This window comes from Ranitomeya variabilis, chromosome 2 (genome assembly GCF_051348905.1).
Source record: "Ranitomeya variabilis isolate aRanVar5 chromosome 2, aRanVar5.hap1, whole genome shotgun sequence".
NCBI lineage: Eukaryota > Metazoa > Chordata > Amphibia > Anura > Dendrobatidae > Ranitomeya > Ranitomeya variabilis.
Window position 1 is genome coordinate 265511417 of NC_135233.1, and position 144179 is coordinate 265655595.

At 45.7% G+C, this 144179-nt stretch overlaps 1 protein-coding gene and 1 long non-coding RNA gene across 2 annotated transcripts; one reads left to right on the top strand and one right to left on the bottom strand.

The window, feature by feature from the left end:
• Positions 1-432: 432 nt before the first annotated feature.
• LOC143805479 (heat shock factor protein 3-like) lies at positions 433-64079 on the bottom strand. Its single transcript, XM_077284899.1, has 13 exons — positions 63861-64079; positions 53485-53593; positions 51784-51911; positions 32134-32258; positions 28398-28473; positions 28006-28067; positions 23298-23382; positions 22716-22870; positions 22423-22617; positions 7203-7308; positions 5219-5284; positions 5055-5115; positions 433-1294 (listed from the first exon to the last, which is right to left on the bottom strand). The coding sequence occupies exons 1-13, from the start codon at positions 63969-63971 to the stop codon at positions 1014-1016; spliced, it is 1560 nt and encodes a 519-aa protein (XP_077141014.1). The 5' UTR covers positions 63972-64079; the 3' UTR covers positions 433-1013.
• Positions 64080-80488: 16409 nt separating this feature from the next.
• Positions 80489-83898, top strand: LOC143805481 (uncharacterized). The gene is made up of 3 exons (XR_013221254.1): positions 80489-80813; positions 80998-81100; positions 83466-83898. It is a non-coding gene; the product is annotated as an uncharacterized LOC143805481 (long non-coding RNA).
• The last annotated feature ends 60281 nt before the right edge of the window (positions 83899-144179 follow it).

Here is a 144179-nt window from a genome sequence, read left to right on the forward strand (position 1 = left end):
TTTTCTGCTGAATACGCTACCCTGCTTCTTGCAGGACAAGTTTAAGTATTTATTGGTACTGCTTTAGAGTATGTAACCTTTGTTTAATGGCTTCTTTTTGGTTGGTAGAGAGAAAAAAACAGCAATTCATTAATTGCTTTTATTTTTTTTATGCCATTCATTGTGTGGTAAAAGTAATAACTGGTCCAGTACAATTACATCAGTACCAGATTTACATGTTTTTCTTTGCTACTTTTACACCTAATAATTTGTTTTTGCATTGCTATATTCTGATAGCAATAACTTATTGTCCCGCTGGCAGAGCTTTATTAGTGCGCGTTTCCTTTCACATATTTTCAGCTATATTTATAACAGGTATGATATAAGACATGGTGATGTTTTTACATAATTTTTTTCTTTGTTTTTATCATAACTAAAAAAAATTTGTTAGACTTTGTTTTTTTTTAACATCTTTAGTACTTCGTTCCACCATGGGACTTGTTTTTCATTAGTCTGATTGGTGGTTTATTACCCTGCAATACTTATGTTTTGTAAGGCTGTTAGCCCTGTTAGTCTTACACCGACTAGGGACCCGTTTATGGCCGGCTTACCAGGCCACCATAGCTTGTTAACCCTGAGGCCATTACTTCACCTCGGGTTGCCATGGCCATCTTCTGCACCCCTAAGGCGTTATAGAGGGGGAGCCCGCCATCAAATAACCATCTAGATGGTGCTGTAACTAAAGAGATAAATGGAGTAATCTGCGCTAGCACCGATCGCAGCCGCTGTAGCATTCAGACGTATCATTGCACCATACATTTTTGGAGGTTGGCGGTAACGCATTGCACATGTACAGCAGATATCGGAGGGGCAAAGAGCTTAACATGAGACAACAGCTAAATCTGCCAAGGTCGCAAAGACAAGAACCTATTTCACCTATTTCAAGAAATTCTTATGAAATTCTCCATATTCTGAAAACTCATCCATCACCCAACACACAGGTTTAATAATTAAAAAAAACAAAAAAAACACAGTTAGTGACCAGTTTCTGAGTCTGTGACTTCCTCTATAAGTTTGTTGACTGGGCTAAGGACAAATATTGGTTGGAGTTCACCAGGACCAACAAAATCTTCAGGTAGCTCTGAATTATTCTGAGGAGCGGTGTCACTCTGTGCCGATGGGCTGTAGGGATATAGGTCATCTTCTAAAGTGGCCATGAACGCCCCTGGATCTATAGACGATGATGCAGGATGGCTTGACGGAAGGTCAAAAAGAGAAAGCAAAGGATTCCCCATGTACTGCATTAGCTGCTTATCTACAGGCAAAATACAAACCATCAGTACAGTACCAAACTAAGCATTACAGTAAACCTATGCTATACATTAGTTACAGCATAGCACAGAAAAGAAACAAAGCTTAATCAGGAGTTAACAAAATGATAAAAAAAATAACTTATTGTGTATCAATACAATAAAATTGCAGGTATGCAGGAAAAGGGGGCACAGACCCAAACAGGGGACTGTGTACAAAGCAATATCAGGCACGTACATGAAATAGACCATGCATGGATTACAACAGAATATACAATATTATAATGAAAGATCAAGATCTATATCTAGCCACAATATGCATAATGATGGAGTACCATGACATTCCTACTATGATGGTGAATTCCCATCTGGATGGCGCCCAACCCAACGCGTGTTTCGCCGCTAGCTTTCGTCTGGGGGTTGCAGCAGTTTAAGTAGTGCATTCATTCAATGGATGAGGCCAAACAAAAATAGGCACATACGCCGTCCTGGAGGACATGGAAGTATCCCGCAGCCCGCTTCATGGAGACAGCGACGTCATGAGTAAATAAGCAGTCATGTGATCAAGTGTCACGATAACCACAGAGATACGGGGGCTGGAGAAGACCAGGACTCTGGGGGCACATGCACTGTCCAGACCACAGAACAGCAATGGATGCATTGTATTTAAAAATAACGCCACTATGTAGCCATAGATGAAGCCACTATGGAAGTAAGTGAAGTGTACAAGGTCACAGATGACCAGACAATTGGATGCAGTGAGAAAGACGAAGAAAAAAGGAGGGGAAAGGTAAGTGAAAAGGAAATGATAGATGCAATGAATGTGTGTGGATATAGGAACCATAAGGGTTAGTATAGCTGTGTAACAGTAAGGAAAGGTGAGAACCAGGAGGAAATGTGGAAACAAGGTTCCACAAAGATGAATAATGAAGAAAGCTGCATTTGCTGCTGTATAATGAATGCACAAAATGAAATAAAGTACATAATACAAAGTGCTGGTGTATGATCTATGACCCAAATTTAGGTGTGAAATGCCAGTGTCCACCTTGCTGCAATCAAAGGGAGAGTCATCAGGAATCCATACAGCCAACGCCATAGAGCAGATAAAGATAAGGACAATGCAGAATACGAAGGATAACAAATTAAAAACAAGAACATATAAAAACATAATATCCATGCCTGATGGAATAATGTGATCAAAGAAAAGAAATAAAACTAAGGCTTTCATTGAGTTATAGAGGGTGTAATGTGTTAAAGGGAACCGGTCATGTAAAAGAAATGCAAATTTCTACATCTCCGTGCTGTGATAACTGATTTTGCCAGTGTGGAATCTGCAAGCACAAATGGGCCAAGAACCTTCTGCGCAATCCCTCATGTAGGAAAAATGTGAATGAAAATTGGTGATGAAACACACTTGCAAATTAGGTGTAGGTGCATTGTTAGTACAAGAGCTGCTGGCGTGACCTGTGTTTGGCACGTTAAGCGCGTTTAATCATCCGATAGCTGTAACCCTGGACATAAAATATGTGTGTGAAGTCCTGAGCCTGTCTCCAAAAGTCCACGGTCGTAGAGCATAATGTCGCATGTGAAGAAGTTGGCCAGGAGGTATGGCCTGGATTATGGAGAGAGGATGAGAAGACGTAGCACGGAGTAAGGAATTATCAGATTTGTGGTGTACATCAGTCTGTAAAAATGTGGACTGGTCCCGTGTAACCATTACATCCAGGAAGTCAATGGATTGCCGGTCGTACTTATATGAACAAGTATATTGCAGTGATTGGAATTCAAGCAAATCCAAGTCTTTCAGTTTTGCAGGGGAACCCTGCCAGATCAAAATTATGTCGTCAACGTACCACATCTAAAAAGGGACATGGTCCACCGATACACAGCAATCCGACAGGAAGAGGACCCTCTTCCACAGCCCCAAGGGTGGGAGTCATCCAGACAAAGGAATTCACAGACATGGTTCTCACTCATTCTGCATTTTGTGCCTATAATGCTTTTACTATTTTACTATTGTGATTTCATGCCTTGGACCATATTATTATGTACACACTTGGATATCTACAAGGATATAAATACATAATCTTTACATGGCCTTTTTCTATGACTATATAGTATTTCACACCATTATGTGCCTCACACTTTGCGTCTTACTACATTGTATCCCTTTTATACCTCTGATGTACATGCATGACATTGCTTTGTACACAGTCCCTTTTTGGGAGTATATTTTTCTTTTCAAATGTAACGGTTATTCACAATATCACTCATCAATGAGAGATCAATTTCTTTTGTTTCCTGTAAGATTAGTAACACAATATAACATTTAATATGGGCAGTTGGCAGATTGTAGGACATCCTACATGCATGACTAAATACAGTAAGGCCTCGTCACATTTAGATAAACACTAATTTCAGTGTCAAAATAGCCATACTGAATAACGGAGACCCATTAAGCTAAAAACTCTTAATTTAGTAATTCTAGAAAAAGAATAATTAAAATTCACAGAGTACCTAGAAATGGGGACTACCACCCACCCAGAATAGTGTAAAGGCTATACTGCTAGATGAATAGGAAAGCATGGAAAAACATGCAAGGAAAATAGAGAATTTCTATTGATCTGTCAAACTAAATGGGTCTAGATTTAGTATATGGTATTTTTATTCACATTGGAATTAATTTTACCCTTATGCCCTGTAGTCCTTTACTTAATGTATTACACTTTCTTGTACATAAAATACATGACAGATTCCATTTTGGTCTTACAATTATTAATATATTGTTTCATTATTCACTTGGCACTTTCTCGGCTTTGTCACTTTATAGTAAATCATCTTCACATCTAGTTATCAGGTCTGCTTGCGTACACACTGTCACTATATGAAAAATGATTTCCACTGATCGTCCTCTATACTTTGTTGCTGCCGACACTTTTGTCTCACTAGATTCAAGCTCTAATGGCACAGTGCACTTTTCTGTCTGTCTTGCCATCCGTGGTCTCTTTTTTATCTTCTGCGCCTTAGACAGTGAGCATGTGTGGCCTCCTCAGTCCCAGGAACCTCCGGAAGTGTTCAACACTGACCGCATGTGTTCCACTGTGCGTGTCAATGAGCACTATGTAGGAAGATCGATTTGCATATGGAGAGTAGCGTACTTCGACATGCACCACAAACGTCATGGGCACCCATTGGCCGGCTTGTATTTTCATTGGTATACACCATACATAAAAAGGCTGGTCACCCCTCACCCGGACATTCTGGATGGGATGGTAGTCCCCTTACTAAGTGTGAATTTTAATAAAACTAGTAGCAGTATACACGGTTCCTGGTTCTGTTACTGTATCTTTGTAGTAAGCTTGGATCTGTTACTGCTTCTATGTATTAAACAGGTATTCCAAGCCCTACACAAATTTCTTAAATAGCGATGTATTAAGTCCATCTATGGTTTCTTCCAGAGCAGATCTGTACATGTGCTCCAGCCCCAGTTAGTCACTGTGTTCTTCAATGCCCTCATAACAGGTCATCTCCTGCAGAATGCATAGTTACGGCATGGATCAGGCTACTGTCAGGTGTATAGGGCTCATGGGGTACACGACTGACAGTGACATTCATCCACCATAGGTATTCACTGCTGCGCTCTCCTATACAGTTAAACATGGCAAATGCAGAACAGAGGGCAAAAGGACCCCTCTAAGGGCATTATTCACAATCCAAAACACTGGTTGTCAATTGTCAATTGAACAGTTATTAGTTAACTCGAACCTTTATTCATATGATCATCGCTGTTCAACACCACAATCTCTCCTGGGGTCTGTGTTAGATCCTACAGAAAAAGTACACATGCTTACAAATCAAATACATTTAAATGCAAACATGCAGTACGTATATTATAAACATATATACAAAAGAAAGGTAGATGTACTCACATCGACTATGCTGGTGTTTGTATCAATAACTGGAGTATCTGAGGATGACAAGTCAGGTTTAAAAAGCTGCAAAAAGTTGGAGAACAAAGGAGATTTGTCCACAAGATTCATTTTATGTTCTAGCTAAACGGCACTAAGCAGTATAAATTAGAGAATATAGAAATGCGTGATCTAAACAGACAAGTGTGCTGGACACAGAGACAAGATCAGGGGCAAACATTTTAATTTCAGAAATGAAGGCCCCCTTATTCTGACCAGCTTGCAGATTGTTTTTAATCCCCCCTGTACATGTACAGTGGGGAAAATAAGAATTTGATACACTGCTGGTTTTGCCAGTTTTCCCACCTACAAAGAATGGAGAGGTCTATAATATTTTTTATCATAGGTAAAATCAGATTTTATGATATTTACATAATTAATTTGCATTTTATAGCATGAAATAAGCATTTGATACAATAGAAAAACAGAACTTTAATATTTGGTACAGAAACCTTTGTTTGCAATTACAGAGGTCAGATGTTTCCTGTAGTTCTTGATCAAGTCTGAACACACTTCAGCAGGGGTTTTGGCCCACTCCTACATACAGATTGTCTCCAGATCTTTCAGGTTTCAGTGCTGTCATTGGGCAACATTGAGTTTCAGCTCCCTCCAAAGATTTTCTATTGGGTTCAGGTCTGGAGACTGATTAGACCATTCCAGGACCTTAAAATGCATCTTAGAGCCACTGCTTAGTTGCCCTGGCTGTGTGTTTCGGGTCATCGGCATGCTGGAAGACCCAGCCATGACCCATCTTCAATGGTCTTACTGAGGGAAGGAGGTTGTTGGCCAAAATCTCGGGATACATGACCCCATCCATCCTTCCTTCAATATGGCGCAGTTGTCCTGTCTCCTTGCAGAAAAGCACCCCCAAAGTATGATGTTTCCCCCACCATACTACATGCTTGGAATGGTGATCTTGGGGTTGTACTCATCCTTCTTCCTCCAAACACAACGAGTGGAGTTGATACCCAACAGTTCTAATTTGGTCGCATCTGACCACACGACCTTCTCCCATGCATCTTCTGGACCATCCAGATGGTCATTGGTGAACTTCAAACGGGCCTGGACATGTGCTGGTGTGAGCAGGGGGACCTTGCGTGCCCTGCAGCATTTTAATTAAGGACAGCGTAGTGTTTTACTAATGGTAATGTTGGAGACTGCAGTCCCAGCTCTCTTCAGGTCATTGAACAGGTCAGGTCCTCCCATGTAGTTTTGGGCTGATTCCTGACCTTTCTCAGAATCATCCCAATGCCCCTCCCCCCAAGGCGAGATCTTGCATGGAGACCCATACTGAGGAAGATTGACAGTCATTTTGTGTTTCTTCCATTTTCTACTAACTGTGCCAACTGTTGTTGCCTTCTCACCAAGCAGCTTGCCTATTGTCCTGTAGCCCATCCCAGCCTTGTGCAGGTCTACAATTTTGTCAATGCTGTCCACAGATTGCTCTTTGGTCTTGGCCATGGTGGAGAGGTTGGAGTGTAAATGAGTGTGTGGACAGGTGTCTTTTATACAGGTAACGAGTTCAAACAGGTGCAATTAATACAGGCAATGAGCGCAGGTCTGTGAGAGCCAGAATTCTTGCTGGTTGGTAGGTGATCAAATACTTATTTCATGCAATAAAATGCTAATTATGTAAAAATCATACAATGTGATTTTCTGATTTCTTTATTTTTAGATTCTGTGTCTCACAGTTGAAGGGTACCTACGATAAAAATTACAGACCTCTCCATACTTTTTAGGTGGGAAAACCTGCAAAATCAGCAGTGTACCAAATACTTATTTTTCCCACTGTAGATGTGTTTTCGATGCGGAGAAGGAAAGGAACAGTTGTTATATTTAAAATGATCCTGCTTTTTCCTGACGTCATCGGTTAAGAGGCCACCATACAGTTAGGTAGACAAACGTTAATGGATGCAGCATTTTCAGTTAGCAAAAGTGGTCTTACCTCATCAGTAACATCAGAGTCTAGATTTAACTTTTTTTGGGACAACATGCCTTGTAGCTCCTCTAGACTAGCATCAATGCAACTAAGGAAGTCTTGGAGTTCATCTCTAGGAAACAAAAAAAACCAAAACGTTTTTCAGCCTGAATGCTGTGCTTACAATGTTCAGAGAAACACATGATCATAACCCTGGGGGTACTTTGTAAGCCAAGTACCCCTTTAACAATGCTCTAGTGTGTGTGTTTACATTCCATGACATGTGATATCAATGATCCAAGCTCCAAAACAGATCAATCAAGAAAAACAAGTAAGTAAAATGGGTTTCAGATGACATGGCTGGTGAAACAGTGTTTGTACCCTTGTAAATTTGCTATTTCCTTATTTCCCAGAGGAGCATGCATGGCGCATAACTCTTCTCACTCTGACAGGTCAGGCCCGGCTTGTCACTCTTCACAAGGAGAAAAGTTACCCCCTTAGATTACAGTCTTAAGCCTCTCACCTAGCCAAATCAGATCTCATACTTTGCACTGATGAGAGGCAATACTCCGACACACTGTCTGCAAATTGAGATTCTGGTTTGGCTTTTATCCAAAGTCATATTGCAAGGCTCGTTAAAGGGTCGATATTGACTTTTAGGATTGCTACTTCCAATAGCTGGTACTAGAGTTCTAGTTTTCTTCCTGAAGAGGTACTTTACAAACCCTTGCAAATACATGTATAATCACACGTTTTAGCCCTTTGGTTCATTACAGGCTGTATAGATTCATACTCATTTACCCTGTCTTCAAACAAAAAGACTGATATTGTATGTACTTTACAAGCTACTGAGCTCAGAACAAATATGGCAAATAATAGAAGTATGAATCCATCTCATGAGACTTATTCTGTCCTAAGCCTGTTTAAATGACTATGTAATATAGTGGAAGGATTGTAATCTACCGATCGCAGGATTTCCGGTTTCCAGCACAGCACCAATCCTCTCACTCAGATGACTGCAATCCAACTGACCCAATGACACAGGGTGTGCGAGCCGAATGTCGCTTTTTAGTGATGAGCGAATGTGCTCGGAAAAGGGGTTATCAGAGACACGCTTGCTCATCACTATCACTTTTCCAATGTACCGTATTTTCCGCTTTATAAGACACACCTGATTATAAGACGCACCCCCAAATTTGGTGAAGAAAAAGAGAAAAAATAATTTTATGCTAAACGGGGTCTGTCTTATAATGCCAGTGTCCGTTTTACAAATCATATAAATGTCCTTCATCCTGGTATCTATATAACCCCCATCCTGGCACATGGCCCCCCTGTGCTGGCACATTGCCCCCCTGTGCTGCTGGCACACTGCTCCCCCATCTCATCCTGGATATGGCCCCCCGTCACTATAAGCCCCCCTGCTGGCACGCACATGGCCCTCCTCTCTCTATATGGCACGCACATGGCCCCCCCAGTCACTACATGCCCCCCTGCAGGCACGCACATGGCCCCCTCTCTCTATATGGCACGCACATGGCCCCTCCCAGTCACTACATGCCCCCCTGCAGGCACGCACATGGCCTCCCCGGTCACTACATGCCCCCCTGCAGGCACACATGGCCGACCCCGTCACTACATGCCCCCCTGCAGGCACACACATAGCCCCCCACCCAGTCACTACATGCCCCCCTGCTGGCAGGCACATGATAAAATAACAAACACTGAACTCACCTTCTGATGATGGCTCCGTGCTCCAAGCTCCTCGGTTGCAATTCCTGTTTCCCAGGCATCAGATCATGTGACCTGGGCACACAGTGATGACATCACTGTGCTGTGCCAATCACATGATCAGATGTCGGCACAGACACGGGAAGAGCCACGGGGGAACTAGGAGCACGGAGCCATCATCAGAAGGTGAGTTAAGTGTTTGTTATTTTATCATGTGCCTGCCTGCAGGGGGGCATGTAGTGACTGGAGGCCATGTGTGTGCCTGCAGGGGGGCATGTAGTGACTGGGGGGGCTATGTGTGCCTGCAGGGGGGCATGTAGTGACTGGGGGGGCTATGTGTGTGCCTGCAGGGGGGCATATTCATAGTGGGAGGAGGGGGAGTGCAGGCACATGTAATATGCACAGCTCCCCTGTAAACCAACTCGGTGCGACTTCAGCACTGAGGTGATGGACAGCAGGTACAGTGAATATTAGAAAAGATGAGGAATCCAGCTCAACGAGGTAGTGAAAAAAAACCTTTCTTTATTCACTTCAAATCATGTTCAGTGGAGGATAAAACATCAGCAGCAACAAAGAATAAAATGCGATATCAACGCGTTTCTGGTGAACAAGCACCCTTAATCATGATAAATGAATATTCGGACGTGAGGGTATGTGCACACGTCCGGATTTCTTGCAGAAATTTCCTGAAGAAAAACGGAAATTTTCTGAAAGAAATCCGCATTTTTTTTTTTTGAGTTTTTTATTCCGTTTTTTTTTTTCGCGGTTTTTTTAGCATTCTGCAAGCGTAATTAGCTTGCAGAATGCTAAAGTTTTCCAAGCGATCTGTAGCATCGCTTGGAAAACTGACTGACAAGTTGGTCACACTTGTCAAACATACTGTTTGACAAGTGTGACCAACTTTTTACTATAGATGCTGCTTATGCAGCATCTATAGTAAAAGATAGAATGTTTAAAAATAATTAAAAAAAATTAAAAAATGGTTATACTCACCCTCTGCAGACAGCCGATGTCCTCAGCGGCGTCCGTTCCTATAGATGCCGGTGTGGTTCAGGACCTTCAATGACGTCGCGGCTTGTGATTGGTCGCGTGAGTCACATGAGCGGTCACGCGACCAATCACAAGACAGCGACGTCATCACAGGTCCTGAACCACACCGTCTATAGGAACGGAAGAGAGAGCATGCACCGGAGAGGAGGGAACACTTCGGGGGCCATCAGAGGGTGAGTATATCACGATTTTTTTTTTTTACCAATTATATGGTGCCCAGTCCGTGTAGAAGAGTCTCCTCTCCTCCACCCTGGGTACCATCCGCACATAATCTGCTTACTTCCCGCATGGTGTGCACAGCCCAGTGCGGGAAGTAAGCAGATCAATGCACTCCTAGGTGTGCGGAATCCCCGCAATTCCGCATTTTTAATGGACATGTTGCTTTTTTTTCCGCGATGCGATTTTTTCGCGGAAAAAAATGCAACATTTGCACAAAAAATGCGGAATACCCTGTAAATAGGAGGCATATGTAAGCGTTTTTTTTCGCGTTTTTATCACGTTTTTATAGCGAAAAAACGCGAAAAATCATGAACGTGTGCACATGGCCTTACATGAGGCTAATGAGCGGGAGCACAGGACCTCCTGCTGTCTCTGCAGCAGCCAGCCCACTCCAGCCCCCTGACACCATTTCAGAGCCGCCCCCCTCCTCTACAGCACAGCACATCACACAGATTTGGATTATAAGACGCACCCCCACTTTCCCCAAAAATTTTGGGGAACAAAAGTGTGTCTTATAATCCGAAAAGAGGGATTTTTGGTTCTTACCGTAAAGTCTCTTTCTTGGAGCCTTCATTGGGGGACACAGGTAACCATGGGTGTATGCTGCTGTCACTAGGAGGCTGACACTATGCAAATAAAGAAAAATAACTCCTCCCCGGCAGTATACACCCTCCGACACGCACCAGGCAACTCAGTTGGTGCAAAAGCAGTAGTAGGAACAAGTATAAACAACTCAACCTATGTACCAACCCACAACAACGGCACGTTGGCCAATATGGTAAAACATAAAGGGAGGGTGCTGTGTCCCTGAAAAACCAGAAAAAGCGTACTATCCTTAAAACGATATTTTATTATTAAATTGTCTAAAATCCCAATAAATAAGACTCAAATGTATGCAATCAACATCAGCCAACTGGGTTGGGTAAGCTAGAAAAATAGGGAGAAAATAGCAGATATGCCTGACACAGTCCCTGTAGGTGGCCCTAAAGTGTCTTAAACCTACCTACCAGTGGAGGTTGGCACCCTAGATTTCGATATGGCGCCCCCGCTCACCGTCGACTGTCCCTTCTTACCCTAGTAGGGTCCTACTTGCTACCCACACCCAGGTACCCACAGACATACACACACAAATTGACCAATAGGTCACACTAACCAAAAAACGTGAAAAAGTGAAAAAAGAAAAAAGTGAACGAAAAATTCTAAAAACACTGCAGACATAGCTGCATAAATGCACTAAATAGCATGTAACCCACAGTTACCTCAAAAAATATTTGAAAAAATATATAAATAGTGCAGAGCTATGGGGTACAGCAGGGCACAGTTGGAGTGTGCTCAGTTAGATATTCGGAGGTCATGAGTAGTGAAGCCTCTAATAGATGTAACAATAGGTCACTGTCTTTGTTAGTGATTGATGACCCAAAAATCATAGACAGACCAATAAAGCTAATGTACAGAGTGGATCCCTAGGCAAGATAGCACCCCTCCGAAAAGGTTAGCAGATATATGAGTACACTCAATGGATGTAAGTATGTTGTTGGGTGATATAGATATTACACCCTAAATTGTCCAAAAATAAACAGAACAAAATATTCAACAAAAACCAAAAAACAAAATAAACCCAAATGAAAAAATTATCTGCCTTATAGGGTATCACATATAGTATTTCTTACTACCCACGTGTGTAGCCATTGCTGCTAGACTTCTGAAGCCATTGTTGCTATACCCGAATTTATCCCCTGATGAGCCCCTAAACTGGGAAGGGGTGAAACGCGTAGGGATGGCGAGATGGGACTGAATATGTCACCTACTCAGATAAGTTTTTTTCTTTATGTTTCTCTGTCAAGACAGACCAAGTTTAGTACTTGCTTATAGGACAGCAATGAGGGATTGGCCTCAGACATTTTGGGCTTATAGATGCACTAATCTAATGCTATTGAGAGACACTTTATGTGATACCAATTTATTTTGTGTTTCTTTCTTTCTTCTGATTTTTGTTTAATATTTTGCTAATTTTTTCTTTGGTATGAGATGCGGAACTCGTATGGCATCTAGAGTGCAGACTAATGTGCTACTGACAGCAACAAAAGTGTATCAGATTATCCATTATAGAGAGGGTAATGAGGGATGGCTCTTAGCTGTTTCTGTACTCTGATGTGCATTAGCCATTAAACCAAATGAGAAATACTATATGTGATATCCTATAAGGGATTGGCCTCAGATATTTTGGGCTTGTAGATGCACTAATTTAACGCAATTGAGAGACACTATATGTGATACCAATTTGTTTTGTGTTTCTTTTTTTTTTTTTTTTTCTGATTTTGTTTAATATTTTTGCTGATTTTTTTCTATGGTATAAGATGCGGAACTCGGATGGCATCTAGAGTGCAGACTAATATGCTACTCATAGCAATAAAAGTTTACCAGATCATCTAATATAGAGATAGTAATGAGGGATGGTTCTCAGTCGTTTCTGTATACTGATGTGCATTAGCCCTCAAACTAAATAAGAAATACTATATGTGATACCCTATAAGGCAGATAATTTTTTCATTTGGGTTTATTTTGTTTTTTGGTTTTTGTTGAATATTTTGTTCTGTTTATTTTTGGACAATTTAGGGTGTAATATCTATATCACCCAACAACATACTTACATCCATTGAGTGTACTCATATATCTGCTAACCTTTTCGGAGGGGTGCTATCTTGCCTAGGGATCCACTCTGTACATTAGCTTTATTGGTCTGTCTATGATTTTTGGGTCATCAATCACTAACAAAGACAGTGACCTATTGTTACATCTATTAGAGGCTTCACTACTCATGACCTCCGAATATCTAACTGAGCACACTCCAACTGTGCCCTGCTGTACCCCATAGCTCTGCACTATTTATATATTTTTTCAAATATTTTTTGAGGTAACTGTGGGTTACATGCTATTTAGTGCATTTATGCAGCTATGTCTGCAGTGTTTTTAGAATTTTTCGTTCACTTTTTTCTTTTTTCACTTTTTCACGTTTTTTGGTTAGTGTGACCTATTGGTCAATTTGTGTGTGTATGTCTGTGGGTACCTGGGTGTGGGTAGCAAGTAGGACCCTACTAGGGTAAGGAGGGACAGTCGACGGTGAGCGGGGGCGCCATATCGAAATCTAGGGTGCCAACCTCCGCTGGTAGGTAGGTTTAAGACACTTTAGGGCCACCTACAGGGACTGTGTCAGGCATATCTGCTATTTTCTCCCTATTTTTCTAGCTTACCCAACCCAGTTGGCTGATGTTGATTGCATACATTTGAGTCTTATTTATTGGGATTTTAGACAATTTAATAATAAAATATCGTTTTAAGGATAGTACGCTTTTTCTGGTTTTTCAATTTAATATATCCTTTCAATATTCTAGTCGGTTTTCTACAGGGTGCTGTGTCCCCCAATGAAGGGTCCAAGAAAGAGATTTTACGGTAAGAACCAAAAATCCCTCTTTCTTTCTCGCTTCATTGGGAGACAAAGGTAACCATGGGACGTCCAAAAGCAGTCCCCAGGGCGGGATAATAAGAATAGAGAACTAGGTCGGCCGGTGCGAACCGCCGCCTGCAGTATCTTCCTACCCAGGCCTGCATCCGCAGAAGCCTGAGTGTGCACCTTGTAGAATTTCACAAAGGTGTGGATGGACGACCAAGTTGCGGCCATGCAAACCTGCGAGGCCATAGCTTGGTGACGAACTGCCCAAGAAGCTCCCACAGCCCGGGTAGAGTGAGCCCTCACCCCCCAGTGGAGGCTGTTTGTCTTGAACACAGTATGCCTCCAGAACCGCCGAGCGGATCCACCGAGCAATTGTGGACTTAGAGGCGGGGAGCCCCTTCTGACGACCTTCCGAGACGACAAACAGAGGGTCGGACTGACGAAAAGGAGCAGTTCTGGCAAGGTAGACTCAGATAGCCCTGACCACATCCAAATTGTGGAGAGATTTCTCCAAAGGATGAACTGGGGAAGGGCACAAAGAAGGAAGGACGATGTCTTCATTGATGTGAAAAGCCAAAACCACCTTTGGCAGAAAAGAAGGGACAGGCCGAAGGACAACTTTGTCCTGATGAAGGACCAGAAAGGGACAACGACAGGACAGCGCCGCCAACTCGGAAACTCTCCTGATCGAGGTGATGGTGACCAAAAAAGCTACTTTCCAGGAAAGAAGTGAAAAGGAGATGTCCCGAATCGGTTCAAAAGGCATACACTGGAGGGCGCCGAGCACAAGGTTGAGGTCCCAAGGAGCGACCAGAGGATGGTAAGGAGGTGCAACATGAGCAACCCCCTGAAGGAAGGTTCTCACCTGGGGGAGAGAAGCAAGGTCTCTTTGAAAGAGAATTGACAAGGCAGAAACCTGACCCTTTAACGTGCTCAGGGAGAGGTTCGAATCTAGACCCAACTGAAGAAATCCGAGAAGCGAAGGGAAAAAACCATAGGGAATAGACCATCGGAAAAAGGCCTTCCAACATCTATGGTAGATATGGGAAGATGCCAGTTTCCTAGCTCTTATCATTGGTTTGCATGACACGTTGAGAAAAACCTGCGTCCTTCATGATCGCGGCCTCACCGGTCATACCATTAAATTCAGAGACCGAGAACTCGGTGGACGAGAGTGGACCCTGCGATAGAAGATCCGGACAGTTTGGGAGCCTCCAAGGTACGTCCGATAACATGTTCACTAGCTCCGCTTACCAGGCCCTGCGGGGTCAATATGGAGCTACTAAGAGAACGGGAACCCCCTCTAACTATCTTCTTTACGACCCTTGGAAGCAAGGGAAGAGGCGGGAACAGGTTAGGCATCTGAAACTGGGCCCACGAGATCACGAGAGCGTCGCAGCCGACGGCCCTCAGATCCCGGGATCTGGATACGTACTGGGGAACCTTGTGGTTTGCTCAGGAGGCCATTAGGTCGACATCCGGCACGCCCCGCCTTTGGCAAATCTGGTCGAAGACAGCGGGGAGAAGAGCCCACTCGCCTGACATGAGCCCCTGACGGCTGAGAAAGTTGGCTTCCCAATTGTCCACCCCTGGGATGTAGACAGCTGATATGGAGGGAGCGTGGTTCTCGGCCCACCGCAGAATTTTTGCCACCTCCGTCATGACTTGCTTGCTGCGAGTCCCTCCCTGATGGTTTATGTAAGCCACAGCTGTGGCGTTGTCCGACTGAATGCGGACCGGTTTTCCCGAGAGGAGGGCTAGAAAAATAGCCCTGATTTCCAAGGGACTGATCGGGAGGCGTGCCTCTTGAGCAGTCCAGCGCCCGTGGGTTGTGAGGTGGAGAAAGACCTCACCCCACCCCTGGAGACTGGCATCGCTGCTGATGACCTGCCAGCGGAGGGGGAGAAACGATCTCCCACACAGAATGGAAGAGGATAGCATCCACCAAGTGAGAGACTGTCTCACATCGAGAGGGAGGTGAACTGGGCGGTCTAAGGAAAGTGGATTCCTGTCCCAAACTGACAGAAGGGCCAGCTGAAGAGGGCGAGAGTGGAACTGAGCATAAGGGACCGCTTCCATGGAAGCGACCATCTTGCCTAGAACCATCATACCGAGCCGTAGAGGTAGAGGGGTAGGACGCTTTAGGACTTTCATGCCCCTCCGAGGAATTTCTCCCTTGGGAGGAAGACCTGAGCCTAAATGGTGTCGAATTCCATGCCCAGGAATTCTAGACGCTGGGTCGGAATCAAGGTGGACTTTCGTTCGTTGATTATCCAACCGAGGCGGGTTAACGTGTCAAGAGTAATCTGGAGACTGTGACCGCAGTCGCGGCGAGACGGACCCTTTATGAGGAGATAGTCGAGATAGAGGATTCTCGTAATCCTCTTCGACCGAAGGATGGCCCTGACCGCCGCCATTACATTCGTAAAGACTCTAGGGGCGGACGCCAAGCCGAAAGAAAGAGCCGTGAATTGGAAATGTTGGTCCTGGATCGCGAAACGAAGGAACCTCTGATGCTGAACACAAATCGGAATGTGCAGATAAGCATCCCGAATGTCCAAAGAGCACAGAAATTCTCCCGGTTCCATGGAGGTGATCACCGAGCGCAAAGACTCCATCTTGAAGTGCCGAATCCAGAGGTGGCGGTTCAACCGTTTGAGGTCCAAAATCAGGCGAAGAGAGCCGTCTTTTTTCGGAACTACAAATAGATTTGAGTAAAAACCGGAAAACCGCTGCTTGGATGGTACTGGGATGATTACCTCTGAGGCGAGAAGGGAATCGACCGCCTGAAAAAGCCCTGGGACATGGGAGGGCTGTTTGGGTGGGTGGGAGAGGAAAAAACGTCTTCCTAGGGGCGACAAAAATTCTATTTTGTAACCTGATGTGACAATCTCCCTGACCCAGGCGTCGTCGACCACCAATAACCAAGGCTCTGAACAGAAGAATCCTGCCTCCCACCCTGCAAAGATTTCCAGGTAGGGGTGACCCGTCATTTTGAAGAAAATCTGTGGTCACGAGAACTGGAAGATTTGGAGGAGTGGCCTTTAGCTCTCCAGGGAGGGGTAGGCCTGAAAGAAGGCTTCCTTCCGTCCCTTTGAGTGGAAGCCCGGTCATGCTGAGAGGCACCACCTGAGGAGGCGAAGGAGCGAAAGGAACGGGGTCCCTTTCTATTGAAGGGACACCTAGTCTTAGATTGCGGAAGAAAAGTGCTTTTACCGCCTGTGGCGTCCAAGATCATTTGGTCTAGCTGCACTCCAAAGAGCCTGGATTCCTGGAAAGGCAAACCTGTGAGGGATTTTTTGGAAAGGGGATCTGCGTTCCATGCCTTCAGCCAGAGGACACGGCGAATGGCGACAATATTGCCGTTTTCCCTTGCAGAGCAAGCAGCAGCATCCAGAGAAGCATTCAGAAGGTACTTTCCAGCCAGTGAAATCTGATCTGCTAAATCCACTAGCTTCTGTGCGGGAGCCGAAGCAGAATGCCTCTGCGTAGGGTTTTGGCCCAGGCCCACACCGCTTTCTCCACCCAGGTAGAGGCGAAATTGGGGCAGAGAGAGGTACCAGAAGCTTCAAAAGCTGATCTGGTTAGAGTCTCAATTTGTCTGTCCGTGGGGTCCTTTAGAGACGCCGCGTCAGGAATAGACAGCACTGTCTGGGAGGATCATCTAGACACAGATGGATCTACCTTAGGAGATTCGGAGCATTTGCTAACAAGGTCTGGAGCAAACGGGTATAAAATGTCTAAACGTTTCCTCCCTGGAAAACGTTTACCAGGGTGTTCCCAGTGTCTAGACGTAGTGTTATCAAATTCCTTATGATTGGGAAAAACTCTAGAAGGATGCTTCATCCGTTTGAAAGAAACGGAGATGTCCTGAGAAGCTGCCTCTTCCTCCTTAAGCTCAAGCATTTGAATAATGGCTGAGATAAGGCTGTCAATCATATCCTGCGTTGCGGAAGTCTGATCTGCATCTGAGTCAGAATCCGACTGAGAGGATACATCTGACCCGACGTCCGCCTGTGAAGAGGGGGAACGGGTAGAGAGCGGTATTCCGGCTGACGCAGTTGGATCCGGAGAAGTGGATGAAGAACTAGACACTTTCTTTTCTCAAGTCTGCCCCTGTGAGGGTCTTGGACAGGTGCGAGCGAATCGCTTTGAGAAGCGTTCATGGCACTGGTGGCAGTAGTCAGCAGTGGAAAACATTCTAGTACCTGAACCAGGGACTGAGACACTTTAGTCAAGTCAGAGACTGACAGACATTGCAACAGCCCACTCCGGGGGAGGGGGTGTGCAGTGCACTCCAGAGTACGCGATGCACAGGAGGCAGCTGGCCGGGAAACCGCAGGCTGTGAGCGTCTGCTCGTGCTGAGAACGCACCAAACAGTGGGGAGTGGCCGCTGAAGAGAAACCAAGCGCCCGATAGGCCGGCAGGGAAAAGGGGGGCGTGGCCGCCAGAGCGCGGCCAATACCAGCTCTGGGCTGCAAGCGAGGTGTGTCCAGCGCTGTGAACGAGGAAGAAGAAGGGGCGCGGCCTCCCGGGGCAGAGACTTGCCGGAAAGGAATATGGTGAAAAAAGCGCGCTGCGAGGAAAGAGGCGTGGGATTTAAATAAAAGAGCCCCGAATCCCCAAGCCCGGTAACGGAGCGCCTGTGCAGCGTCGAGTGCTGCTGGATAATAAAGTTATGTGCCCCTGCATGGAGATTGCGATGATGTAGGGACTGGTGGGGGGGGACTGCTGTTGCTTGAAGATCTTCCTACCTGAAAATGAGGAACGCATCAAAATCCCTTGATGGCAGAAAGGGTCCTGGGAGATGTGGTCCTCCTTCCCGCGCTATATCAGCCGGCGCAGAAGACGGCGTCAACCCCTTAAAAGGCGGGAGGTCCCGCAGGTGACCACAGTCTTCCTCTCAGCCCACTCCGAGGAGAGGGATGAGGGGGGGGAAAAAAGGCAAGGACTGGCCACCGAAAGTAAACATGAACACCCCAGGGTGACATGAAACAAAGTCCTGCCCAGTGGATCCGAGAGGGTGCGAAGAGGGTGATACCACACTGTTCTCTCGGTCGCTTAATGCGGGGAATCAGGGTGAGAAGAACTGCACCCTGTAACCCCCAGAAATGTATCTGAAACAAAAAGGGAAAAAGATTAATATTCACACACAATCCCTGAAAGAAAAAGAAATGCGGATCTGGTGTTAGATCCAGGTCCGCCTCGTACAGACACTAAGCAAAAACTGAGTTGCCTGGTGCCTGTCGGAGGGTGTATACTGCCGGGGAAGTTATTTTTCTTTATTTGCACAGTGTCAGCCTCCTAGCGACAGCTGGTAAGTGTATGGAGCAGCCAGTTTCAGGCTCACAATTCCCAGTGTGATTCAGTTAGCTGGAATTGCAGTCCAGTGATCTGACTGGAGCGATGGCGGAAGGAAAGCGGTGAAGACGGCGATCGGTAAGTAGATTCACAACTCTTAGGCTGGTTTCACATTTGTGAACAAAGGCTTTGCGGAGGGCTGCATAGTTCCTCCGTGAAGCCCCGCCCACTCACGCGCCTCTTCCATCAGCTCCGCCTACGTCTGCATGTGTTCTGCGTACCCTATCTTTAACATTGGGTACGCAGCATTTTCCAGGACCAGCAGAGTAAATGAGATTTCTGAAGTCTTGTGCACACGCTTGTTAATTTTTCCTAGCAGATTTGAAGTCATTTCAATATTTTTCACCCATTTATATGAATGGGGGAATAAAGCGAGTAAAAGTGAACCTTGAACAAAAGAATGAAAGTTACAGCTCTCAGGATGACTCCCCACCCAAAACATTTCTGGTAATACATCTGCCTACAGAAATATAAGGTTCTCAGAATATGGTGACCAATTAAAAACAGAAAGTTACAAAATTTAACAGAACCCAACAGCTGATATATGCGAAGTAATCCACGGCCAGCACGTATCAGGCATTGGCTGTATGAACTCGGCCATGTCAGTAAAGAGACATTCCCATTTACAACATCCTATCCCAATATGTAGTAGGTGTAATAATAATATTAGCAAATATCTCCAATTAGAAATGTGGTAATTTGCTATGTTGCTTACCCCATGTGCAGGGTATTGCAGCAGCTGAAGTATCCATGCTTACGTCCATTCATATCCATTCATATAGTGACCATTCACTAGCTGTTAGTGGTCGTAACCATGGATACCTAAGCTACTGTAGCGCCCTGCACATGGGGTAAGTAACATAGCTAATCAGAAGAACTATAAAAATATAAAATTACAGTGAACAAATTATAGAGTACAAACTGACACTAACAGACTGGTACAAAAAGGAGAGGGCCCTGCCCTTGTGGGCTTACAGTCGGGAGAAGTCTTAGAGGCGGTTGGAGGAGGAGGCCTTCAGAGGATCGGAGGTTACACGTTGGAATATATTGAGAGATTAGTTTGGAGATATTCGGAAGAGATTATGGACGGCTCTGTAGGTCAATGCTAGTAATTCGAACTTGAGTTGGGGAATTGGGAGTCAATGAAGGAATTTGCAGAGAGGAGAAGAAGAGACACATTGAAGAGAAGGTTGGATTAGTCAGGCAGCAGAGGGGAGGAGTGAGTGTTAGAGGGGAGGCCACAGAGGAGGATGTTACCGTAGTTGAGGTGAAAACTATGAGGGCACGCACAAGAATTTTAGTAGATTCAGAGTTCGGAAAACACAGATTCCGGAAATATTTTTGAGCTGGAGGCAGCAGCAGTTGGCGAGAGCTTGGATGTGTGGTTTGAAGGACAGGGCAGATTCGAGGGTCACGCTGAGACAGCAGATTTTCAGTATCGGGGAAAGTATGATATTTATTGTGATGGATAGATCAGGTAGCGGGGTTAGGCGAGATGGAGGAGATGAGGAGTTCAGTTTTGTCCACTTTGAGCTTTAGGAAGTGTGAAGAGAAGGAGGATATGGCTGAGACATTGGACAGCAGAGGTGACTTTTGGGCCAGAGAGGTAGATCTGAGTGTCATCAGCTTACAGATGGTACTGGAAGCCATGACTCTTTATGAGTTGTCCCAGGCCAAAGGTATAGATTACAGATTGATAAGAGTAGAGGTCCCAGGACAGAGCCTTGAGGGATACCGACAGAGAAGATGGGATGAGGCAGTAGTGTGGGAGATGCTAAATACATCTACTACATATTGGAATAGGATCTTGGGAGGAGATGGGAATACCTCTTTAAGTTTGAAACGCTGCACTGTTTAGTGAAAAACATAGTTTAATAACCACTGGGGACTAAGGGTACTGTCACACAGTGGCACTTTTGTCGCTACGATGGTACGATCCGTGACGTTCCAGCGATATCCATATGATATCGCTGTGTCTGACACGCAGCAGCGATCAGGGACCCTGCTGAGAATCATACGTCGTAGCAGATCGTTTGGAACTTTCTTTCGTCGCTGGATCTCCCGCTGTCACCGCTGGATCGTTGTGTGTGACAGCGATCCAGCGATGCGTTCGCTTGTAACCAGGGTAAACATCGGGTTACTAAGCGCAGGGCCGCGCTTAGTAACCCGATGTTTACCGTGGTTACCATCGTAAAAGTAAAAAAAAAACAAACCGTACATAATTACATTCCGGTGTCTGTCCCCCGGCGTTCTGCTTCTCTGCACTGTGAGCGCCGGCCGGCCGGAAAGCGAGCACAGCGGTGACGTCACTGCTGTGCTTTCTGGCTGGCACAGACAGTGGAGAGAAGCAGAACGCCGGGGGACAGACACCGGAATGTGAGTATGTACTGTTTGTTTTTTTTAACTTTTACGCTGGTAACCACGGTAAACATTGGGTTACTAAGCGCGGCCCTGCGCTTAGTAACCCGATGTTTACCCTGGTTACCTGGGGCCCTCGGCATATTTGGTCGCTGGAGAGTTGTCTGTGTGACAGCTCCCCAGCGACCACACAACGACTTACCAACGATCACGGCCAGGTCGTATCGCAGGTCGTGATTGTTGGTAAATCGTTATGTGAGACAGTACCCTAAGTCACGTGGGGTACTTGTCAGACAAACTAGTCTGCGGCAGCTTCTCCCTGCCCTGGAGTGACAGATTTCTCTCTGCTTACTTATATACGATATAGAAAGTAAAGCAGGAAAAAAGCAAAAAAAGAGAAAAGAAAAAGAAAAGGTTTTGTAATTCTATTTCTATAACCATTTTTTCTCTATACGCCACATACACTATTGGACAAACTATGTGTGTGTGTGTGTGTGTGTGTGTGTGTGTGTATGTGTGTATGTGTGTGTGTGTGTGTCTTGAGCTCTATTGCATGCTTCATCTGTGTGCAATTTTAATACTAGACAATCACCTCCATGGATTGGTAGGCTGAGAGTGGTTGTTTCATCAGTATTTTGCACCTGTGTTACCTCCTTTAGTTAGGGGGTCCGCCATATTCTGTTTGTGCATTTTCCTTTCTGACCTTGGCTGGTAAATACCATTGCCTTTTTGCTATGTCTATAATAGAATTATTTAGGGAATTTTCCTTTTATTGTCCTGGCTGTGCTTTTTATTTCTCTCTTGGTTCTCCTACCTCTTCTCATTCCTTCAGTGTATCTTTCACTAACTCTTGTTATACTATGGGGAGTTCCTCAGGGTTTAATCCTAATCCAATATATGTATTCCAGAACGTTCAACATGGAAAACGCAGCCTTAGGTTTCACCAACTATTACAACTGAGCGCGGGAAGTCCACCAAAGAAATGTCAGGGGGCTTGTCTAACAAGCAAGAACAGTCAAAATTCAAGGTTTTAAAAGATTCAACTAGGCATTTTACCTCCATCTAATTTTCATACTTACTGGTCCAGGAGATCAATGTTGTTCCCTGTACAGTTTTCACTTAGAATAGAGTTAATGACGCTGTCTGGGTCTTCAGAGGCGTTTGATTGCACAACATCCAGTGCCAGCTCAGGAGGCTTGCTTGGATTTAGGTTTTGATCAGCGAACGTTTGCAACTGTAGAACTGGATCGTCAATAACTTCTTGAACTGAATCCCTAGAGAAAGACAAAAGTAAGTCATGAGATTCTTCAGAGCCCATTTCGCACATAATAACTAAACCCCCACTACTACTTCAACCAGCTGTCCTCCTTACCCAAGATGTGAAGATGGTGGACTAACAGTGACAATCTGTGCTGGATCTAGTGTATAAATGGAAGCATCTGAGGTGCCCTCTCCAGGACTGATGATCTCATGGATCTCTAGCATGTTATCAATAGATACCTGAGGGCTTGGAGAGGAATAGCGTACCTATGTAAAAAAAAGTAAGGTGTCATTAAGGTGAAGGGAAAAAATATATATATATAAATATATAAGTCAATCATAACTTAAAATATGGAGGAAGGAAGACAACACCCCCCTCACAAAATACTAACATCTCCACTGTGAGAAGGACATGCTTTAGGCTTACAAAAATTACATTATTAGGTAGAGGAATAAACAAGCACACATTCCTGATCACAAGTGGATATTCCATTATTAATTACATTTGCTATAAATCTTAAATGGAATCTCAGTAGGATCATCCCTCCTGAGCTGTCTATACGGGCATGGAGGTCACAGGAAGCTGAATAACATACAACAGCAGATCCTGAAAAATTGCCCTTGAATAATAGGTAAAAAAAAAACAAAAGAACCCCCCCATAATTTATTAAGTTCTATATGGTGGACAGCTCACCTCTTCCTCCACACGCTTTGGTTTTCCTAATACATGCCGACTGTATTTTGGCGAAGGAGATTGAGTTGGCTCCAGAGTTAACTGTCTGCAAGCAAAGCAAAAGGAAACATAAAAGGCCCTGCCTGCACCACAGAGAAGAAACCTGTACAATGCCAGCTCAGGGCTTATAGGTGTGTGGAAAGTATACCATGAAGTTAGAAAGAAAATGTACACATTTATAAAAAGGGCATACATAAGAGGTTATAGTATTAGGGGGTGTGCACATACCAAGACCACAGCCTTTTTCTTTTTTTTAAGGCAGCACATTGTTTTAGAAAATGTATTCAAAGTTATGCTTTAAATCTCACCATTTGCTGAATGACTATAGCACAAAATCCTAATAATACATTTAAGTTTGTGGGTGTAACGTGAAAAAAAATGTGAAAAAGTTCACTGGGTATGAATACTTTTTCTAGGCACTGTATGTATGATATATATGTGTGTGTGTGTGTATGTGTGTATATATATATATATATATATATATATATATATATATATATATATATATATATATATATATATATACACCGTATTTTCCGGATTATAAGGCGCACCGGATTATAAGGCGCACTTTCTATGAGCGCCTTATAAGCAATCTTGTTTCATATATAAGGCGCACTGGATTATAAGGCGCAGCACATTACCGTTAAATAAACCATTGCTCAGACTGCAAGTCAAAATTTATTACACTTTTTAACAATAACTTGCAACTGGTTCAGCTGTAATTGCAAATCAAAACGTTTACCGTACTTTTTCAGTTCATTCCTCCACCAGAAATCCATCAAATCCGTCATCTTCAGTGTCGGAGTTGAACAGTTGGGCGATTTCGGAATCAAGCATGGGGTCCTCCTCTTCATTATCCGAGTCGGTCTCGTTGCTGCTGCTAGGCTCTTCAGTGGTGATTCCAGCCTTCCTGAAAGCTCTGATGACACTGGAGACTGATACATTCTTCCAGGCATCCACGATCCACTGGCACATAGTGGCATAACTCGCACGGCGTTGCCTCCCTGTGTTGGTGAATGTGTGGTCACCTTCTGTCATCCAATGCTCCCATGCAGCTCGCAATTTAACTTTAAATGACCTGTTGATGCTGATATCTAGCGGCTGGAGCTCTTTGGTTAATCCACCAGGGATGACAGCAAGCTCCGAATTAGTTTTCTTCACTTGGGCTTTGACAGTATCGGTCACGTGGGCGCGCATCGAGTCACAGACCAATAGGGATGGGGATTTGTGAAAAAAGCCACCCGGTCTCTTGACGTAGACCTCCCTCAGCCACTCACTCATCTTCTCCTCATCCATCCAGCCCTTTGGGTTAGCCTTAATGATGACACCAGCAGGAAAATTTTCTTTAGGCAAAGTCTTCCTCTTGAAAATTACCATGGGTGGTAGTTTCTGGCCATTAGCCTGACAAGCGAGAACTACAGTGAAAGATGACTTCTCATTTCCTGTGGTACGTATAGATATCGTACTGGTCCCTGTTTTCTCAACAGTACGGTTTACGGGGATATCTAAAGTGAGGGGAACCTCATCCATGTTAATAATGTGTTCTGGCTGGATATTCTTTTCATTTATCTTGGTTATGCAGTAGGTGCGGAAAATGGCCAGCTTCTCTTCATAATCCTTTGGTAATTGCTGGCACACAGTAGTTCTGGTGCGAATGGAGAGATGACGCCTTTTCATGAAACGAAAGCACCATGAAGGACCTCCTCGAAAGTCCTTGATCTCCATGTCACGTGCTAAAGCAGTGGCTTTGAGTCGAATAGAGACAGTGGAGACGCTTCTACCTGCGTTTCTCTGTTCCATAACCCACTGTTCTATTTTGTCCTCCAACTGTGGCCACCTTGCTTTGTTTCCTCGGAAACTCAGTTTGGTCTTCTTTACTTGGCGGAGGGCATCTTCTTGTTTTCTCCACTTACGCACCATGGATTCATTAATGTTGAATTCTCTTGCAGCTGCCCTATTTCCATGCTCTACTGCATAACTTGTAGCTTTAAGCTTGAAACCTGCATCATAAGCATGTCTCTTAACAGGAGGCATTTTTTGGGGTAGTGGGTATAGTTAACGCTAAAGCACAGATATATTGCAAGTATCACTCAGTGTGGCTCCTGACTACGGTGGCCGTAATGCTCAATCCATTTATGGATACTGTAAAAACCCAAGTGAAGAACCCTGACGAAGAGGTGCGTCCCACCTCGAAACGCGTTGGTTGAATCTGACCCTTCGCTGCTTCCGTAGCTAGTGACGTCACTGCCAGGTCGAGCGGCCGACTGATATCGGCCACCGTCCTGTTTCTTGCGTGCATCCAGTGTCGCTACCGGCCGGGGCGCCTCTGGCTCTGCACTGCCCACACCTCCTCCGTCCTACCCGCTGATCCGGAGCGGCGCAGCAACCCTGCACGCCGGTCACATCCACCCTGCGGCCAAAGCATCTCTTCCGCCCCACCTGCTGTATAGGAACGTCACGGGACCCCTGCATGCCAGCCTCATCAACCCTGCGGCTGAAGTAGGTAATCCTCTACCCTTAAGCAGGTAGATGTGAGTAAATATTAATACTGTTGGAGCTAGATTGTGCTGTGGAACCAGGTGCCAATTAGGGGCGTAATATAAGCGTGCACTTTATTTGTACTTTCACTTTCACTTCGGGCCCGCAGCCAGTTGGTCTTATATATACCAATAGGGTATTCATGCACTAGTAGCCTCCTTAGTGGGGCGGTTATAGCGCGGTATTTTTTTGTGTTTGTCCAAGTGAAGAATAAATTCATAGGCGCACGGGGGGGAGGAGCATGGTGGTGCTGTGGTATGCCGCCGCCGACCCCTGCCGCCCACGATAGAGGTAAAGGATCCTGTATGAACCTCTCTCTTTACTGTTGGGTTCATATATAAGGCGCACTGGATTATAAGGCGCACTTTCTATTTCTGAGAAATTCTCAACATTTTATGTGCGCCTTATAATCCGGAAAATACGGTATTATATATATTTATTCCCCCCCCATCTGTGCCGATGTAACTTAGATAAATCTGCCCCCCTTACACATATCCACCTAAGTATGCCCATCAAGACTCTAGTTACCCTCCGGCTCGCTTCCAGTATAGCTCTGCTATTTCTCCTCCACTGGCATAAGAGTATTCTAGATTTAGAAATCACTGTTCATCAATTCACTGTATAGTCCTTTAAAGTGGCCTGTCAGTCCAATTTTATCCTTGGCTATCTACATCGTTTGATTATTTCCAGCAGAGACTAACAGTCCTCCATAGCGCTCTGCCTGCACAACAAAAATTGGACAGCTAACACGATGTGAAACTGTGACTGATATTCTGTTGATGCACATGGCAGAAGATAATCCTCTGCCATGTGCATCAACAGAGCAGCATCTGCATCATTAATCTGTCAGATGGTTACAGCTATGTGAAACTAGAAGCACAGAGGAGCAGACGGAGATAAGCAAAAAAAAGTTCAAGAAAGAATCTTCATTTTGCAGTTTGCGTGTATATTAACAATTTAAGGCATACAATAAAGTATTTCAGTAATAGAAATATATTCTGGCACTCACCCTTTTGCTTTTAATACATAAAAGTACTCTATATTTTGTGCACATACAGTGGCTGGATAACAAAGAGACCATACAAAGGATTTTTGTGGATATTGTCCACGCTGCTGAAGAAATGGAAATCCGGACGCATTGATGAAAAGGAATGGTGGTTTTATTCAAGGCATTTCGAAGTCTATATAACAAAGAGCACAGATCGCCTACGTTCAATTCACATGTTATTCAGACTCTCTGTGAGGTTTGTAATCCCACCTCTAAATGTTCATGAAATAAAAGAGGACTTTTATGGAATAAAAATCACAAGAGTGAGTGCTGTGGATTATTTTCTTATTTTGAAGTGTAACTACATGTTGTTTAGCTTCAATTTTCAAGGGAACCTGTTATCAGGTTTTTCCCATAGAAACATACAATCAGATAGAAAAAATGTACATCAGAACCTTATAGATCAGAAAACATATCACATTTATGGTAATAATAAAAACATTTTAATATAATAAAAACAAATATAAATTAAATAGTCTATATTATCTCTCAATCCAATGGGTGTTCAAAATATATATACATCCTGCTAGTACCATACTATTTATTTATACATAATATCATATATAGAAAAGATCACTGACAGGGCGTGCACTTATTAAATCATGACTTGGAGAGCGTTCTCAAGCACGTCACCTGCAATGGGACGTAGTGCCAACTCACACGTACGTTTCGGCACAATGCCTTCCTCTGTGACCATAATAAGGTATTTTTTGGCATCTGCAGACTGGATTGGGGACTTGTCTTTTTACAGCATTCCAGTATGCTGTAAAAAGGACCTAATGGTACTGGCAGTACTTCATATGGGAAAAAACTGGTGACGGGTTCACTTTAACATTTTAGTACTTCTCTACATTCTACACTAATTTTCCACAACTTGGTACATTTGCTCTTAAATTAATCCCAATATTATAGACAAATATAACAAAAAATGTTGCAAAAATACAACGCAAGGAAAAAAAAGGCAATATTATCATTTATATGACCATATCTATGAAAATACAGAAAGAGCAAAAAACAGCTAATGACGTAATAAATAAGGGAAAAGGACATTTCAAAAGCAAAAAAATTACTTGGATATACCTTTTCCTGTTTGGTGCCAGCACAATATTGCCCCTCATTAAGCTCAGGATGAATCCAAGCAGCTAGAAACAGATGGAAAACAACTGAACAGATTAGATACTAGCCTGTGATACCATAAAGTAGCTTTTGTTAAAGGGAATGTGTCAGTAAGATTAACCCCCCAAACTGCATATATGGGCAAGTGCGTCTTTGAACACCAAATCCTTCAAAAGCTTTACAACTTATCTGTTGCAGCATCTCACAGTAATTAGCATTTTAATGTTTAAGAATATTAGATATTAAGGCCATAGGGTTAAAAACTGAGACACTTATTAGTGAGTAATGGTCACACACAATGTCAAGCCACACCATAACTTTGTGCTGCCACCACCAGCAAGAACGGCTTAAGTCACCTTTGACAGAAGCTTTTGCTGCTGGCTGTGTCTTCTCCTTAGTGAAGATACTTCTTTCCAGAGATCTCGGTTTTCTCTACAAAAATTGTATTAAAAGAAGGCAAATTTATTGTAAGCATAAAATGGTAAAAATATAAAAGCAAACAAAAACCGCTGTCTTTTCGCTAGGATTGTGCATTGATCATGTGGGTTTAAATCCCACCAAGGAAAACATCTACAGTTTGTATGACCTCTCCATGCTAGCGGGGAGCACCTCCAAAGACATATTGATAGGAAATGCAGATTGTAGACTGTGAGCCTAATGGGGACAGCAATGCTGATGTCTGTAAAGCGATTTGGTTCTATAAACGAACATACAATAGATAAATCACCAGACCTGATGACGGCACAAGTAGAGGTAGACCTTGAAAGCCATTAGATAATCTGTATATACACATCTATGAAGGAGAGCTCAATCACTGATATCATGAGGAGCAGGGGATAAACAGATTTATGAGACACAAGTTGATTTTTAAATTTTGCACAAGGATGGCCACAGTATCGCAAAGTACGGGTCGGCTGGTTTTGGAGGGGTGAAAAATATCTTTCATGGTGAGTTTTCCAATTGAAGACTTAGTTAAAAACGGTCTGCGGTAAATGTCCTACAACTAAATGTATGCAACGTTCCTCTGATCCGGCCCGGCAGGAAAAGGCTGCACATGAATGAACAGATCAATTATAAAAAGGAAGATTGTGTATCGAACAATTCGGGGAGAGGTGATTAATCAAGGATGGCATTTCATATGCTTGAGTAAAAGATGTGCCAAATTCACTAAGACGGGCAAGCCAAAATGGCATGTTTTATGGAGTTTTTTGCCCATTTTTTGTTTTCTTTTATTGAAGGCTACTTGCAAGTACCCAAGATTTGACAATACAGACAAGTCAACAAATGCTCATCTCTGACAGTGCCGTAAGCATATTCCAAGAAGGAGCTTACAGGAATGTACAGTAGTCCATCTATCAGATATACAACAGTTACATCATCACAAATACCTCAATCAGAAGCAGAGGGTGACCACATCGCTTCACAGAGCAGCCATTATACCTGTATGCACAGCTCATCTTCAGGGAATTAGTCACCAACAAGCCGTCTACAATCTCTTCCAGTACACAGATATCAGAATGAGACATCGCAGTGGATAGCGTAATGCTGGACACTAGTCACACCACATCCCAGGAACTTCGGAGAGCAACTCCTGTTTTTCCACACACTACATTTTCATAGGAAATTATGATGGTTTAACATTTTTTTTCCCCTTGAAAAAGAGAAGGCATTTCCCTTATCCATCTCATAGCTGTAGCTTTCCTGGGGAAAGTCCTATCACAGTGCGGCCATAATTCGTCATTCATAATCTTCAAGCAAAGAAATCTCTGGTTGTACAATGAGCCATGACAGTACTATCCACTGTCTCAGTCAATGGCATTACAACCAATTTGCTCCAGTTTATTTGAAGACTAGAATAAACTCTAAACCGATTAGTCAATTCTATTCTTCCAGGTAAAGATTGGTCCAAGGGTGACAGGAACAAAACAAGGTCATGCATACGACCCTACTTTGTCCATTCTATCACCAAAATCAATGCCTTATACTAGTATATATTATCCAATTCTCAAGGCAACTGGTCCTGTCGCCAAGGGAAACTGCATCAGCGACAAGGAGAAGCCCTGTCGAGACCCTTCTTCTAGATTGAAATAGAGCCAATAAAGCTGACTAATACACTTACCTTTGGGCGCAGTCAGACAGCCGTACAAATGGTAAATTGTTCTGTACAGTCCAAATTAGAAAATTGTTTTTGAATGTTTCTGTTATTTGAAGATTGTTAACAAGAGCACTTCCCTCATGGTGTGAATCCCACCATTTTGGCTAAGAAGAGGGTACTAGCCTACTGCTACTACAGGTCCTCTTTCCGTGTACCCTTTAACAGTTGGTGTTATTGTATTAGGCTTCTTTTACACATACCGGGGTTTTTGTGGCCTGTTATTGCGGGCCTTATCAAAGCAATTTTCACAGTCTGCCACAATAACAGACCGCAAAAAGCTTGCGGATCGCAGTTTTTCGGGCTTCCAATACTAAGGAAATAGTATTGGGAAAAAAAAAAAAACGCGTTCCGCAAAACCGGAAGTCACGGTGCACCTCAAAAACAAGCTTCCGTTGTTTTTGTGGCCCCTTTGATTTTCAATGGGGGCCATGTCCGTAAGCCGTGAAAAAGATCGAGCAGGCTCGATCTTTTTTCACGGCCCTAAATACGGCGCACCGTGAAATTATTGCGGCCCAATAGAAATCTATTGAGTCTAAAAAAACAGGCTGCAAAACAACGGTATGTGTAAAAGAAGCCTTACCCAGAATTTGTGCTTTTTTGTATACGAACTCGGGATGATCCAAAAGGAACTCCCCAATCATTTTATCTCGTTTTAATCTTCTTGAAAGCCCTGTGATTAGGACATATTGCTGCTGCATACTGACGGGTATGTGGAGACAGGGGATGTGAGGGGGTTTAAAAGGTATGAATAAAATTAGCTCTTCACACAGATTGTACTTCCTTCAACTAGGTGCTTATCAGGCTTGAGTCATATCCTTTGCTTGCAAATAGTTTCCTCAAGAACTCAGGGACAGATATAAATCAATTGATCCTTGGGAAAATTAGTAGGCCACGCACGGAGGTGACAGCTAGTGATAAAAATAAAGCTGTTTGAATCCACCTCCTTTCAATAGGTCTTGATGGATAAAAAATCTCAGTCCACAAAAATAGTCAAATCTAAACCATTAACACAGACAGAACGGAATGTAGAAGTAAAGTGTAGGCCATAATTGTCGTGATTAATTTCCTCAAAAAAGTTTATCAATGAATCACTAGAACCTTCCCAGATAACCTGGCGCCGTAGGACCAGGCCCACCCTCACCCTACCTTGAGTTAAAAAAAAAAATATATACATGTCAGACTCCTCTCAATAGACACATAGATTTGTATAGCTAGGGGCAAACCTGGACCCCATGGCTGTACCCCAGATCTGAAAGTAAAATTGTTGATCATAAGTAATTATGTGTTAAAATAAATTTGATGCAATATTGAATAAACTCAATTTGTGCTTCAGTGTATTCCTCCGTTTTGTTCAAAAAGTGATGTTGATGTTTTGTTTTTATCTCGTTTTCCACTAGCACGTTCGTACTATAAGAGAAAGTATTTTAGCCATTTGCATTTTCAAAAGTGCAGCAGTACCATAGTTTTTACTCCGTATTCATTACAATTTCTCACGGGTCAGCACACAGGGCCCGTTGGTTTGCCAGCAACTATCAGCACACATTTATGTTTTCGGCGGACGTCGCAATGCGTCGTTTAGGAGAAAAAACAAAGTTGTCTGCAGGATGCGTTTTTTCCCCATAGACTTACATTACCGACGCATTGCAACGTATCGCCACACGTCGCAACCGTCGTGCGACGGTTGCATCGTATTTTGGTGCACCGCTGCCACAAAAAAACATTACATGTAACTTTTTTTTGTGCGTCGAGACCGCCTTTTTTGACAGCGCATGCGCGGCCGAAACTCCGCCCCCTCCTCCCCAGACCTTGCAATGGGGCAGCGGAAGCGTCCTAAGACTGCTTCCGCTGCCCACGTCGGGCATTTTTTTCACAGCGGCCCCGTACCGACGCTAGTGTGAAAGCAGCCTAAGTTAACGTGGAATCCATCTGCCACATACCGTCTCATATTTTCCAGCATAGTATCCATATTGCTTTGCACATGTTTAAGATCTTGCAACTCCGTAACTATTTTCTGTAGATCTTCCTGAGCGAGATTAGGATCGTCCGCCTTCACTGGAGGCATCTAAAATACAAATAAAGTCCAGAAGTATTAATCCACTGACTAAGTATAACAACTTGGTATGTTAGGAAAATGAAAATGCTACGCTAAAATGTTAAGACCAAAAATAGGGATTTTTGTGTGTACTCACCGTAAAATCCTTTTCTCCGAGCTCCTCCCCTGCAGTATACACCCTCATGCTGGCTTCCAGAGACCCAGTTCAGTGCAAAAGCAGTAGGAGATTAATAACAGTACAATACCTAACAGTGTATAACATGTCGAAGAAAGTCAGGAACCAAAAAGGTAACAAGCCATAAGGCTAACAGGGTGGGTGCTGTGTCCCCCAATGAGTGGCTCGGAGAAAAGGATTTTACGGTGAGTACACACAAAAATCCCTATTTCTCCTTCGCCACATTGGGGGACACAGGACCATGGGACGTCCCAAAGCAGTCCCTGGGTGGGAAACAAAAACAACCAAATAAACTCCGTGTACCAACTGACTATAAATGCGCTACGGCCGCTTGCAGAATACGTCTGCCAAGGGCTGCATCCGCAGAAGATTGAATATGGACATTGTAGTGCTTTGAAAAAGTATGCAGGCTGGACCACGTTGCGGCCTTGCAAACCTGCTCCGCCGTCGCCTGGTGCCGGATGGCCCAGGAAGCACCCAACGACCGAGTAGAGTGTGCTCTAATCCCCGCCGGGACAGGTCTGGCCCTGACCCGATAGGATTCTTCGATAGCAGACCGAATCCATCTGGCTATCGTGGCCTTAGACGCAGCTAAACCCTTTCTGTGACCCTCCGGGAGAACAAAGAGGGAGTCCGATTTGCGGAAATGAGCAGTTCTGGAAATGTACCTCCTGAGGGCCCGTACCACATCCAGGGTATGAAGGGCCTTTTCGACCCTGTGTTTTGGCTGTGGGCAGAAAGAGGGAAGAACGATGTCCTCATTAAGGTGGAAAGATGAGACCACCTTAGGGAGAAAGTCTGGAGATGGGCGTAGAACAACCTTGTCCTGGTGGAAGGCAAGGAAAGGCGCCCGGCAGGATGAAGCGGTCAATTCTGAGACCCGTCTGATAGATGTCACTGCCACAAGGAAGGCAACCTTCCAGGAGAGGACAGGTAGCGGTACGTCCTGAAGAGGTTCAAACGGAGGTTCCTGAAGAACGCTCAGGACCAAATTGAGATCCCAGGTCTCTACCGGCATTCTGTAGGGGGGTACCACATGGGAGACCCCCTGAATGAAGGTCCTGACCTGCAAGTTGGCAGCGATCTTACGTTGAAACAACACGGATAGAGCTGAGATCTGACCCTTGAGGGAACTCAGTGCCAGGCCGGAATCCAAACTGGACTGCAGGAAATCCAAAATGGAAGGAATAGAGAAAGTAAGCGGAGGGCGACTTCGGAGCCTGCACCACGAGAAGTAGGCCTTCCAGGTGCGGTGGTAGATGCGAGCGGAAGACATCTTGCGAGCTTTGATCATGGTGGGAATGACCTGCTGAGAGAAACCAGCTTGGGTTAGAATCCAGGTTTCAACAGCCATTAAACGTAGGGCCCCTGAGCTCTGGTGGAAGATCGGCCCTGGGTGAAGCAGATCTAGGCGGTCTGGTAACCGCCAGGGAACGTCGGATACGAGCGAGCTGAACGAGTTCCGCGTACCATGCGCGACGTGGCCAATCCGGGGCAACAAGGATGACCTGAACCCCCTCCGTCTTGATTTTCCGGATCACCTTCGGTAGTAAGGGAAGCGGAGGAAACACGTACGGAAGTTGGAACCGATGCCACGGGTATATCAGTGCGTCCACCCCGATGGCCTGGGGATCCCGAGAACGTGCTATGAAGTTGTGAACTTTGGCGTTCAGTCTGGACGCCATCAGATCCACGTCCGGGGTTCCCCAGCGAAGGCAGATTTGCCGGAAAACTTCTGGATGAAGTTCCCACTCCCCCGAGGCAAGGCCCTGACGGCTGAGAAAATCCGCCGCCCAGTTCTCGACGCCCGGAATGTGCACCGCGGAAATGATAGAGTGGCTGGCCTCGGCCCAACGAAGAATGTGGGAGACTTCCTGCATCACCGCCCTGCTGCGGGTACCCCCTTGATGGTTTATATACGCCACGGCTGTGACGTTGTCCGATTGAACTCGAACTGGCTGACCCGCAAGCAGGGGGTGGCAGCGTCTCAGGGCGAGTCTGATCGCTCGAATATCCAGAATGTTTATAGGGAGCCTCGACTCCCGAATCGTCCAACGCCCCTGGGCAGAGTGGTGTAGGAAAACCGCTCCCCAGCCGAGGAGACTGGCATCGGTAGTTACCACCAGCCAGCGGATCGGGAGGAAAGACTTCCCCTGGAGGATAGATGATCCCAGAGTCCACCATGTGAGGGCTTGCCTGATCCGTGGTGACTGAGGGCATGGGCGATCGAGGGATAAGGGACTCCTGTCCCAGATGTCCAGCAGAGCCTGTTGTAAGGGGCGGAGATGGAGTTGAGCGAAGGGAACAGCTTCTATTGCGGCCACCATCTTTCCCAGGATCTTCATGGCAAAACGGATGGACCGGGGGCAAGGGTGACAGAGCGTCCGAGCTCCCTGCTGAAGCTCTTGGGCCTTGGACCGAGGAAGTAAGACCAGTCCCCTCGATGTGTCCAAGATCATGCCTAGGAATGAAATCAGTCGGGCAGGAATGGGAGAGGACTTGTCCGAGTTGATTAGCCAGCCCAGGCGCGAAAGAGAATCCAAGGTAATGCAGACGCTTGCTTCGCAGGCCTGATAAGACGGACCTTTTATGAGGAGGTCGTCTAAGTATGGCAACACGACCACTCCTCGAGAGTGAAGGATAGCCATGACAGCCGCCATGACTTTTGTAAATACCCTGGGCGCCGTGGCGAGACCGAAGGGTAAGGCTGTGAACTGAAAGTGGTCCTCCAGGATGGTGAAACGGAGGAACCTTTGATGTGGCGGGAAGATTGGGATGTGAAGGTAAGCATCTTTGATATCTATTGATGCTAGGAACTCCCCTCTTTCCATAGAGATGACGACCGATCGGAGAGCTTCCATCCTGAAGTGCCGTACTTTTACGTACTTGTTTAGGAGCTTCAGGTCCAAAATGGGGCGTACCGTCCCGTCCTTTTTTGGCACGACGAAGAGGTTCGAGTAGAAACCTCTGAATCTCTCGTGTTCCGGAACCGGAACAATGACCCCGCTTTGGCGGAGGGATTCGATGGCGCAGTGAAGGGCGCAAGACTGAGCTCCCGAACTTGGGAGACGAGAGGGAAAAAACCGTGTCCTCTGGAGGGGAGGCGGAGAATTCTAGTTTGTAGCCAGACGACACCAGATCCCTGACCCATTCGTCATGGACGACGGAGAGCCAGACGTGCTGAAAAAGAAGCAGACGTCCGCCTACTTTGGAGGTGTCAACTGGAATAGACCCCGAGTCATTGTGAAGTGAATCTGGCAGGCCTGGACCCTCTGGTTCTGGGTTGCCTAGGCTTTCCTCGCCAGGACTGATTCGGCCTGAAGGAAGGTCGAGAGTCCCTGTCTGAGCGAGCAGATCGTTCTGATCTGGATGAGGGGCAGAATTGGACCAGAATGGGCTACTGCGAAAGGGCCGAAAGCGAAAATATTCTTGACGCTGAAAAGCAGCTTTGGGCCTGTGTTGCGGGAGGAACTTGCGCTTTCCTCCTGTAGCGTCGGAAATAAGCTGGTCTAGCTTTTCTCCGAAAAGACGCCCGCTCTGAAAGGGAAGGGAAATCAGAGACTTTTTTGAGGAGGAATCTGCGCGCCACTCTCTGAGCCAGATAGCTCTCCTAATGGTGATGGCGTTTGAAGCTGCAGTTGCTGCACAGTCCGCCGCGTCGAGGGACGCATACATCACATAATCTCCAGCCATGGCGATTTGTTTGGCCAGGTCGCCACCTCAGGCGGAAGTTCCTGTTCCTGAATGGATTTTGCGAGGGCATCCGCCCAGTAAACCATTGCCTTGGCAACCCAAGCTGCAGCGAAGGAGGGAGATAGAGAGGAACCCGAGGCTTCGTACACTGAGCGAGCTAGGGAATCTAGCTGGCGTTCTGTGGGACTCTTAATTGAAGCACCGTCTGGAACGTATAGGAGAGTTTTGGTTGCCAAGCGTGAAACCGGAGGATCTACTAGTGGAGATTACGTCCAATCTTTAACAAGATCTGCGGAAAAGGGATACTTCAACTCCAGAGCCTTTTTGCCTGTAAAACGCTTATCCGGATGCTCCCTGTGTCGCCTGACTATATCCAGGAAATCTGGGTGAGAGGCGAACGTCTTATGGGAACGCTTGTTTCTCATAAAGGAAACGGAATGGTCCGGGGCGGAATTAGAATCATCGTCCACTTTTAGTGCATGATTGACTGCCTCAATGAGGGAGTCGACAGTAGACCTAAACTCCGGAGCATCCGGGTCTAAGGATACATCAGACTCATACTCAGTCGTGATCGCTACGGGCCCCTAGAGAGGGTGAGCGAGAAGTGGAGCTACCAGAGGCTGATTGGTGTGACGAGTGCTCAGGGGAGGTAGTGCGGATCTGTTTTCTGGATGACCGTGCCTCCTTCCGGTGAGAGCGGCCCCTGCTGGCCGACGATTCCCCTGTTACGGAGGGATCTCTTAACCCAGGAAAAACAGGGCCCCGCTCCCCAGAGGGGTCCTGAAGGGATTTAATCGCTTTGGCTAGCGAATCCACAGACTATGACAGGGACGCCACCCACTCCGGGGGACTAGATACACTGGGGTCGGTAGTGGCGGAGGGCTCCTGGGCACCTGGGGCATCGCAGGCTGAGCAGAGGGGGGAACTCTGAGGCCGAGGAAGAGGAGCCTGGCAGGTGGTACATGCAGAAAAAAAGGTAGTATGCACCTTAGTGGTCTTTCTGGTCCTTGACTGGGACATGGTGTACGCTAAAGTAAGAGATAGTGCACAGGTAGGGCCTGTAAGCTGTGGAAGCGAGGGCGACGCTGCAAGGGAGAACCTAACGTAGTCTCCTTACCCGTGGTCCTGTGTCCCACAGAGAGGGAGAGCGGCGGTGCTGGTGGAGCGACAGCCAGCGGACAGGGCGCTGCACGTGGAGGAGCGCAGCCGGCAGTCAGAGCGCTGCACGTGGAGCTGCGGCGTGCAGAGAGAAGAAAGATGGCCGCCGGGGGTTGATGAAGGTAATCTCGCAGAGAGCGAGAAGCGCCAGGACCGGGGGACGGAGCCGCCGAATGACGCAAAAAAGGGGGCGGAGCCTATCGGGAACCGGCCTGCTAGGCCGAAGCCGGGGACTAAATTTGCGGGGCCGAGGAGCGCCGGCCCCTAGGGGGAGACCCTGAAAAGGTAGAGGAGCCCTCCGGAACCGCTGGGACGAGTGACCCTCCCCCAAATGTTATGGCACTTACCCCGACAGAAGGGGAGAAACGCAGAGAAGCTTGCTGCATCAGCGGTGATAGATTTTTCCCAGGATCTGGTGAGCTGTGCCTGGGGGATTAGGACGGTGCAGGGTTGGAGGAAGCCTCTATCCACCATCCCCATAAAAGGGGGGGTGGAGCGTAACAGTCCGCCTCCTTCCATCATCCGCTTTCTCAGTGGTGATGCAGTGGGGGCTGCACGGACGCCACAATGCAAGGTGCCTCTGAACAGCCGAGGTAAAACCTGGTGGGCAGGGCAAAAAGTCCGGCAATAGGCCTGGCTGCAGAAGAGGATACTGGAGGTGACACACCAGTGCTCGTCTGATAAGGGATGGGGGAGATCGGTGCCCTTGAAGGGGCCCGTCGCCCCTAAAATCAGCTCAGGCAGTGGCATCCCACGTTGCAGGAGAGGATACGGAGAGGTAAAACTCCCGTGCTCGCCTGTTGTTGGTTCGGGGGAGATCGGAACATGAAAGAATCCGTCGCCCCCTTCGTCCGGGATAGAAAGTTTAAATCCAGTGTGCCTCCTACGGACACTAAGCTTGAACTGGGTCTCTGGAAGCCAGCATGAGGGTGTATACTGCAGGGGAGGAGCTAACTCTTTTTTGTCTCAACTTAGTGTCAGCCTCCTAGTGACAGCAGCATAACACCCATGGTCCTGTGTCCCCCAATGTGGCGAAGGAGAAAAGGAGATTTTTGTGTACTCACCGTAAAATCTTTTTCTCCGAGCCAATCATTGGGGGACACAGGACCATGGGTGTTATGCTGCTGCCACTAGGAGGACACTAAGTAGATAAAAAAGATTAACTCCTCCTCTGCAGTATACACCCCTTCGCTGGTTACAATTTCAACCAGTTCGGTAGTAAAGCAGTAGGAGCATGAACCAAAGACAAACTATGTCAACAAACCAAGAAGTAACAACAAGCCAAACAGGCTAACAGGGTGGGTGCTGTGTCCCCCAATGATTGGCTCGGAGAAAAAGATTTTACGGTGAGTACACAAAAATCTCCTTTTCTCCTACGCCTCATGGGGGGACATAGGACCATGGGACGTACAAAAGCAGACCCTGGGTGGGAAGCAATATGCTAATACCCCATGTACCACTGGCGTGCGGCTAAGAAACTGCCGCTTGCAGAATGCGCCTGCCAAGGGCGGCGTCTGCAGAAGAGAGAGAATGGATGTGGTAATGCTTGGTAAAAGTGTGCAAACTGGACCATGTCGCAGCCTTGCAGTGCTGACGTCTGGTGCCGAACGGCCCACGAGGCGCCCACCGACCGGGTAGAATGGGCCTTGATCCCAGCTGGGACAGGAACACCTTTGGCACGATAGGATTCTTCAATGGCGGAACGAATCCATTTTGCTATAGTAGCCTTTGAAGCGGGAGAACCCTTCCTTGGCCCCTCTGGAAGTACAAACAGGACATCAGACGTGCGGAAGGGAGCCGTCCGCGAGACGTACCGACGAAGAGCCCTTACCACATCAAGAGTGTGCAGAGCCTTTTCAATGCGATGGACTGGTGCCGGACAGAGTGAAGGCAGAACAATCTCCTCATTGAGGTGAAAAGAAGATACGACCTTGGGCAGAAAAGCGGGAGAAGTCCTCAATACTGCTTTGTCCGGATGAAAATTTAGAAACGGAGGGCGGCAGGAGAGTGCAGCCAACTCCGAAACCCGTCTGATGGACGTAATGGCCACTAGGAAAACTACCTTCCAGGAGAGGAAGGTCAGGGAAACGTCCTGTAGTGGTTCGAAGGGAGTCTCCTGGAGAGCTCCGAGAACTAAATTAAGATCCCACGGATCCAAGGGCATCTTGTAGGGAGGCGCCACGTAGGAGACTCCCTGGAAAAAAGTCTTCACCGGCAACCTATTGGCAATCTTTCGCTGGAAAAGGACTGACAAGGCCGAAACCTGACCCTTTAGAGAGCTAAGGGCAAGTCCTGACTCTAGTCCAGACTGAAGGAACTCCAGTATGGTAGGGATAGAAAATACCAGGGGAGATCGTCCCTGTGCGTCGCACCATGAGAAAAAAATTCGCCAGGTACGGTGGTAACTGCGCATGGAAACAGGTTTCCTAGCTCTGATCATGGTGGAAGACACCTTGGGAGTGAAACCCGCTTGGACTAGAATCCAGGATTCAACGGCCAGGCCGTAAAAGACAAGGCCCCTGAGTTCTGGTGGTAAAATGGGCCCTGTGAGAGAAGATCCACGCAATCTGGAAGGCGCCAGGGGGCGTCGGCGACCAGCTGGACCAGTTCCGCGTACCATGCCCGGCGCGGCCAGTCCGGTGCGACGAGAATCACTGGTACCCCTCTGCCCTGATCTTCTTGATGACCCTCGGTAGCAGGGGAAGAGGGGGAAAAATGTACGGGAGACGAAACTGGTGCCAAGGCAAGACCAGGGCGTCTGCTCCGATGGCCCGTGGGTCGAGTGACCGAGCAAGGAACTGTGTTGTTCAATCTGGATGCCATGAGATCCACATCCGGGGTCCCCCAGCGGAGACAGATCTGCTGGAAAACCTCCGGGTGAAGGGACCACTCGCCCGAGGCGAGGCCCTGGCGGCTGAGGAAGTCCGCCGCCCAATTCTCCACCCCTGGAATGTGGATCGCCGAGATGGGCGAATGATTGGATTCCGCCCAGTGCAGGATGTGGGATACCTCGAGCATAGCCGCTTTGCTGCGGGTTCCCCCTTGACGGTTGATGTACGCCACGGCCGTGGCGTTGTCGGACTGAATCCTGACTGAGTGACCCGCCAGAAGGTGGTGAAACTGGAACAATGCTAGTCTGATAGCTCGTATCTCCAGGACATTGATGGGAAGACGAGACTCTCGAGCTGACCACCGCCCCTGAGCTGTGTGATGTTTGAAAACCGCCCCCCAGCCTATAAGGCTGGCATCGGTGGTCACCACCAGCCACTGCATAGGGAGAAAGGATCTTCCCTGGGTTAGGGAGGTGTTGTGATTCGGTTCGTGGGCTCCCCCGGTGGTCTCTTGTGGTACTAGGTGTCCTGCAAGCTTTGCCTTCTCAGTTCACCTGTTCCTATCAGGATGTGGGAGTATCCTATTTAACCTTGCTCCTCAGTCATTCTAATGCTGGCCATCAATGTATCCAGAGTGATTCTGTTGCATGTTCCTGCTCCCAGTTTTCTGCTCAGCTAAGTTGGACACTTTAGTCCTTAAGTCTATTTTTGTATGTTTTGTCCAGTTTGCACTTATGTGAATCTCTGCAGCTGGAAGCTCTTGTTGGGCTGAAATTACCACTCCAGTGGCATGAGTTGTCACATGAGTTAAGGTAATTTCAGGATGGTGTTTTGAAGGGTTTTGCAGCTGACCGCGAAGTCCTCTGTTGTATCTTTCTGCTATTTAGTTAGCGGGCCTCTCTGTGCTAAATCTGCTTTCATACTACGTGTGTCTTTTCATCTGCTCTCACCGTTATTATATGTGGGGGGCTGCTATCTCCTGTGGGGACATTCTCTGGAGGCAAGCCAGGACTGTGTTTTCTTCTACCAGGGGTAGTTAGTTCTCCGGCTGGCGCGCGGCATCTAGAGACAACGCAGGAATGCCCCCTGGCTACTTCTAGTGTGGTGTGTAGGTTTAGCATCGCGGTCAGCTCTAGTTTCCATCACCCGAGAGCTTGTCCGTTTATTCTATGCTTCTGATGTTTCCTTGCCATTGGAAACCATAACAGGGAGGACTTCGACGTCCACCACCTGAGGGTCTTTCTGACCCGTGGGGGCAGGATGAAGCGGCGGTCGAGGGAGGACGGATTGCCGTCCCACGCCGACAGTAGCGCATGCTGGAGGGGACGAAGGTGGAGTTGCGCGAATGGAACCGCCTCCATGGCAGCTACCATCCGCCCGAGAACGCGCATGCTGAATCGGATGGAGTGGGAGGCTGGACGGGAAAGACTCCGAGCACCCTGCTGCAAGGCCAAGGCCTTGTCGTGAGGGAGGATCACCAGACCGCGAGAAGTGTCCAGAATCATCCCGAGAAAAGAGATCCGCTGAGCCGGAATCGGAGAGGATTTCTCGAAGTTTATCTTCCAACCCAGGCGAGAAAGAGTATTCACTGTGAGGGCGACGGACTCCACGCAGGCTGGGTAAGAAGACCCTTTTATCAGTAGGTCGTCCAAGTACGGAAGTACCACCACTCCCCTGGAATGAAGAATGGCCATGGCAGCCGCCATGACCTTCGTGAAGACCCTGGGAGCGGTGGCGAGACCGAAAGGCAATGCCACAAATTGGAAGTGCTCTCCGTGACAGGCGAAGCGGAGGAACTGTTGATGCGGAGGGAAAATTGGGATGTGGAGGTAAGCATCCTTGATGTCTATGGACGCCAGGAATTCTCCTTTTTCCATGGACGCGACCACAGATCGGAGGGATTCCATCCTGAAGTGACGGATTTTTACAAATTTGTTTAGCAGTTTTAGGTCCAGAATCGGACGGAGCGAACCGTCCTTCTTCGGGACCACAAATAGGTTCGAGTAGAACCCCTTGAACCTTTGGTCTAGGGGAAATGGAATGCTGACTCCGTCCCCTAGAAGTACCCGTATGGCCTGAAGAAGAGCTGTTGACTTTGATTTTGGAGGGCAAGACTGGAAGAAGCGCGTCGGGAAGGGGGGAAGAAAATTCTATTTTGTATCCGGTGGATACCAGTTCCCTGACCCATTCGTCGGAAATGACTGAGAGCCAGGTCTGGCGGAACAAAAAGTAAACGCCCTCCTACCCTGTTGGTGCCCCCCGGAAGGCGCAAGGAGTCATTGCGTGGAGGATCTATGGGATATGGATCCCTTGGGCCCGGGTGGTCTCGGTCTGGGTTTCCAATTTCGGTTAGGTCTGTAAGAGACCTGGGAGCCTCGGCCACCGCGCGGGTCTTGTCCTGATGCGGAAGTAGAGGAAGTGGAAGACCAGTTGGTATTGTTACGAAAAAGCCGAAATCGGGATTGTTGTTGATACCGAAAAGGCTGGGTAGGCTTTTGTTGGGGAAGAAATTTGCTTTTTCCCCCGGTGGCATCTGAGATCATTTGGTCTAGCTTTTCTCCAAACAAACGACCAGCCTGGTAGGGCAGAGATGTCAAAGAGCATTTGGAGGCAGAATCTGCTCGCCAATCCCTGAGCCACAGGGCTCTTCTAATGGAGATTGCATTCGCGGCTGCCTGTGCCGCGCAATTGGCTGCATCTATTGAGGCATTGACTAAGAAGTTCCCCGCTTGGGCTATCTGGTTAGCCAGGTTGACCGCTTCTGGAGGTAGATCACTAACTTGCATGGTCGCGGAAAGCGACTCGGCCCAAGCGACCAAAGCCTTTAGCCACCCAGGAGGCAGCGAAGGATGGGAAGAGGGAGGCTCCTGTGGCCTCAAAGACGGAGCGAGCCAGATAATCAATCTGGCGATCAGAGGGGTTCTTAACAGAGGAGCTGTCTGACAGGGATAGGATGGTCTTGGAAGCGAGATGTGACACAGCAGGGTCGACTGAGGGGGACTGCAGCCAGTCCTTGATTAGGTCCTGAGAAAAAGGATATTTGGCCTCTATGGGCTTTTGACCCATGAAGCGTTTATCGGGACGATCCCTATGTTTTTGTATTATTTCCTTGAACTCAGGATGAGTGACAAAAAAACTTTTGGACACGTTTAGTCTTTTTGAACGACACCACGTGTTCGGGCGTAGATACGGATTCCTCGTTCACCTTTAGGGTCTGGTTAGCCGCCTCTATGAGAGAGTCGAGTGTCTCTTGAGAGGAAGAGGATTCCTGAACGTAGGAATCGTCGGACTCATATTCAGAATCGTCGCCTGGAGAAGGGGACCGGGAAGCAGAGGTTGCCGACGCTGAAAAACCAACTGGCCCGTGGTCAGGGGATGAAACATGGACCCGTTTTCTGGGACCCCGAGAAGGAGGAGATAAAGTACGCCCTCTGCTGGTGGACGGATCCTGTCATGTTCCCAATGGCAGGGAATTAAACACATAACACGGGCAAAAACAGGACGAGCTCTAGGGTGATGGAACCTGAGCTGACCGCGATCCTGAACCTCAACAGTCAACTAACAGCAGCCGGGGAACGTTCCTGGGGGGACTCTAGACGTCTCGCGCCAGCCGGAGATCTAGCTACCCCTATCAGAAGAATCACAGACCTATCTTGCCTCCAGAGAAATATTCCCACAGAAATAGCAGCCCCCCACATATAATGACGGTGAAATGAGAGGAAGGCACAAACGTAGTTATGAAAACAGATTCAGCAAAATGAGGCCCGCTTAAGCTAGATAGCAGAGGATACAAAAGGTGAACTGCGCGGTCAGCTTAAAACCCTTCAAAATACCATCCTGAAATTACTTGAACTCATGTGCCAACTCATGGTACATGAGTGGTAATTTCAGCCCACTAGAGCAACCAGCAGCAGAGAATTACATATCTGCAAGCTGGACTAAAAACATGAAAGCAAACATGAAACAGGGAAATCCAGACTTAGCTTGTCTTGAAGGCCTAGGAGCAGGTAGCAAAGGTAACAGAGACACACTGATACATTGATAGCCGGCAAGGGAATGACAGGAAAGCCAGGTTAAATAGGAAACACCCAGCCTCTGATGGACAGGTGGAAACCAGAGACCGCAACCCACCAAAGTCACCCAGTACCAGTTGTAACCACCAGAGGGAGCCCAAAAACAGAATCCACAACAGTACCCCCCCTTGAGGAGGGGTCACCGAACCCTCACGAGAACCCCCAGGGCGATCAGGATGAGCTCTATGGAAGGCGCGGACCAAATCAGTCGCATGAACATCAGAGGCGACCACCCAGGAATTATCCTCCTGACCATAACCCTTCCACTTAACCAAATACTGGAGTTTACGTCTGGAAACACGAGAATCCAAGATCTTCTCAACAACATACTCCAATTCTCCCTCCACCAGCACCGGAGCAGGAGGCTCAACCGAAGGAACAATGGGCACCTCATACCTCCGCAATAACGACCGATGGAACACATTATGAATAGCAAACGATGCTGGGAGATCCAAACGAAAAGATACAGGGTTAAGAATCTCCAAGATCTTATAAGGACCGATGAACCGAGGCTTGAACTTAGGAGAAGAGACCTTCATAGGGACAAAACGAGAAGACAACCACACCAAGTCCCCAACAAGAAGTCGGGGACCCACGCGGCGACGGCGATTAGCAAACTGCTGAGTCTTCTCCTGAGACAACTTCAAATTGTCCACCACCTGATTCCAAATCTGATGTAACCTGTCCACCACCACGTCCACTCCAGGACAATCCGAAGGCTCCACCTGACCAGAGGAAAAACGAGGATGAAACCCCGAATTACAAAAGAAAGGAGAAACCAAAGTAGCAGAACTAGCCCGATTATTAAGGGCAAATTCGGCCAGTGGCAAAAAGGCAACCCCGTCATCTTGATCAGCAGAAACAAAACACCTTAAATAAGTTTCCAAGGTCTGATTAGTTCGCTCCGTCTGGCCATTCGTCTGAGGATGGAATGCAGACGAGAAAGACAAATCAATGCCCATCTTAGCACAAAACGTCCGCCAAAATCTAGACACAAACTGGGATCCCCTGTCAGAAACGATATTCTCCGGAATCCCATGCAAACGAACCACGTTCTGAAAAAATAAAGGGACCAACTCAGAGGAGGAAGGCAACTTAGGCAAGGGTACCAAATGAACCATCTTAGAAAAGCGGTCACACACAACCCAGATAACGGACATTTTCTGTGAGACAGGGAGATCTGAAATAAAATCCATGGAAATGTGCGTCCAAGGCCTCTTCGGGATAGGCAAGGATAACAACAACCCACTGGCCCGAGAACAGCAAGGCTTAGCCCGAGCACACACTTCACAAGACTGCACAAAGGTGCGCACATCTCTTGACAAGGAAGGCCACCAAAAAGACCTGGCCACCAAGTCTCTAGTACCAAATATTCCAGGATGACCAGCCAACACAGAAGAATGGACCTCGGAGATGACTCTACTGGTCCAATCATCCGGAACAAACAGTCTTTCTGGTGGACAACGATCAGGTTTATCCGCCTGAAACTCCTGCAATGCACGTCGCAAGTCTGGGGAGACGGCGGACAATATTACCCCATCCCTAAGGATACCAGTAGGCCCAGAGTCTCCAGGAGAGTCAGGCACAAAACTCCTGGAAAGAGCATCTGCCTTCACATTCTTCGAACCTGGCAGGTATGAAACCACAAAATTGAAACGAGAAAAAAACAACGACCAACGAGCCTGTCTAGGATTCAGACGCCTGGCAGACTCAAGGTAAATCAGATTTTTGTGATCAGTCAAGACCACCACACGATGTCTAGCACCCTCAAGCCAATGACGCCACTCCTCAAATGCCCACTTCATGGCCAAAAGCTCCCGATTACCCACATCATAATTGCGCTCGGCGGGCGAGAATTTTCTAGAAAAGCACGCACATGGCTTCATCACCGAGCCATCGGAACTTCTCTGTGACAAAACCGCCCCCGCTCCAATCTCGGAAGCATCAACCTCAACCTGAAAAGGAAGTGAAACATCCGGTTGACATAACACAGGAGCAGAAGAAAACCGGCGCTTAAGTTCCTGAAAGGCCTCCACAGCCGTAGGAGACCAATTAGCAACATCAGCACCCTTTTTAGTCAAATCAGTCAAAGGTTTAACAACACTGGAAAAATTAGTAATGAACCGACGATAAAAATTAGCAAAACCCAAGAACTTCTGAAGACTCTTAACAGATGTAGGTTGTGTCCAGTCACAAATCGCCTGAACCTTGACGGGATCCATCTCAATAGTAGAAGGAGAAAAAATGTACCCCAAAAAAGAAATCTTCTGGACTCCAAAGAGACATTTTGAGCCCTTCACAAACAGAGAATTGGCCCGCAGGACTTGAAACACCTTCCTGACCTGTAGAACATGAGACTCCCAGTCATCAGAAAACACCAAAATATCATCCAAATACACAATCATAAACTTATCCAGATATTCACGGAAAATATTGTGCATAAAGGACTGAAAGACTGAAGGAGCATTAGAAAGTCCAAAAGGCATTACCAAATACTCAAAATGGCCCTCAGGCGTATTAAATGCGGTTTTCCACTCATCACCCTGCTTTATCCGCACAAGATTATACGCACCGCGAAGATCTATCTTAGTGAACCACCTAGCCCCCTTAATGCGAGCAAACAAATCAGTCAATAATGGCAATGGATACTGATATTTGACTGTAATCTTATTCAGAAGGCGATAATCTATACAAGGCCTCAGGGAACCATCTTTTTTTGCCACGAAAAAAAAACCTGCTCCCAGAGGGGACGAAGATGGACGAATATGTCCCTTTTCCAAGGACTCCTTAATATAATTCCGCATAGCAGTATGCTCTGGCACTGACAGATTAAATAAACGACCCTTAGGGAACTTACTGCCAGGAATTAATTCTATAGCACAGTCACAATCCCTATGAGGAGGGAGCGAATTGAGCTTAGGCTCCTCAAAAACATCCCGATAGTCAGACAAAAACGCAGGGACCTCAGAAGGAGTAGATGAAGCGATTGAAATCAGAGGTGCATCATCATGAACCCCCTGACATCCCCAGCTTAACACAGACATTGTTTTCCAATCCAGGACTGGATTATGAGTTTGTAACCATGGCAGACCAAGCACTAGTACATCATGTAAATTATACAGTACAAGGAAGCGAATCACCTCCTGATGAATGGGAGTCATGCGCATGGTCACTTGTGTCCAGTACTGCGGTTTATTCATAGCCAATGGTGTAGAGTCAATTCCCTTCAAAGGAATAGGAACTTCCAGAGGCTCCAGACTAAAACCGCAGCGTTTGGCAAATGACCAATCCATAAGACTCAGGGCAGCGCCCGAATCCACATAGGCATCGATGGAAATGGATGACAGTGAACAAATCAGAGTTACAGACAAAATGAACTTAGACTGCAGAGTACTAATGGCAAAAGATTTATCAACCTTTTTTGTGCGTTTAGAGCATGCTGATATAACATGAGCTGAATCACCACAATAAAAACACAATCCATTTTTCCGCCTATAATTTTGCCGTTCACTTCTGGACTGAATTCTATCACATTGCATAGTCTCAGGTGCCTGTTCAGAAGACACCGCCAACTGGTGCACAGGTTTGCGCTCCCGTAAACGCCGATCAATCTGAATGGCCATAGCCATAGACTCATTCAGACCTGTAGGCGCAGGGAACCCCACCATAATATCCTTAATGGCCTCAGAAAGACCATCTCTGAAGTTTGCAGCCAGGGCGCACTCATTCCACTGAGTAAGCACCGACCATTTCCGAAATTTTTGACAATATACTTCCGCTTATCATGCCCCTGAGAGAGGGCTAATAAAGCCTTTTCAGCCTGAATCTCCAGGTTAGGTTCCTCATAGAGCAATCCCAGTGCCAGAAAAAACGCATCCACACTGAGCAATGCAGGCTCCCCTGGTGCCAATGCAAATGCCCAATTCTGAGGGTCGCCCCGCAGGAAAGATATTACAATCTTGACCTGCTGAGCAGGGTCTCCAGAGGAGCGAGATTTCAAAGAAAGAAACAATTTGCAATTGTTCCTGAAATTCAGGAAGGTAGATCTATCTCCAGAAAAAAACTCTGGAATAGGAATTCTAGGTTCAGACATAGGAGTGTGAACAACAAAATCCTGTATGTTTTGAACTTTTGCAGCAAGATTATTCAGGCTGGAAGCCAAACTCTGGACATCCATGTTAAACAGCTAAGGTCAGAGCCATTCAAGGGTTAAGAGGAGGTAAGAAGCAGCTAGACAGCAATTAAGGGCTAGGCAGCAAAACTCTGAGGGAAAAAAAAAAAAAATTCCCTTCAACACTTCTTTTTCTCCTGCTTCAGCCCAAACAATTAACACTTTGTGGGCCGGCTATACTGTCATGTTCCCAATGAGAGGGAATTAAACACATAACACGGGCAAAAACAGGACGAGCTCTAGGGTGATGGAACCTGAGCTGACCGCGATCCTGAACCTCAACACTCAACTAACAGCAGCCGGGGAACGTTCCTGGGGGGACTCTAGACGTCTCGCGCCAGCCGGAGATCTAGCTACCCCTATCAGAAGAATCACAGACCTATCTTGCCTCCAGAGAAATATTCCCACAGAAATAGCAGCCCCCCACATATAATGACGGTGAAATGAGAGGAAGGCACAAACGTAGTTATGAAAACAGATTCAGCAAAATGAGGCCCGCTTAAGCTAGATAGCAGAGGATACAAAAGGTGAACTGCGCGGTCAGCTTAAAACCCTTCAAAATACCATCCTGAAATTACTTGAACTCATGTGCCAACTCATGGTACATGAGTGGTAATTTCAGCCCACTAGAGCAACCAGCAGCAGAGAATTACATATCTGCAAGCTGGACTAAAAACATGAAAGCAAACATGAAACAGGGAAATCCAGACTTAGCTTGTCTTGAAGGCCTAGGAGCAGGTAGCAAAGGTAACAGAGACACACTGATACATTGATAGCCGGCAAGGGAATGACAGGAAAGCCAGGTTAAATAGGAAACACCCAGCCTCTGATGGACAGGTGGAAACCAGAGACCGCAACCCACCAAAGTCACCCAGTACCAGTTGTAACCACCAGAGGGAGCCCAAAAACAGAATCCACAACAGGATCCGTACCGTCACTCGGATCCACCGCTGACTGACCTGAAGGGGGGTCCCGGAGGGAATCAACCGCCCTGACTAGAGAATCCATGGATCGTGTCAGCAAAGCTGCCCACTCAGGGAGACCAGGCTCCACAGGGTCGGCGGCGGCAACGGTGGCGGTATCGGCGGGAGCCGGCTGCACAGAGGCCGAGACACAATCTGCACACAAAGGACTAGTGTGAGCTCGGGGCAGTGCCGCATTGCAAGTGGCACATACAGTGAAAAACACTGTGTGCTTCTTGTTACCCTTTTTTGTCTCCCTGGATTGAGACATAGTGCCTTTTGAGACAGAGCGGGCAGTATATGCAGGGAACAGGTAAGCTTTCTTGAAGCAGCTTACCCACGGTCCTGTGTCTGTGTCCCCGGGGAGAGATTAGCCGTGGCGGCTCTCAGGAGCGCTGTGGATGCGTGGGCTCCGTGCAGGGAGAACAAAAAACATGTCCCCCGAGATCTGCAGTGCGCTTCTCGTCCCAGACGAGAGGCGCCGATATAGGGGGCGGAGTTACGTCAGTGGGAGGGATTTTTCCCCCTGCGGCCTACTCCGGCTGAAGAAGCCGGGGACTAAATTTTTGGGGCCTGAGGGCGAGGTGCGGCGGAGGCCGCGACGGAGCGTCGCCGAGACCGCCGACCGCGGCGCCTCTCCCCAGGGACCCGGACCGCATCGCTGCCGCACATGGGGAAGCAGGGAGGTAGTACTTACAGCCGCAGTGCTCCCCGGACCGCTCTGTCACAGAGCTGCAGGGCGCTTGTGTGAAGGTGTGCACTCAATCCATGCACCCTGAATGGGGATGGAGAGGCCCTGATGCATCCTCCTCTGCTGCAAGTGCACCCTGTTGGGGCTGCGGCACATCTTCTGTCATGCCCTGCTCTATTGCAGGGAAGGGGGGGGGGGGGGAATCGGGACCAAGGAGGAACCGTTGCCCCGGTACAAGCTTTTCGTGCCCCATACGTCGCAGGAGAGGGACGGGGAGGTATACTCGCCGTGCTCGCCTGTTGCTGATTCGGGGGAGAGTGGACCCTATAAAGAAGGGACCCGTCGCCCCCTTCACTCCGTTAGATAAAAAATAAAAATTTACGGAAAATTAAAAAATCAAAAATTAAAATAAAAAAGTTGGGGTCTGAAAAACAGACCCAAGTGCCTCCTACAGACACTAAGCAAGAACTGGTTGAAATTGTAACCAGCGAAGGGGTGTATACTGCAGAGGAGGAGTTAAATCTTTTTTATCTACTTATTGTCCTCCTAGTGGCAGCAGCATAACACCCATGGTCCTGTGTCCCCCAATGAGGCGTAGGAGAAATTGTGAATTTACTAGCAAAATAGTCTCAGAAATAAGAAAGACAAAAACCAACAGCTGCTCATGGTGGCAGATATCATTACGTTGCTAAGGAGAATGTGGCAATAATTTAAGGCTATGTTTTCAATCACATCAAATTGAAAAAGCATGATTGATTTCACATGTCGTGTTCAATTGAGATGACTTGTATTATATTGCTCGACACTTTTTCCAATGCAACTATGATCTGTGAATAAATCCTTAAACGGGGTTGTCCAGGTTTGTAGTGAAAGTCTGCACTCTTTACTTATAAATTCTCAAAACGTGCAGATCTCATACTGCCCGGATTCTCTGATGCCGGTGGAGAGCATGGGTGTTCATGTAACCGTAAATACACGATTTGCATACTTCTGGCACATTCCGATTAGACGTGTATGGTCTCACTGAATACGAGCGAACTGAGCAAAGCGGAGTACGTCAAGTCACCTCATCTATGCAAATCGCATACTTGTCATGTCACTGCCCGCTCTCACCACCGGCACTGGGAGAAACCTGAAAGCATTCGGTGCACTGTGAGAGTGACTGTAGACTTGCATTCCAAACATGGACAACCCCTTTAAACGGGCAAGAAAGCCTGATTCCAGGGATGCATCACTTACTGGGCTGCTTGGCGTAGTTTTCATAGAATAACTATTTTCTCTGATAGTTGGAAGGAGAAATCAAACATTTTTTGTGCCATTATTATCACCTTTATCTATGCATAATATGTTGTTTTTATCAGTCGTTTTTCCTTTGCCGTTTTCCATTATTTGTCTGTGTAATCTGTTTGTACTTTCCAACCCCATCCTATAGGGTTAAAATTAGTTGTAATTATCGAGTCTCTGTACAACTCACCTGTGTGGGGAATGGGGGAAGTATGCTGTGATACACACCGTGATTATGGCACTTTGCTGAAACGCGTCGGTTTTGTATACATGACATTTGAGCATAGAAATGTGCCATAATAAAACTATTATTTTGTGAGAACAGTCTACTGGGAACCCTACAGTTGCTACATATATTTTCTTGGCTTTAAAAGAATGAAATGCTTCTGTACTGAGGGAATCCACCAAACCACAAGGACACAACACATTTCATTAGGCAGCATACAGGTCATCATGGATCGAGAATAAGGCGTTACACTGTAACATTCATACATACCTTTCGTTTGATATTTTCTAAAAGCTCGGCCTTTCCCTTTTTAAAAAACTGATGTTGGAACTCAATTCCTGAGCCACCATCACATTTCAAAAGTCCACTCTCGAGACTCAACACTTTCTTGAAGCCATCTATAAAAACGAAAAATAAAGTTGTTACAAAAATGGGAACTATTTGTAGACAGCACATTCTCTGATCACTTGCTTCAGTGTTGGGATATCAATCGGTTCAGGTGTAGGTGCTTCCACCTGACCCATACAGGTGGAAAGGAGCAACAGCGCACATGCCTGACCTCGCTCCATTAATCACACTGAACGGATCAGTAGTACGCAGAGATGAATTAACCAGGTCGTTAAAAGTTTGGGGGTATGTACCTGACGGTTTGGTTCACCACAGATTTCAATGGGGTTTCGGTTCAAGTTTGGCTAAAGTTCGGTTGGGTACCAGAACCCAAACATTCACGGGTCGGCTCATCCCTACTCCAAACTAAAGCTGAAAGTCTAGTTTTACTTTACAGATGGACAGGGTCATCAGGAATTTTAAATATTTGGAATAGTGATCACACCATGCACATCAGTTATACGTCTCTACTTGGTGCAACTAAAACCACGAGTCTCCCTACCACACGCTCTGCCATCATGCAATACTGCATTTAAAGGGGTGTCTAGCCTTGTCACAAAAGTCTGCAGCCAATCTATATGCCTGCAGACTTGTGAAAGCTCGCATGCACGTGAACGGAGTGAGGCTGTGCAGGTCTAGTTGGAAGTGTGCACTTCGCATCCTTGCAGTTTCATGAACGTTTGGTCTCGCCACTGGAGAATCCTGACAGCACACTGAGGATACACAAGTCTGAGGGCAGAGGAACTGAAGAGTTTCGTGCCAAACCTGGAGAACCCCTTTATACTAACAGCCTCCATCTGCTACGCCGTGGATAGCTCACATGGAAGACTTGGGCATCGTTTAACTCCATCTGTGCAGTGTCCGATAAAAATTGATGGCTTCGGAATTAGTTCCCAATACCAGTTGACTGCATTATATATCTTATATTTACAAGGGCCATGCCAGTTAGATGGTTTTAGAGTTCATTATTCGTATATAGTCATTTTTCTAGGACTAGATTTTGATATCAGTGTTTTACTTTATTGTTTTTTGTCTTTTATAGGGGGTTTGTCATATTTTATACTCAATATATACCATATTTTTTATATACTTTAGAAAAATAATATCCATATTCTCCAGAGAGACGGCAATTCTTTCTTTCATCTGGAACTTTCTCTACCCAATCCCACCGGACCATGACACTCAACAAGACACAAACCAGTGGCGTGGAGCACCAGATTTTCTTTTCTAATACATGAAGGAAGACCAGAGTGCAAATGGAGCCAGAATCGTCAGCCACTGCTTTATTTCGTGTCCATGGGAGTGGTGGTCCCCAATGTTTGCGCCCTCTTCAGGCACACAGGGTTTTCCGATTGTTGGGAGGTCCCAGTGAGCATACATTTGTTGTTGGTGTGTGAAATACATTTACTTGACAACTGATAAAAGTCATAACTAGCCTATAACTTATTAGAACCAGGACGATGCTAATAAAAATACATAGTGGATGGTAAGATTATATGAACCTTGATCAAAAACATTGTGAATGCATATTAGATATTGTACTCCATTTTCTGCCTTAGACTCTGGTGGAGACCTTATACATACACATATTAAGCTGGCGGATGAAGCTGGACAGGTTGTTGTGCTTGAAGTACTTCGGCAGGATCTCTTTGGAGAACCTTTGCTCATCCAGGATACAAAAGTTCTGACCGTTCTGCAAAAGACAGAATTCAGACATTATAAGCAAACACCAAAGAAAAGTGGGAGAAATGGATTCTCATTAGCAGGATCACACAGCCAGACCCAGCAAAAAACACTGAGGAATGGTAGCGCTCCAAAACAGAAGTGTCTTATTTATTCACCCAGGGTTGTGACGATTCCCCTCAGAGTCTTTCAAGCAATATGTAAGTCACTGCTGTGTACGTGCAATTAGGGTTGTGGAGTCGTTAAGACAAACCTTCCACTCAATGTCTTAGACTCCCCAGCACTGGTCACTACTGAGCATGTGTATAAAGTGCAGCACAGATTCATCTCATCTATGACCCCACAGCACTGGTTACTACTGAGCATGTGCATAAAGTGCAGCACAGATTCATCTCATCTATGACCCCACAGCACTGGTCACTACTGAGGATGTGCATAAAGTGCAGCACAGATTCATCTCATCTATGACCCCACAGCACTGGTCACTACTGAGCATGTGTATAAAGTGCAGCACAGATTCATCTCATCTATGACCCCACAGCACTGGTCACTACTGAGGATGTGCATAAAGTGCAGCACAGATTCATCTCATCTACAACTCCAAAGCACTGGTCACTACTGAGGATGTGCATAAAGTGCAGCACAGATTCATCTCATCTATGACCCCACAGCACTGGTCACTACTGAGCATGTGTATAAAGTGCGGCACAGATTCATCTCATCTATGACCCCACAGCACTGGTCACTACTGAGGATGTGCATAAAGTGCAGCACAGATTCATCTCATCTACAACTCCAAAGCACTGGTCACTACTGAGGATGTGCATAAAGTGCAGCACAGATTCATCTCATCTATGACCCCACAGCACTGGTCACTACTGAGCATGTGCATAAAGTGCAGCACAGATTCATCTCATCTATGACTCCACAGAACCTGTCACTACTGAGCATGTGCATAAAGTGCAGCACAGATTCATCTCAGCTAAAAGCAGAGATCCTTAGATCTGGAACAGAACAGAGCGGGAAAGTATATAAAGTATAAACTTTCTGATTTGGACTGATACTATTATTCACTTAACTGCAGGAGGCATATTTCCCAGAAACATAGTGAATGTATACAGCACTAACTTATTCCACAGCGGTTTACAATTTAGAGGTTACGTCTACAGAGTGACACTTAACTGACCAATTCAAACAAGAGAAGGGAAGGGAGGACCCTGCTCACAAGAGCTTACAATCTATAGAAAAGGAGGGAAGAGACAAAAGGTAAGAAGTGCTTATAGTGTATGGCCCAGCCATAGGTGGAGTCACTGAAGCTGGCCCAATCGGTTCCCAGTCAATAACTATACAGAAAGAAATAAAAAGGTAACAACGAGTGTAAAAATAAAGGGTGAGAGTGAGAACAGCTAGGCTATAGGCGGGGTAGAAGGAAGAATGTCAGGGGGCTCCTGATCTGGCACACCCCAACAAGTTTGCCAACTTGGCAGATGATGGGGGTGGAACTGTTTCATCAGAAGAAGAATGGAACAAGCCATAAAACACCAAATTTTATTGATCTTATTGGAGCTCCCTTCTCTCATTGCCTACCCCCATGTCTCCTCCGTAGATTTTGACGTTTTTATTTTGTATTTAGTATGTTTTTAATTTGTTGCAATTCTTTAATAAAATTTGGTCTTTTATACTGTTGTCTGGTGGTTTATGGCTTACTCCATTCTTCTTCTGGTGATGTAAAGTTTATGGCAGTACTCCACTACTCTAACTTTGCCTCTTTAAACATGGAGAGAACAGCGCTGTAGGATTTGTTCTCAGCCCTGCTATGAAATCTGCACTATAAGAATATCTTTGTAGCCTAATGGGAAGAACTGTTGCAGCAAGACATGTCGTCTGACAGCCAGAAGAGAGTCCGCTCAAGTAAGGGGTGAAATAGGAGAGCAGGGCAGCCCAGAATGGTGCTGGTAGTGGGAGACTCCGTTATTAGGGGAACAGACAAACGGTGTGTTGTCTTCCTGGTGACTGGGTTTGGCACATCGCTGATAGGGTTGACATCAATAACTGGGAGGGGATGGTGAGGAACCAGCAGTTATCAGCACCATTGATAAAGTTAGAGGTAGGTGGAAGGTACTTAAAGATTATTTCAGGAAATTCAGCTGAAAGCATACAGCAAGAACCTCAATAGGTCATATTTTTGGAAATACTATCTGCATCACGTGCCACACCTGAGAGGAAGCAGGATATTAGGGAAGTAAGTAAGTGGCTCAGAACCTGGACGAGTAAGGAGAGTTTTGGCTACAGGCTCTATGCTAAGGATGGGATGCAACACAACGGGGAGGGTGCAGCTGTGCTGGGGAGAAAAATGGTGAGAAACTTGGAGAAGTGTTTAATCTAGGGACTGTGGGGGGGATGGGGGGCAATCACAGTACAGGAGAAGATAGTGACCTAGGCCTAAGTAATGAAATTGGCATGGGGAGAGGGGTTGGGACAGTTAATACACTAAGGAATAGAGGTACAAAATAATATATAAAGTGCATGTACACTAACCCCAAAAGCCTCTACAAGATGGAAGAAAATTAAGACATCATGAGGAAAATGGAGACATGGTGTCACAGGGTTACCGCAAAAGAGATGGGACAGAAGATCGTGCCATCTGGTTTCACGATTTCACTGATTAGAACTGCTTCACCATCCTATTAAACAGTGCACATTTTTCCCTTGCCGGCAGTGCAAGGGTTAATCAATTCAGTAGATCTCCTGGAGCTCCCCATCCTGGATTCCCTCAGCTGTTCTGTGTTGGCCACTCCCCTCTGCTATACATGCTCACCACTGGTCCTTGGGAATTGCCAGTGACAGATTACTGCCTGCCAGTGACAGATTACTGCCTGGTTAGGAGCTGGGGGTGAAGTTCAGCGTTTGTAGCTGGCGGCTGGAGAGTTGTTCACGAACATTCATCCTAATATATGTGAGGCTAATGAAAACGTGGAGTCACTATGGATAAAGAAAAAATTATGAAATACTGATAGGGGTTAGTTAAAAGTCTCCAAATATAATGGAAGTGGACGAAAATCTCAAAGCAAATGGATGAGGCAGCACAACAGAAAGAAGTCATTACCATGGGGGACTTCAACTACCCTGATATAAATTGGAGGTCACAATCCTGTAGGACCAGCAAAGGAAAGAAGTTTTTGACAACAATGTAAAACGATTACCTTTCACAACTGGTTCAGGACCCAACAAGAAGGGGGGCACTTCTAGATCTAATATTGACCAATAAACCAGGCAGAATATCAAATGTTTGTATATGGGGTCACGGTTTCCACAATTACTATGGCCAAGGAACGCTGTGAGTGACAGCTCAGGGGGCCGATGGGATCTGGAGTGTGCTGGACTATCAGTTATGTGAGTGACAGCCCTGCTGCTCAATCTGGTTCAGTCTGTGGGGGGTTCCTCAGGTGCCTCCCATCCCTAATCATCTGCAAGGTATTTACTTGCAGCCAGTCTGTGTCAGTTGTACATTTGCTGTGTCTGACTCTGATCTTGCTGATGACCCTGGATTTTGTTGTGACTACTCTTTTGGATTTCCCCTTCTGCTTGTGATGTACCATCCTGGCATTTGACCACAGACTGTTACCTGACCATGCTTTCCTCTGTACTACGACCCCTCCTGGTATCTGACCTCGGACCTCCTGACTACCCTGTCTCACGGTGTGCCAGTATTGACTCAGCGTCACAACGGTCATTAATAAACATAAAATTATAAGCGTTCATACATCCTGTAGGTAGAGGGACTACAAGAAGAGATGGGTGGATCCCTGGATGTTAGGGTCCGACGGATTCAGCCGAACAGTTAAAAAAAAAAAAAAAAAAAGGGTCGAGTTCGGGTACCGGAACAGTACCTGGACACCATTCACTTGAATGGGGGGCCCGAACATCCTGCGTTTGCCATGGTGTTATGCGCATAATAGCGCGCAGCAAACACTAAATAATTACCACCGGCCAGACAGCTGCAATGAGCCCGCACCTGTGATCGGTGGTAAAACATTTACCTCAGGTCACTGGCGTCAGCTGAGAACCACTGGTGAATAAGCTGCTGCGAGCGCAGCATCAGTGGACAGCGGTGACATCATCGAGGTTACCACAGGTCACTGAGGCCGAGTTCCCGGACGGACCCCTGAACTGTGGGGACCTCCGTGAGATCCCCGCTAGCACAGTGAGAAAGTTTCATGGCGCAGTGCTGAGCTCAGAGTTCACTGTAAGAAATTTCTCCAGATGAACAGTGGTTCTCAGCCTGGACGGTGACATCTTGGCATTGTCCAGGTTGAAAACTGTTTATTCCCATACATGGATTACGGTGTGGGACAGAAAGACGGACAGGTGAGCAATATTATTTTATTACAGGAGACAATGGATTCAATGGAATGGGCGTTAGGCGACTATGGTTTAATTTAGAATCATTAAAGGAGTCTGTGTCTTTATTTACCATATAACTATACGATTAGTAATGGATAAGTGTCTTATAGACACCTCTCCATTACTAAGCCGTTGGCTTGATGTCACCGGACAATACAAAGGTGACATCAACCCCAGAAATACGAACCCCACTTGCCACCACGACAGGGCAAATGGGAAGAGCCGGACAAAGCACCAGAATTGGCACATCTAATAGATGCGCCTTTTCTGGGTGGCTGCTATTTTTAGGCTGGGAGGATCCAATATCCATGGCCGCTTACCAGCCTGAGAATGTCAGCCCCCAGCTGCCTGCTTTAGCAAGGCTGGTTGTCAAAAATGAGGGGGACCCCACAACCAACCTTGCTAATGTGGACAGCTGGGGGTTGCAGCCCCAAGCTGTCATTTTGCTTGGCTGCTTATCAAAAAATAAAAGGGAACGCACATCGTTTTTTTTTAAATGTTTTCATTATTTAGAGACCAGGTGCTGGCAGATGAGTACTCCTATCAGACACCACCTGCTCTCGCTGTCATTAGCGGCAGCAGGCGTAGGCTGATGGGAGCAGTAGTAGGGGTGTACAGCCTGACACTACCGGTCCTACCTTCTGTCTCCTGATATAGGGGTGTACAGCCTGACATTACCGGTCCTACCTTCTTTTTCTCCTGATATAGGGGTGTACAGCCTGACACTACCGGTACTACCTTCTGTCTCCTGATATAGGGGTGTACAGCCTGACATTACTGGTCCTACCATCTGTCTCCTGATATAGGGGTGTACAGCCTGACATACTGGTCCTACCATCTGTCTCCTGATATAGGGGTGTACAGCCTGACACTACCGGTCCTACCTTCTGTCTCCTGATATAGGGGTGTACAGCCTGACATTACCGGTCCTACCATCTTTCTCCTGATATAGGGGTGTACAGCCTGACATACTGGTCCTACCATCTGTCTCCTGATATAGGGGTGTACAGCCTGACACTGCCGTTCCTACCTTCTGTCTCCTGATATAGGGGTGTACAGCCTGACACTACTGGTCCTACCTTCTGCCTCCTGATATAGGGGTGTACAACCTGACACTACCGTTCCTACCATCTGTCTCCTGATATAGGAGTGTACAGCCTGACATACTAGTCCTATCATCTGTCTCCTGATATAGGGGTGTACAGCCTGACACTACCATCTGTCTCCCGATATAGGGGTGTACAGCCTAACACTACTGGTCCTACCATCTGTCTCCTGATATAGGGGTGTACAGCCTGACACTACCGGTCCTACCTTCGGTCTCCTGATATAGGGGTGTACAGCCTGACACTACCGGTCCTACCTTCTGTCTCCTGATATAGGGGTGTACAGCCTGACATACCGGTCCTACCATCTGTCTCCTGATATAGGGGTGTACAGCCTGACATACTGGTCCTACCAACTGTCTCGTGATATAGGGGTGTACAAGCCTGACATTACTGGTCCTACCATCTGTCTCCTGATATAGGGGTGTACAAGCCTGACACTACTGGTCCTACCATCTGTCTCCTGATATAGGGGTGTACAGCCTGACATACTGGTCCTACCATCTGTCTCCTGATATAGGGGTGTACAGCCCGACACTACCGGTCCTACCTTCTGTCTCCTGATATAGGGGTGTACAGCCTGACATTACCGGTCCTACCATCTTTCTCCTGATATAGGGGTGTACAGCCTGACATACTGGTCCTACCATCTGTCTCCTGATATAGGGGTGTACAGCCTGACACTACCGGTCCTACCTTCTGTCTTCTGATATAGGGGTGTACAGCCTGACACTACCGGTCCTACCTTCTGTCTCCTGATATAGGGGTGTACAGCCTGACATACCGGTCCTACCATCTGTCTCCTGATATAGGGGTGTACAGCCTGACATACTGGTCCTACCAACTGTCTCGTGATATAGGGGTGTACAAGCCTGACATTACTGGTCCTACCATCTGTCTCCTGATATAGGGGTGTACAAGCCTGACACTACTGGTCCTACCATCTGTCTCCTGATATAGGGGTGTACAGCCTGACATACTGGTCCTACCATCTGTCTCCTGATATAGGGGTGTACAGCCCGACACTACCGGTCCTACCTTCTGTCTCCTGATATAGGGGTGTACAGCCTGACATTACCGGTCCTACCATCTTTCTCCTGATATAGGGGTGTACAGCCTGACATACTGGTCCTACCATCTGTCTCCTGATATAGGGGTGTACAGCCTGACACTACCGGTCCTACCTTCTGTCTTCTGATATAGGGGTGTACAGCCTGACATACTGGTCCTACCAACTGTCTCCTGATATAGGGGTGTACAGCCTGACACTACCGGTCCTACCTTCTGTCTTCTGATATAGGGGTGTACAGCCTGACATACTGGTCCTACCATCTGTCTCCTGATATAGGGGTGTACAGCCTGACACTACCGGTCCTACCTTCTGTCTTCTGATATAGGGGTGTACAGCCTGACATACCGGTCCTACCATCTGTCTCCTGATATAGGGGTGTACAGCCTGACATACTGGTCCTACCAACTGTCTCGTGATATAGGGGTGTACAAGCCTGACATTACTGGTCCTACCATCTGTCTCCTGATATAGGGGTGTACAAGCCTGACACTACTGGTCCTACCATCTGTCTCCTGATATAGGGGTGTACAGCCTGACATACTGGTCCTACCATCTGTCTCCTGATATAGGGGTGTACAGCCCGACACTACCGGTCCTACCTTCTGTCTCCTGATATAGGGGTGTACAGCCTGACATTACCGGTCCTACCATCTTTCTCCTGATATAGGGGTGTACAGCCTGACATACTGGTCCTACCATCTGTCTCCTGATATAGGGGTGTACAGCCCGACACTACCGGTCCTACCTTCTGTCTCCTGATATAGGGGTGTACAGCCTGACATTACCGGTCCTACCATCTTTCTCCTGATATAGGGGTGTACAGCCTGACATACTGGTCCTACCATCTGTCTCCTGATATAGGGGTGTACAGCCCGACACTACCGGTCCTACCTTCTGTCTCCTGATATAGGGGTGTACAGCCTGACATTACCGGTCCTACCATCTTTCTCCTGATATAGGGGTGTACAGCCTGACATACTGGTCCTACCATCTGTCTCCTGATATAGGGGTGTACAGCCTGACACTACCGGTCCTACCTTCTGTCTTCTGATATAGGGGTGTACAGCCTGACACTACCGGTCCTACCTTCTGTCTCCTGATATAGGGGTGTACAGCCTGACATACCGGTCCTACCATCTGTCTCCTGATATAGGGGTGTACAGCCTGACATACTGGTCCTACCAACTGTCTCGTGATATAGGGGTGTACAAGCCTGACATTACTGGTCCTACCATCTGTCTCCTGATATAGGGGTGTACAAGCCTGACACTACTGGTCCTACCATCTGTCTCCTGATATAGAGGTGTACAGCCTGACATACTGGTCCTACCATCTGTCTCCTGATATAGGGGTGTACAGCCCGACACTACCGGTCCTACCTTCTGTCTCCTGATATAGGGGTGTACAGCCTGACATTACCGGTCCTACCATCTTTCTCCTGATATAGGGGTGTACAGCCTGACATACTGGTCCTACCACCTGTCTCCTGATATAGGGGTGTACAGCCTGACATTACCGGTCCTACCTTCTGTCTCCTGATATAGGGGTGTACAGCCTGACATACTGGTCCTACCACCTGTCTCCTGATATAGGGGTGTACAGCCTGACACTACCGGTCCTACCTTCTGTCTCCTGATATAGGGGTGTACAGCCTGACATTACCGGTCCTACCATCTTTCTCCTGATATAGGGGTGTACAGCCTGACATACTGGTCCTACCATCTGTCTCCTGATATAGGGGTGTACAGCCTGACACTGCCGTTCCTACCTTCTGTCTCCTGATATAGGGGTGTACAGCCTGACACTACTGGTCCTACCATCTTTCTCCTGATATAGGGGTGTACAGCCTGACATACTGGTCCTACCTTCTGCCTCCTGATATAGGGGTGTACAGCCTGACATACTAGTCCTATCATCTGTCTCCTGATATAGGGGTGTACAGCCTGACACTACCATCTGTCTCCCGATATAGGGGTGTACAGCCTAACACTACTGGTCCTACCATCTGTCTCCTGATATAGGGGTGTACAGCCTGACATTACCGGTCCTACCATCTGTCTCCTGATATAGGGGTGTACAGCCTGACATACTGGTCCTACCATCTGTCTCCTGATATAGGGGTGTACAGCCTGACACTACTGGTCCTACCTTCTGCCTCCTGATATAGGGGTGTACAGCCTGACATACTAGTCCTATCATCTGTCTCCTGATATAGGGGTGTACAGCCTGACACTACCATCTGTCTCCCGATATAGGGGTGTACAGCCTAACACTACTGGCCCTACCATCTGTCTCCTGATATAGGGGTGTACAGCCTGACATACTGGTCCTACCATCTGTCTCCGGATATAGGGGTGTACAGCCTGACACTACTGGTCCTACCTTCTGCCTCCTGATATAGGGGTGTACAGCCTGACATACTAGTCCTATCATCTGTCTCCTGATATAGGGGTGTACAGCCTGACACTACCATCTGTCTCCCGATATAGGGGTGTACAGCCTAACACTACTGGTCCTACCATCTGTCTCCTGATATAGGGGTGTACAGCCTGACATTACCGGTCCTACCATCTGTCTCCTGATATAGGGGTGTACAGCCTGACATACTGGTCCTACCATCTGTCTCCTGATATAGGGGTGTACAGCCTGACACTACCGGTCCTACCTTCTGTCTCCTGATATAGGGGTGTACAGCCTGACATACTGGTCCTACCATCTGTCTCCTGATATAGGGGTGTACAGCCTGACATACTGGTCCTACCATCTGTCTCCTGATATAGGGGTGTACAGCCTGACATACTGGTCCTACCAACTGTCTCATGATATAGGGGTGTACAAGCCTGACACTACCTGTCCTACCTTCTGTCTCCTGATATAGGGGTGTACAGCCTGACACTACCATCTGTCTCCTGATATAGGGGTGTACAGCCTGACATACTGGTCCTACCAACTGTCTCATGATATAGGGGTGTACAAGCCTGACACTACCTGTCCTACCTTCTGTCTCCTGATATAGGGGTGTACAGCCTGACACTACCATCTGTCTCCTGATATAGGGGTGTACAGCCTGACATACTGGTCCTACCAACTGTCTCATGATATAGGGGTGTACAAGCCTGACACTACCTGTCCTACCTTCTGTCTCCTGATATAGGGGTGTACAGCCTGACACTACCATCTGTCTCCTGATATAGGGGTGTACAGCCTAACACTACTGGTCCTACCATCTGTCTCCTGATATAGGGGTGTACAGCCTGACATACTGGTCCTACCAACTGTCTCATGATATAGGGGTGTACAAGCCTGACACTACCTGTCCTACCTTCTGTCTCCTGATATAGGGGTGTACAGCCTGACACTACCATCTGTCTCCTGATATAGGGGTGTACAGCCTAACACTACTGGTCCTACCATCTGTCTCCTGATATAGGGGTGTACAGCCTAACACTACTGGTCCTACCATCTGCCTCCTGATATAGGGGTGTACAGCCTGACACTACCGGTCCTACCATCTGCCTCCTGATATAGGGGTGTACAGCCTGACACTACCAGTCATACCATCTGCCTCCTGATATAGGGGTGTACAGCCTGACATACCGGTCCTACCATCTGCCTCCTGACATAAGGGTGTATAGAAGACTGCTGCCCGGGAGAGCACACTGGACCCTTCAGCCCGTGACCTGAGGAGTGATTACCGAGCTCCATGTGATGACATCACTGTTTCTCGGCTCTTCCAGCAGCGCCCACAGCTTCATGAGGAAGGCAGACACTGTCGGAGATCCGACAGACGCGCTGGGCTCCTTCATCCCGTCACCCGAGCGGACGGACACACCACTACCCAGCAGGACGGGGATAGCAACGACGCAGGGACGACGCTAGCGCTTCCGGTATGAATGTGTCCCGCCCACATACTGAGCCAGAGGCGCTCATTGGGTCAGACTGGTAGACCTTTAGGCCCCGCCCCTTTCAGTGACGTCGGTGAGCGCTGCTGGCAGTGAGGATTGTGGGAGCTGTGGCGTTCGACGGTGTGGGGAGTGTGCGGCTCCTACAAGTGGGGGAGGGGCTGACGGCAGGGTAGTGTGTGGGCGTGTCCTCAGGAGAGGGCGTCACTAATAATAGCCCCGCAGTGCACGGTCTCCGGCAATGGGACTGTCTGTTCTGGGAACCGATGCGGCAAATTTTAAGCCACGCCTCTGACCACACCCATTCATAATTAGTCACACCCATATCCACGTCCCAAACACACCCATTTAGCACTGCTGAGCACACTGTTTTATATACAATAATTATAAACAAAAATATGGCCACACAGTGCTCCATACTGTACAATGGCCCCACATGATGCTCCATACTGTATAATGACCCCACATGATGCCCCATACTGTACAATGGCCCCACATGATGCTCCATACTGTATAATGACTGCACGTGATGCTCCATACTGTACAATGGCCACACATGATGCTCCATACTGTATAATGACCGCACATGATGCTCCATACTGTATAATGACCGCACATGATGCTCCATACAGTATAATGACCGCACATGATGCTCCATACAGTATAATGACCGCACATGATGCTCCATACTGTATAATGACCGCACATGATGCTCCATACTGTATAATGACCGCACATGATGCTCCATACAGTATAATGACCGCACATGATGCTCCATACTGTATAATGACCGCACATGATGCTCCATACTGTATAATGGCCGCACATGATGCTCCATACTGTATAATGACTGCACATGATGCTCCATACTGTATAATGACCGCACATGATGCTCCATACAGTATAATGACCGCACATGATGCTCCATACTGTATAATGACCGCACATGATGCTCCATACTGTATAATGGCCACACATGATGCTCCATACTGTATAATGGCCACACATGATGCTCCATACTGTATAATGGCCACACATGATGCTCCATACAGTATAATGACCGCACATGATGCTCCATACTGTATATTGGCCCCACATGATGCTCCATGCTGTATAATGGCCGCACATGATGCTCCATACTGTATAATGGCCACACATGATGCTCCATACTGTATAATGACTGCACATGATGCTCCATACTGTATAATGGCCGCACATGATGCTCCATACTGTATAATGGCCACACATGATGCTCCATACTGTATAATGACCGCACATGATGCTCCATACTGTATAATGGCCACACAGTGCTCCATACCGTATAATGGCCACACATGATGCTCCATACTGTACAATGGCCACACATGATGCTCCATACTGTATATTGGCCGCACATGATGCTCCATACTGTATATTGGCCGCACATGATGCTCCATACTGTATAATGGGCACACATGATGCTCCATACTGTCTAATGACTGCACATGATACTGCATACTGTATAATGACCGCACATAATGCTCCATACTGTATAATGACCGCACATGATGCTGCATACTGTATAATGACCGCACATGATGCTCCATACTGTATATTGGCTGCACATGATGCTCCATACTGTATATTGGCCGCACATGATGCTCCATACTGTATAATGGGCACACATGATGCTCCATACTGTCTAATGACTGCACATGATACTGCATACTGTATAATGACCGCACATGATGCTCCATACTGTATAATGACCGCACATGATGCTCCATACTGTATAATGACCGCACATGATGCTGCATACTGTATAATGACCGCACATGATGCTCCATACTGTATCTTGGCCCCACATGATGCTCCATACTGTATAATGACCGCACATGATACTCCATACTGTATAATGGCCCCACATGATGCTCCATACTGTATAATGACCACACATGATGCTCCATACTGTAGAATGGGCACACATGATGCTCCATACTGTCTAATGACCGCACATGATGCTGCATACTGTATAATGACTGCACATGATGCTCCATACTGTATAATGACCGCACATGATGCTCCATACTGTATAATGACCGCACATGATGCTCCATACTGTATAATGACCGCACATGATGCTGCATACTGTATAATGACCGCACATGATGCTCCATGCTGTATAATGGCCGCACATGATGCTCCATACTGTATAATGGCCACACATGATGCTCCATACTGTATAATGACTGCACATGATGCTCCATACTGTATAATGGCCGCACATGATGCTCCATACTGTATATTGGCTGCACATGATGCTCCATACTGTATAATGACCGCACATGATGCTCCATACTGTATAATTGTACACATGATGCTCCATACTGTATACTGGCTGCACATGATGCTCCATACTGTATATTGGCGGTACATGATGCTCCATACTGTATAATGACCGCACATGATGCTCCATACTGTATATTGGCCCCACATGATGCTCCATACTGTATAATGACCGCACATGATACTCCATACTGTATAATGACCACACATGATGCTCCATACTGTATAATGGCTGCACATGATGCTCCATACTGTATACTGGCTGCACATGATGCTCCATACTGTATATTGGCGGTACATGATGCTCCATACTGTATAATGGCCGCACATGATGCTCCATACTGTATATTGGCTGCACATGATGCTCCATACTGTATAATGACCGCACATGATGCTCCATACTGTATAATTGTACACATGATGCTCCATACTGTATACTGGCTGCACATGATGCTCCATACTGTATATTGGCGGTACATGATGCTCCATACTGTATAATGACCGCACATGATGCTCCATACTGTCTAATGACCGCACATGATGCTGCATACTGTATAATGACCGCACATGATGCTCCATACTGTATAATGACCGCACATGATGCTCCATACTGTATAATGACCGCACATGATGCTGCATACTGTATAATGACCGCACATGATGCTCCATGCTGTATAATGGCCGCACATGATGCTCCATACTGTATAATGGCCACACATGATGCTCCATACTGTATAATGGCCGCACATGATGCTCCATACTGTATAATGGCCGCACATGATGCTCCATACTGTATAATGGCCGCACATGTTGCTCCATACTGTATAATGACCGCACATGATGCTGCATACTGTATAATGACCGCACATGATGCTCCATACTGTATAATGACCGCACATGATGCTCCATACTGTATAATGACCGCACATGATGCTCCATACGGTATAATGACCGCACATGATGCTCCATACTGTATAATGACCGCACATGATGCTCCATACTGTATAATGACCGCACATGATGCTCCATACTGTATAATGACCGCACATGATGCTCCATACTGTATAATGGCCGCACATGATGCTCCATACTGTATAATGGCCGCACATGATGCTCCATACTGTATAATGACCGCACATGATGCTCCATACTGTATATTGGCCCCACATGATGCTCCATACTGTATAATGACCGCACATGATACTCCATATTGTATAATGACCACACATGATGCTCCATACTGTATAATGGCCACACATGATGCTCCATACTGTATATTGGCCGCACATGATGCTCCATACTGTATAATGACCGCACATGATGCTCCATACTGTATAATGACCGCACATGATGCTCCATACTGTATAATGACCACACATGATGCTCCATACTGTATAATGGCCACACATGATGCTCCATACTGTATATTGGCCGCACATGATGCTCCATACTGTATAATGACCGCACATGATGCTCCATACTGTATAATGACCGCACATGATGCTCCATACTGTATAATGACCGCACATGATGCTCCATACTGTATAATGACTGCACATGATGCTCCATACTGTATAATGGCCGCACATGATGCTCCATACTGTATATTGGCTGCACATGATGCTCCATACTGTATAATGACCGCACATGATGCTCCATACTGTATAATTGTACACATGATGCTCCATACTGTATACTGGCTGCACATGATGCTCCATACTGTATATTGGCGGTACATGATGCTCCATACTGTATAATGACCGCACATGATGCTCCATACTGTATAATGACCGCACATGATGCTCCATACTGTATAATGGCCCCACATGATGCTCCATACTGTATAATGGCCACACATGATACTCCATACTGTATAATGACCGCACATGATGCTCTATACTGTATAATGGCCCCACATGATGCTCCATACTGTATAATGGCCACACATGATACTCCATACTGTATAATGACCACACATGATGCTCCATACTGTATAATGACCGCACATGATGCTCCATACTGTATAATGACCGCACATGATGCTCCATGCTGTATAATGGCCGCACATGATACTTCGTACCATATAATGGCCACACATAGCTACTCCTACACACGCGGCTGCGGTCCGTACACTTTGCACACACGGCTCCGCTCCGTACACACGCGCTCCGCTCCATACACCTCGTACACATTCAGCTCCGCTCCATACACCTCGCACACACACGGCTCTGCTCCATACACCTCGCACACACGGGGCTCTGCTCCATACACCTCGCACACACACGGCTCTGCTCCATACACCTCGCACACACACACGGCTCCGCTCCATACACCTCGCACACACACGGCTCCGCTCCATACACTTCGTACACACACGGCTCTGCTACATCCACCTCGTACACACATTGCTCCGCTCCATACACCTCGCACACACATACAGCTCTGCTCCATACACCTCGTACACACACGGCTCTGCTCCATACACCTCACACACACACGGCTCCGCTCCATACTCCTCGCACAAACACGGCTCCGCTCCATACACCTCGCACACACGGTTCTGCTAAATCCACCTCGTACACACATTGCTCCGCTCCATACACCTCGCACACACACACGGCTCCGCTCCATACACCTCGTACACACACGGCTCTGCTCCATACACCTCGTACACACACGGCTCTGCTCCTTACACCTCGTACACACACGGCTCTGCTACATCCACCTCGTACACACATTGCTCCACTCCATACACCTCGTACACACACGGCTCCGCTCCTTACACCTCGCACACACACACGGCTCCGCTCCATACACCTCGTACACACACGGCTCCGCTCCATACACCTCGTACACACACGGCTCCGCTCCATACACCTCACACACACGGCTCAGCTCCATACACCTCGCACACACACGGCTTCGCTCCATACACCTCGCACACACACGGCTCTGCTAAATCCACCTCGTACACACATTGCTCCGCTCCATACACCTTGCACACACACACACGGCTCCTCTCCATACACCTCGTACACACACGGCTCCGCTCCTTACACCTCGCACACACACACGGCTCCGCTCCATACACCTCGTACACACACGGCTCCGCTCCATACACCTCGTACACACACGGCTCCGCTCCATACACCTCGCACACACACGGCTCCGCTCCATACACCTCGCACACACACGGCTCCGCTCCATACACCTCGCACACACGGCTCTGCTAAATCCACCTCGTACACACATTGCTCCGCTCCATACACCTCGCACACACACACGACTCCTCTCCATACACCTCGTACACACACGGCTCCGCTCCATACACCTCGCACACACACGGCTTCGCTCCATACACTTCGCACACACACACGGCTCTGCTACATCCACACTGTACACCTGACCCCACACAAGGCATCATCGACTACTCACTGATCTGCATCTGTCGCTCTGCAATAACACAGCAGTGAGCACTGAGCAGCCGTGGCAAACAGAGGGAGGCTGTGAGTGTGTCCATCCCTCCCTGCTCAGCCCCACCCATTCCACGCACGATTACTAGCCAGGCATTATTAGTTCCAGTCCACTGGTCTGCTGCTTACATTGCCGCCGGCACCCAGGCTGTGTTCGGCTGTTACGTACCTCAAACTAGAAGTGTCCCCTCTCTCTCCCTCTCTGAACAGTGACGCTGGGAGACTCAGGAACATACGGAAGGGGAAGGGGCGTGGCCTAACAAAAGGGGGTGTGACGGCAGTTTCTCCTGCTGTCTCCGGGATGAGAGCGTCCTGCGCTGGACAGCAGGGCAAAGCATCAAATCCGGGACAGTCCCGCACAATGAGGGACGGTTGGGAGCTATGCTACTTTGTCCTGTTGAGGGCAGAGCAAAGTACTGCAGTGTCAGGCGCTGGGCCTCTCTGGCCTTCCCGGCACCTGCACACTGCAGTACTTTGCTCTGCCCTCAACAGGACAAAGAAGTACGCCTGCGCCGGAGCGTGAATACAAGAAGAAGCTGTCATAGTAAGAAGATGGGAGGCCCCGAACCGCGACGCCCATCATACTGGGACCGCCCCCCCAGATGAGTATAATCTAACCTCTTTTTCTCATCTTTCAGGTTACATCGGGGGCTTCTCTACAGCATTCCAGAATGCTACAGATAAGCCCCTGATGCTGGTGGCCACAGCTTATAGGCAAAAAATGGGGTGACAGATTCCCTTTACGGCCTCTGTTGCTTTTCTGAAGAAGAAGCGGGTGAGAGGGTTTCAGTGGCCAAGTGTCTCCTGCTCTGAACTCATTTCAAAACCTGAGGGAAAATCTGAAGAAACGAGTTTGAGCATCAGTCTCGATCCAGCATTCAGGCTCTAAAAGATAACAGCTGCAAAATGTCGCCAACTTGTTCAGCCCAATTTTTGGGATGCAGAATGAGCAAACACCAACAATTCTGGAATTGTTTTTTTTTCATGCTGTTCTACCTGTGGTACAATTGATAAGGCCCCTTTATTTTTCGGGTCAGTACGATTACAGCGATACCTCATTTATATTGTGTTTTTGTGTTTTGACTCATTTGCACAATAAAAACTATTTAAAAAAAAAAAATTATTATTTTCCATCACTTTATTCTGAGATCTGTAACTTTTTTTATTTTTCGGCTGATGGAGCTGTATGGCAGGTTGTTTTTTGCAGGACAAGATGATGTTTTCAGCGATACCATTTTCATTTACTTTCCTCTTTTTTATTGCATTTTATTCCACTTTTTGTTCAGAGGTATGATGAACAAAGCATCTTTTTTTGCCTCGCTTTTTTTTTCCACGGTGTTCACTGAAGGAGTTAACTGATGAGACGGTTTTATAGGTTAGGTCATTCCGGACGCAGAGATACCAAATATGTGAACTTTTTTATGTAAAAATATTTCTGGATACAATACATTTTTATACATTTTTATTATTATTTTGTGATTTTTTTTTTAAATATATGTTTACAATTTTTAACTTTTTTTTACTAAGTTCTGCTATGGGACTTTCACTTTCTGCAGTCCGATCGCAGCTCTAATGCATTGCAATGCGTTAGTGCAGCGCCCCAGAGTCCTGGTCGTTGCAGTACTGATGCTCCGCCGCTAAGGGGGGCTATGGTACGTCTGATGGCATTGAAGGAGTTCATCTGACCAGGTATCACAGACACCAATACATTTCACAGTCTGGCCTCCAGGGGGAGCTAAGGGTTCTATTTATTAGGCCACTCCTCACAATCTGGTAAAACTGGGGGTTAGGCAGGAAGTTAGAAAGAAAGCTGACTGGGTTGGAACCAGGCAACACCTTGTGGCAGAGGGTGTTGTAGGGGAAGATCCGGAGGGGTCCCTGTCAGGGGTGGGATCCTGACAGAGGCCTAGCAACCAGAGAGAACGTTACGGGACCGCGCCTGCACTTCATAGCGGCGGTACCCCAAGAAAGGACAAGAAGCGAGGTATATTGTGCTGAGTGAGAAACGAGATCAACGCAACAAGGAGAATACCAGTAGGAGTCGTGCTGTAAGACGAGGCAACATCCTATTGAGGCACATAACCGGTGGCCGGAACGCCGAGGAAGTATAGAGCTCCAAGCCAAACTTCAAACCTACGGCAGGACAGTCAGTTACAGGCGGGCTGTCTCACCCAGACCCAGGAAGACACAGGGGGGTAACAACAGGAGTGGGGCGACGCTGGAGTCCCGGAAGAGCTCCGAGCCTCCCCGTCATACGGGTGCGTCCTAACCGTAAGATCAGGGGGACGTAGAGGGAGAACATCAGAATCGAGTTGTGAGGGAACGCGAGAAACAGACACAACAGTTGTGGGGACTATCCCGTAAGCACAGCAGGGGAGGACCACAACACACAAGCGCAGGAAGGTAGGCACAGATTTCCACCTGCAAAGGGAACTCTGGAGGTGCCATCGGACCGGCCAGACTTGCGCAGCCCGGTTAACCGTATTCCGGACTGAGGACTCAGAAGCCTTCAGTAAAGAGGTAAAGAGACTGCAACCTGGTGTCCTCGTTATTGACCGCGACCGGCACTACACCGCACCATAACATCAGCACCATACCACCACCTATCATTGTGCGCCCCTCAGCAGGGCCACGGACCGGGTCTAGCCACCGTGACAACCCCAGAGCAGAGACTCAGAGGCCCGGTACCGGGTACCCCTCGGCCCTGCGGCAGTGGGGGCGCTACAACTTGGCGTCACGAACAGGATCTACTTAAGCCTGAAGAATCAGGTCATGTGTGCCTTGGAACTGTGATTTATTATACTTGGACTGTGACTTATTGCAAAGACTGTGCATTGCCATTTGCCGCCAAAAGTTCCCGCCAAGAACCGCCGTCATTACAGCGCTAAGGAGAGCGCAGGGGAAGAAGAGGGGCGTGAAGTGGGCGTAAACAAGCTGAAGAGCGCGAAAGACAATGGCCGCCCAGTCTAAGTATTTCTGTCCCTTGAGGACGTGTCCGTCAGCAGCCGAGATCCGCCTCCTAATCCTTAATGGAGGGCGGAGGCAAAGAAAGCGAAACCGCCCACGAAGGAGAGAGCGGGAAAAGGACCAGGAAGAAGTGAGCGACATGGAGGACGCCATGGCGAGCTGCCCGGAACCGGAGCGTGGGGTCGGAGCAGAGGACTCCCCCAGCTACCCGGAGGGACACCATGACCAGGCCTCCACCGCTGATACTGACTTTCTGCCGGCCGGAGTGGATGAGCTCAGCTACCAACTCCTGCGGACGCAGCTGAGCCCTGAGGCCGGGTGGAAGAAGACCATCATCGGGAGCCTCGCCAGACGTCTGTCGGCAGCCTCGTCTGGTCCGAAGCAAGAAGGAAGTTACAGCGCTCCAAAGCCAGAAAGCCAGGCCCTGCCGGAAAGCGAGATGCTGCGAGCAGAGATGACAACGTCGCAGCACAAGGCCCCGCAACCAGCGTTCCAGGCCCCAGCGGAGACAGAGCAGACCGGCACCGGAGGGACCGCATCTGAAGCAGGTATGAAGAACGACCCTGCCCCGCCAGCAGAGGACCTGCTGATAGGCCCCGTCGCGGCACCCCCTCTCCCTGGGACCTATAGACTCCGGCGCCTTACACCCTGGGATCGGGCCACGGGTATGGAGCACTTCTTAAAGGCCCCGATCTCGCCGATCACCTTGCCGAGCAAGGTCTATGCGGAGCTACGGCCGCCAGAGCGAGAGTAAACCTCGATGCCATGGATATGTAAATAGTTAACTGCTTGTTTCCCTGCTTTTTGCTGCTTTAAACCCGGTCAGGGTAACTCTTAAAGGGATCCCTTTGTTTACCCGGGATCCCTTCTTCTGTTTTTTGTGTTTGTTTCCTGTTTTATCATTGTTGAAAGAACTGCTGGATCATGAACACTGCATGATTACAAACTCCTTGTAAATAGTTTGCACCTTCTTAAAGGTGCTCTCTACTGGTTTTATAAAAGAAAGGACTCTTTGTGAAGATACTGATCTTGAAAACATTACCGGAGTCCTTATTGCGAACAGACTTGCAGCTTGAGAAGTTGCACTACCTCATAGAGACTTGGTCCCCTCTTAAAGGGGATGTTCATTGATAGTACTTAGAGGATGATGATGCTCTAAAAGAAAAAGTAATAATGCTGATATGTGAAAGTTAAATGTAGCTAACTAGTTGATTGTAAGAAATGTTTAATGATGTTGATAGAAGAACGAGGACAGGAAGTGAACCCGTACGGGGTTAGTTAGTGAGTCCTCCTAGGAGCCATACAGAGATGGCTCAGTGATCTTGAACTGAAAGAAAAATGATATGTTCTATACTGTGTATAGTAGTGGAAGGACAGTAGGCCCGGGCGGAAAGGGGTGGTCCTGTAACAGAAAGGAGAGGCAGTAGGTCTGGAGCAGTTAGGACAGGCGGTCCTGCAGATTTGAAGAAGGAGAATGCATAAAAGTTGAGTAGCCTTATAATGTCTTATAAGAAGGTCTTTAGTGGATTCAGCGAGTACGTCCTTAAAGGCAAAGTTAAATTATTGTTCAAAGATTTGCACTTAGTAGAATACCCGGTTGGGTAAAAGGAAGTTATTTATAGTAAGTTATTTAAAGTATTTAACCATGTTTGTAACGTTCAAGTGTCCTCACCTCCCGTAAAGGGAAGCTCTGTTAAAAAGTTTACTTGTACTTGCATTTTCAAAATTGTATGTCTTTTTGCTGACATGTATTGTTGTTTTCTTCCCAGTCCAGGAGTACTGGATTTAACCGGGGGGGAGTGCAGCGCCCCAGAGTCCTGGTCGTTGCAGTACTGATGCTCCGCCGCTAAGGGGGGCTATGGTACGTCTGATGGCATTGAAGGAGTTCATCTGACCAGGTATCACAGACACCAATACATTTCACAGTCTGGCCTCCAGGGGGAGCTAAGGGTTCTATTTATTAGGCCACTCCTCACAATCTGGTAAAACTGGGGGTTAGGCAGGAAGTTAGAAAGAAAGCTGACTGGGTTGGAACCAGGCAACACCTTGTGGCAGAGGGTGTTGTAGGGGAAGATTCGGAGGGGTCCCTGTCAGGGGTGGGATCCTGACAGAGGCCTAGCAACCAGAGAGAACGTCACGGGACCGCGCCTGCACTTCATAGCGGCGGTACCCCAAGAAAGGACAAGAAGCGAGGTATATTGTGCTGAGTGAGAAACGAGATCAACGCAACAAGGAGAATACCAGTAGGAGTCGTGCTGTAAGATGAGGCAACATCCTATTGAGGCGCATAACCGGTGGCCGGAACGCCGAGGAAGTATAGAGCTCCAAGCCAAACTTCAAACCTACGGCAGGACAGTCAGTTACAGGCGGGCTGTCTCACCCAGACCCAGGAAGACACAGGGGGGTAACAACAGGAGTGGGGCGACGCTGGAGTCCCGGAAGAGCTCCGAGCCTCCCCGTCATACGGGTGCGTCCTAACCGTAAGATCAGGGGGACGTAGAGGGAGAACATCAGAATCGAGTTGTGAAGGGACGCGAGAAACAGACACAACAGTTGTGGGGACTATCCCGTAAGCACAGCAGGGGAGGACCACAACACACAAGCGCAGGAAGGTAGGCACAGATTGCCACCTGCAAAGGGAACTCTGGAGGTGCCATCGGACTGGCCAGACTTGCGCAGCCCGGTTAACCGTATTCCGGACTGAGGACTCAGAAGCCTTCAGTAAAGAGGTAAAGAGACTGCAACCTGGTGTCCTCGTTATTGACCGCGACCGGCACTACACCGCACCATAACATCAGCACCATACCACCACCTATCATTGTGCGCCCCTCAGCAGGGCCACGGACCGGGTCTAGCCACCGTGACAACCCCAGAGCAGAGACTCAGAGGCCCGGTACCGGGTACCCCTCGACCCTGCGGCAGTGGGGGCGCTACATTAGCATTAGAGCTGCCAGCCCTGCAGACACAAGTTAGATTATGCTGTGCCCATGATCGAACTAATTTTCTAGTTACTGGTGTCTCAGATATCGTCATGACGACATTGGGTCACTATGGCAATGATTGGGCCCCCGTGATGACGTCGAAGGGGATCCCTCCCCCTGCATGCGTGCTAAATGCTGCGATTGCTAGAGATCACAGTATTTAGGGGGTTAAGGTGCCAGGAGAGGTGTGGGCACTAGGCAGTAGGTTCCGGGTGTCAGCTGTCAGAATCAGCTACCACCTGGTGGCGATTGCTCGTGCACAGCTTCTGTGAGCGCAAAATCTCCATGACGTATCCATGTGAGGACTTGTTTTTTGCGGGACAAGATCTACTTTTGAACGACAGCATTGGTTTCACCATATCCTGTACTGGAAAACAGGAAAAAAATTCCAAGTGCGGTGAAATTGCAAAAAGTGCAATCCCACAGTTATTTGTTTATTTATTTTTTTTAAAATGTTCACTAAATGTTAAAACTGACCTGCCATTATGATTCTCCGGGTCATTACGAGTTCATAGACACCAAACATGTCTAGTTTCTTTCTTATTTAAGTGGTGACATAGCAGAGCTGTGCCAGTGGTCAGAACACAGGAGCATGATGATTACACTACTGTGCTCGAACACTGCAGTGCTAACATCTGTTGGCAGATATTGTGCTACTAATTCCAGGCTACCGCTCTGTTCTCTCCGCTGGAAGAAGTCACCACCGTACAGTGTTCTCACCTCTCAGAGTAGAACAGTGGTAGTGACTTTTTCCAACAGCTCAGTAGCCTGATAGTTCAATGTCAGGTTGCCGACCACCTCTCACCACTCCCTCACCACCCCCGATGCTCAGCTCATTGCTCACATTCTGGACTTCCTGTCACTGCTCCTTCTGAACGCTGAGTGGTGACAGGGGGAAATTGTAGCTCACAACGCCTGTCTACACCCTACTGCTGGGAATTGGACAGCCCGGCATGCCTATTTTACAGCTGAGGCAGCCACAGTGCAGGAGATGTATTTGGACACCGATCGCAGTCTTCTATGCGCACAGGCTTCCGTATTTGTGATTTGTAAGTGTCGTTCTACGATACTTATACCCCAGCAAAAAAAAAAAACGGCAGCCCCCAGAGGCTGCAGAAAAAAAAATGTATTAATAAAGAAATGTTGAAACAATACATTTAATTTTGTATTAAATATAATTGATTCTATAATCAATAATTTAAAACACAAACAAAATTGTGACACATTTCCAATTGCCTATAGCAGCACGAATGCCAAATACGGCCCTCAATAAATTGGATGATAAAATGGATGGTGTCATTCAAAATTGTCAAGCAAAAAACAAGCCCTCATAGAGCTGTGTCGACTGAAAAATAAAAAAAAAGTTATGGTTCTTGGATGAAAGGGAGGAAAAAAGAAGCATAAAAACAAAAATATCTCCATCGTGAACAGGTTAAATTCTTGGAATCTTCTCCATTCCTAAATCAAATGTCACAAAATAATACAGTCCACAGGGTATAATCAAAATAGGAGGGTGTCTATTGACCATTGTGTGAATGCACGGTAAGCGGAAGAAAAATGTCAGTTCCACCGCACGTTAATTCTAAATGAGAGGAGGATACCTGCTGATAGCCTCAATGCAGAACTTGTGTTACAATCAATAATCCTGTTTCCTTTTTCTTTTTTTTTTACAGGAAAACCATGGGGCAAAGTATCGATTTTGCACACTCAGTCAGTTAAAAAGGTTAAAAGGAGATATTTTATTTGGCGAATAGAAATATATCTTCTTAACTGACCTATTGCAAATACCCCTGGAGTTTAGAATGACCTTTTTATTGCTTTGTTCTAATTACAGTATTTTATTTTTACATTGTTCTGTTATTATGACCCATTGATATGGACATTTTTTAAGAGATTGTTGTGTGAGTTTGTGTTTTTGATCTAAATGGTGACAATTTGTACAGTGCAGCAGAATATGTTGGCGCTACATACGTAATGAGTAATAATACATAATAAGTTTGGTATTTACATTACACTCTGGGTGTTGTTAGGGCCGTATTCGGGGTCCATGCTGTCACTTTAGGTGTCCACCTCCCCTACTGGTAAGTCACATTAAGGCTTTTCGCAAACATCTTTTCAAAGCAATTCCACTCTGTAACCTGCTTAAAAAACACTAAATAAAAGCTAAAAGGAATGAACATATGCACTAGATATGAAACAACTTGCTATTCAAATGTTCAGTCTTTTGAGCTTCTTTTAATTGCTTCGGGTTTCCAAAGACACCATTCTTCAGTTTATTGAGTACAATTTAAGTAAAAAAAGTGTCAGCTAAAAGATGTAGGAAACAACAACCGAAAAGAAGAAAAAAAATGTTGCTTCAGGATTAAATCAACCAATGGGTCCTGAAGTGTCTTCCACCTGAATAACTTGCTAAGTTTGCATGCATCTCAAAGATGTCATGTGCATATACCCTAAAAGTGACCATACCGCTTAGGTAGTGGTTATGGCCAAATTAGGCTAAAATTGGCCAAACCCGCTAATCTTGACACATATAGCCAACAATCTATTGTATATAGGTACCTCTGACTGATGATTTTTGGGGGAGATGAGAATGCAGCGTGTCCAGTTTACGATTGTAGATCCTTTTGATCTCTAAGTAATAAGCCACCAGAGATGTTTGGCAATGGCTCCCACAGAAGCGCTTTGCAGAGTACGTTCTTCTGTGTGTGTGGGAGAGTTGGGTGATGTCGGTGCATGCCAAATGGTCGGACAGCTGTCTAAGGCCACGTACAGTGTTTGGCCAATATTTTACATCAGTATTTGTAAGCCAAAACCAGGAGTGGAACAATCAGAGGAAAAGTATAATAGAAAAAGGTCACCACTTCTGCATTTTTCACCTACTCTTGGTTTTGGCTTACAAATACTAATATAAAATACTAACTAAATACTGAACCTGTGAATATGGCCTTAAGTGTATGAAGGAAGGCTTTAGTCAAATTTTTGTTTTGCTGACATATATGGCCTTATTCGGATGGCTGTATTTTCAATCCAGCCCACTGACCCCATAATGATCAAGTATCTAATAAATGAAAGAGTACTACATCTAACTGACTGCATCACCGGAACCACCGTCAGTACAAGAATGCACCACCAGAACCACCATCAGAACATGACTATACAACCAGAACCACAATCAGTATATAAATACATTACACTGTGCTACATCCAAATTGGTTGAGAGACTAAAACAGTTGAACCTAACTAATTTTGTGGTGCTGAAAACAAATATAAAGCTTACATTTGCTGATTCGCTTTAATTTTCAAGATCCAGATGAGGCTGTAATTATGACGCCATTAATGCAGGTTTATAGAAAAATGTTGTCTTTATTATTTTATCATCATTATTGCATTGTTAGTAGCTAGTCATTTACATCGACAATTTAGCCAATTGAGCCTTCAGTATTCTATCATCATATGGTGGCCAATCAAAAAACACTAACTCAGCTCTGATAACATAATCCTAGTTACAGTTGCATCGCTTACTTTTATAAATGCGCTGTGTGTAAGCTATACAGTTTTAGCATTTTATACTTAGTTTCATAGCATATTGACATGTTTCTATTTTTTTTTCCAGATATGCATCATTCTTGCATTAACAAACTTAGTTTTTGCTACATATGCGGAGAAGTCACTTTTGCATCACAAGGCGAAACTTGACTACCCTGATAACGAAAGCCGACAATCTGAATTTTGGCTGCAGAGTAGAAGATTAAGACAAAAGTTGCAGGGTGGAAACTAAAGCATGAAACATTTGGTATAAAGTGTAACAGCGGGTTCAAATGAATGACCGTTCTACAACTGTAATAAGGGTACCACTATAACTAAGGGTGTTAGGCAGCATAGTAAACACAAATATTACAAATAAATTGTGGTCATAGATACAGTATAAAGTAAATCGAAAGGCATAACGAGTGTCTACAAAAGGTGGTAACTCAATACAGGTAGGTCACTTATCCATCCTGAAGATGCAGTAAAATGGAGATAAGTAGCCTAAAATTCAATGAAGAATGTGCAGGTCACGTGGCCTGGAGTGACATGACGATCCTTGGAATGTTGTGAGGGAGTTGAGGAGACAAGGTTTCTTTCTCGAGGCAGTGTAGTTCAGTAAGACAGCCTTTGGCCCTTCAGGAGAGAGGACTGTGTGGACCAAGTATTAAAATAGGCGTGTGCACAGCTCAGTGTAGTGGTGCCAAAGGTAGGTTCCCAAACCTTAGTGACATATATATCGAAACCTGGCACTCAACTTTTATGTATGCAAGCGATTTTTATTCCAAGTGGTGAAAGTAACAATAAGATGTTTCAGTCATAAACAACGACCTTCCTCAGTTACATATTGTGAGTAGTAGTGGGTGGGTAGGCTGAAATATTGCTGATATCCCTTAAATGGAAAGCATGAGCTAAAAAACGCAGACTTAAAGGTATGGTACCGCGATTGTAGATTATTAATAAATCACTGTAATGTAGCATAACATGCTGCTATAACCAAGTTTTAAATGCATGTGAAACAGATTTCGTGTGTTATATGTGTTTAAAGAAGGAACTGGGGGCTGACATCTTGGTTTCACAGCAGTAGCACGTCACTAGCAGTGTCATTTTACAGCACCCCATGGACATAGGAGACAATAGACCGCCGCGGACCCTATCTATAACATTGGAGGGGTGTTAGCAGTGAGCTGGGCACGCCTCTGTGGGCTGCACAACTCACTGCTGTAGGTGTGACTAGCAGCCATTTTACTATAGCCCAGTGCTCTCTGCCCAGCTCCACTTACTCTCTATCGCTGCAGGACAGAAGCGCTGACTGGAGCCGGAGAGATCGGGTGATTTACCTCCGTGCTGAGCTCCTCTACTCCAGGCACCGCACGTCCTGAGCAGACATCCTCTGCTCCTCACACGCTGCCCTGTGTCCTCCTGCTCTGTCTCCACCTCCCCACTTGCACACAGTCCCAGACTAGTGATCTCCGGTAAGCTGCACTCTCCCCGTGTCGCTCTGCCTCCTCCCTGCGTTCTCTCCCCGTGTCCTTCTCCTCTCCCCCCTGTGCTGGCTCTCTGGCACCGAGGACCCTGCTGATCCCGACATGCGGGAGGCACAGACCTCAGTGCGGTGACATTATCTCCTGCTCTGATCTCTCTGCTTTCATTTGGCAGAGAAGGAGATACCGGGGGAGGTGCCAGAACAGAGCTGCTGTGAACAGGAGAACTGGAAGAGCTGCATATGGACATCGACCTGCTCTGCAACACAGTGACAGAAGTGTGTGTGTGTAGTCTGTGAGTGTGTAAAACATGAGTGTATGGTATCTGTACTGTGTGTGTGATGTGTGTGCGGTATCTGTAGTGTGTGTAATTGTGCGGTATCTAGTGTGTGTGTGATGTGTGTGCGGTATCTAGTGTGTGTGATGTGTGTGCGGTATCTGTAGTGTGTGTGATGTGTGTGCGGTATCTAGTGTGTGTGATGTGTGTGCGGTATCTGTAGTGTGTGTGATGTGTGTGCGGTATCTGTAGTGTGCGTAATGTGTGCGGTATCTGTAGTGTGTGTGATGTGTGTGCGGTATCTGTAGTGTGTGTAATGTGTGTGCGGTATCTGTAGTGTGCGTAATGTGTGCGGTATCTAGTGTGTGTGTGATGTGTGTGCGGTATCTGTAGTGTGTGTAATGTGTGTGCGGTATCTGTAGTGTGTGTGCGGTATCTAGTGTGTGTGTGATGTGTGTGCGGTATCTGTAGTGTGTGTAATGTGTGTGCGGTATCTAGTGTGTGTGTGATGTGTGTGCGGTATCTAGTGTGTGTGATGTGTGTGCGGTATCTGTAGTGTGTGTAATGTGTGTGCGGTATCTAGTGTGTGTGATGTGTGTGCGGTATCTGTAGTGTGTGTAATGTGTGTGCGGTATCTGTAGTGTGTGTGATGTGTGTGCGGTATCTAGTGTGTGTGATGTGTGTGCGGTATCTAGTGTGTGTGATGTGTGTGCGGTATCTGTAGTGTGTGTAATGTGTGTGCGGTATCTAGTGTGTGTGTGATGTGTGTGCGGTATCTAGTGTGTGTGATGTGTGTGCGGTATCTGTAGTGTGTGTAATTGTGCGGTATCTAGTGTGTGTGTGATGTGTGTGCGGTATCTAGTGTGTGTGATGTGTGTGCGGTATCTGTAGTGTGCGTAATGTGTGCGGTATCTAGTGTGTGTGCGGTATCTAGTGTGTGTGTGATGTGTGTGCGGTATCTGTAGTGTGTGTGATGTGTGTGCGGTATCGTGTGTGTGTGATGTGTGTGCGGTATCTGTAGTGTGTGTAATGTGTGCGGTATCTGTAGTGTGTGTAATGTGTGTGCAGTATCGTGTGTGTGATGTGTGTGTGGTATCTGTAGTGTGTGTAATGTGTGTGCGGTATCTGTAGTGTGTGTGATGTGTGTGCGGTATCTAGTGTGTGTGTGATGTGTGTGCGGTATCTGTAGTGTGTGTAATGTGTGTGCGGTATCTGTAGTGTGTGTGCGGTATCTAGTGTGTGTGTGATGTGTGTGCGGTATCTGTAGTGTGTGTGATGTGTGTGCGGTATCTGTAGTGTGTGTAATGTGTGTGCGGTATCTGTAGTGTGTGTGCGGTATCTAGTGTGTGTGTGATGTGTGTGCGGTATCTGTAGTGTGTGTGATGTGTGTGCGGTATCTGTAGTGTGTGTGCGGTATCTAGTGTGTGTGTGATGTGTGTGCGGTATCTGTAGTGTGTGTAATGTGTGTGCGGTATCTGTACTGTGTGTGCGGTATCTAGTGTGTGTGTGTGTGATGTGTGTGCGGTATCTGTAGTGTGTGTAATGTGTGTGTGGTATACTTCATCGCGGTAATGTGACCGCGACGTCATCGCAGGTCCTTCACACACACCACGGAAGCCGCTTAGGAGGTCGGGCCGCCAGAAGGTGAGTATGTCGCTATTTTTTATTTTAATTCTTTTTTTTTTACCGTAATCTGATTACTTCCCGCATGGTGTGCACAGCCCCGTGCGGGAAGTAAGCAGATCAATGCACTCCTAGGTGTGCAGAATCGCCGCGATTCCGCAATTTTAATGAACATGCTGCGTTTTTTTCTGGATTGCGATTCCGCTCAGGAAAAAAATTCAGCATGTGCACAAAAAATGCGGATTGCATTCTGTTACATAGGATGCTTAATGTTAGGGTTTTTTTCGCGGTTTTATAGCATTTTTATAGCGGAAAAACCGCGAAAAAAAAGCAAAAAATCTGCTACGTGTGCACACAGCCACATACTTGTGTGTGTGTGTAATAATGAGTAATGTGTACATAATGAGCCTGTGTTGTCCACCATGTGTGCTGTGTACATGTATGATGTGTGTGTCTGTGTGACTATATGAAGTGATGAGCCTGTGTTGTCCAGCATGTGTGCTGTGTACATGTATGTGTGTGTCTGTGTGACTATTTGAGGTGTATATAATGAGGTTGTGTTGTCCAGCATGTGTGCGGTGTACATCATATATGAAGTGTATGTAATCAGTCCAGCCCTGGACCCGATCCTGCAGTCCAGCGAGCCCCGTCCCGTCCACACGGAGAGCGAGGAGTCTGATGAGGAGAGCGAGACAATTATTGAAATTTCTTTTTTTTTTTTTTTTTTTTTATAAATTTAACAGATATGCCACGCTGCATTGTTAACAATTGTGGTAGTCATACCAAGAAGAATTCGTCTGAAGGAATAATATTGCATGGGTTTCCATACTCCATGGAAAGAATAAAACTGTGGCTGCAGCAGACAGGACAATTTACTAACATTGACACAGTTGCCAAAAGAATCCGCATTGGGAAAACGCACAACAAATTCAGAATGTGTTCAAAACACTTTGAAGAAGATTGTTATATTTCTGTATCGGAAAAAAAGATTAGTTGCCTAATGGATTCTGCAGTGCCCACTATTTTTCAAAATAATTGCGCACTTCAACCGCCATGTAAAGTACGTAGAGTGTATGAAGAACACAACTACTTTTCTGTAAAAAAAAAACATGGTAACTACTTCTATAACATCTACATCTGGTCATATGGACACATCTGGTGAACTAAAAAGAAAAAAACAACCGACATCTAGACATCTTTAAAATTGGGCATGCAGGACATGCGTATGCGTTGTTTTGACACTCCCGCCAACTGCATGGGAACGCAACAAGTTGCATTCCCGTGCTGTCGGCGTGAGCGTCAAAACGACGCATCCGCATGTCCTGCATGCCCAATGTTAATGATAGGTACGCAGGAAGCTTGTAGAAGTAGGCGGGGCTTAACGGAGGAAGTACGCAGCCCTCCACAGAGCCCCCGAACGCTAATGTGAACCCAGCCTATGTGCCTATAACACCCACATAGTAATCCAAACGTTTCAGATGAAATAAAATGACAGTATTTTTGTATTAAACACACTTTATTTGCCAAAAAACATTTGTTTGAAAGTTGGGTTGCACCTTATATTCGAGTTGTGCTGTACCTGGCTGTGCTTTCTGGGTGTGAAGGCAGTGTGCAATTCTCTAGAGGCAGCCATAGGCGATCGTGTGTGTATATTCACTGCATCCCTCGCATTGTCATTGGCGTGTGAAGCATTGAATATCACGGCAGTGGATCCGCATGCCTTTTTTGTGCGTTTTTCTCCCCCTTTTTTTTTTTTTGTGGATCTTTCGCTTTTTTTTTCTTGAGGTTCCCAATGCAATAATATAGTTGGAAATCCGCAAAATTAACCCCTTCACTCTGCAGCCCTTTTTCGTTTTTGTTTTTCGCTCCCCTCCTTCCCAGAGCCATAACTTTTTTTTTTTTAAATATTTTTTTTTACATTTGCCATGCTTCAATAGCCTCCATGGGAGGCTAGAAGCTGGCACAACTCGACCAGCTCTGCTACATAGCAGCGATCATCAGATCGCTGCTACGTAGCTGAAGTGCAGGCTTGCTATGAGCGCCGACCACAGGGTGTTGCTCACAGCAGGCATGCATCAGTAACTATAGAGGTCTCAAGGACCTCTATGGTTACTGTCCTGACGCATTGCCGACCTCCGATCATGTGACGGGGGTGGACGATGCGCTCATTTCTGGCCGGAAGTGGTAGTTAAATGCCGATGTCAAATGCCGCTGTCAAATGCTAACAGGTTAATAGTGGCGGGTGAATTGCGATTTCACCCGCCGCTATTGCGCGCACATGTCAGCTGTTCAAAACAGCCGACATGTTGTGACTTTGATGTGGGCTCACCGCCGGAGCCCACATCAAAGGGGGAGACACGGCATGCGCAGAACATGTTTCGTTTTTTACTGCAATGCGTTTTTTTCCCAGAAATAACGCAACATATGCACAAAAATTGCGGAATGCATTATAAATCATGGGATGCATATGTATGCACTTTAAAATTGTTTTTATCGCATTTTTATAGAGAACAAACGCTAAAAAAATGCGTAAAATCCTGAACGTGTGCACACAGCCTCAATATGTATGTCCCCATCACACTCCATATGTGTCTCACTCATCATACTTCATGCCTTTTTCTCTCCCATCAGTCACTCTTAGGGTATGTTTCCACATTCAGGAAACGCTGCGTTTTTGACGCAGCGTCCAGATGTTACAGCATAGTGGAGGGGATTTCATGAAATCCTGTCTCCACTGTGCAGGAAAAAAATCGTGCGTTTTTCAGCCTGAAGCAATCCTGAACGTGGACACATACCCTTAGCCATACAATGTATCTTTCCCCTCCCTCCATAATGCCTGGCTATTCACTGCAGACCTGGAGCTCCTTCTTATCTTCTTGAGGGATGAGTCACAGACAGCTCCTAATGCTGCTCCATGCACACCAGATGTCTTCACTCTTCCTTGGGTCCAGATGCTGCTGAGTCCACTGTGTTCTGCTCCTCTGTAAGCAAGCTTTGCTTCTAATGCAGTAACTGCTGGTGATAGCAGGTCACAGGTCAGTCACACACAAAATGGCTCTGCCCTGTGATGCTGCTCTTCATTCTGCCCCAGGGATATTAGACCACCCAAAAGGGGAGGGAAATGGTGATGTCAGCAGGTACTGCCCAGATTTTCCAGCTAACAGTAAAGCTGGTGAGTCTTACTGTAGCTGCTTGAGGTCTAAAACGGAAAATGCTCCCCCTAGTGGTAAATATGTATATTTCTAAAAAAATATATAATATTTTTCATATAGAAATGTTTGCAAACAGTGCAAACATTGCATTAATACATTTTAATTACTATTATAAGCTTAATTTCACAAAAAAAAAAAATACAAGAAAACTGGTGGCACCTTCCCTTTAATGCAACCCAGTAAGTGATGTTGCAGACGCAGAATCCACCGCTTGTCTGAGACAAGCGTTCAAGCCTGCATACAAAGTTAATCCATAATGAACCAGCACATCTTCTTGATAATCAAAAACTTTTAGGCTATGTGCACACGGTCAGGCTTGTTTGTTCAGGCACAAGGTGTCTTGATAAGCCGACAGACAGCTAAAGCCAACTATTAGTGTTAATATGATAATATCGTATTGGAGGCATGAGTAGTTGTAGAGAGTGGCCAATAGGTGTCAGCAAAATATAGAAAAGCACAATACAAATGAAAAACTAAAATAAAATTAAGGCTATGTGCCCACTTTGCGGATTTTCTGCAGATCCGCAGCGTTTTTTTGCAGTGCAAAAATGCTGCACATCCGCAATTGATATACAGTACAATGTATATCAATGAGAAAAAAAAAAGCTGTGCACACGTTGCGGAAAATCCGCTACGGAAACGCTGTGGTTTAAAAGAAGGAGCATATCACTTCTTTTTTGCGAATCTGCAGCGTTTTTGTACCCATTCCATTATAGAAATCCGCAGGGGTAAAAAACACAGCAAATCCGCACAAAAAACGCACAAAAAACACTGCGGATCCGCACAAAAAAAGCGACAAATCCGCAGCTGCGTTTTCTGCCAGGAGAGGCAGAATCTGCACCAAAAATTCCTAAGGCTAGTTCGCAACGTGTGCACATAGCCTAAGGCTACTTTCACACTAGCGTTGTTTGCTGTATGTCGCAATGCGTCGTTTAGGAGAAAAAACGCATCCTGCAAAGTTGTCCACAGGATGTATTTTTTCCCCATAGATTTACATGAGCGACGCATTGCGACGTATTGCCACACGTCGCAACGTCGTGCGACGGTTGCGTCGTGTTTTGGCGGACCGTCGGCACAAAAAAAGTTACATGTAACTTTTTTTGCGCTTCTTGTCCACCATTTTCGACTGCGCATGCACGGCCGAAACTCCGCCCCCTCCTCCCCGGACCTTACAATGGGGCAGCAGAAGCGTCGTAAGACTGCTTCCGCTGCCCACGTCGGGCATCACTTTCACAACGCACGTCCGGCCAACGCATAGCGACGGCCCCATGCCGACGCTAGTGTGAAAGAAGCCTAACACTCACTGTGCCAGCAGGTCCCAGATCCCAATAATGTCAATGGCCAGCAGTCTGAATTGCAGGGAGAGACTGAAGGGTCCCTATTGTATTATGATACTGACTGGAAGAATACAAGGTCCACAGTCTTCACCGGTGTTAGATCGTCCTTTGCTGAGGGGTCGAGGGTGGAAAACTGCAGGTAAGACATGTCCAGAGGCCTAGCATGGCTGCACACTCAGGAGGGGCAGGAGAGGCCCACCACAGGTAAGAGACATCTTTCTTATAGTGCTGTGTTCCGCGGAGAAGGGGGGACAGCTTGCTGATGGTGCGCACCTAGCGAGGGCCGTACAGGCCTCTGCACATGATTGCGCCAATACTCACCCCGCCGAGCTGTGGAGTTGTAGGGAGATCTATCCCTCAGGGGCTCCAACACCACCAAAGTCCTGGCTGCCAACCAGACTACCAAAGCCAGCAGAGAAGGATGACGCAGGCTACAAGATGGACTGGCACTCCTAGGAAAGGCCGTGGCTTCAGGCATCCCGGTAGGCCTCAACACGTAGCAGAGCCCTGGGCACACAGGAGCAGGCTAAAGTGGGGTCAAACGGGACCCAGGAATTTCACGGCTTGAAAGGAGGTGTTTTGGGCCACTGATAAACCTTTATACCCTTTGATTAGCAGGGATTATTTCCCAATCACATAACCAAGGAAACTCAATTGGTTTCAGGGAAAGAAAATAAAGCTGCTAGAATGACCCAGCCAATCACCAGACATGAATCTAATAGAAAATTTATGGAAGGAGCTAAAGCTCAGAGTTCATAGAAGGAGCCCAAGGGACCTTCAGGATGTGAAGAGTGTTTGTGTAGAAGAAAGGGCCAAAATCACACCTGAGCAATGCATGCGACTAGTTTTTCCACAGGAGGCGTCTTGAAGCTGTCATCACCAACAAAAGCTTTTGTACGAAGTATTCAATAAATTTCAGTAAGCGTGTTCAACACTTTTCACCTGTGTCATTTCTCATTATTACACAGTTATGGACATCTATGGTTTGATTTCTTTGCCTGTGTGGATTGGATGCGTTGTTACTGATATCTGGTGAGAATCTAATTTCAATAGCACACTTAGAAATATGTTGACATGTTTCAATACTTATTTCACCTGCTGTATGTCACTACTCTACATATGTCTCTTCCTTTGTTGATGCGGAATTGTCTCATTTTGGGAAGTGGTCTAATTTTATAATAAAGATCAACAAATCTGAAGCTCTTAGTATTTCATTACCACAGTATGTAAAAAACACCATTAAAGATAACTACCCCTTCAGATGATAACATCAGTTACCTGGCCATCCATATTCTCTTGGACCTTTCCAGACTGTTTTCTCTTAATATTCAGTCATTTTTGGCCAGACAAGAGGGTGAACACAGTTCCTGCAATTGTGGAGGTTTAGATTATTAGGTGTGTTCCTGCTTTATAGTTCCTGCTATCAAGTCCCATTGTGATTTTTTTTTTTTTATCAATTAGTGTTTATTGAAGATTTCCAAAACAATACAGTGCAGTCAAACAGTAATAACAGTAACAGAGGTCAACTAAAAATGGAGGAGAAAAACAAAACCAATCAGAAAGGAAGAAGTAGGAAGTAGGGGAGAGAAGCGGAGGGGAAGGGGTAGGTACAGTACGGGGGAGGAAAGGAGTGTAGGCATTCACAAGACATTATCTAGCAGTTCAGTTATAGACAAGGGGTCCTGGCAAACTATGGCAGAATAAGAATATTACAAACACAAAAACAGACATGTCAATTATGCTTACTTATGTCCCATTGTGATTTTAAGTTTTAAACTTCTGTGTCATTGAATATACAATTTATTTATTATGTTTTATAATATCTAAATTAAATTTGATATACTTCTATTATTTCTGATCATTTGCTCCTTCATATTCGCTATTGCTTCTTATGTCCTAACTAAGAAGGGAACATCATAGCATTATAATGAGGAATTGTGTTGGTTAAATGGAATCTGTCACGCCTCGGGATGTATATGAGCTATTAATATGGGCATACAGGTGATAGGAATGTTACACTAGTCCTACCTGTATGCCTCATTAATGGTCTTGTTGCTGAGAAATGTTATACTCTGTTTTTATGTTAATGATTTCTTCCAGGCTACGAAGCATGCGGTGCCTGGAAGAAATCCCTGCCTCCTTTCCTCATTACAATACTACCCCACTCCCATCAGTGTCAGTTATGGCCCTGGAATCCTACACCCTGCACTCCCTCAGAAATCTATACCTCATCCTCCCTTCTGTGGCCACAGAAGAAGCTGGATTTTATTTTTGATATTCTCTCAATTTTAAAATTAACCTACCCTTAATATTATAGACTGTTCATGTCTTTGTCAGTGGGCAAACTTACAAAATCAGCAAAGGATCAATTACTTATTTCCCCCACTGTTCTACAAAAGTTGAACCAGAATCTCTATTTTCTGACACATGTTTCATGCTTTGCCCGTCCTTAGTGCAAAGCAAGAGATCTGATTTGGCTGTATGACAGTCACATACATCTTACATATGGTCAGAGAGCAGTAGAGGGTAGGAAGGAAAATTATACTGAGAGTGTGGGGTATAATCGAAAATTGTAGTGGGCCTTATTTAAGCATGTCATGCCCTGGCCTGCTAGATGAATAAAATTACCTTGATTAGCCCTAGCACCAGTGACACCCTCATCGCAACCACTTTATGAGCACAGCGTATAATTTTATATTTTTATCTTAACATTTCATTTCAGGAGATTCAGTTTACCACTAATATCTCTAATTGATAGAAGGAAATATTATAGAATATTAATCTTCATTAAATTAATTGATGAAATTCTGCAATTAGGCTGTCTGTCATCCCAGTTACACACTGTGAAGTAGATGTATGAGACTAAAGTGCTGTATTCATAGTTAACAGTTCTAAATTAAAAAGATTTCTGAATAACATGCCACAATAATTATAGCTGGTAAGCAAATGAAAGATAATTAATTATTACTTACGGTCGAGGAGCAAGGGTGGGCTAGGCAAGGGGGCAAAGGAGCATATGAAGGAAAGTTCTGTCTGGTGCAATAACTCACAATGAGCCCCAGCAGAGCGACCACAGACACTACTTTACAGAATCCTGCACTGGCTGATCACTCCTAATCCTATAGGACTTCATATATTATACTATTTGGTTCTGTAATTATGTTATTTTCTGCAGCCCGGTCTACGTTTGATCAGTCCAGCATATAACATGATATACAGTATCTGAGTATAAAAAGTATAGTGCATCCAGTGTTTAAGTGACAGTATATACATGACATGTGTATGATATACTGTGATACAGACAGGGTTGGCGTCACCACCCGGCGCACCCGGGTAAGTGCTGGGGCCCTAAGCAAGCGGTGAACACTTGCACGATATGGGGCTGTGAGTCAGAGGAACCTGGGGCCAGCGCCGAGGGTGGGCCCAACCCTTGCTCAGTGCCTCGGCACTTCAGATACTTACCTCTCCCTGTTCCTCTGCAGCTCTGGTGTCCGCATATTGTATACATTACTGCTTGGAATCCTCACAGTGTGCGCTGTGTGTGATGTGAAGACTCACAAGTTTGCAGTCACATACAGTGACTACAGACTTTCATGACAAATCTGGACAACCCCTTTAACCCCTTTCTTCCATCGGACGGAATTGTATGTCCCATGGTAGAACCCCCGCTTTGATATGGGCTCCAGCAGTGAGCCCACATCAAAGCCAGGACATGTCAGCTGTTTTGAACAGCCGACATGTGCCTGCAATAGGCGCGGGCGGAATAGCGATCTGCCTGCGCCTATTAACTAGTTAAATGCCGCTGTCAAACTCTGACAACGGCACTTAACAAGCACTTCCGGCCATCCCAAAGTTAATGATAGGTACGCAGGATGCATGCAGAAGTGGGTGGACCTAAACGGAAGAAGTGCGGAAGTGGGCAGAACTTCAGGGAGGAAGGACGCAGCCGTCTGCAAAGCCCCAGTACGCAAGTGTGAACGTAGCCTTAGTCATTATCTGTAACTGTGCTGTGATCTGTTATATGTTCTGTAGTTCTGGTATCTACCACGGACCATATGGCGGCAATATCCATGTTGGTCTTTAAATAGAGATTATTTTCAGTAACAGCGCGGTCATCTGCTGAGGTTCTCCTCCACTATTAGGGTGCGTCACCCAGTTGTAATGAAGGTTACCTGGTTAGGGGCCCACTGAGAAGTTTCGTTCCCCCTGAACCAAAACCATAGCTATGCCTCTTCAAAAGCCTCAAGATTCTGCATTTACAAGGTAAATCTTGTGGCCAATTCCTGAATACTAGTTAAAGCATCTAAACCAGAGGTGTCAAACTGCATTCCTCGAGGGCCGCCAACAGGTCATGTTTTCAGGATTTCCTTAGCATTCTACAAGGTGCTGGAATCATTCTGTGCAGGTGATTAAATTATCACCTGTGCAATACAAGGAAATCCTAAAAACATGACCTGTTGGCAGCCCTCGAGGAATGCAATTTGACACCTCTGATCTAAACTGTCCCCAGTGAGTTGTTAGTGATGCAATGTGCACCATTAACACATTTTTTCATTAAAAACAGCACTGTAATGGTGTCTAAAAGGCACTTTATATAGTTAGATCATACCTGCTCATTTAGCCATAGAGGTGTGCTTCATTTTCTGTTCAGTCTTGGGCGTTGCTGCCCACTCAATTTGATTCATTTCCCTGGTTGTACTGGCGTCACTGGAATCCCGCGCTTGCGCAGTGTGGTGCTTGGAACCCCACTTGTGCAGTGCTGAACGGGCAGCCGCGCTTGCACAGTGCGTAGTGTGGAGCTGGCCTCGCTTACGTAGTCTCGAGAGGGAAGCTGCACTTGCACAGTGTCAAGTACGGAGCCGCGCGGCTCTCCGCTCGACACATTACATCACTAACAGCGCACTGGGGACAGTTTAGATGCTTGAAATGATGTAACTGGTTCCCTTTAAGTGACACAGTCAGTCTCATGAGCTAGAAGTGGTCCATATCTAGAAGTGAAGGACCACACAAGCCTTCACATCCTTATCTTTGGATTAAGTTTTTAAAACCTGCCTTTCTCGGTAGCGCTGTAAGATCACCTCAACAAGAAACCTCCCTCTTCAACATGTTCTGGATCCTGTGGGGGATCCAGCGGGTGTAGCAGCAGACCTATTGATTCACACCTTTACCACAGGGTTGTGTGTTATGGTTTCCAATGGCAAGGAAACATCAGAAGCATAGAATAAACGGACAAGCTCTCGGGTGATGGAAACTAGAGCTGACCGCGATTCTAAACCTACACACCACACTAGAAGTAGCCAGGGGGCATTCCTGCGTTGACTCTAGATGCCGCGCGCCAGCCGGAGAACTAACTACCCCTGGTAGAAGAAAACACAGTCCTGGCTTGCCTCCAGAGAATGTCCCCACAGGAGATAGCAGCCCCCCACATATAATAACGGTGAGAGCAGATGAAAAGACACACGTAGTATGAAAGCAGATTTAGCACAGAGAGGCCCGCTAACTAAATAGCAGAAAGATACAACAGAGGACTTCGCGGTCAGCTGCAAAACCCTTCAAAACACCATCCTGAAATTACCTTAACTCATGTGACAACTCATGCCACTGGAGTGGTAATTTCAGCCCAACAGGAGCTTCCAGCTGCAGAGATTCACATAAGTGCAAACTGGACAAAACATACAAAAATAGACTTAAGGACTAAAGTGTCCAACTTAGCTGAGCAGAAAACTGGGAGCAGGAACATGCAACAGAATCACTCTGGATACATTGATGGCCAGCATTAGAATGACTGAGGAGCAAGGTTAAATAGGATACTCCCACATCCTGATAGGAACAGGTGAACTGAAGGCAAAGCTTGCAGGACACCAGTACCACAAGAGACCACCGGGGGAGCCCACGAACCGAATCACAACAGTACCCCCCCCTTAAGGAGGGGGCACCGAACCCTCACAAGAACCACCAGGGCAATCTGGATGAGCCCTATGAAAGGCACGGACCAAATCAGAAGCATGAACATCAGAAGCTGTAACCCAAGAATTATCCTCTTGACCGTAGCCCTTCCATTTCACCAGATATTGAAGTCTCCGTCTGGAAACACGGGAGTCCAAGATTTTCTCCACCACGTACTCCAATTCACCCTCAACCAGCACAGGAGCAGGAGGCTCAACAGAAGGCACAAGTGGTACCTCATACCTCCGCAATAATGACCGATGGAAGACATTATGGATAGCAAAGGATGCTGGGAGGTCCAAACGAAAAGACACAGGGTTAAGAATTTCCAAAATCTTATAAGGACCGATGAACCGAGGCTTAAACTTAGGAGAAGAGACCCTCATAGGGACAAAACGGGAGGACAACCACACCAAGTCCCCAACACGAAGACGAGGACCTACACAACGATGGCGATTAGCAAAACGTTGAGTCTTCTCCTGGGACAACTCCAAATTGTCCACCACCTGCCCCCAAATACGATGCAACCTATCCACCATGGTATCCACTCCAGGACAATCCGAAGACTCCACCTGACCAGATGAAAAACGAGGGTGGAACCCTGAATTGCAAAAGAAAGGGGAGACCAAAGTGGCAGAACTGGCCCGATTATTAAGGGCAAACTCAGCCAACGGCAAAAAGGAGACCCAGTCATCCTGATCAGCAGACACGAAACACCTCAAATAAGTCTCCAAGGTCTGATTAGTACGTTCCGTCTGGCCATTTGTCTGGGGATGAAATGCAGACGAAAAAGACAAATCAATGCCCATCCTGGCACAAAACGCCCGCCAAAATCTGGACACAAACTGGGATCCCCTGTCGGAAACGATATTCTCCGGAATACCATGCAGCCGAACCACATTCTGAAAAAACAGGGGCACCAACTCAGATGAGGAAGGCAGCTTGGGCAAGGGCACCAAATGAACCATCTTAGAAAAGCGGTCACACACCACCCAAATGACGGACATCTTCTGAGAAACAGGGAGATCAGAAATAAAATCCATAGAGATGTGTGTCCAAGGCCTCTTAGGAACAGGCAAGGGCAACAACAACCCACTAGCCCGAGAACAACAAGGCTTGGCCCGAGCACAAACATCGCAAGACTGCACAAAAGTACGCACGTCCCGAGACAGGGAAGGCCACCAGAAGGACCTAGCCACCAAATCTCTGGTACCAAAAATTCCCGGATGACCTGCCAACGCAGAAGAATGAACCTCCGAGATGACTCTATTGGTCCACTCATCCGGCACAAACAATCTACCAGGCGGACAACGATCAGGCCGATCCGCCTGAAACTCTTGTAAAGCACGTCGCAGGTCTGGGAAGACAGCAGACAATATCACCCCATCCTTAAGTATACCCGTAGGTTTAGAATCACCAGGGGAATCAGGTTCAAAACTCCTAGAAAGGGCATCCGCCTTCACATTCTTAGTACCTGGCAGATACAAAACCACAAAATTAAACCGGGAGAAAAACAACGACCAGCGCGCCTGTCTAGGATTCAGACGTCTGGCCGACTCAAGATAAATCAAATTTTTGTGATCAGTCAAGACCACCACCTGATGTTTAGCACCCTCAAGCCAATGACGCCACTCCTCGAATGCCCACTTCATCGCCAAAAGCTCCCGATTACCGACGTCATAATTTCGCTCGGCGGGCGAAAATTTTCGAGAAAAGAACGCACAAGGTCTCATCACTGAACAATCGGAACTTTTCGGCGACAAAACCGCCCCCGCTCCGATCTCGGAAGCATCAACTTCCACCTGAAAAGGAAGAGAAACATCAGGCTGGCACAACACCGGAGCAGAAGAAAAACGGCGCTTAAGCTCCCGAAAGGCCTCCACAGCAGCAGGAGACCAATCTGCAACATCAGCACCCTTTTTAGTCAAATCAGTCAAAGGCCTGACAACGCTAGAAAAACCAGTTATGAATCGACGATAAAAGTTAGCAAAGCCCAAAAATTTCTGAAGGCCCTTAAGAGAAGTCGGTTGCGTCCAGTCACAAATAGCCCGAACCTTCACAGGATCCATCTCAATAGAAGAAGGGGAAAAAATGTACCCCAAAAAAGAAATCTTCTGAACCCCAAAAACACACTTTGAACCTTTAACAAACAGAGAATTGGTCCGCAAAACCTGAAAAACCCTCCTAACTTGTTGAACATGAGATTCCCAGTCATCCGAAAAAATCAAGATATCGTCCAAATACACAATCATAAATTTATCCAGATATTCACGGAAAATATTGTGCATAAAAGACTGAAAGACCGAAGGGGCATTTGACAGACCAAAAGGCATCACCAAATACTCAAAATGGCCCTCGGGCGTATTAAATGCGGTTTTCCACTCATCCCCCTGCTTAATTCGCACCAAATTATACGCACCGCGAAGATCAATCTTAGAGAACCACTTCGCCCCCTCAATGCGAGCAAATAAATCTGTCAGCAATGGCAAAGGATATTGATACTTGACTGTGATCTTATTCAAGAGTCTATAATCAATACAAGGTCTCAAAGAACCATCACTTTTAGCTACGAAAAAGAACCCCGCTCCAAGAGGAGACGAAGAAGGACGAATATGTCCCTTTTCCAAGGACTCCCTAATATACTCTCGCATGGCAGCATGTTCAGTGTTGTGGATTCTGTTTGTGGGCTCCCTCTGGTGGTTACTGCTGGTACTGGGTGACTTTGGTGGGTTGCGGCCTTTGGTTTCCACCTGTCCATCAGTGGCTGGGTGTTTCCTATTTTACCTGGCCTTTCTGTCATTCCCTTGCCGGCTATCAATGTATTCACAGATGTGCTCTGTTTGGTTCCTGCCTACCTGCTCCCAGATCTTTCAGGATAAGCTAAGTGCTGATTTTCAGTTGTTTGGTTTTTTGTCCAGCTTGCTTATTATGTCTCTATGCTAGCTGGTAGCTCTAGTGGACTGAGGTTCTCCCCATGTGCCATGAGTTGGCACATGGGTTCTTGTAATCTCAGGATGGTTTTTTTTGATTAGGGTTTTTGCTGACCGCTCAGTCCCCTTTTGTATCGTTCTGCTTTCTAGTTTACAGCGGGCCTCAATTTGCTAAAACTATATATATCATCTCTATGTGTGTGCCTTCCTCTCATTTCACCATCAATACATGTGGGGGGCAACTATATCTTTTGGGGTTCATTCCTCTGGAGGCAAGTGAGGTCTTTATTTTCTCTGCAGTGCTAGTTAGCTCTTAGGCTGGTGCGTGGCGTCTAGAACCAACGTAGGCACGCTCCCTGGCTATCTCTAGTTGCGTTTATCAGGCGTAGGGCAGCGGTCAGCCCAGGTTCCATCACCCTAGAGCTCGTCCGTAATATATTTGTACTTTGCTTGTCCTGTGCTATCCCTAGCCATTGGGATTCATGACAGTATAGCCGGCCCCCAAAGTGTTAATTGTTTGGGCTGAAGCAGGAGAAAGAGAAGTGTTTAAGGGAAATGTTTTTTTTTTTTTTTTTTTTCCCTTCAGAGTTTTGCTGCCTAGCCCTTAATTGCTGTCTAGCTGCTTCTTACCTCCTCTTAACCCTTGAATGGCTCTGATCTTAGCTGTTTAACATGGATGTCCAGAGTTTGGCTTCCAGCCTGAGTAATCTCGCGGCAAAAGTTCAAAACATACAGGATTTTGTTGTTCACACTCCCATGTCTGAACCTAGAATTCCTATTCCAGAGTTCTTTTCTGGAGATAGATCTACCTTCCTGAATTTCAGGAACAATTGTAAATTGTTTCTTTCTTTAAAATCTCGCTCCTCTGGAGACCCTGCTCAACAGGTCAAGATTGTAATATCTTTCCTGCGGGGCGACCCTCAGAATTGGGCATTTGCATTGGCACCAGGGGATCCTGCATTGCTCAGTGTGGATGCGTTTTTTCTGGCATTGGGATTGCTCTATGAGGAACCTAACCTGGAGATTCAGGCTGAAAAGGCTTTATTAGCCCTCTCTCAGGGGCATGATGAAGCGGAAATATATTGTCAGAAGTTTCGGAAATGGTCGGTGCTTACTCAGTGGAATGAGTGCGCCCTGGCTGCAAACTTCAGAAATGGTCTTTCTGAGGCCATTAAGGATATTATGGTGGGGTTCCCTACGCCTACAGGTCTGAATGAGTCTATGGCTATGGCCATTCAGATTGATCGGCGTTTACGGGAGCGCAAACCCGTGCACCAGTTGGCGGTGTCTTCTGAACAGGCACCTGAGACTATGCAATGTGATAGAATTCAGTCCAGAAGTGAACGGCAAAATTATAGGCGGAAAAATGGATTGTGTTTCTATTGTGGTGATTCAGCTCATGTTATATCAGCATGCTCTAAACGCACAAAAAGGGTTGATAAATCTTTTGCCATTGGTACTCTGCAGCCTAAGTTCATTTTGTCTGTGACTCTGATTTTTTCACTGTCTTCCATTTCCGTCGATGCCTATGTGGATTCGGGCGCTGCCCTGAGTCTTATGGATTGGTCATTTGCTAAACACTGCGGTTTTAGTCTGGAACCTCTGGAAGTTCCTATTCCTCTGAAGGGAATTGACTCTACACCATTGGCTATGAATAAACCGCAGTATTGGACACAAGTGACCATGCGCATGACTCCCGTTCATCAGGAGGTGATTCGCTTCCTTGTACTTTATAATTTACATGATGTACTAGTGCTTGGTCTGCCATGGTTACAAACTCATAATCCTGTCCTGGACTGGAAAACAATGTCTGTGTTAAGCTGGGGATGTCAGGGGGTTCATGATGATGCACCTCCGATTTCAATCGCTTCATCTACTCCTTCTGAGATCCCTGCGTTTTTGTCTGACTATAGGGATGTTTTTGAGGAGCCTAAGCTCAATTCGCTCCCTCCGCATAGAGATTGTGACTGTGCTATAGAATTGATTCCTGGCAGTAAGTTCCCTAAGGGTCGTTTATTTAATCTGTCACTGCCAGAGCATATTGCTATGCGGAATTATATTAAGGAGTCCTTGGAAAAGGGACATATTCGTCCATCTTTGTCCCCTCTGGGAGCAGGTTTTTTTTTTGTGGCAAAAAAAGATGGTTCCCTGAGGCCTTGTATAGATTATCGCCTTCTGAATAAGATTACAGTCAAGTATCAGTATCCATTGCCATTATTGACTGATTTGTTTGCTCGCATTAAGGGGGCTAGGTGGTTCATTAAGATAGATCTTCGCGGTGCGTATAATCTGGTGCGGATAAAACAGGGTGATGAGTGGAAAACCGCATTTAATACGCCTGAGGGCCATTTTGAGTATTTGGTAATGCCTTTTGGACTCTCCAATGCTCCGTCAGTCTTTCAGTCCTTTATGCACAATATTTTCCGTGAATATCTGGATAAGTTTATGATTGTGTATTTGGATGATATTTTGGTGTTTTCTGATGACTGGGAGTCTCATGTTCTACAGGTCAGGAAGGTGTTTCAGGTTCTGCGGGCCAATTCTCTGTTTGTGAAGGGCTCAAAGTGTCTCTTCGGAGTCCAGAAGATTTCTTTTTTGGGGTACATTTTTTCTCCTTCTACTATTGAGATGGATCCCGTCAAGGTTCAGGCGATTTGTGACTGGACACAACCTACATCTGTTAAGAGCCTTCAGAAGTTCTTGGGGTTTGCTAATTTTTATCGTCGGTTCATTGCTAATTTTTCCAGTATTGTTAAACCTTTGACTGATTTGACTAAAAAGGGTGCTGATGTTGCTGATTGGTCTCCTGCAGCCGTGGAGGCCTTTCAGGAACTTAAGCGCCGGTTTTCTTCTGCTCCTGTGTTGTGTCAACCAGATGTTTCACTTCCTTTTCAGGTTGAGGTTGATGCTTCCGAGATTGGAGCGGGGGCGGTTTTGTCACAGAGAAGTTCTAATGGCTCGGTGATGAAGCCATGTGCATTCTTCTCTAGAAAATTCTCGCCCGCCGAGCGCAATTATGATGTGGGTAATCGGGAGCTTTTGGCCATGAAGTGGGCATTTGAGGAGTGGCGTCATTGGCTTGAGGGTGCTAAACATCGTGTGGTGGTCTTGACTGATCACAAGAATCTCATTTACCTTGAGTCTGCCAGGCGTTTGAATCCTAGACAGGCTCGTTGGTCGTTGTTTTTTTCTCGTTTCAATTTCGTGGTTTCATACCTGCCAGGTTCAAAGAATGTGAAGGCAGATGCTCTTTCCAGGAGTTTTTTGCCTGACTCTCCTGGAGACTCTGGGCCTACTGGTATCCTTAGGGATGGGGTAATATTGTCCGCCGTATCCCCAGACTTGCGACGTGCATTGCAGGAGTTTCAGGTGGATAAACCGGATCGTTGTCCACCAGAAAGACTGTTTGTTCCGGATGATTGGACCAGTAGAGTCATCTCCGAGGTCCATTCTTCTGTGTTGGCTGGTCATCCTGGAATATTTGGTACTAGAGACTTGGTGGCCAGGTCTTTTTGGTGGCCTTCCTTGTCTAGGGATGTGCGTACCTTTGTGCAGTCTTGTGAAGTGTGTGCTCGAGCTAAGCCTTGCTGTTCTCGGGCCAGTGGGTTGTTGTTATCCTTGCCCATCCCGAAGAGGCCTTGGACGCACATTTCCATGGATTTTATTTCTGATCTCCCGGTTTCACAGAAAATGTCCGTTATCTGGGTTGTGTGTGACCGCTTTTCTAAGATGGTTCATTTGGTGCCCTTGCCTAAGTTGCCTTCCTCCTCTGAGTTGGTCCCTTTATTTTTTCAGAACGTGGTTCATTTGCATGGGATTCCGGAGAATATCGTTTCTGACAGGGGATCCCAGTTTGTGTCTAGATTTTGGCCAAGATGGGCATTGATTTGTCTTTCTCGTCTGCATTCCATCCTCAGACGAATGGCCAGACGGAGCGAACTAATCAGACCTTGGAAACTTATTTGAGGTGTTTTGTTTCTGCTGATCAAGATGACTGGGTTGCTTTTTTGCCACTGGCCGAATTTGCTCTTAATAATCGGGCTAGTTCTGCCACGTTGGTCTCTCCTTTTTTTTGTAATTCGGGGTTTCATCCTCGTTTTTCCTCTGGTCAGGTGGAGCCTTCGGATTGTCCTGGAGTGGACGTAGTGGTGGACAGGCTACATCAGATTTGGAATCAGGTGGTGGACAATTTGAAGTTATCTCAGGAGAAGACTCAGCAGTTTGCTAATCGCCGTCGCCGCGTGGGTCCCCGACTTCTTGTTGGGGATTTGGTGTGGTTGTCTTCTCGTTTTGTCCCTATGAAGGTCTCTTCTCCTAAGTTCAAGCCTCGGTTCATCGGTCCTTATAGGATCTCGGAGATTCTTAACCCTGTATCTTTTCGTTTGGATCTCCCAGCATCGTTTGCTATTCATAATGTGTTCCATCGGTCGTTGTTGCGGAGGTATGAGGTGCCCGTTGTTCCTTCGGTTGAGCCTCCTGCTCCGGTGCTGGTGGAGGGAGAATTGGAGTATGTTGTTGAGAAGATCTTGGATTCTCGTGTTTCCAGACGCAAACTCCAGTATTTGGTTAAGTGGAAGGGTTATGGTCAGGAGGATAATTCCTGGGTGGTCGCCTCCGATGTTCATGCGACTGATTTGGTCCTCGCCTTCCATAGAGCTCACCCTGATCGCCCTGGGGGTTCTCGTGAGGGTTCGGTGACCCCTCCTCAAGGGGGGGGTACTGTTGTGGATTCTGTTTGTGGGCTCCCTCTGGTGGTTACTGCTGGTACTGGGTGACTTTGGTGGGTTGCGGCCTTTGGTTTCCACCTGTCCATCAGTGGCTGGGTGTTTCCTATTTTACCTGGCCTTTCTGTCATTCCCTTGCCGGCTATCAATGTATTCAGATGTGCTCTGTTTGGTTCCTGCCTACCTGCTCCCAGATCTTTCAGGATAAGCTAAGTGCTGATTTTCAGTTGTTTGGTTTTTTGTCCAGCTTGCTTATTATGTCTCTATGCTAGCTGGTAGCTCTAGTGGACTGAGGTTCTCCCCATGTGCCATGAGTTGGCACATGGGTTCTTGTAATCTCAGGATGGTTTTTTTTGATTAGGGTTTTTGCTGACCGCTCAGTCCCCTTTTGTATCGTTCTGCTTTCTAGTTTACAGCGGGCCTCAATTTGCTAAAACTATATATATCATCTCTATGTGTGTGCCTTCCTCTCATTTCACCGTCAATACATGTGGGGGGCAACTATATCTTTTGGGGTTCATTCCTCTGGAGGCAAGTGAGGTCTTTATTTTCTCTGCAGTGCTAGTTAGCTCTTAGGCTGGTGCGTGGCATCTAGAACCAACGTAGGCACGCTCCCTGGCTATCTCTAGTTGCGTTTGTCAGGCGTAGGGCAGCGGTCAGCCCAGGTTCCATCACCCTAGAGCTCGTCCGTAATATATTTGTACTTTGCTTGTCCTGTGCTATCCCTAGCCATTGGGATTCATGACAGTTCAGGTACAGACAGATTGAATAGACGACCCTTAGGAAATTTACTGCCAGGGATCAAATCTATGGCGCAATCGCAATCTCTGTGAGGAGGAAGAGAATTAAGAGTAGATTCCTCAAAAACCTCACGATAATCAGACAAAAACTCAGGAATTTCAGAGGGAATAGATGAAGCAATGGAGACCAAAGGTGTGTCCCCATGATTTCCCTGACATCCCCAGCTTAGTACAGACATTGTTTTCCAGTCAAGGACTGGGTTATGAGTTTGCAACCATGGCAATTCCAGCACCAACACATCATGTAGATTATACAGTACAAGGAAGCGAATCACCTCTTGATGGTCTGGAGTCATACGCATAGTCACTTGTGTCCAGTATTGTGGTTTATTACTAGCCAATGGTGTAGAATCAATACCCTTTAAAGGTATAGGAACTTCCAGAGGCTCTAGATCAAACCCACAGCGCCTGGCAAAGGACCAATCCATAAGACTCAAAGCGGCGCCAGAATCCACATACGCATCCGCAACAATAGAAGATAACGAACAAATTAGAGTTACAGACAAAATAAACTTGGACTGCAAAGTGCCAATAGCAGAGGATTTATCAACTTTCTTTGTTCGTTTAGAGCATGCTGATATAACATGAGTAGAATTTCCACAATAGAAGCACAAATGATTTTTGCGCCTGTAAATCTGTCGTTCGCTTCTGGACAGAAAGCTATCACATTGCATACTCTGTGGTGCCTCTTCAGAAGACACCGCCAACTGGTGCACAGGTTTGCGTTCACGTAAACGCCGATCAATCTGAATTGCCATTGTCATGGACTCATTCAGACCAGTAGGCGCAGGAAACCCCACCATGACGTCTTTTACAGCATCAGAGAGACCTTCTCTGAAAATTGCCGCCAGAGCGCACTCATTCCACTGAGTAAGCACAGACCATTTTCGAAATTTTTGGCAATATATTTCGGCTTCATCTTGCCCCTGAGAGAGGGCTATTAGGGCTTTCTCAGCCTGAATCTCCAAATTTGGTTCCTCATAAAGCAACCCCAAAGCCAGAAAAAACGCATCCACATTGAGCAACGCAGGATCCCCTGGTGCCAATGAAAATGCCCAATTTTGGGGGTCACCCCGCAGTAAAGAAATAACAATTTTTACTTGCTGGGCAGGATCTCCAGCAGAATGAGATCTCAGTGAAAGAAACAATTTACAATTGTATTTAAAATTTAGAAAACAAGATCGATCTCCAGAAAAAAACTCCGGTATAGGAATTTTAGGTTCAGACCGAGGAGCATGTAACAAAAAATCTTGTATATTCTGAACTTTAGAGGCAAGATTATTCAAATTGGTAGCCAGACTCTGGGGATCCATATTTCAACAGATAAAGTCTGAGCCATTCAGGGGTTAAGAGGAGAGGAAAACAGGAGACTGCAATTAGAATGACTGAGGAGCAAGGTTAAATAGGATACTCCCACATCCTGATAGGAACAGGTGAACTGAAGGCAAAGCTTGCAGGACACCAGTACCACAAGAGACCACCGGGGGAGCCCACGAACCGAATCACAACAGTTCCTTTTCTCTCCTGCTTCAGCCTATAGATTAAACATTTTGGCTGGCCATACTGTTATGGTTTCCAATGGCAAGGAAACATCAGAAGCATAGAATAAACGGACAAGCTCTCCGGTGATGGAAACTAGAGCTGACCGCGATGCTAAACCTACACACCACACTAGAAGTAGCCAGGGGGCATTCCTGCGTTGACTCTAGATGCCGCGCGCCAGCCGGAGAACTAACTACCCCTGGTAGAAGAAAACACAGTCCTGGCTTGCCTCCAGAGAATGTCCCCACAGGAGATAGCAGCCCCCCACATATAATAACGGTGAGAGCAGATGAAAAGACACACGTAGTATGAAAGCAGATTTAGCACAGAGAGGCCCGCTAACTAAATAGCAGAAAGATACAACAGAGGACTTCGCGGTCAGCTGCAAAACCCTTCAAAACACCATCCTGAAATTACCTTAACTCATGTGACAACTCATGCCACTGGAGTGGTAATTTCAGCCCAACAAGAGCTTCCAGTTGCAGAGATTCACATAAGTGCAAACTGGACAAAACATACAAAAATAGACTTAAGGACTAAAGTGTCCAACTTAGCTGAGCAGAAAACTGGGAGCAGGAACATGCAACAGAATCACTCTGGATACATTGATGGCCAGCATTAGAATGACTGAGGAGCAAGGTTAAATAGGATACTCCCACATCCTGATAGGAACAGGTGAACTGAAGGCAAAGCTTGCAGGACACCAGTACCACAAGAGACCACCGGGGGAGCCCACGAACCGAATCACAACAGTTGTGCCTGGATGCACAACCACTAAAGGTGAGCTTTCGACTAACCTTTATCATTGGTGATCTTGGTTGATGTTTACATGTTGCGCTTTCTTTCCTTCTTTTATATTGGAATGAAAATACATTTGAGTTTCGGACCATCCTTTTAAGGTCACATATGATGTCAATCACAGGCCTGTCTCATCTTTTTTAAGTGGGAGAACTTGCACAATTGGTGGCTGACTAAATACTTTTTTTCCCACTGTATATACAGTATATATATATATATATATATATATATATATATATATATATATAGCGCCACTACTTCCACAGCACATTACAGTCATTATCATTACTGTCCCCATTGGGGCTCACAATGTGGATTCCCTATCAGTATGTCTTGGGAGGAAATCAACGCAAAAATGGGGAAGACAGCTCAGACCGCCACTTAGTAACAGAACGAGGCCTGATATAGTCTTATCATACAGATTGACATTAGTGCCATTAATACACAGATGAATTCTATATATTGTATCTAGACTTGCTTTTCCCATTCCCATTGATTCTACTTTGCTGTGGATCAGCAATGTCGATAGCAAGGTTAAGGGTGAGCAAAAGCATTCTTGAGGATTCTATATATAAAAGTCTTTCTTTTCTGTTGGCTTTTAGTAAATTTCTTTAGCTTTTTCAGCATTAATTTAACGCTGGATATTGCAGAAGGCATTTATCTATCAATTCTGCTTTTTCACATACTTCATCAGATCGTGACCCCTTCTGTACCAAGACCAGAATAAAGTGCTTGTCCTAGATGACCTTATCTTAAATCACTATCCCACCGCAATTTTTGTTGCCATTACTGGAGCCATTATATTCTTTTTCTAAGAAAGATGAATTATGGGTTTACAGTAAATGAAGTATAATAGGGTATAGTTCAAAAGCACATTTATTATCTCTGTTTTACTGAATGTTACTTAACATTCTCAGTTTAAGACCTCAGCCTTCTCCAAACAGCAATTTTAAGATCTCTCCACGGATGTTCAATGGGATTTAGATCCGGACTCATTGCTGGTCACTACTCCAGTGCTTTGTTTCCATCCATTTCTTGTTTTTTATTGAGGTATGTTTGGGGTCAATGTCCTGTTTGAAGACTTATGATATAGGATGCAAACCTAGCTTTTTGACACTGAGTACTGCATTGCAACACAAAATTCTTTGGTAATCTTCAGATTTCCTGATGCCTTGCACACAGTCAAGGCACTCAGTGCCTGAGACAGCAAAACAATCCCAAAACATCTTTGAACCTCAACCATATTGGACTGTAGGTACTGTGTTCTTTTCTTTGTAGGCCTTATTCCATTTTCAGTATACAGCAGAATGATGTGCTTTACCAAAAAACTCTATATTGGTATCATCTGCCAAAAGACAATTTCCCAGAAGGATTTTGACTTAGTCATGTACATTTTGGCATACTGCAATCTAGCTTTTTTATGTCTCTGTTTTAGCAGTGGGGCCCTCCTGAGTCTCCTGCCATAGCGTTTCATTTAATTCAAATGTTTGCACTGACACTGATGAATCCTGAGCCTGCAGGACAGCTTGTATTTCTTCGTAACTTGATTGGGGCTGCTTATCCACCATCTAGACTATCCCGTGTTGCAACCTTTCATCAATTGTTCCTCTGTGGTCCACGTTCAGGGAAATTATCTACAGTGCCATGGGTTGTAAACTTCTTGATTATGTTAAGCACCATGGACAAAGGAACATTAAGATCTCTGGAGATGGACTTGTAACCTTGAGATTGTTGTTATTTTTCAAAATTTGGTTCTCAAGTCCTCAGACAGTTCTCCTCTCCTCTTACTGTTCATCATGTTTAGTGTTTAGTGTTGCACTAATATAAAGATTGAATGAACTTCTCCCTTTTAATCTGGCTTCAGGTGTGATTTTCATATTGCCCACACCTGTTACCAGGTGAGTTTAAATGAGCATCACATGCTGGAAACAAAGTTGTTTCCACCAAATTTTGGATAGGTGGCAACAATTTTGTCCTGCCCATTTTTGAGTTTTGTGAGAAATTATGTCAAATTTGCCTTTTCTTCTATGTTTTTTTTGGTGTTGTACCAATACACATAAAGGAAATAAACAAGTGTATAACAAAACGTGCAATTGCAATAATTTTCTGGGAGAAATACTTCCTTTTCTTGAACAATTTAAAGGGTGTTAACACTTTTGACCATGACTGTACATTAAATTATGACTTCCACTCCCTCCAGATTAATGCACTTGTCAGGGGTTAAGGAGGCCATTTTTGACCTGCGCTTGGTATTACTAATGCTGGGACAGTTGCTGCCAATCTAGAGATAGTGCTTCCACATTTTTTGCTTTTTGTTTTTACCTTTAAAGATCTGCAAAATTAAATGTCTTGATTTGATATGCACATCTTTTCAAATTTATGGTTAAATCATATTAATTCTCCTTGCTTAAAAACGACCACATAACACAGAGGACTATCTAGGTTTTCCTGCACCCGGGGCATGAATTCAATTTGGCGCCCCCTCCTATTCGCAGCTTACACGATTTGAGTAGTAGTCATGTGATTGCTTATATGTGATTTACTTACTTACAGTCACGTGCGGACAAGCTGTTCTTCCTAATTCTCTGACTGCTCAGTGAAAAACTACAGCTCCTGCTTCCTTGAGAAGCAGGAAGAGAAGCTAGTCAGCACGTGACGGTAAGTGCTCTCTCACACGGACAAGTGCAGTCTGGTAAAAAGAGGGATTGCACTCAGACCAATATTATTCAGTGAGGCAGTGCAGAGCTGCATTTCTTTTTCTCAGCTGTATTTGGCGTGACAAAAAAAATGGTAGCATGTTGCTGTTTGACTTCGAAATTGGATGGGTGCAAGAAAAAAATTGGATGCCATACAGACCATCAGTGTGGCTTGCTAATTTTTACGGATACATTACAATTCTGTAACATAGGAAACTGTAAATGGCCCTGTAAAAGATTAATAGCTGCTAAGTAAAAAAAAATGGATTGTATGCGGACAGAACATGGACAGCACACGGATGAAAAGTGGAAAAAAAAATCGCCCCACTCTCCTGGGTGAGAATGGGACAGATTTTTTTTATACGCTCATTTAATTTCGACCTAAATATGAAAATCAAACATAATTGATCATGTGATACTGTTGGAACTGGCAAGCAGAGCTGAATCCTGGCAGTGCATACATGTCACGATGTGATGGTCTGAAGTAATGGAAAAAGGCCTCAAACTGTCCCTAGAACTAGGACCCTAATTATTCCTGTCCCAGGGGTACTCTTGATGGTAGAGAGGCCTGAGTTTCCGACCTTACTATGTCCCTGTTAAACCCTAACTTGTCCCCTCCTTCACCCTATGAGCCATGGGACAGAAATGTAAGGGAAACCAGACACAAAGACAGACTGGGATAACCGAAAACCAGTATCATACAAAACACTCAACAAAAATAGGGAGGGAGGTAGGGAAAGGGAGGAATAAACAAACCAAATAGGAATGAGGACAATAAGAAAAACTCACACAAATCTACTGCACACAGAACTCTCCAATAACTGCTACCAACTCTACTCAGCTCAACACTTTCCAGGAAGAAGATTCTTTCACCAGCAAGGAAGAAATGCCCAGGGCTAGTATATATAGGGAGATGTGATCATGTGAGCAACTGCAGCTGGGAGCAGCCACCTGTATGTTCCCTGCCAGCATGGAAAGAGTCCTTAACCTTTTCAGCACTGATGAAAAGGAAATCAATTTAAAACAAGACACAAATCACACTGTCTCAAAATAGGACTTGCGATTCATTACCCATTGGGACATTCTAATTCCAGGTCATCAGTGCATAGGGGCAGAGCTTCTCCCTGCCGACTCCCCCAGTGATGGAGCTGCACATATCAGCCAGCATGGGCATCCCCCAATTCTTATACTGTCTCTCCCTGTAAATGTGCAGCTGCTAGATATTAATGCTGACTGCTCGGCTAAAGTGCCGGCCCCTCTGAGAATTTTTAAACTGCCGTGATCATCATGGCAAAAGCAGTGCCACCATCACCCCCTTGCCCACTGCAATCGAGGCACACACCCCACCTGCCTTACCCCTAGATAATCCGCTGCTTAACAACATGCATGGGTAAGTAGAAACAAGGCATCAAAATGTTGCAAAATCCCACAGTATAGTTTGTATACAATTATCAATTTCGAAAATTAAAGCAAATGAGCAAAAAGTGAAACATGTTTATAATGTTTTCAAATTATGACTTATTTTTAAAAACACTATTATCCAACTGACAAAAGTTATCCAACCGACTGGCTGGTAAGTACATCCGTGGAAATGATCTTAAAGGAAACTTGTGAGCAGGATTTTGCTCAGTAAACTACAAACAGTGTCAAGTTGGCGCTGTTATACTGATAAAGCCAAAAGACTACAAGTGCCGCCAGTGCCATTTTGATTAAGGTAATTTACCATATATATATTTACGGTATATACAATATTAATGCCCAAGGATAGTATATTTTGTGGTAGATCGGCTCACTCGGCTGCACACGGAGGTAGTCAATGGAACACTGCGCCTTTAATGATGCACTTGGTTTTTTAATACAGCATAAACCAAGGTCTTAAGCACTAAAATAAATACGGCCCTTTGGGCAAAACAGCAAAACAAAACAAAACGGTAGCACTTAGTGCAGTCCTTGCACTAGTGGGGGTCAGCCCACTCAGGGTTAACAATGTCCTTACACAAAACAATGTGCACAAAACTCTCCTGGTGTCTTCCTCTCAAGGCTCTCAACAGCCCAGACTAACCATGGAGCTCAGCTATTTAAAGCCAGACCATGTGACTCTCCATCATGTGACTGATCACATGATCCTGACATCACCTAGGTTCCTTAAGGACACTGCAGGGGGAGATACGTGGACCCCCTCCCTCCTGCTTTATGGAGGTCCACTAAAACCAGCTCATAATATAACTTTCAATAAAACTACCTAACACATAGCGTGCTGGAGGAAACAAATCTGGTTTTACATCACTGATGCCATCATGCGCAGTGACACGTATCTCCCCTCCACTTCAGCAGTGACTCTGTCACAATTTATACAGGAAGCTCTATATTGGTGTACAATTGTCATTGTTTTTTTTCTTGCTGTAGAAGGTGACACACAAGACATTATTCCAGGTGCTCCGGACCTTCATGAGGATCAGGAAGAAGTGGGAAGTTCCACTGGGCTGGTGTACCAGCGAAATATCCAGCTATACAAACTCGTTATTGAATTTATTTACCCCAGATTTTACAATGCATTGTCTCTTTTGAAGGGTTCACCATTAAATCTGTGCTAGTTGATTGGTTCATGTATAAATATAATTCATAACACTAATAAAAAATATAATAATTACTGTATATACTCGAGTATAAGCCGAGAATTTCAGCCAATTTTTTTAGGCTGAAATTGCCCCTCTCGGCTTATACTCGAGTCATTCCCAGGGGTCGGCAGGGGAGGGGGAGCGGCAGCTGTCTAATAATACTCACCTACTCCTGGTGCGGTCCCTGCACGTCCCTGGTTCTCCGGGCGCTGGCAGCTTCTTCCTGTATTGAGCGGTCACATAGTACCACTCATTACAGTAATGAATATGAACCCGACTCCACTCCCATAGGGGTGGAGCCGCATATTCATTACTGTAATGAGCAGTACCATATGACCGCTCAATACAGGAAGAAGCTACCAGCCCCCTAAGAACCAGGGACGTGCAGGGACCGCACCAGGAGTAGGTGAGTATAACGGGGGCATATTCACCTGTCCCACGTTCCACTATCCGCACCGCTGTATCTTCTGTGTCCTCTGCACTGACTCTCAAGTCAGAGGGCGCGATGACTCGATTAGTGTGCACGCTGCCCTCTGCCTGAACAGTCAGTGCAGAGGACGCGGAAAACACAGCGGCGCCGACGATGGAATGGGAAAGGTGAGTATAGAATTACACCATCCCAGTGTTCACCTGGCAGAAAAAAGGATCTGCCAAAAATAGTAAAAGTGACCAAAACTAGCGCATATCCTGCAATGTCCTCATCTATCACCTGCCTTGCTGTGGAGGTTGGCACCCTTGATAACGCTTTTTTGGCGCCCCCACTCAACCTGGACTAACCCTCACTGCCCTTTCTCACCCTATTATAAAGGTGGGAAAACAATAATATAAGAACAGAGATGAAAAAAGCAAAAAAATGGTCACAAAAGAAATCAGAAAAAACAAATATAATCAAAATAAGCAAAAAGACCAAGCAGGACACATAGTGCAATCAGATATAACTCCAATCCTTGCACTAACAAAATGGGTTATGCTTTTTATCTATGGCATCTGGTATCTGTTATGACGGGCCTCCTGATGAACCGCACCACGGGGAAACGCGTTGAGGCGCAGAAAATTCTGATAAGTGCTTTCCATAGCTATTAATATTTGTATTTAGGGTGCATCTTTTATGGATTACTGATGCTGCGGCCCCTTTTTTATGGGCATGGTCTATGCTATTGGAGTATCAATCTAGCTGGATTCTATACAGGATAATGCATAATGTTGTGGGCACTTTGTCGTTTTGATTATTGATATTGCTTGATGCCATATTGATATCTATGTATGGCAAATCTGGCAGCATACCCATTGCTATTAAGTAATAATTGACAATTTTGTTAGTGCAAGGATTGGAGTTATATCTGATTGCACTATGTGTCCTGCTTGGTCTTTTTGCTTATTTTGATTATATTTGTTTTTTCTGATTTCTTTTGTGACCATTTTTTTTTTTTTTTTTCATCTCTGTTCTTATATTATTGTTTTCCCACCTTTATAATAGGGTGAGAAAGGGCAGTGAGGGTTAGTCCACGTTGAGTGGGGGCGCCAAAAAAGCATTATCAAGGGTGCCAACCTCCACAGCAAGGCAGGTGACAGATGAGGACATTGCAGGGTATGCGCTAGTTTTGGTCACTTTTACTATTTTTGGCAGATCCTTTTTTCTGCCAGGTGAACACTGGGATGGTGTAATTTTAAACAGTATTGAATAAAATATTTCTTTTAGAGGGAATTTATGTTCACTAATGGTTTTTGAGAGTTCCCAACATGATTTGAATATGGTATGAAAGGTAACTATAGCAAGTGCCAGGGGCCTGAGCGACGAAAGGTGAGTATGTGATTTTTTTTTTTATCTCAGCAATTGCATATGGGGCAAATATTTCTATGGAGCATCTTATGGGGCCATGTGCAGTGTTATATGGGGCAAAAATTTCTATGGAGCATCTTATGGGGCCATGTGCAGCATTAAATGGGGGTAAATATCTCTATGGAGCATCTTATGGGGCCATAATCAGCATTTGTGCAGCATTATGTGGGGCAAATGTGTCTATGGAGCATCTTTTGGGGCCATAATCAGCATTTGTACTGCATTATATGGGGCAAATGTGTCTATGGAGCATCTTATGGGGCCATAATCAGCGTTTGTGCAGCATCGTATGGGGCATATTTTAATATGGAGCATCTTATGGGGCCCATCATAAACTGTATGGAGCATTATATGGGGCTCCTAATTCAATATGGATATTCAAAAACACTTAACCTACTGATGCCTCAATTAATTTTACTTTTATTGGTATCTATTTTTATTTTTTACATTTACCGGTAGCTGCTGCATTTTCCACCCTAGGCTTATACTCGAGTCATTAAGTTTTCCCAGTTTTTTGTGGCAAAATTAGGGGTCTCGGCTTATACTCGGGTCGGCTTATACTCGAGTATATATGGTAATATGAGAAATACATCATATTAATAAATACTGTACAGTGAGGGAAATAAGTATTTGATCCCTTGCTGATTTTGTAAGTTTGCCCACCGACAAAGACATGAACAGTCTATAATTTTAATAGTAGGTTCATTTTAACATTGGCAAGACCAAAGAGCTTTCTAAGGATGTCAGGGACAAGATCATAGACCTGCACAAAGCTGGAATGGGCTACAAAACCATAAGTAAGACGCTGGATGAGAAGGAGACATCTGTTGGTGCAATAGTAAGAAAATTGTAGAAATACAAAATGACTGTCAAACGACATCGATCTGGGGCACCATGCAAAATCTCACGTCACGGGGTATCCTTGATCATGAGGAAGGTGAGAGATCAGCCTAAAATTAGACAGGGGGAAACTTGTTAATGATCTCTCAATGCAGCTGGGACCACAGTCACCAAGAAAACCATTGGTAACACATTACGCCGTAAAGGTTTATAGTTCTGCAGTGCCCACAAGTTCCCCCTGCTCAAGGCGGCACATGTGCAGGCCCGTCTGAAGTTTGCCATTGAACACCTGCATGATTCTGTGAGTGATTGGGAGAAGGTGCTGTGGTCAGATGAGACAAAAATTGAGGTCTTTGGCATTAAATCAACTTGCCGTGTTTGGAGGAAGAGAAATGCTGACTATGACCCAAAGAACACCATCCCCACTGTCAAGCATGGAGGTGGAAACATTATGTTTTGGGGGTGTTTCTCTGCTAAGGGCACAGGACTACTTCACCGCATCAATGGGAGAATGGATGTAGCCATGTATCGTAAAATCCTTAGTGACAACCTCCTTCCCTCCGCCAGGACATTAAAAATGGGTCCGGGCTGGGTCACCAGCAAGACAATGACCCAAAATATACATCCAAGGCAACAAAGGAGTGGCTCAAAAGAAGCACATTAAGGTCATGGAGTGGCCTAGCCAGTCTCCAGACCATAATCCCATAGAAAAGTAATGGAGGGAGTTGAAGCTCCGAGTTGCCAAGCGACAGCCTCAAAATCCTAATGATTTAGAGATGATCTGCAAAGAGGAGTGGACCAAAATTCCTCCTGACAAGTCGCAAACCTCAACGTCAACTGCAAAAAATGTCTGACTGCTGTGCTTGCCAACAAGGGTTTTGCCACCAAGTATTAAACCCTTAGTAACAGAGCCAATTTGGTACTTAATGACCAAGCCAATTTTTACAATTCTGACTACTGTCATTTTATGAGGTTATAGCTCTGGAAAGCTGATTCTGAGACATATGGTACTTCATGTTAGTAGTAAAATTTCTTCAATATAACTTGCGTTTATTTATGAAAAAATTAAAATTTTGCAAAAAGTTTAAAAATTTTGCAATTTTCAAACTTTTAATTTTTATTCCCTTTAATCAGAGAGTGATGTTACACAAAATAGATAATAAATAACATTTCCCACATGTAAACTTTACATCAGCACAATTTTGGAAACATAATTTTTTTGTCAGGACGTCTTAAGGGTTATAAGTTGACCATATTCAAGAACTTTCTTAACCCTTCAGGTGCTCCACGGAAACTAAAGCAACGTGGAAGGAAAAAATTAACATTTTACTTTTTTCATAAAAAATTTAGTTTGGAACCAAATTTTTTTTACGTTCACAAGGGTATCAGGAGAAAATGAACCACTAAATTTGTTGTGTTATTTCTCCTGAGTACACCGATACCCCGTATGTGGAGGAAAGACACTGTTTGGGCTTAGAAGGGAGGGAACACCGTTTGAATTTTTGAATGCAAAATTGGCTGGAATCAATGGTGGAGACCCCTTTTGTACCTAAACAGCAGAAATCCCCAATTCTAACTCCAACCCTAACCCCAACACACCCCTAACCCTAATCCCAACCCTAACTGTAACCCTAACCACAAACACACCCCTAACCCTAATCTCAACTCTAATAATAACCCTAACCACAACCCTAACTTTAGCCCAACCGTCACACTAGCCCTAGCCCCAGTCCTAACCTAACCCTAGCCCCATCCTAATGCTAGCCCAACCCTAACTCTGGCCCAACCCTAACCCTAGCCCCAACCCTAGCCCAACTCTAACCCTAGCCCCAACCCTAACCCTAGCCCAACCCTAACCCTAGCCCCAACCCTAACCCTAGCCCAACCCTAACGCTAATGGAAAAAAGGAAATAAATAAATTTTTTATTGTATTATTTTTACCTAACTAATGGGGTGATAAAAGGGGGTTGATTTACTATTTTTTTATTTTGATCACTGTGATAGGGTCCATCACAGTGATCAAAATGAACCAATAGGAAAAATGTCCTATTGTTTCCGGGCACTGCGCATGCGCCTGCCATTTTCTTCCCGGAAGAAGATGCCACGGGAAGGGGGACTGTCATGATTCCCAATGGCAGGGACTTAGGCAAAAAACGGACAAGCTCTAGGAAGGATGGTATCTTAGGTAACCGCGATACTGAACCTAACACGCAACTAAAAGTAGCCAGGGGGTGTGCCTACGTTGTCTCTAGACACCTCGCGCCAGCCGGAGAACTAACTACCCCTAATAGAGGAATACACAGACCTGACTTGCCTCCAGGGAAACCCCAAAGGTTATAGTAGCCCCCCACATATAATAACGGTTAGGTAAGAGGAAAACACAAACGCAGTATGAATATAGATTCAGCAAAGCGAGGCCCTCTGACTAGATAGCAGAATATACAAAAGAGGACTTCGCGGTCACCTCAAAACCCTGAACAGCCATCCTGGAATTACCTTAACTCCGTTGTCAACTCACGACACCGGAGCAGCAATTCCAGATCACTAGAGCTTCCAGCCGCACGAGATATGTAAATGCATGCTGGACAAAACAAACACAAAAAGCCAAAGATTCAACTTAGCTGACTTGCAGACTTGGAGCAGGAAGCAAGCAACAAGGTGCTCTGATAACATTGATTGCCGGCACTACAATGACTGGGAAGCCAGACTAAATAGGAGACTCCCAATTTCCTAATGGAAACAGGTGCACTGGAAAAAACAAGACACCAGTCAACCAGTACCACCAGTAACCACCAGAGGGAGCCCAAAAACAGAATTCACAACAGTACCCCCCCTTAAGGAGGGGGCACCGAACCCTCATGAGAACCACCAGGGCGATCTGGATGCGCCCTATGAAAGGCGCGAACCAAATCAGAAGCATGAACATCAGAGGCAGTCACCCAAGAATTATCCTCCTGACCGTATCCCTTCCATTTAACCAAATACTGAAGTCTCCGTCTGGAAATGCGAGAGTCCAAAATCTTCTCCACAACATACTCCAATTCACCCTCCACCAGCACAGGAGCAGGAGGCTCAACAGAAGGAACAACCGGTACCTCGTACCTCCGCAACAACGACCGATGGAAGACATTATGAATGGTAAAAGATGCTGGTAGATCCAAACGAAAAGATACAGGATTAAGAATCTCCAAAATCTTATAAGGACCTATAAACCGAGGCTTAAACTTAGGAGAGGAGACCTTCATAGGGACAAAACGAGAAGATAACCACACCAAGTCCCCAACACGGAGATGATGACCCACACGACGATGACGATTAGCAAACTGCTGAGTCTTCTCCTGAGACAGCTTCAAATTGTCCACCACATGACTCCAAATCTGGTGCAGTCTATCCACCACAGTGTCCACTCCAGGACAATCCGAAGATTCCACCTGGCCAGATGAAAAACGAGGGTGAAACCCTGAATTGCAAAAGAAAGGAGAAACCAGAGTGGCAGAACTGGCCCGATTATTGAGGGCAAACTCTGCCAACGGCAAAAAGGCGACCCAATCATCCTGATCAGCAGACACAAAACACCTCAAATAAGTCTCCAAGGTCTGATTAGTCCGCTCCGTCTGGCCATTAGTCTGGGGATGGAACGCAGACGAAAAAGACAAATCAATGCCCATCCTGGCACAGAACACTCGCCAGAACCTGGACACAAATTGAGATCCCCTGTCAGAAACGATGTTTTCCGGGATACCATGTAAACGAACCACATTCTGAAAAAACAAAGGAACCAACTCCGATGAAGAAGGCAATTTGGGCAAGGGTACCAAATGAACCATCTTAGAAAAACGGTCACACACCACCCAAATGACAGACATTTTCTGAGAAACCGGGAGATCCGAGATAAAGTCCATAGAGATGTGCGTCCACGGCCTCTTCGGAATAGGCAAGGACAGCAACAATCCACTAGCCCGAGAACAGCAAGGCTTGGCCCGAGCACAAACATCACAAGACTGCACAAAGGTACGCACATCCCGAGACAAGGAAGGCCACCAGAAGGATCTGGCCACCAAATCTCTGGTACCAAAAATTCCAGGGTGGCCTGCCAACACAGAAGAATGAACCTCTGAGATGACTCTACTGGTCCACTCATCTGGAACGAACAATCTCCCAGGCGGACAACGATCAGGCCTATCAGTCTGAAACTCCTGCAAAGCACGCCGCAAGTCTGGGGAGACAGCAGACAAAATCACTCCATCCTTAAGGATACCCGTAGGCTCAGAATCACCAGAGGATTCAGGCTCAAAACTCCTAGAAAGAGCATCTGCCTTCACATTTTTCGAGCCCGGCAAGTATGAAACCACAAAATTAAACCGGGAGAAAAACAAAGACCAGCGCGCCTGTCTAGGATTCAGACGCCTGGCAGACTCAAGGTAAATCAGATTCTTGTGATCAGTCAAGACCACCACCTGATGTCTAGCACCCTCAAGCCAATGACGCCACTCCTCAAATGCCCACTTCATAGCCAAGAGCTCCCGATTACCGACATCATAATTTCGCTCGGCGGGCGAAAACTTTTGAGAGAAGAATGCACATGGTCTCATCACTGAGCAATCGGGACCTTTCTGCGACAAAACCGCCCCTGCTCCAATCTCGGAAGCATCAACCTCAACCTGAAAAGGGAGCGAAACATCAGGCTGGCGCAACACAGGGGCGGAAGAAAAGCGGCGCTTAAGCTCCCGAAAGGCCTCCACAGCCGCAGAGGACCAATTGGCAACATCAGCACCCTTCTTAGTCAAATCAGTCAGAGGTCTAACCACACTTGAAAACCCAGTTATAAATCGACGATAGAAATTAGCAAAGCCCAAGAACTTCTGAAGACTCTTCAGGGAAGTAGGCTGCGTCCAATCACAAATAGCCCGAACCTTGACAGGATCCATCTCAACAGAAGAAGGGGAAAAAATATACCCCAAAAAGGAGATCTTCTGAACCCCAAAAATGCACTTTGAACCCTTTACAAACAAAGAATTGGACCGCAAAACCTGAAAAACCTTCCTAACCTGTTGAACATGCGACTCCCAGTCATCCGAAAAAATCAAAATATCATCCAAATACACAATCATAAATTTATCCAGGTATTTACGGAAAATATCGTGCATAAAGGACTGAAAGACTGAAGGAGCATTAGAAAGACCAAAAGGCATTACCAAATACTCAAAATGGCCCTCGGGCGTATTAAATGCAGTTTTCCACTCATCTCCCTGCTTAATCCGCACCAAATTATATGCACCCCGAAGATCAACCTTAGAGAACCACTTTGCCCCTTTAATACGAGCAAATAAATCAGTCAATAGTGGCAAAGGATACTGATATTTGACTGTAATCTTATTCAACAAGCGATAATCAATACAGGGCCTCAGGGAGCCATCTTTTTTACCCACGAAAAAAAAACCTGCTCCTAAAGGAGATGAGGATGGACGGATATGTCCCTTTTCCAAGGACTCCTTAATATACTCTCGCATAGCAGCATGCTCAGGCACAGACAGATTGAACAAACGACCCTTGGGAAACTTGCTGCCAGGAATCAATTCTATAGCGCAATCACAATCCCGGTGAGGGGGAAGAGAACCAAGTTTAGGCTCCTCAAAAACATCACAAAAATCAGACAAAAATGCCGGAATTTCAGAGGGAGTAGATGAAGCAATGGAAACCAAAGGTACTTCCCCATGAGCCCCCCGACATCCCCAGCTTAACACAGACATTGTTTTCCAGTCGAGGACTGGATTATGAGTTTGCAGCCATGGCAATCCAAGCACTAAGACATCATGCAAGTTATGCAACACAAGGAAGCGAATCACCTCCCGATGGTCAGGAGTCATACACATAGTCACTTGTGTCCAGAATTGTGGTTTATTCCTAGCCAAAGGTGTGGAGTCGATACCCTTCAGAGGGATAGGAACTTCCAAAGGCTCTAGGCTAAACCCACAGCGTCTGGCAAAGGACCAATCCATAAGACTCAAGGAAGCGCCAGAATCCACATAGGCATCCACAGTGATAGATGACAATGAACAAATCAAGGTTACAGACAAAATAAACTTAGATTGTAAGGTGCCAATTGAAAAAGACTTATCAACCTTTTTTGTGCGTTTAGAGCATGCTGATATAACATGAGCAGAATCACCACAGTAGAAGCACAACCCATTTTTGCGCCTATAATTCTGCCTTTCACTTCTGGACAGAATTCTATCACATTGCATAATCTCTGGTGCCTGCTCAGAAGACACCGCCAAATGGTGCACAGGTTTGCGCTCCCGTAAACGCCGATCAATCTGAATAGCCATAGTCATGGATTCATTCAGACCTGTGGGCGTAGGAAACCCCACCATGACATCTTTAATGGCGTCAGAGAGACCTTCTCTGAAATTCGCCGCAAGGGCGCACTCATTCCACTGAGTAAGCACAGACCATTTTCGAAATTTTTGACAATATATTTCAGCTTCATCATGCCCTTGAGAGAGGGCTATCAAGGCCTTTTCAGCCTGAATCTCCAAATTAGGTTCCTCATAGAGCAACCCCAGTGCCAGAAAAAACGCATCCACACTGAGCAGCGCAGGATCCCCTGGTGCCAATGCAAATGCCCAATTCTGGGGGTCACCCCGCAACAAGGAAATAACAATTTTAACCTGCTGAGCGGAATCTCCAGCGGAGCGAGATCTCAGAGAAAGATACAATTTACAATTGTGCTTAAAATTCAAAAAACGAGATCTATCTCCAGAAAAGAACTCGGGTATAGGGATCTTGGGTTCAGACATAGGAGCATGCATAACATAGTCTTGGATATTTTGAACCTTAGAAGCGAGAGCATTTAGGTTTGAAGCTAAACTCTGGATATCCATTTTTCAACAGCAGAGATCTGAGCCATTCAGGGGTTAAGAGGAGAGAAAAAAAAAACCAGCAGACTGCAATTATGGCTAGACAGAACTTCTGAGTAAAAAAAAAAAAAAGTGTCAGAAACTTATTTTTTCTCTCTTTCTTCAGCCAATACTCTTAATACATTTGGCCGGCAATACTGTCATGATTCCCAATGGCAGGGACTTAGGCAAAAAATGGACAAGCTCTAGGAAGGATGGTATCTTAGGTAACCGCGATACTGAACCTAACACGCAACTAAAAGTAGCCAGGGGGTGTGCCTACATTGTCTCTAGACACCTCGCGCCAGCCGGAGAACTAACTACCCCTAATAGAGGAATACACAGACCTGACTTGCCTCCAGGGAAACCCCAAAGGTTATAGTAGCCCCCCACATATAATAACGGTTAAATAAGAGGAAAACACAAACGCAGTATGAATATAGATTCAGCAAAGCGAGGCCCTCTGACTAGATAGCGGAATATACAAAAGAGGACTTCGCGGTCACCTCAAAACCCTGAACAGCCATCCTGGAATTACCTTAACTCCGTTGTCAACTCACGACACCGGAGCAGCAATTCCAGATCACTAGAGCTTCCAGCCGCACGAGATATGTAAATGCATGCTGGACAAAACAAACACAAAAAGCCAAAGATTCAACTTAGCTGACTTGCAGACTTGGAGCAGGAAGCAAGCAACAAGGTGCTCTGATAACATTGATTGCCGGCACTACAATGACTGGGAAGCCAGACTAAATAGGAGACTCCCAATTTCCTAATGGAAACAGGTGCACTGGAAAAAACAAGACACCAGTCAACCAGTACCACCAGTAACCACCAGAGGGAGCCCAAAAACAGAATTCACAACAGGGGACATCATAGGAGGATGCAGGAGGGTCTAGGGACACTGGAGGTACTGAGGGTGGATTGGGGGACCCCATTGCTCTCTCCTCTGATGTGCGATCACATTAGAGGAGAAAGCAAATGGGACTTTTTTTGTGGTCGCTGTTATTTTGAGAATAAGGGCATTCACAACACTGGGGTCAGTAAAAATCGACCCAAATCATGTTCTCTGGGGTCTCAGCTACCCCCCGGTAGCCAAGACCCAGGAGAATTTCTGATGCTGGGTGGTGCTATCCACTTATTTCTCAGCTCCATTAAAAAGTGGCACTGAGGCTTAAGAACCCTTAAAGGGAACCTGTCACCCCTAAAATCGAAGGTGAGCTAAGCCCACCAGCAACAGGGGCTTATCTACAGCATTCTGCAATGCTGTAGATAAGCCCCCGATGTATCCTGAAAGATGAGAAAAAGAGGTTAGATTATACTCACCCAGGGGCGGTCCCGCTGCGGTCCGGTCCGATAGGTGTCGCGGTCCGGTCCGGGGCCTCCCATCTTCTTATGATGACATCCTCTTCTTGTAGTCACGCTGCGGCTCTGGCACAGGCGTACTTTGTCTGCCCTGTTGAGGGCAGAGCAAAGTACTGCAGTACTCCTGCGCCGGAGCCGCAGCGTGAATACAAGAAGAGGACGTCATCGTAAGAAGATGGGAGGCCCCGGACTGGACCGCCACGCTCATCGTACCGGGGCCGCCCCTGGGTGAGTATAATCTAACCTCTTTTTCTTATCTTTCAGGATACATCGGGGGCTTATCTACAGTATTACAGAATACTGTAGATAAGCCCCTGATGCTGGTGGGCTTCGCTCATCTTCGATTTTGGGGGTGACAGGTTCCCTTTAACTGCCGACGTTAAAAGGCGTATCGGTGGTCATTAAGGGGTTAAGTCTTGTTTGCCAGAGGGATCAAATACTTATTTCTCACTGCAAAATGCAAATAAATTTATATAATTTATACAATGTGATTTTCTGGATTTTATTTTTGATATTCTATCTCTATATGTTAATATTATTCTACCCTTAAAATTTTAGACTTTCTCATGTCTTTATCAGTGGGCAAACTTACAAAATCAGCAAGGGATCAAATATATATTTCCCCCACTGTATATACACTACAAAAACCCTTGCAGAAATGGTACAGTATTTAATATATATTTATTTTGTTGTACATAATTTAGTTTTGTGACAGTTCATTTGGGCTTCAGTCACACATGCATCTGAGTGTTAGCATCCAAGAGATATTATCCTTCTTATATTAGTTTTTTTCATCCATTTTTATCTAAACTGAAGCCGAAAGACCGTCTGAACATTATTTTTATTCACTGACTCTTAGCAATGGATCAGTTAAAATCGGATGAAACTCGAAGAAACACTGAAGTACAAAGTATGTTTTTTTGTATTTCATCCATGTTATGGAGATCCCCACTTTAAAGGTCGAGTCTGATCTGCAAAATGGATAAGAATAGGACATGTTCTGAGTTTCATGGGCAGGAGATATGGATCGGTTTTTAAAAAGGATGTGTGTATGGAACAATGTGGGTTTTTGTGCTGTCCAAGGAAAAAAAGGACAGCATATGAACGTCTCACATCTCAGATCTATCATGTATTTTCCGTTAAAAACAGTTGACTAACATTGTCTGATATTCTCCTAACCTATGCAAGTATTCTGCAGAATACCACTCAAGTGGGAACTTTACCTATTAACATTTCCATGAAAGAATACTAAAATGACCATAATTATGTCAAGGGTGGAGACATTTAGGTTACCGCATGCCTAAGTGACACCACACCATGCTGTAAGATTAGAAAGACAAATGCATCTGACAAGCTATTTTAAAATCTTAAATTGCGGATGATGTTCACTTGGTCATTTTATAAAGAATTTTGATGGCAAATTTATGAAAAGGAAATTGTAACTAGTACAAGATAAAGTTGAAGACATCCTGGAATTAGATGGTTTGGAAAAACACAATCTTCTAAAAATCAATAATTAACTTGTGTATATACTTTTGCTTTGCTTTTGAGAAAAAGGATAAGGAACGCTAAAGATGCCTTATATTATTTTGTAGCCCACTATTAGTTAGATAACATGTTAATATGTATGATATTAGGAAATCCATTAGTAGCATAAGGACAAAGCTTTCTGACCACCGCATTCTAATGTTTTTTCCATGGGTGGTGATTAAAAATCCATTTTTATGTTGGCTGTAATTGTTATGTTTGGAAAATTAGGATTTCTGTTAAATGCAGCTTTGAGTAATGCATGCGTCATGACACTCCACATACCCACTCCATTTTAATTAAATCACTTAAACTTCAATTATGGATAAAATAAATTGCAGGTGGAGCGTGCACCTTCTTAGCATGGGTAGGAGAACACATAACTGACATAATGGCATAGCTATTATAAATGAAATAAAAAAAATATCAAGTTCCACTAATGGAGGTGGTTGTGAAGGAAAGGAAAAAATAGTAATCTTAGCTTATTCCTGTTAGGACTGAGGACTAAGGACACCATATGGCATGATCCAATTTACTCTTAAAAGGGAAAACAGCCATCAGACTAGATCAACCTTAAACCAATTAACTTTACACATTTACATAAGTTTTATGTTTTTTTAAATAATATAAAACCACCAATACACATTACAATAAAGTCAGCTAAGCCCATTGATATCGGCAAAATGATCTACTGGTCTAACCTAGTGTGTATGGGGGCCTCCCCATTCTCTCCTGACAGATTGTGTCAATGGAAAGAAGGATCTGACCTGTTGAGTTTCAAAGACTGAGTCTTTTGCTTCCAAGGGAGGTAAGCTACTCTGTCATGCTGTGGTGGTCTTTATTAGGATGAGAGAAATGAAAGGACCATATCAAACTACCAGCAATAACCTCAGATGCTGGCACCCACATCCTCTCCTCAAGACCATCCCACTTCCAATGCACCAGGTACTGTACAGAGCGGGGAACCTTACAGGAATCAATGATTCTTGCTACCTGCAAATCTAAATTGCCATCAATAATACCCGGTGGCGGTGGTAAAGGTGATGGTACCACAGGTGCAACATATTTTTTGAGCAAAGACCTGTGGAAAACATTTTGGATCTTGAAAGTCGGAGGATGTGGGTGCCGGCATTTGAGGTTAATGCTGGTCCTTTCATTTGGCCCATCCAACTAAACCCAGCCCCGAAGGGTCTTATGGCCCGTCGTAGAAGGTGTGGGGGGATAATGTCACAAGTGTGTAATGTCCTCCTGCAAGATCTGGAGTTAGGCGACCATTTTGTAATGTGAATTGCAGATTTTACATTGAGTCTGTGTGTTTTGTTCCTCATATTAAATGGAGTTTGTTTCCTTGAAGAGGTTAATGACTCCTTGTATGCTCTATTTTACAGCTGCTCCTGACCTGCTCTTTTTCTATCTCTATAAAACCTGACCTGACCTTCTCATCCCCACCAGTGAAAGTTTACTTCTTGGCTTGCTGGAGTTGGTGTTCTGAAGTTGGAGTTCGTAGTTGCTGCTAGAGATTTTTGTATGCTGTTTTTGGGTGTATACTTTCTCCATTATCCTATTCCCATTTGGTTCTTCAGAGCAAAGGGGAGAATTTCAGTCCTAGGAATTACCACAGGGGGTGGAGGTCATTATAGGCCTACCCCAGAGGCATCTGTCTATACGTATGGCAAGAACCATGGCAGCCTCCAACAACGCTGGAGTTTTGTACAGTGCCAATGTGTCTTTTAACCTTTCAGACAGGCCCTGAGAAAACTGACTCCTAAGGGCAGGGACATTCCACTGGGTGTCAGTGGCCCATCTACAGAATTCTGAACAAAATTCGTCTGCCAGTTGGTCTCCCTGCTAGATCTTACAAAATTTAGATTCCGTAAGAGAGACACCGTCTGTGTCATCATAAATGAGGCCAAGAGCCCAGAAAACTCCATCCACCGACTGGAGTGACAATGAGTCGGACAGGAGTGAGAAGGCCTAGGATTGAGGGTCTCCTTGAAGGAGGGAGACAACAATCCCCACCCTCGGTACCTCACTCCCAGATGACCATGGGTAAAGCCTGAAATAGAGTTTACAGGCTTCCCGGAAAGTGACAAATTTGCCCCGACACCTATCAGGCAGTACCTCTTTAGGTTCCGGGCCAGCTGTGTGGTGTGAAGACTGTAGGCCTGATAGTTCACAAGACAAACCCTGCAGCTATCTCGCAAGGTTAGCGACAGGATCCATGTCAAGATTAAAAAATATGGCGCCTGTTAAAATGTCACGCTGTGATGGTATCAGTAAGGAAGGAGTGCCTCAAATTGTCCCTGGAACTGGGACCCTAACTATCCCTGTCCCGGGGTTACTCTTCAAGGTAGAAAGGCCCTAGTCACCAACCTTACTATCCTCCTACTAATGTCCTAAGCTGTCCCGTCCCTCAGGAGGCCTGGAGCAGATATGTTAGTGTAGAAACACATAAGAAAGAGATAATAAAAAAGCATCTTACACACAAAAACATTCACCAAGGGTATAGAGGAATAAAGGAAAGGATGTACAAACCAAAGCGTAAACCCAAAAGCAGCATGCAACAATCTCCAGCAGCAACTACAAACTCCTACTTCAGCACACCAACTCCAGCGAGCCAGGAAGTAAACTTTCACAGGTGTGGATAAAAAGATTTGGCCAGGTTTTATACAGAGAGAAAATAAGCAGGTCAGGAGCAACTGTGGGATGGAGCCGCATGTCTCTAACCAGCATTCAAAAAGTCATTAACCTCTTCAGTGCCAAAGGAAATTAAGTCTTTAATATGAGTGACAAAACACATAGTCTAAACGGAAGACCTGCGATTCACAAAATGTAATGATTTCTTAAATACAGATCTCCCAGGAGAGCATGACACAATTGCGACATACTGCCAGAGGAGTCTAGCAGTGGTTCTCTCATATAGAAAGCACAGGAATGTTCAGTGAAATTTCGTTTTTTTTGTGTAAGGGGAAAGTCAGGAAAGCAAGCCAAGCTGTTATTTGGCTAACAGCTTTCTAATGTGTATGAGTGCTTTCACATTGCATTCTGTGTCGCCGTCTTTGCATACGTCTGAAATCCCTGCAATTGGGGTCTGGATGCATACGCCAGCGAGGCCATAGATTGTAATGGTGACCGAAGAGCGAATATGCTCTCTGATGTGCATTGTTTTTGGGAATATACTCCTACAGGAGGTGGACATTCATACCAGTCTTCTACTATGTCTGAGTGTCCGCCTCCAGTAGGCATACACTCCTGAAAATGGTGCTCGTCAGAGCGAATATTCGCTCTGTCATCATGATTTCAGCCTATGGCCCGACGGGACCCAAGAATGCAATGTGAAAGAACGATGATTAATGGTCAAATTTCATTGGACATTATTCACATAGTTGGACACCACCAAAGACGTATAGATTATTATATTATATTATTACATTATTTGTATGTAACCCCTTCTCACGTACAGCACCATGGAATCAATGGTGCTATATAAATAAATAATAATAATATTAGGAAAGTAGAGAGGGAAAAAAGGGCTTGTAAATAAAAATTGTGACAGCACCCTATGGCTACCTTTTGGAGCAGAGGTTAGACGATTGTATTAAGTGCGTGAGGATCGCATCGCAATCCTCGGACTGGCCATCAGCTCTCCTAAACTGAGCATGACAGCTGGGTAGAAATACATGCTGTCACACTCAGGTGAGGAGAGCTGATGGCCAGTTCGAGGATTGTGATACGATCCTCACATAAGTAATACAACCATCCGACTGTGCCCTTAGGCTGGAGTCACACTTGCAACTGCAATGCTACTGTTGTCGGCGGTTTGGACTGGAGCGTTCAGCTGCACAGAAATACATGTAGCCACACACTCCGGTCCCGAGTGCCGGTGGCAGTGCCGGGTATTGAGGCGAGAGACTCTCGCGAGTTTCTTGCATTGCAGTTGCAAGTGTGACAGCGGCCTTAGGGTCAAAAACATTTTTTTATTGAAAATTATCTATCGCAATAGATAATGTACATTTTTTTTCTGAAATACTAAAAATATTGTTTGAAGAGCTGCTCCAGGTGATAGGCAGGTATCCTCCATGTGTGTACTTTAGGAGGACCTGTCAAGCCAGCTCTTCAGCTATATTTTCTCTGGAACACTTTTAACTCTTTAACGATTAGGGGTATTTCAGTTTTTGAATTTTTTGCTCTCCTTCTTCCCAGAGCCATAACTTTTTTATTTTTTGGTCAATATGGCCATGTGAGTGCTTGTTTTTTGCGGGATGAGTTGTACTTTTGAACGACCATTGGTTTTAACATATCGTGTACTGGAAAATGGGAATGAATTCCAAGTGCGGTGAAATTGCAAAAATGTGCCATTCCACAGTTGTTGTTTTTTTTTTTTACCATGTTCACTAAATGCTAAAATTGACCTGCCATTATGATTTTCCAGGTCATTATGAGTTCACAGACACTAAACATGTCTAGGTTCTTTTTTATTTAAGTGGTGAAAAAAAATTCCAAATTTGTTAAAAAAAATGGCACCATTTTCCGAGATCTGTAGTGTCTCAATTATTCATGTTTTGCGGTGGGAGAGGGCTTAATTTTTTGCGTGCTGAGCTGTCAAATTTAAAGATACCATTTTGGTGTACAAACGATCTTTTAATTCCCTGTTATTGCATTTTATTGCAATGTAGTGGTGACCAAAAAATGTAAGTCTGGCATTTTTAATTTTTTTCTCATTACACCGTTTAGCAATTGGGATAGTTCTTTTTTAAATTGATAGATCGGGCAATTCTGATCCCGGAGATACCAAATATGTGCATATTTGATTTAATTTTAATTGTTTTATTTTGAATGGGGCGAAAGGGGGTGATTTGAACTTTTACATTTTTTTAATTTTTTAAATATTTTGAAAAACTTTTTTTTTGCATGCTTCAAGAGTCTCCATGGGATACTAGAAGCTGCAAAACTTTGCTCACCTCTGCTATACACAGACAATGATCAGATCACCTGTGTGTAGGAGAAATGCTAACTTGCTATGAGCACCAACCACGAGACAGCGCTCATAGCAATCTGGCAATGAAATCCATAGAGGTCTGCTGCAGACCTCTGGTTGTCATGCTGACCCATCGGTGACCCACGATCATGTGATGGGGTCACCGATGGGCTGGATTAGCGACGCACTTCATGTTAGCGCGAGTTAAATGCCGCTGTCAGAGATTGACAGCGGCATTTAACTAGTTAACAGCAGCAGGTGGATTGCGATTCCAGCCGTGGCTGTTGCGGGCACATGTCAGCTGTATGGATCATCTATTATGAGCCTAAAAAGGAGTGGGCTCAGCACCAGAACCCACACCAAACAGGGGGAGTCAGACATAGGCATACTATTACGCCACATGTCGGAAAGGGGTTAAATTATTATTATTATTTATTTATATAGCACCATTAATTCCATGGTGCTGTACATGAGAAGGGGCTACATCAAAATACAACTATCACTTACAGTAAACAAACTAACAATGACAGACTGGTACAGAGGGAAGAGGACCCTGCCCTGGCGTGCTTACATTCTACAGGATTATGAGGAAGGAGACAGTAGGTTGGGGGTTGCAGTAGCTCCGATGGTGTTGAGGTGGCTGTGTGGTCATTACATGTTGTAAGCTTTCTTGAAGAGGTGGGTTTTCAGGTTTCTTTGGATCCAAATGCGGTGGATAACTGGACGTTTTGGGGCACAGAATTCCAGAAGATGGGGGATATTCGGGAGAAGTCTTGGAGGCGATTGGGTGAGGAGCGAATAAGCATGGAGGAGAGAAGGAGGTCTTGGGAGGACCGTAGATTACGTGAGGGAAGATATTGAGAGATTAGTTTGGTAATATATGGAGGAGAAAGGTTATGGATGTCTTTGTAGGTCAGTGTTAGTAGTTTAAACTGGATACGCTGGGAAATTGGGAGCCAGTGAAGTGATTTGCAAAGAGGGGAAGCAGGAGTGTAGCGAGGAGAGAGGTTAATTAGTCGGGCAGCAGAGTTAAGGATGGACTGGAGGGGTGCGAGAGTGTTAGAAGGTAGGCCACAGAGGAGGATGTTGCAGTAGTCGAGGCGGGAAATGTTAGGGCATGCACAAGCATTTTGGTAGAGTGAGGGTTGAGGAAAGGACGATTCTGGAAATATTTTTGAGCTGAGGTGACAGGAGGTGGCGAGAGCTTGGATGTGCGGTTTGAAGAACAGGGTAGAGTCAAGAGTTACTCTGAGGCAGCAGATTTCAGAGACGGGAAAGTGTGATTTAATTTATTTTTATAGATAGATCAGGTAGGAAAGATATGTGAGATGGAGGAAAGATAATTAGTTCAGATTTGTCCACGTTGAGCTTGAGGAAGTGAGAGGAGAAGAAGGAGGATATGGCTGATAGACACTCTGGGATTCTGGAGATCAGAGAAGTGATATCTGGGCCAGAGAGGTAGATCTGAGTGTCATCAGCATATAGATGGTACTGGAAGCCATGGGACTTTATGAGTTGTCCCAGGCCATGTGTATAGATTGAAAATAGTAAGGGTCCTAGGACAGAGCCTTGAGGTACATCAAGAGAGAGCAGTAGTATGAGAGTAGGAAACGCTAAATGTGCATTTGTTAAGGTACGAGGAGATCCAAGATAGGACAAGGTCTTTGATATCAAAGGAAGAGAGGATCTGTAGTAGGAGGCAGTGGTCAACTGTGTCGAAGGCAGAGGACAGGTCTAGAAGGAGGAGTATAGAGAATTGTCTGTTAGCTTTGGCTCTAAGTAAGTCATTAGTAATTTTGGTCAGGGCAGACTCAGTGGAATGGTGGGGACAGAAGCCAGATTGTAGGTTGTCGAAGAGAGAGATGCAAAGTGAGAGAAAAGTTCAGCATGGACGTGCTGCTCAAGGAGTTTGAAAGCAAATGGGAGTAATGATATGGGGAGATAGCTGGACATAGTCAATGGATGGCTTTTTGAGGATAGGTGTGATTGTGGCATGTTTGAAAGCAGAGGAGAAGGTATCAGAAGTTAGTGATAGGTTGAAGAGATGGGTTAGGGATGGGACTAGTGTGGTGGTGAGGTTGGGGAGGAGGTGGGATGGGATGGGGTCAAGTGCACAAGTGGTGAGGTGTGATTTGGAGAGAAGATGAGCAAGCTCCCCTTCAATGATTTTGGAGAGGGAAGTTATGGGGTTAGATAAGATACCTGCTACAATCGTGCAGCCAGGCAGTGACTCATCATGTCTTTGATTTAGACAAATTGAATCTAGTAACAGGTTACATTTAATGTCTGGTTAAGATGAACATATGCAAAATAACTAATTTTTCATCCAGAAAAAAAAAACCAGATGATTTTTCATTGTATTATCATCCCATGCAGTTATATGTCTACTTTTTTTTACATGTGTATGCAAACTGTATGCCTGTTTTGTACATCTGTATAGCTTACAATGTTTACATGAACAAATTAATAAAGAATAAATGGTCAAATAGAGTTCCTTATGTTAATAATTGTAATTTGTAATAGATCCCTGAAAATTCATGATTTATGGATGGATGTGATCTGTTTTTTGCACACCTATTGACATATACAGGGCCGGTTTTAGACAAAGTGGAGCCCTGGGCAAAAGTTGAAAGTGGGGCCCCAAATGCTCACATATTGCACCATCACACAGAAACATTTCTGTTGTATTTACAAGCGCTAAGTCCAGGCCACTAAATGAGCATGATTGACAATATTGAAGTCATTCGACGCTTGTTTCCCGGCCTCTGTAGGGTAGGTGCACACGTTCCGTAATTGGCAGCGCTTTGGTTGCAGCACATGTCCGCTGCATCCAAAGCGCTGCCTGCTATTGAACGCAGGTGAATCCGCATGTGTTCATTGAACCGTACGGATTCACTGCGTACAATACATTGTACAGGTGAAATTTATCTTGCGGAGACAAAGATAAATTGACATGCTGCGGTCTGGAAAGACGTGCTACATGGCCGTCTCCGCTGGTGAGCTGCGGGCTTCTGGTCACGCATAGTGGGCATGGGATTTCTTGAAACAAGTGTGCCACGTCCAAACAGCATCATTTACTGACCGTGTGCACCTACCCTTACTCCGGCTGAGGAAGAATGATTGGTACAGATAGTCCTCGATACAGTATAATGCAGGTCCCATATAGTAAAATGCACTCCCCATGGTTCTTGGTAGAGTATACTGCAGTCCCCGTCATAGAGTATACTGCAGCCCCCCATCATAGAGTATACTCCAGCCCCCTCAGAGTACTATGCAGCCCCCACACACAGTATAATGCAGCCCCCTTAGAATACACTGCAGCCTATGTCATACAGTATACTGCAGTCCCCATCATAGAGTATACTGCAGCCCCCTCAGAGTATTATTACAGAGCTCAAAACAGGTTGAAGAGACTCAAAGGGGAAATCTGAGTGGTATACAAATATTTTTTAGGCAATTAGAGGCTTTTTCTTATTTAAATCACAGCGAATTTTGCTTCCCACAAATCAAATTCTTTTGGAAAATTTGGCAAAGCTAGCGATTTTGAATTTCAAACGATCTGCTCATCTCTGTGAGTAGGTTTATGCATGATCTTTCTTAATGTACCTGCAACTAATAGTGGGAAATGAAAGTGGGAAGATGAATCTAAAAGCTATAACTTTGCAATTTCATCAAATTACATTAGGAGAACATTTTAAAGAAGACAGAATAATGTACCTTCCCTGAGTGTCTCTTGTTCTCTATTTTTCTGCACTGTATTTCTTGTGCTTTTGTTATCCCCCTCTTCTTTACCTATCTGTAATATTATCTCTCATGTTATAATTCCTGCTTTATTTATTTATTTATTTGTTCCTTTCTTTACAAAACCCTCAGGTACCTATATCTTTCAACTATATTTGCTCCTTAGGACTCTACCTACCTACACTCTGGCCAATAGACGCCTCTCACTGATTACATGTATTATAGGTACATCTAGTTGTAAATAATCCCACCCCTTACATTGCTATCCAGCTTCAAAACACAGATTCATAACATTATACACAGAAGCTCTTTATATAGTGTCAGAGTACAGGTAATACAGTGATCACTGGTGACATTGTACACAGGAGCTCTGTATATACTGTCAGTGTACAGATAATACAGGGATCACCAGTGACATTATACAGAGGAGCTCTGTATATAGTGTCAGTGTACAGGTAATACAGTGATCACTGGTGACATTATACACAGGAGCTCTGTATATACTGTCAGTGTACAGATAATACAGGGATCACCAGTGACATTGTACACAGGAGCTCTGTATATACTGTCAGTGTACAGATAATACAGGGATCACCAGTGACATTATACAGAGGAGCTCTGTATATAGTGTCAGTATACAGGTAATACAGTAATCACCAGTGACAGTATACACAGGAGCTCTGTATATAGTGTCAGTGTACAGGTAATACAGTAATCACCAGTGACATTATACACAGGAGCTCTGCACATAGTATACAGTGCATAGTGTCAGTGTACAGGTAACACATTGACTCACCGGTGATGTCTCACTTCTTCCAGCCAGGACTCATTCCTGCAGAAAATGATACACAGTTATCAAGAACACCACTTCCATAGCACATTGCCCACTTTTTCCACAACTTCTACTGTGAGCCAGATGAAGAAAAAAGTGACATAGTGCCGCCTTGTACAATAACAGAACCATCCTCAATTCATCATCATTTAGGTTCACAGACACCGCACCCTCAAGTTATCATAATTTCATGTTCCCACCCCCCAGTCTTTATTCATCATCATTTGCTATTCTCCACCACCACCCCAATTCATCATTTGCTGCTCCACACATCCCACCTTCAATTCATCATTTGCTGTTCCCCACCCCAAATCTCAGTTCATCATTTGCTCGCCTCCATATTCAATCCAGCATCATTTTGTCATGTATATATGTAAATATGTAATTTAATTTGTCTGCTGCTTCACCGTATTTACCTCTGACCTGCCTCCACAACGGAGTGCTTACAACTTTCATTTTACCCAATACTTAGCAGTAGCTCATATGTGCATTTTATTTCCCATAGATTTTAAATGTGTTTCCTATGTTTTACTGTCTCACCAAATAAATATCTTCTTATGTGCATCATCCTGAGAGTCTGCAGTGAAATTACCTACTGTATATGCATCGAGGGACCCATTGAAAGCTACTTGCATCTCCATCCTATCGATACTGACTTCTTTCCAAATTACCTTGATTTACTGTACTTACACCTATGTAGTCACATTTAACACGTAACATATTTCCCAATAATTCAGAAATTGTATACAGCTCTCCAGCAAATATGCAAAGCAATTGCACAGGGGGTAGAAGGTATGGTCACCCCAGGCCCCTGACTCAGAGGGGCCCAGCAATCACCACACTTAACTGTATCGATGCCCAGTTAAACGCTTTGGTAGAACAGAGTGACATGGTCTCCCTCATGGGCGGACACACCGCATGTTCAGCCTGTGCAGCTGCACAGGGGCCCAGGAGGACAGGGGGCCCGATCAGCTGCTCAAATATCTTACTCTCTCATAGACCCAGCGGCTGCATCTACACTAAGAGGAGAGGAAGGGGCCGTACCGAGTCTTTTGCTGTCAGAGAGGGGCCTCTTCCTCTCCTCTGAGTTGATGCTGCCGCTGGCTCTTTGATATGATGAAGGAGCCCGGGATCACTGGACACGCCCCCCAGAATCCTTGGACACGCCCCCAGCTTCTCTTCCTGGTTCGTGCAGGGCAGGCAGGACCAGGCCTGGTAAGTATGGCTGATCTCAGCCAGTCCTGTCTCCTGCCTCCTCCTCACTGCCTCTGACTGCTGCTGGGAGCAGCCTCTGAGCAGTCAGTACATCTGTCACCTCTGCTGCCTCCTGAGTGAGCAGTTCTGACAACTGAACTGCTTGATCAATGTTCACATGAGAGATCACATCAATCCCCCTGTAGCTACCTCCACCTCCTGTACCGAGGGGGCTTTATTGGAAAACTGTGGCACTGGCCCATTCAGATGCAGCTCGCTGCAGTGTGAATGCTGAAGAGTGGCCAGTGCAGCCCAGTAAAGAACCCTCAGTACAGGGTTGGTAAGTGGCTACGGGGGAGGGGAGGTTGATGTGATGGTCGATGTTCACATGGGTCAGGCACCTGACAGAACTTCTCAGGAGGAAGAAGTCTCAGATCCACTGACTACGGGGAGAACACTCTGCAGCTATCAGAGGTAGTGAAGAGGCAGGAGGACTGGCGAGAGCTGGAGATCTGGCTACAAACTGCTGATGGAGGACTGAAGACCTCCAGGATGGAGCTGCTGGAGATGGAAGAATGCACCTGCCAGAGGGACGGCACGTGTAAGTAACAAAATGTGTACAGACTTACTATCACCTATGTGTATTACCATACTTCTGTGCACCTGTTTGTAAAGGTCTATATATAAGTATCTATATATATGTATATATACAGGTCCTTCTCAAAAAATTAGCATATAGTGTTAAATTTCATTATTTACCATAATGTAATGATTACAATTAAACTTTCATATATTATAGATTCATTATCCACCAACTGAAATTTGTCAGGTCTTTTATTGTTTTAATACTGATGATTTTGGCATACAACTCCTGATAAGCCAAAAAACCTGTCTCAATAAATTAGCATATTTCACCCGTCCAATCAAATAAAAGTGTTTTTTAATAACAAACAAAAAAACCATCAAATAATAATGTTCAGTTATGCACTCAATACTTGGTCGGGAATCCTTTGGCAGAAATGACTGCTTCAATGCGGCGTGGCATGGAGGCAATCAGCCTGTGACACTGCTGAGATGTTATGGAGGCCCAGGATGCTTCAATAGCGGCCTTAAGCTCATCCAGAGTGTTGGGTCTTGCGTCTCTCAACTTTCTCTTCACAATATCCCACAGATTCTCTATGGGGTTCAGGTCAGGAGAGTTGGCAGGCCAATTGAGCACAGTAATACCATGGTCAGTAAACCATTTACCAGTGGTTTTGGCACTGTGAGCAGGTGCCAGGTCGTGCTAAAAAATGAAATCTTCATCTCCATAAAGCATTTCAGCCGATGGAAGCATGAAGTGCTCCAAAATCTCCTGATAGCTAGCTGCATTGACCCTGCCCTTGATGAAACACAGTGGACCAACACCAGCAGCTGACATGGCACCCCACACCATAACTGACTGTGGGTACTTGACACTGGACTTCAGGCATTTTGGCATTTCCTTCTCCCCAGTCTTCCTCCAGACTCTGGCACCTTGATTTCCGAATGACATGCAAAATTTGCTTTCATCAGAAAAAAGTACTTGGGACCACTTAGCAACAGTCCAGTGCTGCTTCTCTGTAGCCCAGGTCAGGCACTTCTGCCGCTGTTTATGGTTCAAAAGTGGCTTTACCTGGGGAATGCGGCACCTGTAGCCCATTTCCTGCACACGCCTGTGCACGGTGGCTCTGGATGTTTCCACACCAGACTCAGTCCACTGCTTCCTCAGGTTCCCCAAGGTCTGGAATCGGTCCTTCTCCACAATCTTCCTCAGGGTCCGGTCACCTCTTCTCGTTGTACAGCGTTTTCTGCCACATTGTTTCCTTCCAACAGACTTACCATTGAGGTGCCTTGATACAGCACTCTGGGAACAGCCTATTTGTTGAGAAATTTCTTTCTGGGTCTTACCCTCTTGCTTGAGGGTGTCAATGATGGCCTTCTTGACATCTGTCAGGTCGCTAGTCTTACCCATGATGGGGGTTTTGAGTAATGAACCAGGCAGGGAGTTTTTAAAAGCCTCAGGTATCTTTTGCATGTGTTTAGAGTTAATTAGTTGATTCAGAAGATTAGGGTAATAGGTCGTTTAGAGAACCTTTTCTTGATATGCTAATTTATTGAGACAGGTTTTTTGGGTTATCAGGAGTTGTATGCCAAAATCATCAGTATTAAAACAATAAAAGACCTGACAAATTTCAGTTGGTGGATAATGAATCTATAATATATGAAAGTTTAATTGTAATCATTACATTATGGTAAATAATGAAATTTAACACTATATGCTAATTTTTTGAGAAGGACCTGTAATTGTCTATGGGTCACTTCCGTCTGTCTGTCCTTCTGTCACGGTTATTCATTTGCTGATTGGTCTCGCCAGCTGCCTGTCATGGCTGCCGCGACCACTCAGCTACAGGCACAGTCTGGAAGAAAGTGTCCGCTCCTTACTCCCCGCAGTGTCCACGGCGATCCGCTCCATTATCTCCGCTCCCCGCAGTCAGTGTCCCCGGCGCTCCGCTCCATATTCCCCGCAGTGTCCCTGGCGCTCCGGTCCATACTCCCCACACTGTCCCCGGTGCTCCGGTCCATGCTCCCCGCAGTCACTGTCCCCGGCGCTCCGCTCCATGCTTCCCGCAGTCACTGTCCCCGGCGCCCGCTCCATACTCCCCTCTGGTCACCGCTAACACAGGGTTAATGCCGGCGGTAACGGACCGCGTTATGCCACGGGTAACGCACTCCATTACCGCCGCTATTAACCCTGTGTGTCCCCAACCTTTTACTATTGATGCTGCCTATGCAGCATCAATAGTAAAAAAAGTAATGTTAAAAAAAAAAACCTGCTATACTCACCCTCCGTTGTCCGCTCACGCCTGCCGCCATCTTCCTTTCCCAGCAATGCTTTGCGAAATTACCCAGAAGACCTAGCGGTCTCGCTAGGAATGGAAGATTTCGCACCCATCGGCACAGCGCCGTTGGATCCCAGGAGGCGGAGAGACAGGACGCTGAGGAGCAGCGACGAGAATGGTGAGTATGTTAGAACTACAAGGGGCCCTCGGATCCAAAGGTGAGTATGTTTATTTTTTATTTTTTAACCTGTGACATATGTGACTGGGCAATATGCTACGTAGCTGGGCAATATACTATATGGCTCCGTGCTTTATACTACGTCGCTGTGCAATATACTACGTGGCTCTGTGCTGTATACTACGTGGTTGAGCAATATACTACATCACTGGGCAATATACTATTTGGCTGGGCAACATACTACGTGGCTCTGTGCTGTATACTACGTGGCTGGGCAATATACTACGTGCCTGGGCAATATACTACGTGGCTAGGCAATATACTATGTGACTGGGCAATATACTATGTGGCTGGGCAATATACTACGTCGCTGGGCAATATACTACGTGACTGGGCAATATACTACGTGGCTGGGCAATATACTACATCGCTGGGCAATATACTACGTGACTGGGCAATATACTACGTCACTGGGCAATATACTACGTGGCTGGGCAATATACTACGTGGCTCTGTGCTGTATACTACGTGGCTGGGCAATATACTACGTGGCTGGGCAATATACTACGTGGCTGGGCAATATACTACGTGGCTGGGCAATATATTACGTGACTGGGCAATATACTATGTGGCTGGGCAATATACTACGTCACTGGGCAATATACTACGTGACTGGGCAATATACTACGTGGCTGGGTAATATACTACGTGGCTGGGCAATATACTACGTGGCCTGTGTTATATACTACGTGGCTGGGCAATATACTACGTGGCTGGGCAATATACTACGTGGCCTGTGTTATATACTACGTCGCACTACATGCATATTCTAGAATAACCGATGCGTTAGAATCGGGCCATCATCTAGTGTATGTATATGTACCTATGCACAGTGCTCATATGTATCTGTGGGACACAAAGATAATCACAGTACACTATATATATATATATATATATATATGTATATATATATATATATATATATATATATATATATATGTATGTGTGTGTATTAGAACCTGAGTGTACAGTAGTTATCTGTGTGTCTATAATTATATATATACAGTATACTGTACACTCACCGGCCACTTTATTAGGTACACCATGCTAGTAACGGGTTGGACCCCCTTTTGCCTTTAGAACTGCCTCAATTCTTCGTGGCATAGAAGGTGCTGGAAGCATTCCTCAGAGATTTTGGTCCATATTGACATGATGGCATCACACAGTTGCCACAGATTTGTCGGCTGCACATCCCAAAGATGCTCCATACAAGGCAGGATGGATCCATGCTTTCATGTTGTTTACGCCAAATTCTGACCCTACCATCCGAATGTCGCAGCAGAAATCGAGACTCATCAGACCAAGCAACGTTTTTCCAATCTTCTACTGTCCAATTTCGATGAGCTTGTACAAATTGTAGCCTCCGTTTCCTGTTCTTAGCTGAAAGGAGTGGTACCCGGTGTGGTCTTCTGCTGCTGTAGCCCATCTGCCTCAAAGTTCGACGCACTGTGCATTCAGAGATGCTCTTAGGCCTACCTTGGTTGTAACGGGTGGCGATTTGAGTCACTGTTGCCTTTCTATCAGCTCGAACCAGTCTGCCCATTCTCCTCTGACCTCTGGCATCAACAAGGCATTTCCGCCCACAGAACTGCCGCTCACTGGATTTTTTTTCTTTTTCGGACCATTCTCTGTAAACCCTAGAGATGGTTGTGCGTGAAAATCCCAGTAGATCAGCAGTTTCTGAAATACTCAGACCAGCCCTTCTGGCACCAACAACCATGCCACGTTCAAAGGCACTCAAATCACCTTTCTTCCCCATACTGATGCTCGGTTTGAACTGCAGGAGATTGTCTTGACCATGTCTACATGCCTAAATGCACTGAGTTGCCGCCATGTGATTGGCTGATTAGAAATTAAGTGTTAACAAGAAGTTGGACAGGTGTACCTAATAAAGTGGCCGGTGAGTGTATATGCTACATATAATGCACACACATACACACAGTCATGGCCAAAAGTGTTTTCATGTATCGATGTGTACTTTGGTTATCTATGCATGTATGTACAATATATATATATATATATATATATATATATATATATATATATATATATATATATATTAGTATCTGAGACACGGTAGTAAGTGTAAAGGTAAACATCACTTAAAGGGAACATGTCAGCAGTTTTGGCCGCTATAAGATACGGCCACCACCTTTCAGGGCTTATCTACAGAATTCTGTAATTATGTAGATAAGCCCCCAATCCAACCTGAAAGATAAGAAAAATAAGTTTTATTATACTCCCCTGGGGGGCGGTCCGGTCCGATGGGTGTCGCAGCTCAGGGTCTGGGGCCTCCCATCTTCTTGCGATGCCGTCCTCCTGTTGCTTCATGGCTCCCCGGAATCGCGCTCCTGCACAGGCGTACTTATCTGTCCTGTTGAGGGCAGAGCAAAGTCATGCAGTGCACAGGCGCCGGGCCTCTCTGACCTTTCCTGGCATCTGCGCACTGCAGTACTATGCACAGATAAGTACGACTGCGCAGGAGCCGGGGAGCCATGATGCAAGCAGCACGGCAGCGATCATAAGAAGATGGGAGGTGCCGGACCCGGAGCTGTGACACTCATCAGACCGGACCGCCCCGCATAATAAAACGTATTTTTCTTCTTTTACAGGTCGGATCGGAGGCTTATATACAGCATTATAGAATGCTGTAGATGAGCCCTGAAAGGTGGTGGCTGTATCTTATATCTGCCAAACCTGGTGACAGGTTCCCTTTAGCGGGGCATTCCCGGGGCCAGACAAGTCGCAGCTACATTGGGCCCAGAAGTGGAGTGCGGCCACTGACACCAGCGAATATTTCAGCTCGATCTGCATCCTTGGACGCACATTCAGCTGAAATATATTGCAGCACCGGTGATCCGCCAGTTCCGCTGCAGTACACGCCGCTGACCAATTTGCATCCAGCACCTGACCTCGGTGTGTCCATGACTGGGGGGCATATGGCAGTGACGACAAGTCAGCTGGCGGCTCTTGCGCCGGTTGCAGAAGAGGACGCCGTGTGGCATGGGAGTGGAGAAAGGTGAGTAGAATCGAGTTTTTTTCCATGTGTTGCAGAAGAACAAGACAAATTCAGAAAGGGGCATGTAGCGCTATGCCTGACATGGTGTCCCCTCCTCCCTCTATGCAGGGACACCAGCTTAATCACCGGCCCATGGCACTGTCTCCAGCATGCTCCTGCCTTCTACCTCCACTATGCATGCTGCACTGTGTCCCGATGGGGTGCCTAGGGTGCATCTGTGCGCACTCCCCTGTTCTAAAAGGGGCAGCACGTACACATGGTAAATGCTCAGCTGGGAGGCATTTAGTTAAATGTGTGTTCACTTGCAACGTGTCTCCCAGCCAAAAGCATGGAGACATCTTGTATAAAAAGCACCCTCCTCAGTAGGGAGGTGCCTGAGCAATCCCTGTAGTTACAGTATGTTAGGTAGTTGGTGTGTATGCAACTGTATGTTGCCAGGTCCCCCATCCCTAGTCTGATATAGTATCCCATATCCCATACCCTGTTTACTGTTATTAGTGCTCGCTTCCTGTGACTGCTTCGGGCGGTGACTGTATCCTGAAATCGCATCTGCGGTATCGGTACCCTCCCGTCCCTTATTACGTAACATCCTATTTATGTATGGTGCCGTCCTTTATTATATAGCGTCTAGTGATGAGCGAATATACTCGTTACTCGAGATTTCTCGAGCATGCTCGGGGGTCCTCCGAGTATTTTTTAGTGCTCGGAGATTTCGTTTTCATCACCTCAGCTGAATGATTTACAGCTATTAGCCAGGCTAAGTACATGTGGGAGTTGCCTGGTTGCTAGGGAATCCCCACATGTACTTATGCTGGTTAACAGATGTAAATCATTCAGCTGCGGCAAGAAAAAGTAAATCTCCGAGCATTAAAAAATACTCGGAGGACCCCCAAGCATGCTCGAGAAATCTCGAGTAATGAGTAGATTCGCTCATCACTAACAGCGTCCTGTTATGTGGAGCGCCATCCATTATTACCCAGTATCATCTCTTGCCATCTACAGCACCGTCCCTTACATTGAGTATTCTCATTATTTTTGTTATTCACAGCGTCTTCTCTTTATTGCATGGTGTCCTCTCCTGTAAAATGACTGCTGAGGGAGCAACATCTGACCAGAAGACTAGTCCATCAGACGCATCCATCACAAAAGAAGCTTTCCCATGCTCCATTAGCCATCATTTCAGTTTATATCTAACAGGAGTGGATGATATGTAATAAAGAACAGGGAGGTATAAATAACAAAAATAATGAGAATCTGATATGTAAGGGATGGTGCTGTACATAACAAGAGGGAACTATATGATACGGGACGGTGTTATACATAAAGAGAGAGCACTGTGTAATAAGGGTTGCAATATATATGAGAGGAGACTGTAAAAAAAATATGTATATCTGTAGCTTGGTCGCGATGAAAGGAGGGGGGCCCAGATACATTTCTTGCACAGGGGCCCTAAGCTGTCTGTGTCCGCCCCTGCATGGAGGCTACTAAGGTGGACATCAAAGTAGGGGTTATTAACATCGCCATCATACAGAGTGGAAGTGTCAAGCACAGTGTAGGAAAGACTACGTACAACATGAAGGGATAGGGGAAAGGGAAACCAACAATAGGGAAGGGGGAAGTGGAGACCCCTAGGCAGATCTATCATCACCCTGTCTGCACAAAGTGTCCCTATATAGGTTCCGCATCTATCGTCGTGCAGGAAATCTAACTCCTGCCTGGCCCTGGTGAAAAGCCCTGCATAGGGAAGGACAGGATATGCACTAGTCAATCCCCACTACCACTAAATACAGATTGGATACACAAATAAGGGGAGCACTTAGCTTGAGTAGACTCAGAGAGAAACACAGACTGCTATAGTTCCAAGCCTCAACAGGGAAATGGGAATATCACCGGCAACTTCCAGCAGCAAGCAGGAAGTTAGGCCGGGTTCACATTAGCATTTATAATGCATATGATCCGCATACATCCGCATGCATCATGTGTACATATCTTTAACATTGTGTATGCAGGGACATGTTTTTGCATGCGTTCGCATGTGGATGCGTACGCATGCGTCGTTTTGCGGGGGCGGAGGTGTCCGGCGAACGCAACATGTTTCATTTTTTGAGGCATCAAATATTGCACAATCGTCCACATGCGGACGATTGCGCCAAAAAAACCGCATTACTGTCTACGGGAACGCATTGGTACACAAGGACATGTGTACACATGCGTTCAATACGCATGCATACTTCACACTAATCATGTCCAGGAAACTATGTTACCACCTGCAAAATCACTGATGTATAAAAGAGGGTGTGGAAACAGGTAGTCCATTACTCTCAAGACTCTGGATCGAAGCAGAAGACTCTGGACAGAAGCACAAGACTCTTGACGGAAGCATAAGACTCTGGACAAGACTCTGGATGTAAGTACACAGTAGAAGCTTTGAAAATGTCTGTTTCTCTTTGCAGTCTGTACTCTGTACTATTTTTTTCAGGTACGTTGTAGACTGTTTGCTGCTCCACTCCTGTTGCTGCTGTCCTGTGTACTCTGTACTAATTTTTTTCTTTTCCTTGTAGACTGTTTGCTTCTCTAGTGCTGGTGCTGCTGCCACCTTCCTGTTGCTGCTGTCTTTCCGATGCTGCTGTCCTGGTGCTGCTGCTGCCTTCCTTCTGTGTTGTTGGGCTACTGCCTGTAATGTAAGTATTGGTGTCCATTTTTTGTGCTACATTGTGAATGGCTTCTACCAAGTTTTTACATTTGTATTCTTTTTCCTCTAGTGTTTCACTTGACTGCTGCCTGATCTTCCAACATGTCCTCCACTGAAGGTTCCGAAAGTGGACGTGACACAGATTATGTAATCAGATCACATTTGATTTACTGATTGGTATGTATTGACTGTCAATACTAGATTTGTTAAATCATGTATTTTCTATACAGTTACCTGACAGTGCAGAAGAGCAGAAGCAGTCTAGTGGAAATGATTCTTCCCAGGGTCATCGGCCTCAAGTTGCTGAGGAGGAAAGATGGGGTGGGGTGTAAGTAGCCTTTATCAGAGTTGTAATTGAATTTGTTTTCAGTTTAACTTACACATTTTTTTTTGTATTTCATCTATAGGTTCCACAATGTGAGGAAGGACAACCGGATATTGATAATACTATACCGGAGATACAAGAGTCAAAGACTTTGCCAAATAGTAACCAATTATTTTTATTGAAAAATAAATTTCCAATTGAAAAAATCATACACGTAATATATAGTACACAATACTTAGTGCAAGTTGTGACTAAATCCAAGGGTACACCCATGGATCCAGATGCACCATGATAGGACAACAATAGATCAAATGTCATAAAACCAGTGTTAATTGTCTACACATAGCTATTGTATGGCTGATGTATAGCAGTGACCACAGGTGTCGTATTTACACAAAGGCATTACTCATACTAATAGGATCACTGCATATCACAAGTAAGCCAACCGCAATATGTGAGGATAAAGTGAATAAATAAGTGAAGGGTTAATTACCCATAGGTCACACGATGTCCAGTCCGGCACCCGGTCCAAACCCCTATATCCAAATATCCAAACGGATATTGATAATAAAGTCCTTATTCAAGCTGTGCAAGAGCGAGCAGCGTTGTGGGACACCCGTGATCGGAATCATTCCAACTCAGCCTTGATCCGACGACTCTGGGACGAAGTGTCCAGATCACTGTTGGATGATTGGGACCATGCAGGGCCACAAGTCAGAAAAGATTGTCGTAAGTATTGCAATGTGGTCTTTTACGCGTCTATTTTGCTGTAAATGTTGGTGTCTTTTTACAATATTTTTTTTTCTTCCCCCTTCACAGTGAAGAGAGTAAAAGTTTGTTGGCACTCGATGAAGGATCGCTTCAATAAGGACATGAGAGAGGAGATTTGGGTTCAAAGTGGTGCTGCTCGAAAAGTCAGAAAATATAAGTACCATCAGCGGCTTTTTTTCTGAGGCCTGCGCTTGCTCAGCGAACGTTAGTATATTTTGTGTTGTCTTACTATTAAACTTTTAATTTGTTTACTAATGATTTTCATTAATTTCCACACAGAACCTGGTGCAGCACCACAGAACCTGGATCGTCCTCTGTTGGAGCGGCCCCTCATCGACCAGCCAACGAACAGGCCCAATTATCCACCAGCGATGGAGCAACCAGGCAGGTTCACAGGCTGGGGAACAGGAAGCCGGTCCATCAGGTTTTCCCCTCTACCAACCCTCTGCCACTACTTTACTTGGGTCTGCTTGCCAGCGGCAGATGGCCTGTGAGAGATCAGTCATGCCCGAGTTTATTCACTTAAGCTTGGTCTTCCAGGCTTGGATGAAGGCTGTAGTAAAAAGAATGGATAGTGGGTTCACTCACTTGAACACACATTTCCAGGACGCCCACAAATGCTTTGACCGCCTGGAAGACGACCTTAATAGACCGGCGCAACATTATTTTTCTGCTATAGAATAGGAAGAAAAACTTAGTCCTGATCTGCAGCTCTCTGTGATGAAGGCCTGTCAGGATGCTTACACCGAGGCCATGCAGCAGTCCCGATATCAGCAGCAGGCACCAAGTTCTTTCCCTACAAGGCAACAAGCTCCAGGTCAGCATCAATGGAACTATCCACCACCACCACAACCACCGCTAGATATTAGGACTGTTCCAAAACTACCCAGCTACACCATGCAGCCGATTGCAGCATTCCAGCCTTCCCCTTCAACCACGCAGCCGAGTGCAGCAGCCCAGCCTTCCACTACTACCATGCGGCCGAGTACAGCAGCCCAGCCTTCCACTTCTACCATGCAGCCGAGTGCAGCAGCCCAGACTTCTACTCCCACCATGCATCAACAGGAAGGAAAAGGCCGAGGAAGCAGCAAACCCAAATCCAGGAAACATAAAAATGTCAAAAAACATTAACCAACCCCTCCACCCTTACCTCCGAATTTGTCTTTGTTTTGTAGTCTGTCCACACTTTCCCTTGTTTCTTTCCCATCCAATGTGTCAATCCCTTCCAACTTGATTTTTACTCCTAATGTGTCCTCTTCCCCCAAAGTGTCCTCTGTCAATGTTTCCGACCCACTCCTCCAATTGTCTGCCACTTCCACTTCCCCTACTTCCCCAACCACTCCAAGCCTACCATCACAGCCCGACACCCCCTCAGGTCCACCATGTCACTCCCTCCCACAGAATCCAAAAATAATCACATTTTCATTTTTTTCATTTTAATTTTAAAACTGTTTTTATTTTTGTTAATAAAAATACTTTTCATTCACAACACCTGTTTCACTGTGTTTTATTTAGCTCTTTATTTAAACTTGTGTATTTTTGAGTGAAGTATTTTTCATCAAGTTCGAAGTGGGGTTGCTCTTTCGCTAGGATGTAATTACGCAAAACAACACACGCTTTCACAACCTCATCAATTGTCTCTATTTTAAGATTGATTGGTGTTCCCAAAATGCACCATTTAGCTGCCAGCAAACCAAAGGCACACTCCACAGTTCTTCGTGCCCTTGTCAGC

What these genes read in the sequence shown, in the direction of transcription:
- LOC143805479 (XM_077284899.1), bottom strand. Translation starts at nt 63,971, where the DNA reads ATGAAGGAGCCCAGCGCGTCTGTCGGATCTCCGACAGTGTCTGCCTTC. An exon ending in ATGTCATCACATGGAGCTCG is followed by an intron (nt 53,594 to 63,860) that starts GTAATCACTCCT and finishes TGTCTTTTGCAG; the next exon opens with AACGGTCAGAACTTTTGTAT. An exon ending in ACTCTGATGTTACTGATGAG is followed by an intron (nt 5,285 to 7,202) that starts GTAAGACCACTT and finishes AACTTTTTGCAG; the next exon opens with CTTTTTAAACCTGACTTGTC.